The 125,179-nt window shown below is 44.1% G+C and overlaps 29 protein-coding genes across 46 annotated transcripts; 15 read left to right on the top strand and 14 right to left on the bottom strand.

The window, feature by feature from the left end:
• Positions 1-5,244: 5,244 nt before the first annotated feature.
• Positions 5,245-7,358, top strand: LOC117145511 (Krueppel-like factor 16). Its single transcript, XM_033311200.1, has 2 exons — positions 5,245-6,518; positions 6,584-7,358. The coding sequence occupies exons 1-2, from the start codon at positions 5,864-5,866 to the stop codon at positions 6,820-6,822; spliced, it is 894 nt and encodes a 297-aa protein (XP_033167091.1). The 5' UTR covers positions 5,245-5,863; the 3' UTR covers positions 6,823-7,358.
• Positions 7,359-12,832: 5,474 nt separating this feature from the next.
• On the bottom strand, positions 12,833-14,721 carry LOC117143453. Of its 2 annotated transcripts, none has more exons than XM_033308163.1 (3): positions 14,572-14,721; positions 14,192-14,512; positions 12,833-13,474 (listed from the first exon to the last, which is right to left on the bottom strand). In XM_033308163.1, the coding sequence occupies exons 2-3, from the start codon at positions 14,406-14,408 to the stop codon at positions 13,014-13,016; spliced, it is 678 nt and encodes a 225-aa protein (XP_033164054.1). In that variant the 5' UTR covers positions 14,409-14,512; positions 14,572-14,721; the 3' UTR covers positions 12,833-13,013. The 2 variants fall into 2 exon arrangements, with proteins under 2 accessions (XP_033164054.1, XP_033164053.1); XM_033308162.1 differs by having other exon boundaries at positions 14,192-14,494; positions 14,572-14,720.
• A 78-nt stretch (positions 14,722-14,799) lies between these two features.
• LOC117143452 (S-phase kinase-associated protein 2) lies at positions 14,800-17,054 on the top strand. The gene is made up of 5 exons (XM_033308161.1): positions 14,800-14,949; positions 15,145-16,012; positions 16,082-16,481; positions 16,545-16,704; positions 16,761-17,054. Exons 1-5 carry the CDS (start codon positions 14,891-14,893, stop codon positions 16,945-16,947), a joined length of 1,674 nt encoding a protein of 557 aa, XP_033164052.1. The 5' UTR covers positions 14,800-14,890; the 3' UTR covers positions 16,948-17,054.
• On the bottom strand, positions 16,999-17,403 carry LOC117143454. Its single transcript, XM_033308164.1, has one exon. The coding sequence runs from the start codon at positions 17,371-17,373 to the stop codon at positions 17,080-17,082; it is 294 nt and encodes a 97-aa protein (XP_033164055.1). The 5' UTR covers positions 17,374-17,403; the 3' UTR covers positions 16,999-17,079.
• Positions 17,404-18,573: 1,170 nt separating this feature from the next.
• LOC117145958 (zinc finger matrin-type protein CG9776) lies at positions 18,574-24,464 on the top strand. 4 transcript variants are annotated; one of them, XM_033311846.1, is made up of 7 exons: positions 18,574-19,411; positions 19,470-19,637; positions 20,157-20,344; positions 20,410-21,087; positions 22,036-22,184; positions 22,249-24,143; positions 24,203-24,464. In XM_033311846.1, coding segments are annotated over exons 1-7 (3,771 nt in total). In that variant the 5' UTR covers positions 18,574-18,720; the 3' UTR covers positions 24,205-24,464. The 4 variants fall into 4 exon arrangements, with proteins under 4 accessions (XP_033167737.1, XP_033167736.1, XP_033167739.1 ...); XM_033311845.1 differs by having other exon boundaries at positions 18,575-19,411; positions 24,263-24,464; XM_033311848.1 differs by lacking the exons at positions 18,574-19,411; positions 19,470-19,637 and adding an exon at positions 19,659-20,026 and having other exon boundaries at positions 24,263-24,464.
• A 76-nt stretch (positions 24,465-24,540) lies between these two features.
• Positions 24,541-31,554, bottom strand: LOC117145959. Of its 6 annotated transcripts, none has more exons than XM_033311854.1 (10): positions 31,347-31,554; positions 29,109-29,311; positions 27,281-27,672; positions 26,999-27,216; positions 26,724-26,935; positions 26,367-26,540; positions 26,205-26,289; positions 26,067-26,148; positions 25,388-26,007; positions 25,042-25,180 (listed from the first exon to the last, which is right to left on the bottom strand). In XM_033311854.1, the coding sequence occupies exons 1-10, from the start codon at positions 31,448-31,450 to the stop codon at positions 25,042-25,044; spliced, it is 2,229 nt and encodes a 742-aa protein (XP_033167745.1). In that variant the 5' UTR covers positions 31,451-31,554. The 6 variants fall into 6 exon arrangements, with proteins under 6 accessions (XP_033167741.1, XP_033167745.1, XP_033167746.1 ...); XM_033311855.1 differs by having other exon boundaries at positions 31,381-31,539; XM_033311850.1 differs by having other exon boundaries at positions 24,541-25,180; positions 29,109-31,440.
• A 611-nt stretch (positions 31,555-32,165) lies between these two features.
• LOC117143843 (synaptotagmin-14) lies at positions 32,166-36,274 on the top strand. 2 transcript variants are annotated; one of them, XM_033308698.1, is made up of 5 exons: positions 32,166-32,671; positions 32,753-32,914; positions 32,975-33,307; positions 33,386-33,612; positions 33,990-36,274. In XM_033308698.1, exons 1-5 carry the CDS (start codon positions 32,626-32,628, stop codon positions 34,971-34,973), a joined length of 1,752 nt encoding a protein of 583 aa, XP_033164589.1. In that variant the 5' UTR covers positions 32,166-32,625; the 3' UTR covers positions 34,974-36,274. The 2 variants fall into 2 exon arrangements, with proteins under 2 accessions (XP_033164589.1, XP_033164588.1); XM_033308697.1 differs by having other exon boundaries at positions 33,374-33,612.
• Positions 36,275-36,346: 72 nt separating this feature from the next.
• On the bottom strand, positions 36,347-39,497 carry LOC117143842 (ATP-dependent RNA helicase SUV3 homolog, mitochondrial). The gene is made up of 6 exons (XM_033308696.1): positions 39,072-39,497; positions 38,513-39,016; positions 38,138-38,447; positions 37,951-38,085; positions 37,260-37,889; positions 36,347-37,206 (listed from the first exon to the last, which is right to left on the bottom strand). The coding sequence occupies exons 1-6, from the start codon at positions 39,379-39,381 to the stop codon at positions 36,804-36,806; spliced, it is 2,292 nt and encodes a 763-aa protein (XP_033164587.1). The 5' UTR covers positions 39,382-39,497; the 3' UTR covers positions 36,347-36,803.
• Positions 39,498-40,210: 713 nt separating this feature from the next.
• LOC117145916 (charged multivesicular body protein 3) lies at positions 40,211-41,462 on the top strand. The gene is made up of 3 exons (XM_033311771.1): positions 40,211-40,367; positions 40,504-40,744; positions 40,800-41,462. Exons 1-3 carry the CDS (start codon positions 40,323-40,325, stop codon positions 41,183-41,185), a joined length of 672 nt encoding a protein of 223 aa, XP_033167662.1. The 5' UTR covers positions 40,211-40,322; the 3' UTR covers positions 41,186-41,462.
• On the bottom strand, positions 41,385-43,258 carry LOC117145915 (melanization protease 1). Its single transcript, XM_033311770.1, has 4 exons — positions 43,109-43,258; positions 42,730-42,893; positions 42,320-42,539; positions 41,385-42,262 (listed from the first exon to the last, which is right to left on the bottom strand). Exons 1-4 carry the CDS (start codon positions 43,176-43,178, stop codon positions 41,538-41,540), a joined length of 1,179 nt encoding a protein of 392 aa, XP_033167661.1. The 5' UTR covers positions 43,179-43,258; the 3' UTR covers positions 41,385-41,537.
• Positions 43,259-49,596: 6,338 nt separating this feature from the next.
• Positions 49,597-70,518, bottom strand: LOC117145917 (complexin). Of its 5 annotated transcripts, XM_033311772.1 has the most exons (8): positions 70,432-70,515; positions 67,904-68,064; positions 66,308-66,488; positions 62,580-62,591; positions 55,461-55,618; positions 55,047-55,179; positions 52,150-53,244; positions 49,597-50,834 (listed from the first exon to the last, which is right to left on the bottom strand). In XM_033311772.1, exons 3-7 carry the CDS (start codon positions 66,360-66,362, stop codon positions 53,171-53,173), a joined length of 432 nt encoding a protein of 143 aa, XP_033167663.1. In that variant the 5' UTR covers positions 66,363-66,488; positions 67,904-68,064; positions 70,432-70,515; the 3' UTR covers positions 49,597-50,834; positions 52,150-53,170. The 5 variants fall into 5 exon arrangements, with proteins under 5 accessions (XP_033167663.1, XP_033167664.1, XP_033167665.1 ...); XM_033311773.1 differs by lacking the exon at positions 62,580-62,591 and having other exon boundaries at positions 55,461-55,627; positions 70,432-70,518; XM_033311774.1 differs by lacking the exon at positions 62,580-62,591 and having other exon boundaries at positions 70,432-70,518.
• LOC117145914 lies at positions 55,788-58,455 on the top strand. Its single transcript, XM_033311769.1, has 2 exons — positions 55,788-57,038; positions 57,170-58,455. The coding sequence occupies exons 1-2, from the start codon at positions 56,144-56,146 to the stop codon at positions 58,051-58,053; spliced, it is 1,779 nt and encodes a 592-aa protein (XP_033167660.1). The 5' UTR covers positions 55,788-56,143; the 3' UTR covers positions 58,054-58,455.
• A 2,081-nt stretch (positions 70,519-72,599) lies between the features above and the next one.
• LOC117144658 (sodium/potassium-transporting ATPase subunit alpha) lies at positions 72,600-77,060 on the top strand. Of its 3 annotated transcripts, none has more exons than XM_033309958.1 (6): positions 72,600-72,767; positions 72,820-73,086; positions 73,790-75,873; positions 76,368-76,542; positions 76,607-76,839; positions 76,888-77,060. In XM_033309958.1, the coding sequence occupies exons 1-6, from the start codon at positions 72,618-72,620 to the stop codon at positions 77,006-77,008; spliced, it is 3,030 nt and encodes a 1,009-aa protein (XP_033165849.1). In that variant the 5' UTR covers positions 72,600-72,617; the 3' UTR covers positions 77,009-77,060. The 3 variants fall into 3 exon arrangements, 2 of the variants coding, with proteins under 2 accessions (XP_033165849.1, XP_033165848.1); XM_033309957.1 differs by lacking the exon at positions 72,600-72,767 and having other exon boundaries at positions 72,833-73,086; positions 76,607-76,730; positions 76,806-76,839; XR_004459651.1 differs by lacking the exons at positions 72,600-72,767; positions 76,888-77,060 and having other exon boundaries at positions 72,833-73,086; positions 76,448-76,542; positions 76,607-76,697.
• Positions 77,061-78,768: 1,708 nt separating this feature from the next.
• Positions 78,769-80,223, top strand: LOC117144659 (poly [ADP-ribose] polymerase tankyrase). Its single transcript, XM_033309959.1, has 4 exons — positions 78,769-79,116; positions 79,446-79,691; positions 79,748-79,952; positions 80,012-80,223. Exons 1-4 carry the CDS (start codon positions 78,769-78,771, stop codon positions 80,221-80,223), a joined length of 1,011 nt encoding a protein of 336 aa, XP_033165850.1.
• Positions 80,224-81,016: 793 nt separating this feature from the next.
• Positions 81,017-82,583, bottom strand: LOC117145373. The gene is made up of 2 exons (XM_033310997.1): positions 82,338-82,583; positions 81,017-82,276 (listed from the first exon to the last, which is right to left on the bottom strand). Exons 1-2 carry the CDS (start codon positions 82,567-82,569, stop codon positions 81,324-81,326), a joined length of 1,185 nt encoding a protein of 394 aa, XP_033166888.1. The 5' UTR covers positions 82,570-82,583; the 3' UTR covers positions 81,017-81,323.
• Positions 82,584-83,670: 1,087 nt separating this feature from the next.
• LOC117145356 (odorant receptor 82a) lies at positions 83,671-85,115 on the bottom strand. Its single transcript, XM_033310975.1, has 6 exons — positions 84,812-85,115; positions 84,559-84,757; positions 84,160-84,505; positions 83,985-84,089; positions 83,773-83,925; positions 83,671-83,721 (listed from the first exon to the last, which is right to left on the bottom strand). The coding sequence occupies exons 1-6, from the start codon at positions 85,113-85,115 to the stop codon at positions 83,671-83,673; spliced, it is 1,158 nt and encodes a 385-aa protein (XP_033166866.1).
• A 1,231-nt stretch (positions 85,116-86,346) lies between these two features.
• On the bottom strand, positions 86,347-87,331 carry LOC117143736. The gene is made up of 2 exons (XM_033308545.1): positions 87,241-87,331; positions 86,347-87,182 (listed from the first exon to the last, which is right to left on the bottom strand). Exons 1-2 carry the CDS (start codon positions 87,253-87,255, stop codon positions 86,433-86,435), a joined length of 765 nt encoding a protein of 254 aa, XP_033164436.1. The 5' UTR covers positions 87,256-87,331; the 3' UTR covers positions 86,347-86,432.
• A 1,732-nt stretch (positions 87,332-89,063) lies between these two features.
• Positions 89,064-90,437, top strand: LOC117143958 (band 7 protein AGAP004871). The gene is made up of 3 exons (XM_033308893.1): positions 89,064-89,221; positions 89,283-89,799; positions 89,855-90,437. The coding sequence occupies exons 1-3, from the start codon at positions 89,122-89,124 to the stop codon at positions 90,117-90,119; spliced, it is 882 nt and encodes a 293-aa protein (XP_033164784.1). The 5' UTR covers positions 89,064-89,121; the 3' UTR covers positions 90,120-90,437.
• A 1,556-nt stretch (positions 90,438-91,993) lies between these two features.
• LOC117144402 lies at positions 91,994-93,289 on the top strand. Its single transcript, XM_033309538.1, has 3 exons — positions 91,994-92,130; positions 92,192-92,846; positions 93,039-93,289. The coding sequence occupies exons 1-3, from the start codon at positions 92,116-92,118 to the stop codon at positions 93,203-93,205; spliced, it is 837 nt and encodes a 278-aa protein (XP_033165429.1). The 5' UTR covers positions 91,994-92,115; the 3' UTR covers positions 93,206-93,289.
• Positions 93,290-93,755: 466 nt separating this feature from the next.
• Positions 93,756-95,041, bottom strand: LOC117145684 (nuclear transcription factor Y subunit beta). The gene is made up of 2 exons (XM_033311426.1): positions 94,995-95,041; positions 93,756-94,931 (listed from the first exon to the last, which is right to left on the bottom strand). Exons 1-2 carry the CDS (start codon positions 95,016-95,018, stop codon positions 93,882-93,884), a joined length of 1,074 nt encoding a protein of 357 aa, XP_033167317.1. The 5' UTR covers positions 95,019-95,041; the 3' UTR covers positions 93,756-93,881.
• Positions 95,042-97,255: 2,214 nt separating this feature from the next.
• Positions 97,256-98,243, bottom strand: LOC117143850. Its single transcript, XM_033308708.1, has 2 exons — positions 98,143-98,243; positions 97,256-98,086 (listed from the first exon to the last, which is right to left on the bottom strand). The coding sequence occupies exons 1-2, from the start codon at positions 98,155-98,157 to the stop codon at positions 97,430-97,432; spliced, it is 672 nt and encodes a 223-aa protein (XP_033164599.1). The 5' UTR covers positions 98,158-98,243; the 3' UTR covers positions 97,256-97,429.
• A 1,428-nt stretch (positions 98,244-99,671) lies between these two features.
• Positions 99,672-100,074, top strand: LOC117144072. Its single transcript, XM_033309082.1, has 2 exons — positions 99,672-99,734; positions 99,797-100,074. The coding sequence occupies exons 1-2, from the start codon at positions 99,720-99,722 to the stop codon at positions 100,019-100,021; spliced, it is 240 nt and encodes a 79-aa protein (XP_033164973.1). The 5' UTR covers positions 99,672-99,719; the 3' UTR covers positions 100,022-100,074.
• Positions 100,075-100,129: 55 nt separating this feature from the next.
• Positions 100,130-101,690, top strand: LOC117144070 (serine protease snake). Its single transcript, XM_033309080.1, has 5 exons — positions 100,130-100,513; positions 100,578-100,693; positions 100,764-100,873; positions 100,939-101,103; positions 101,160-101,690. The coding sequence occupies exons 1-5, from the start codon at positions 100,156-100,158 to the stop codon at positions 101,587-101,589; spliced, it is 1,179 nt and encodes a 392-aa protein (XP_033164971.1). The 5' UTR covers positions 100,130-100,155; the 3' UTR covers positions 101,590-101,690.
• A 97-nt stretch (positions 101,691-101,787) lies between these two features.
• LOC117144065 (gelsolin) lies at positions 101,788-106,315 on the bottom strand. 2 transcript variants are annotated; one of them, XM_033309074.1, is made up of 7 exons: positions 106,071-106,315; positions 104,996-105,188; positions 104,451-104,525; positions 104,069-104,264; positions 102,310-104,015; positions 102,121-102,246; positions 101,788-101,973 (listed from the first exon to the last, which is right to left on the bottom strand). In XM_033309074.1, exons 1-7 carry the CDS (start codon positions 106,109-106,111, stop codon positions 101,914-101,916), a joined length of 2,397 nt encoding a protein of 798 aa, XP_033164965.1. In that variant the 5' UTR covers positions 106,112-106,315; the 3' UTR covers positions 101,788-101,913. The 2 variants fall into 2 exon arrangements, with proteins under 2 accessions (XP_033164965.1, XP_033164966.1); XM_033309075.1 differs by lacking the exon at positions 106,071-106,315 and adding an exon at positions 105,935-106,020 and having other exon boundaries at positions 101,791-101,973.
• A 1,542-nt stretch (positions 106,316-107,857) lies between these two features.
• LOC117144067 (ATP-dependent RNA helicase abstrakt) lies at positions 107,858-110,008 on the bottom strand. Its single transcript, XM_033309076.1, has 2 exons — positions 108,038-110,008; positions 107,858-107,967 (listed from the first exon to the last, which is right to left on the bottom strand). Exon 1 carries the CDS (start codon positions 109,921-109,923, stop codon positions 108,064-108,066), a length of 1,860 nt encoding a protein of 619 aa, XP_033164967.1. The 5' UTR covers positions 109,924-110,008; the 3' UTR covers positions 107,858-107,967; positions 108,038-108,063.
• A 1,032-nt stretch (positions 110,009-111,040) lies between these two features.
• On the top strand, positions 111,041-112,501 carry LOC117144069 (pre-mRNA-splicing factor RBM22). The gene has a single exon (XM_033309079.1). The coding sequence runs from the start codon at positions 111,155-111,157 to the stop codon at positions 112,409-112,411; it is 1,257 nt and encodes a 418-aa protein (XP_033164970.1). The 5' UTR covers positions 111,041-111,154; the 3' UTR covers positions 112,412-112,501.
• Positions 112,502-113,605: 1,104 nt separating this feature from the next.
• On the top strand, positions 113,606-115,583 carry LOC117144068 (guanine deaminase). The gene is made up of 5 exons (XM_033309077.1): positions 113,606-113,909; positions 113,966-114,226; positions 114,320-114,474; positions 114,533-114,806; positions 114,862-115,583. The coding sequence occupies exons 1-5, from the start codon at positions 113,811-113,813 to the stop codon at positions 115,417-115,419; spliced, it is 1,347 nt and encodes a 448-aa protein (XP_033164968.1). The 5' UTR covers positions 113,606-113,810; the 3' UTR covers positions 115,420-115,583.
• Positions 115,566-120,839, bottom strand: LOC117144064 (cyclin-G-associated kinase). Its single transcript, XM_033309073.1, has 9 exons — positions 120,551-120,839; positions 119,873-120,103; positions 119,662-119,801; positions 118,642-119,604; positions 117,932-118,341; positions 117,501-117,874; positions 116,481-117,442; positions 116,253-116,414; positions 115,566-116,196 (listed from the first exon to the last, which is right to left on the bottom strand). Exons 1-9 carry the CDS (start codon positions 120,723-120,725, stop codon positions 116,086-116,088), a joined length of 3,528 nt encoding a protein of 1,175 aa, XP_033164964.1. The 5' UTR covers positions 120,726-120,839; the 3' UTR covers positions 115,566-116,085.
• A 71-nt stretch (positions 120,840-120,910) lies between these two features.
• On the top strand, positions 120,911-123,905 carry LOC117144071. Its single transcript, XM_033309081.1, has one exon. The coding sequence runs from the start codon at positions 122,358-122,360 to the stop codon at positions 123,090-123,092; it is 735 nt and encodes a 244-aa protein (XP_033164972.1). The 5' UTR covers positions 120,911-122,357; the 3' UTR covers positions 123,093-123,905.
• The last annotated feature ends 1,274 nt before the right edge of the window (positions 123,906-125,179 follow it).

The raw sequence follows: 125,179 nt of genomic DNA, 5'->3' as shown, positions 1-125,179 counted from the left end.
CTTCTTCTTAGCTGGTCTGCTAACTAGGGCCCAGGAAGAGACAATTGCCACCGATTTGCGCTTCCTCCTTGACACTCGCCCTTGAAAAGATGGGAGTTCTAAGAAGATTTCGTTTTTGAAATCTCAGATAAGCTGCAAAGCATGTCAAACGGTCAATTGAATGAGATTGCATTGGCTTAGACATTTCTCCGATTCCGGGGAGAAATTAAGCGCGAAAAAATGTATTTAAGTGCTTAAGTATCGAATTCCCTCGTAGAGGCTATATATTACATATGTATTGCTTTCAGTCAGTAGCTTGACCCGCAGCAAATTGAAGTAATTTGTATATAATTTGGATCAGTATATCCAAAATGATTTTATTTTATTACTTTTTTACTGTTTGGAATCACACTAGCTGGGTAGCAGGTATCTGATAGTCGATAAACTTTACTAAAGCGTTCTCGCTTGTTTTAATATACATATAACTACTGAACGGATCTTTAAGCTTTGGCTGCCTTTCTTGTGCAAGGATGATATTGCAGAGAGTATTGTAGCTTCTCTAGGAATATTTTGCGAAATGATACTCTATCAATGTTCAATGTTACTTGCAAATTTAATTGTTTCTGCTCTGTTTAATATTTTGTACGACAAATAATATATTAAATATGAAATTTCAAACATATCCTAGTCGAAATAGCATGATGATTTCGTTTTATTTAAGACTTCGTAATCATAAATCTGAATACCAAATTTTAAAATACTTAATCTGTAGCTACTTTAAAAACATAGTGGCGTCGATGTAAATAGATTTTAAGTTTGATTTTAAAATTAAAATGCTTAGATACTATTGTTTATAGTATAAACATGGGTATAAACTTTATACCCATTGCTCGTAGAGTAAAAGCAAAGACACTAGTAAAAGGGTATACTAGATTCCTTGAAAAGAAGGTTACAGCCAGAAGGAAGCGTTTCCGACTATATAAAGGGCTTATATTCTTGATCAGGATCAATATCCGAGTTAAACTGGTCCACTCTAAAAACTTTTTGCACGCCCAGTCTAATAACAAACAATATTGAAATTTCTAGTTCACACTTCCAGCTGAGTAACGGGTATCTGATAGTCGGGGAACTCGACTATAGCATTCTCTCTTGTCTTTAATGTCACATATGGAGTTTTCGTAACTTAACTTGCCCGTTCGAATTTCAATGTCCTGTTGTAAGCCGAAAATCCGTGTTATCCTCTACAGGTAAATACAACAGCGATTCAGGCGGGCCGGCCCAACTGCGACATTGTTTGGATGCAAATATCTGTTAATAATAGAACGATTACCACCGAGGTCAACACTTGACAGACAACCGAATAGGAGAAATGCGAGCACAGCCCGCAGAAATATTTAAATGAAATCCCGCCACTGGGCTGCTGGCCACCGTCCATGTACGGCTGCCATCCCGTGAATGGTCTTCGCTACAAGCGGATTATCGGATTTGAGGTTAAGTGGTTTTCAGTACTGGCAGCCGTTTTTGAATTGAATTCTTGCCGCAGACTCTCCCAAATGTTTTGACTCGGAGGCGACGAAACGCACGCGGAAGGCGGAGCTATCGGGGACGCCATTGCGTGACCGACCCGGCAGCTGTTCCTGCCGTCGCAGATGTCCTGAAGATCTCTCTGCAGTCAGGCGAGGTGCACCACTCAGCTGTCGCGGGAGCCCCAAGAATTGTGGACGGCGGAGCTGGACCTGAGCGCGCGCCACGAAGAAGCCGGGGAATCGATACAATTGATACCGATTCTATCACGAGTACGCGCATCCTGGGGAAGGGGACGCGAATCGAGTCACAAGCGGGGTGGCTTTTGTGCCGTGCCTTTTAATGGACGACACGGCCAATACTGGCGGCATTGTGTCACGGGATGAATGCTCATCGGTAGTTGGCGGTCTGTATGGCTTGCCACAACCTTTTGTTGCTGGCTGCCGCGGCACCAACTCCCAGAAAAGAGCAACCGTGTTCCCCGCACAGGGGTTAGCCGCAAGAATTAGTCGAGTGCATTCGGCTGAAAAACTAATTTGATTTATGTTTTCGCATTTCGGTTTCCCAGTTTCCCGGTTCTCCAGCTTTGCCGCCATGGACAGCCATAACAAGGACGTTGGCTGCCCTTGGAACGCCCAGGCAAGCGCCCCTTTATGATTCTTCTGGCAAGCTCGGCGAGCTTGAAAACCACATGAGATTTGCCGAAAGTTCCGCTTGTTATTGGGTATTTTTATAACTCATCCGATTTCCATCGATTTCAGCGCAAATTTAATTTCAAAAAACAAAAATTAATTTCATTTTCTACGGATGGTCAAAAAATGGAAGAACAGGACGAACAACGAAACGCACTGTACCCATATTTATTTAATCTATATATTTTTATTAATAGAAAGCAAGTTTGTTGTTGTTTATTAAAAGGATTAACATATTATCTGAATCGTCCGAAATGTATATTTGATCCCTTGATCCCTTAAATATTTGTCAGTTTTCCCATATTGAGTAAAATTGAAGACAAAAAGTTTATTTCGTATTAAATGATATTTCCAGTTCTTCGCCTCTTATTACTATTAATTTTGTTTATAATAAATAAGGAATTCACACATAATAGTGGTATTTTTTATCCTTATAATTTGTTAGGTTAAAAATGCAATATTTTTTGAGAGTATAGTTAGTTAGTGACTTTAATTTTAGATCTAGTAAGTTTTGTAAATATATATTCTTGACCAGGTTTCAAAACGGTACCACGCCTACTTGAACGCCCACAATGTGCCTATTATTGGTCTTCCAGATTCCTATCGATATCACAAAATGAGCTGATTAAAGGGTATTTGATAGTCTAGGTATACACACATTTACATCTACCTGTTAAATACCGGTCAACGATTTTAGTATCCCCATTACTGTACGAGTAACGGCAAAACCTAAATGTTTTTGAAAGTTCTACATTAAGAAAGTTAAATATCTTGTCTTGTAATTTGGTTTCCTTGTAGAACATGCATTGGATATGTTTTTATAAAATGGCAAAAGCCCTTTTCCGCATAAACATCATTCAGATGACGGTCGGGAAAAACTATTTCGAAACCGTTCGAACTTAGAATCTTCGGCCAGGATCACCAAAGAGTGAGCTGGGGGCTTATTGAAACCCCCTATCCTTAGTCCATTCGTAATCTACGTGCTCGTGAACACTCTATCAAGTTCACACACTTGGAATGATAGGTATTATTAGCGGGGATCAAGTCTAGCTGGCTAAATCTCGCGATTCCACTTCTTTGAAACGTAATCTTGCTTATGTGTCTTGTGGCGAAGGAAGTCTAGTTAGGCTGGAAGTTTCCCCTGATCATGTCGCCGTCTGGGTCTGCGTCCATCCTATATCAACAGTCCACGTACTTTCCTCATATGTGGCGTGTCCCAGCTCGAGCACGAACGCATGTGAAATTTCCTAATTAATCCAAATATGAATATTACGTCGAGATCTTATCTCGGGTGTACCTTCTAGTGACGAGCCATCAGGTATTGGACAATGCAGCTAGTCGTTGCAGGCAATCCTGCCATTCCATGAATGAATTCGCGTTCGCCGGCCAAGTGGTTACCATATCTAATTATTTTATAACTTCCTTTCATACCGGTTATGAGTGCCGCATTGTCCTAGGTAGGTTGCAGTTTACGACCCGTCGGGCTGTGAGACGATTGCGTGGAAATACCGGCGCTCATTACTTAAAGAATCTACTGCGGAAAATCCCAGGCGGCTGCAAGCCCAAGTCCAAACCTACGCAAATAAGCTGGTGAATTTTACAGCATCGCCACCCTCAAGCCAGCCCAATCGGCTATCTACCTGACACCCGTCCACCGAGCGATCTATCCAGATCACAGGATCGTCCCTGCTCACGGCAATCCCAGTTTATGAATGAATTTACTAAGTGAGCTGAGTCGTGAATGAAATGTTCTGCGCGGACCGCGTTTTATGGCCGGTTCTCCATATGCATAGGTACTAACAAACCCACAACATCCCAGCCATGCCGCTGCACTCATTAGCATTGGTCGAACAATGCAGTTGGACGTAATCCAAATGATTTCCCTTTTGTTCTAAATGGCAGGAGAGGAGGCATAAGGCGCTAGGCCTGCGGAATGCACCTTCCCTAGAAAGCAGATATCTTTTAGGAAGTTAAAATCGCTTTGGCCCAATGACAGCAGTGTTATACTCCTTCCGAAAACAAAAAAACGAAAATATATCGTTCGATTCCGCAAATCGTAGTTTCAATTCTTGCAGCAAAATCATGTTTGTGATTATAAGCTATATTCTTCGTTCTCTGGATCAGAATTTGAAAAGATTTCGAAATTACTTCAGGTATCTGTCGAAGAATATATAGAGGTATATAATGCATTTGGCTGAAAAAACAGGAGGCATACATATATTCATAATTTAGAGATGTTTGTTGACTCGAAACTAAGATTGAACTCAGAACACAGCTCCTAATACTATCGTGGGAATCCTTAGAGGTTATGTACAACATTATGTAAGTAGCATTTCCCCTTTAACTCAAATTCATACAGAAAACTGAAGTGGAAAGTAAACTCCACTCCAAGTAAAACGAAATACTTGGGAACTTAAAAACGAACTCTTTAAGCCAATAATATCAAGCTATGTTCAATCGGCTCAGTCAAACAAATCGCGTTCTGAATTAAAACATTAGGTGTAGCAACGCACATTCAGCCATTGTGCCTTGTATCTTTTCTCGTAATCTGCAGCCCGAATCGCGTTAGGGCAAACGCCTCCACGAGCCAGTAAAGTTTTGCTCAAGCACCCCCAGAGATAAAGATAAAGTTTAGGCGAACTGTACCAACTGAACAACACGCTCAAGCCCGGCAATCTCTGCAAATCCTGCCCAGCTGCTTGGGCCGCACTTTGCATACTCGTGATGTCGCGGACCCACCCTCGAAAAAGCACTTAATTCAATAATAAATTGCTGGCACATCGGGCACAGGAAACCCGAACCGCAGATAACCGAATTATACATTTGGAAAAGTATCTGTGCCTGGACGGAGGGCAGGAGGAGGAAACTGTGACTGGGACTGAGTATGAGATTGGGAGTGGGATTGCGATTGGGATTGGGGGAGTGGGCCAAGCCAAGCCCAAAGCCAACCACCCGGGAGGCACTGGGGCATGGTCGGTGGGTGGGTAAGAGTACCATTCATAACTTAACCGTGAAACGCCAATGCTCTGCTTAAAGTTGCGCCCAACTCGGAGGCGCCGCGCTGCTGGGATCGCCTGGGCACAGTATATGTGGTACGGAGTGGAAAGTGTAGAAAGCGCAAGTTGGGAAAGCTGCCCGCCACTCGGCCGGGAGTTCGATTTTCCGGGCCGGGAAAACTACGCAGGACTACACGCACACGCCAGCCCCTTATGTACTTCCGCTGCGAGTGTGTGTGTGAGCGGGCCGCCATTGTTGTGCCCTCGAAACCGAACCGAACCGAATCCGTGCCCGTTTCTGAAAGCGAAACCCACCCCGAAGCATCCCTCTCGCTCGCACATCCTCAGACAGACAAATAATCGATGAATGAAGCGACCCTCGGTGAGCGTGTGCGTGTGCGGGTGAGTGTGTATGTGCGTGCGTGTGTGTGTGTGAACGCAGGACGAATGACTGCCTGGGTGTACGAAGTGTAGGTAGCCAGAGTCCTGGGTTTAAATTGAGAGGCGTCGGGGCAGGAGAGCTCAGTTCGAGTCGAGATCTCGCAGCGCACACACAGCTCCGCACAACCAAATCAAGTCCAAAATCAGAATCTCAAGTGTTCCATCCAAGTGCTTCAGTGTCGCGAGAGAGCCATTTACCCCTTCCATTAAAACTATATAATCGGCTGCGAAATGTCGACGATTAACCTGCATCCCCCGCAAACCTACTCGCGCCTTTTCCGACCCTGGGACACTCAGCGCCAGGCGGCGACCTCGGCGGCACCCAGGACAGTGAAGCAGGAGCCGGAGGCCATTACCATCAAGACGGAGCTGGCCAGCAGCAGTTTCGGCCACGACTGCGACAGAGACTTCTCCTCCGCATCCTCCTCTGCGTCAAGCAGCAGCAACAGCAGCAAGTCCTGCTACGAGGAGGCCCTGAACCACAGCAGCTACACCCGCACATCCACGCCGCTGCTGGACGCCGCCCCGCACCCCGTCTTTTCACACCCGCAGTCGTCGCCGTTGGACGCGCACGCCGCCGGCACCGCATCCTTGGCTCCGCCAAGCCAGCACGCTCCCTTCCTGTCGGCCGCCAGCGATCTCTACTACGCTGCCGCCGCCGCAGCAGCCGCTGCCGCCTCCACGCCCACTGCCGTCCCGGGCTTCGGCATGGACCCGTTCACTATGGGCCTGATGGAGCAGGAGTACGCCCGCGTGATGGCCGAGGATGCACAGTTGAAGGCGCTCAACAGCCGCAAGCAGCGGCCGAAGAAGTTCAAGTGCCCCAACTGCGACGTGGCCTTCTCCAACAACGGCCAGCTGAAGGGCCACATACGCATCCACACCGGTAAGTCGACCAGAATACATCTGACCCCGAGAGTCCCACTCACTAATCTCCATTCTGTCCTGCAGGCGAACGCCCATTCAAGTGCGACGTGAACACATGCGGCAAGACCTTCACCCGCAATGAGGAACTGACGCGTCACAAGCGAATCCACACCGGACTGCGGCCGTATCCTTGCAGTGCCTGCGGAAAGAAGTTCGGCCGACGCGACCACTTGAAGAAGCACATGAAGACGCACATGCCGCAGGAGCGCCAGCTGGGACCGTCCATCTTCGTGCCCATGTACCCATACCTTTATGGCTACTGAGAGGGGAATCCTGGCGAGCTTTCCCCGCGACACGTGATCCTGCACTCCAGCGATCTGTAAAGCGCTTGCACGCTTTAAACAAGCACTACCGAACCGAATCCAACGAATCGAACCAAAACGCCAGCCAAACTGCCTAGCCAATCGTGGACAGAACTACCTCAGCCGTACCTGGCGCAATGTGGCGCACTCACCAAACCCAATCAATGCTATCTTTGGACCTCGACGATATATGCAAATATTGAGATATTTATTTTTTAACGCGTATTTACACTTCCAGCTACGTGACTGGTTATGATATTCGGCACATGTGTAAATAATCCCTAAGTGATCCTTTCTCATATGCTAAGCGATTAAGAAATTTAAGAGATACCCGGATGTACGTCTAAGTTACACTTAAGCTGATACTTAAAGCTGATCGCGGTTACCAGATACATACGATTTATACACAAAATTATACGATCATAGTTAAATCTGAGAGTTGCATTATACGATTTATGTTTACAACACAAAATACACAAGAAAAACCATACAAGAAAGTCCTTTTATATTTCAACGAAATCTATACGCTATTACCTGGGCGGCAATGAAATGTTAGGAATGAGGCGAGGTGTGCATAAAACTTGCAGTTTTGTTCCCCAATTATTTAATGCATTGGTTCCATTACGAGCAGTAAGGAGCTAGAGGCCAAGAACCATATCCTTTACATGTTAATGATCCACTGTCACTTCCCGTTAACCAGATCATGCGACAAACCGCTCGTCATGCCGCCAATATCAAAGGCAAATCGGAAATCGCATTTGCACTGTCATAAAAGGATTAGAAAGCACAAGTCATTTGGTCCGAGTATCCAAATTTCATTCACAAATTAGCCAAAATGAAACAGCAGCCCAGACCAGCTGAAACCGACCAAGCCGCGACAATGAGCAGCAAGGAAACTAAGGGAAAGTGCATTCGGTTCGCTGGCAATCTTTCCCACAGTCCTCTTTCGATCCAGATGTGCCCACGTAAATTCGCCATTACTCAGCTGACAGCTTGCGTCATTCATACGGACAATGAAGTGGTTCACCTGAGCAAAGAGACGGAGACACAGTGTCTGCGACAAGTCGAAAAATCACCTATGTGTGTTTTTGTTCGGAATTCGTTGTGCGAACTGCGATCGATTCCTGGTCACTATCAATGCCACTTCTACGAGCGGACAATGGGTGCAGTTTATGAAAGCGGCTCTAGGTGGACGGACACCCAGCTTCCCGGACAATCGAAAATTTGTCCGCTTGATAGGGGCGTGCAGTCCTTACATTACCTGTCCCCTACCTGCTTATTGTTCCTCCGGGCCTGAGAATATTTTCATATCGGCCAGACAGTGCGACGTCGTTCACATCGCACAAGTGACACAATGATCTATGCCCTCTCCATTCGATCCTTTACAATTGCGACTATTTGCTCCAGATACACAGTGCACCTTTAACTTCTAGAGACCACTCTCTGCAACAAGTTCAAACAATCATTTCTCAAGATAGTGACAGTGATAGCTGGCAATTAATAAGCAGTTTGGATTGATCGACGAGGGAATTCGGTAAGCCTGGATTCCTAACCTAAAACACATACATGTACATATTCTTGATCAATCTCTCTAGGCATGTCCATCCGTCCCACAGTGGTTCCCCCCATAGGCCAAAAATCAAAAAATCCATCACAACAAATTTTTGAGCGAAACTTGCATGTCATTTTGTCCTGTGAAAATATTTTGATTGAACTAATTATTTTGTGAACGTCTTTTCTAAGTTTAGCTAAAGTTTTAGTTATGTTCCCCCCAAAACCCCCCAATGTGAGTATAATCTGTGTTTTCTTTATTGTTTTAAGATAATAAAATCGTAGAGTTTTGCTGCCGTAAGTTGCCGTTTTGTGTATTGTCATGAATAAAGAAAAGTTATCTTACTTTTTTCAATATCAGATTTATTACGCTATCACTACTATTCCTTCATGTTTGTGCTGCCGCTGTATTTTTGTCATTTGTGTTTTGTTTATAATTATTATATTGTGTATATATTATATTCATTTTAAAGATTTTTATATTTATTATTCATTTTATTTTTATTTTTATTCATTTTATCTTCTTCGTGCATTTTTTTCGAATTTGTTTTCATAGGCGCTTCTTATAAGTGTGTATTTTCACGCATATATTTGAGCACATATTTTTGAGCTTTGGTGCACAGAAGAAGGCTAAGTATGCAGAAAAAGCCCAGGACGTCTAATGATGGAAATACTGCCAGGAAATTTTTAGCAATCCTGATATGTCTGCCAATTTAACAGGCCTTGACAAAAACTTGATTATAAAATGCTCATCGTTTTGCAAGCCGTGTCATCGCTCTACAACATAAATCCGTCAAAGTTCAGACACTATGCTCTAGACGCCGCGAAACTTCTGATTGAGAAATGCCCTTGGTTGTTGTTATTAAATGAATGACAAATTTTCATTCACTATTGTTTGCAACAAAATTATTTTTCAAACAAAAGCACATAACAAAATGTTGTGCTAAGTTTCAAGTGTTTCAAGTTTAATCAACTAGAAGTATTTTTGACCGCTTTACCCATACAATACAAACGTCGAAATCACTGGGCCTGTAAGAAATAGATGGTGGAATAATGGTATTATTCTTGAGTTTTTATTATTGATGAATAAAATTGACTTCAATTTGCATATGTATAACTTATAATATATCAAAAAGTAAAATCATTTCGATCTGGTGTTTTATTTATATGTAACAGATATACACGTATTTGTGGTGTGTACAACGTTGTTAATAACCAAATCGCAGATTCCACATTTTACAATTGATAAAAATGCAGAACAGCATTATTGGCCAAAAAGTACATCTCGATTTTTATGCGCTTTAAAAATAATGATGCTAATTCACACGCATCACGTTGGCAGTAGTGGTCAAAAATAAATCTTTACGAAAAAAGGCTGAAAGGCTGATACGTTAAGAAAAAACAATGTAGATACATTTTCGATCTGGCCATGTCCGTATGAACGTCGAGATCTCTGGAACTATAAAAGCCAGAAGGTTGAGATTAAGCATAGAGATTATGAAAACATAGAAGCACGCCCACTTTAACGCCCAGAACGGCCACGACCACACTTTTGAAAAAGGTTTTGATATTTTTTGTTTTTTTATTAGACTTGTAAATTTCTATAGGTATGACAAAAAACTTTGAGCCACACGTTAGTTTTAAGAAAAGGGTTTTCAAGATTAATTAAACTCTGGGTAACAGGTAGAAGCAAGCGTTTAAGGCCATACAACATGCAGACATTCTAAATGGAGATCAGTAGCCTAATCGATGTGGCCATGTCCATCTGCCCAGCTAAAGACCTCGATCTCGGGAACTATTTAAGCCGTTTAAGTTATGATTAAACGGGCACTCTTTAGGAAAATACCAAGGCGGAAGTATGATTCCTATATAGGTAGCCACAAACCAAAGACACTAGTCACTAGTGTCTTTGTACAAGCATTATGCCCGAAAACTGCGCACTCCCTCTAGCTAAGTAACGGGTATATGATAGTTGACTCCTGGTTTTTTTTAAGTGGTTTGTCCAAAAACCGCTTATTATTAAATTAGCCAAGTTTCAAACATAATCTCTAAAACGTAATTTTAATATTCAGCCTGCGTGGCTCAACAGAACGTTAAAAGCACCATTAGGTAATGTTTTAACAAGTATGAATACAGCAAAATATTATCAACAAAATGAACGCAGTTACAGTATAAAGTCTAGAAGTAAGGAAAATACTCGTACTAATCAACGAATCGTTTTCCACGAATTTATAATTTAAACGTAAGATATCTCAAAATTACTCTATATTTTCCCAATAATACTGCATTGTTGCACAGACAATATGAGATCGAAAGAAATTATTTCCTAACAAGAAAGTAGTTTGGCTATCTATTACCTCCTGACATCGTGAAACAATGTGGGACACTGGCCATTCATAACCACAAAGAGGCCAAACAAGAGTCAAGATTCCTCGGGTGGTCCGCAGAAAGTTCGCAAGGAGCTAATTGCCAGGACTATCAGAGACACTATCCTGCCCACCCAGAGCGCCCATGCCGAGGAATTGAAATGTCCTTTGTATCACTAATAGAGAAGTATACGGGCCATAATTTCGCAATGCCACAATAGGAACTGAAATAGAAGCAGTGCGAAAACCCAAGGATCGCAACGGGCAAAGAGTGCGTCGAATAAAAAATGGAGTCGGCTACCTTTCCCAGCGCCAGTTCTCCGCAGTCGAGTCAGTGCTGTGATGACTGTTTCATTTTCATCCCCTGGCCCAGCAACCCTCATCCCTTGTGGCTTGCACAGGGATGAATGAGAGCAAGCGGGACAGGGCCCACCCGAGGGCAGGAGGGATAGAAGCCTTCTGTACGACGTGTCAGAGGATCCATTTAATTGGGAAATTTATTGGCCGTCAGGAGCAACAGCCCTGATTTCTTCAGCCTGCTTGTTTTGCGGTTCTGGAAATGCTATTCAGATGCATAGCCGAGTTCTGCTCTATAAAAAACTAACGTCCAATTCATGTAAACAAGCGGACCGAGAGGGAGTTGTCGCCTCCGTCCCCAGCAGTAAACGGCATCGACGTGGGTGGTGACCACTGGGGTATTTCTATTGATAAGTTCCTGCATTCGATTACCAAACTTTCCAGTTAATTATGTTTGCATAGGTTCCTCTGGCATTTCGGAGTTGCTCAAGAATCCCAGTTTGACGATATTCCTCCGGCTTTAGCGGGTTGCGATCGTATTTTCCAGGGGTCTGCCCGCAGATCCTAGGCGGAAAAGTGGGTATGTCCCGAAACCGCTAAACGACGGTTTATCTACATAAACACTCACAATAAGTTGATTGTCCGCTTCCTAATCTCGCCGAGCTCGAGCTCGAGCTCGCCATCTAATGAGCCCGTACTTGCACGGTGTCTGAGCATATACGCAATTTGCGGTCTAATCCTAACGCCGCGTCTTGCATAATGCCTTTAATACACAGATAGTGGAAACAGAAACAGACTCGCCTGGGTTGCCCAAATACCCACACGTGGTCCTAAGCTGTTTACCTAGGTAAGTCGCGGGCCAGAAAGATCAGGGAGAGTCTTGAGTTTTTTGCCTGTTGTTCGTCGCCAGCAAAGGTGGCATCGATCGAGAATCAATCAAAAACGCGTCCATAAAACTTGCGCAATGTCACTGCATCACACCGAAAACCAACCAAAAACACCCGAGAGTTACCCAGCAGGACATCGGGCCAAAGGCAAACAGTAGGTGGTGCCGGAAGTGCAGGGCCGTTTTCCCATCAACATGAGCCCTGAAAACTAATTAAACTAATGATGACATAATTGGCTCTATCTGCAGCAGCCGAAGGTGTCGCGTTCTTTGTGGGGACTCACAAACCGTCAGAGGTCCCGGAAAAGAAATAGATATATTCATTTACTCTCACAGAAAATAGATAATTGATTTCTTTGCGAAATTGAATGCAATGACACTTGGATTTTCACTGTGCTCACTGTGAGGTCCAGGCTGTTTCCGACCCAAGAAATGTTTTGACGTTTGGGAAAAGGCAAGATTCTTGGACAATTCATCAGCGATCAGACACACGGACCTTTTTCACTTTACTTGTTCTTGGAGTTCCTGGATTTTAGCATGCGGAAGTGTAGCGTGTGCTCTTCCAACGAGCTAATTCCCACTTCCCCTTGGAGGTGGCCCCGGTCTGATGGGCCAATTAGTAAACAAAGCGCTCGAGTTTTATATTTTTAACAATGACTGTTGTTGCTTTATTTGTAAATATGCACATAAAAATACTTGGCTGCCGATGGCAGTAAATACACGTTATAGAAAAATGACATTCGAGTGTATGGACGTATGTATATATATAAAAGGTATATAAATATGGGTAGGTGTGGGCAGTGCTGTGCGCTTCAGTTTGTCTTATTCCGATCAAAGATCGGCAGGCCAGTCAGGCGAAGTCATTGTACGCTTTTTTAAACGAATATACCATGAATTAAAATGAGTATATAGACGGCCCTTGTTGTTGGCAAGGTAAAGGCATCATTAAGTAAGGCACAAATACTTGAGCCACTGAGATTACTAGGTGTCGCTGCTCGTACGTTTGCCAAGCAGCTTTGTAGAGGTTCATTTGGGAATCCTTCTCGTCTTCCTTAGTACAGCATTATGGCGGCCTTGTTTTTATCGTCACTTGGCGCCTCCAGCCATTGGCGGTTGCGGAGGTCGCGTCGCTGGGCGTACAGCAGGATGGCGATATTCAGCAGCACAACGATGGTGGATACCACGACCAGGTAAAAGCTGTAGCCAAGATAAGCCAGTCCATTGCTGTACCAGTGCTGCTGCTGCTGCTCCGTTAAAAGAACGTTGTGTATGAAGTATTGGTAGAACTGCACGAGCCAAGCCACAAACGCCACTATTTGCGCCCCCGCAGCGCATATGTTGGAAGTCAGGAGCAGCATCATTGTGCCTCCTCTTTTGGCCGCAGAGGCTGACTTAAGGACAGCAGCAATGGCGGCCACAGCGCAGGCCAGCAGTCCGAAACCGGTGCCCAAGGTAGTAAGTAGCCAGAGCCAGAAGCTGGTGTCGTCATTTTCTGTCCGAACAAAGGTATACACTGAAAGCACGGTGTGAAATAACGAAGGTTAATGGGGATCGCTTAAACAATTTTATATTTCATTTGCATCTCCAAAAGCTTTTAAGCTTCCACGACGTTTTTCTTCTATGTTGCATTTTTGTGGCTCGCAATATAATACCCTAGCAAATTTAAATCTTTAAAACCCAAATTTTAACAATATTATCTAAAAGCAATTAAAGCAAGTCTTCGCTTCTAATATATTTTTTGAGCAAAAAATTTCAATATCGTTAAATAAATGTAACTTCCCTTCAGCTCACAAGTTTGCTCATTAATATTGTGTCACTTAAGTGATTATTAATAAGCAAAACAAAAACCATTTTGGTTCTTACAATTTAATTTTTAAGCATATCTTTAGGAGTTGCAAGATAAATAGATGTAATCGAAAAGTATACAAATATTTAATTTTTGGATATGTATGGTTTGGATACGTTGCACTGATCATGAGTATATATTTGGGTATTTAATTAATAAACAAATTTAAAAGTAAATCTATTTTCAACAACAGTCTTGCCCAGTTTAAAGTTAGTATCTAGGTATTAAAAGAATACATGCCCCAATAATCAGCACATTCTCCCAATTGTATATCATTCAGAAAGCGTCCCAAGAAGTTTAAAGAGCCAAATTCACGATGCAGGTAATGAGAAGATCACCCTATAGCTAGTTTTCCCTGCTATCCAGACTACTTTGATTGCTCACCATCAACCGAATTTGTGCGGATTCCGAATCCGGGATTCAGGTGGTAGTTGCCGAAGAAGAGTCCGAAGTTGAATTCACCCTTGGCGTCCGCCGAGTTCTTGCGGCGTGGAGTGGCCCGCACCCAGTGATTAGTGGTCATGCTGACGAGCAAGAGCCCAATAGCCAGGCAGCTGCCAAAGAAGGTGGAGAAGACTAACGCCCGTGTGTGCAAGCTCATCTTGATAATGCGGATGGAAGACCGGTGGGTTGGGTAGAAGGCTAGGCTGTTTTCACCATTAAGAAATGTCTAGGGCCAGACTCCAGCTGCAGCGAAGAAAGTTGCTAAGACATGTTAGTCAGCGGAGGACGCAAAGCCAGTGGCCTTGCGGCGTATTGCTCACCTTTTTATGATTATGTCGGCGGGATCAATTGCAAATATAGTCTTTGTTCACGGAACAACTAATTGTTGCACAGGTAAACAATTGATGTAAACAGTTTTGCCTTTGTTTTTTCTCAGAAGAGAAGACTGAACTGATATTTTTTCTCAAAGAGTACGGTAGCATTAATTTGGGATTTGGTCTGGCAACCACGGCCCGTCTAGTATATTCGATAACGATACAATTCCCATACCAAAATGGCTCGACAACCCTGGTTCCCTGCAAAAATAGCGCGAAGTTTTTGTGTTTACGGCGGTGGAAAAATAGTGGATTTCGTGTAAATATGAGCAGTCGCAAGCACAGAGGCTCCGAAAACATGGAAAATTTGTGCCCGGTGACCAGGTGAGTTTTCCCTTGCTTGGGGTGTGGCTTCAAGCAACGGACCGCTGAACTGCTCGCGTGACGTCACACGCGCCACAAGTGTTCAAACGAGGTCAAGAAAGTGACTTATTGAAGTGCAGGGTTCTTGACCCATGCCCTTCTGCTGATGAAGCACGATCGAACTGCACACTTTTAATTAATGTCCGACTATTGCAGAAAGCGCTCGACCAATAAGAACCCCGTCTCTGTTGTGGGCGCTCTAGTTTCCACTACGAAGTCATCGCACCACGAGCACCCTTCCTCGCCCTCGGCACTAACTTTTGAGGCCCTAGAAGAGATGGGAATCGGAATGCTAGATTCCGAAGAAAGCAGCTCCTCAGCCCTCTCGGCCATCGCTTTGGCGGTTAGTGCCACCAGCGACGACAACTCAAATGAGACGACCCCGTGCGCCAGTGTGCCGCGCATAGTGCACCAGCACACGCAGCGGCTAAGCATGGGCTCTACGGGGGATACCACACTGGAAAGCCCAGCTGTGGAGGATTCACTGTCGATGTCCCGTCAATCGGCCGAGAAGCTGCAGATTCTGGCGCAGGCTAAGCGCTCGGCGTTGGGTTCTGAAGGTAGCAGCAATTCAAACTCGCCCAGCAAACGTTTGCGCAACCCCCTGGCTGCAGTCACCTGTAACAACCAGATTGATGGGACTGCTTCGCTCAATTTTCAGCCATCAACCAGCAGGTTGGCGCAAGTTCGCCAGGCAAAAAAGCCGTCGACATCACAGATCACAACCCGAATGGTGGCAACGGACAATTTCTTTGTGTTCCGCACCCCGGCCATGAGTGCCCACATCAGCAGCGGCATAAACTACTTTGAAAGACTTTCAGACGAAATACTACTGGACATCTTTAAGTGGCTCCCGAAGAAGACGCTGCTGCGCATGGCTACCGTTTGTCGACGCTTTAACCGCTGCTCTCGCGATGAGACTTTGTGGACAAGGCTAGATTTGGGTTTGCGGACAATTAGACCCGGTGCCCTCGAGCAAATTGTAAGGCGGGGAGTCCTTGTAATACGTCTGGCCCAGGCTAGTGTAAGTATAGATGTTACATTATGTTTTCGGGAAACAAGAGCATTGAGTCGTCTAATCTTCGTACTGTAGATCCAGGAGCCCGCATTTGCACCATTAACAGAAGGCTTTAGGGCCCGATTACAGTATCTTGACCTGAGTATGGCTTCCATCACCCGAAGCTCACTGCTGACACTATTGTCCCACTGCCGTCAGCTAAAGAAAATAAGCCTAGAGAATATTGAGCTCGATGATGCCATCTGTGCAGAGATTGCAAAGAATGAAGCTTTGGAGGCGGTCAATCTGACTATGGCTAGTGGCCTGACGGCCAACAGTGTTCGCCTGATGATGGAGTCACTTACCAACCTAAGCAGCTTAAACATATCGTGGACTGATCTAAGTGCGGATGCTGTTACGGCGTTGGTTACCCACATTTCCCCCAACTTAATTCGGCTCAATATCGCAGGCTGCCGCCGCGTTTTGTTTGACTCGCGTAAGTACTTCCCATCGTCTTCAATGATCCCTTTCCTTATTGTTTTAAATTAATTTTTTTTAGATGTTGCATCTCTGCAAAAAAGGTGTCCTCAGTTGTTGGAGCTCGATTTATCTGATTGCAATAGTCTAACACCAACAGTCATTACTGCAATTATGAAGTTCAAGATGCTGGAATATTTGTCCGTCTCCCGATGCTATCTTATTCCTGCAACCAAATTTATGTAAGATTTTTCCAGCAAGCGTCCGATTAATCTCTACCCAGCCATTATTGTTGCAGTGAACTTAAGAGTATGCCCTCGCTAACCTATTTAGACATATTTGGGATGCTGTCGGACACTGCAATGGAAGTCCTTGAGAAACAACTACCAAAAATGGGTATAAACAAATTTATCCACAGTTCGGTATCCCGCCCGACTGTTGGCACACGACGCACATCCATTTGGGGTCTGCGCACGCGCGACTAATTCTCGATTCTGCTGCTTCCGTTACCATTTAAATTTGTTTTGCTGCGTGAGTCACCCGTAACGCAGTTCTTTTATTCTCAATTCAACAACATAAATAATCACATTCAGCTGTTCTTATTTTTGTGCGTTTGGTCACTGATCCGCTTCGCTAAGGGGCTCCACTGGTTTCTCCCATTCCCATTCCTCCCAGTTGACGCAGTTCTTGAGACTATCCATGAATCCTGTTTCGCTGGGACACTTAATTTCAATGGCTGGCTTGTTAAGTGTCTCACACTTCCAGTACGATGTGGCATCCCAATTGTTGCGGAAAACTGCAATGTCTAGCTCGGCTTGGGTCTTGCAACCCGGCTGTCCGTCACCATCATAGGCAAGGGCAAGGCCGCACGAAATCACGAGTAGGGAGGTTAGAGCGAGCTGAACCTTCATCTTTCAAAAAATGGTCTATGGTCTACTGGAAGTACTCGAAGCCTTTTATAGTTACATAGTTGCAGCGGTATAGTATCCAAGTGCAGCTACTACCAGAAAATGCTTTTATAAATTGGCATTAATGTAAACACTCGAGAGAGGAAGGAAAAGATAGCAGTGCTTGCCCTTGACTACAATCTGTGCAAACTAAAAAAGTTACAATGAGTCACGCAATTTTCCATTTCAAAATTCATTGTATTTATACTATTTTAAATATTTAAGAAAATAAAAAAAATATGTGTCTCTTATTATCAAGGAGAGCACAATCAGCCAAATTCAGAAAAAAATCATTAAGGAAAACGACAAAGAATATGTAAAAGATAAATACTTTCAATCTAGTTTGAAATCATATTTATAAGAACAAGGTTCGTATGGGACAGCCTGCCAAATTTAAAGATTCAGCAATATAAAAGTAAACTAAAACAAGAGAGAACACTACAGTCCAATTGCCCGACTATCCGATACCCGTTACTCAGCTAGTGGGAATGCGAACCCGAAATTTCATCATTATTCAGGGTTATCGATAGATATTTGGGAATAAAATCTGACATTTTAAAATTGTTTAAAAGGTGTAGGCGTGACCGGATTGGAGGCTTTAGGGCGTTAGAGTGGGCGTCGCAAAATGGCGCTGCGTCTTTGTCTCTAGAATTTGTATGTTTAATCTCCACCTTCTAGCTTTTATAGTTCCTGTCATATACGGACAGACGGACATGGCCAGATCGACTCGGCTATTAATCCTGGCCAAGAATATATATACTTTATATGGTCAGATGCGCTTCCTTCTGCCTGTTACATACTTTTCAACGAATCTAGTATACCCTTTTATTTTACGAGTAACGGGTATAAATATAAAACTGAAAACCTATCTGCAACTATTTCAGGACATCTCTCCAGTTGGTAATATTTTTTATATATTAACGAGAATTTAAAGTGCGTTGAAAATATAAAAAATTATGTTGGTGCTAGTATGTTTAACAGGGTGGACATTTCGGCGTTTTCCACATTAGACATATTTGTGCCAATGTCGGTATTTAATAGTATTTAACTATAACTTGCCTTTTGCCTTTGGTGTGAATAGACTATTAGCCAAAGAGTAAACATTCGTCGATTTTAACTCACTTGTCATCGATGTTGGCCAATACGTGACAACATCGATAGTATCGATAACTATCAGGTTTAGGTTCGCCTGTATTGCACTATTTTGCTTCCCACACGTAATTTCGGAATTTGCCAGAAAAACACCGATCTGCTATTGATCTTAGGCCAAAATTGCGTGTTTAAGTCGAAAAGACACTTTTCGGCTTGCAGATGGACGAAGACTCGGCTTCGATACAGCTGGGGGATAGGCGTCTCGGTAACGCGGTCGATCATGATCTGCCCCCAGGGCCACCCGGCGTCGACGAGAAAAGCGGAAACGAGAACTGCGAGCCCAGGAACAGTGGGTCCGGAAAGCGTGGCAAGTCGAATTCCAGGCGCCGTTCCACATCCCGTGGTCGGTCGGATTCTCGCAACACCTCGCCGTCAAACACTCGCCGAAGGCATTCCGTGTCCCGCTCCCTGACTCCACCGCGTCGTCGGTACGATTCGCCCGATTATGGGCGGTACTCCCGACGCCGCTTTGATCGTGATCGGAGACGCTCCCCCGAACGCCGGCGCTCTCCGCCACGTCGGGGACGCCGGTACGGACGATCCCGGTCTCGCAGCATGTCGCCCCGACGGGGAGGTCGCTGGTCGCCAAAAAAAAAACCGTCGTCGCCGCCAGTGCCCCCTCCGCATGTCGGACCACATCCTCAAATGACCCCTGGCTATGGAGCTATGGCCGCACATATCTACGGATCATACGTCGCTCCACCAGATGTCTACGGTCACCAATATGGAATGCCGCCTGGCTCGTTTCCACCTCAGGGACCGGGGTACGGTATTCCAGGTCCTCCGCCTGACCAAAGCTCTTTTGGTTCTGGCTATGGTCCGCCTCCCACAAGTGCATGGGGCGTAAACGGTACGTTTCTAGACGTTTAATGCCAAAAGCCCTTTATTAAACGTATTATTCCTTGCAGAGTACGGTCAGCAGGTTTGGATTAACCAGCCTATTTCTGGGGTCCCGCCATCCACTTCAGACTCCCTGATCCAGCCGCAGAAGGCCCGCGAAACTCTCTCCGACAAGCAAATAGGCGAGGAGCAGACGGTGCCAGCGCTTGAAGGCGCAGGTTTGACGCCTCAGGACGGTAAGTGTGGAAATGAATTACAATGTGATCACTACGAACATTCACATGCAAACCTCTCACATTATGTTTTATTACTGTTGTCATGATTACTTGTACTTGTAACTTAATTGCGCGCAAAAGAATTGCATACCAGAAATTACCAAAAGTCTAGGGTAAAGATCAGATCAATCAAAATCTAGAAGTACACGCGCTGCAAGAACTAACCAAGACCAACCCGAGCGAGGGTCTCGAAATGTTAATTCGTTTCAAATAGAAAATGCAATGTTTCCGTTTTTGTGTGGCAGTAGTCGAAACAAACAATTACGCCAACCTGGACGACCGCCGCCCCAACTGGCTCTTCACTCAACGAGGACTGGCAGAACAAGCAATCACGGCGACTGCATCCGAGTGTAATTAGCCGATGAAATGCACTCGAGAATGCATTTGTAAATGAAATTTTAACTATTATTAATCTGGGAAGAATATTTATTAATTAGAACCTATCTATTTATCCCCCATCTATATACCGTCGATCGGCAGCTGTGGCCCAAGAAGCGGAGAAGCAAAAGGACGAGCTCAAGAAACAGCGGGCAAACTACGTCAAAAAGGTAACGCTGCTCAAGAAGGAAATGAAAGTTCTTAAGGACCAGCGCGAGGACCTGGCAGCAGGCGATGCCCCACCCTCACCAACTACAAAGAATTTCATCGAAGAAAACGACCGCCTGCAGGTGAGTTGGAATCCCAAACCCTTATCTGTTAGCCATTCTAAGTAACCTGTTTTAATCTTTTATAGATGCAAATTAAGAAGAAACTCGACACAATTGAAAACGTTATAGATATGCTGAACGGAATAATTGGCTACGAAGATGTTGATGATGAACCTTCTAAGCAAAAGTCCCATGGCAAGGCTCAGCCGGAACAACAGGATAGCCGTTCGCACTCCTCCAGTGAGAGTTCCGCAGATAGCTCGGAATCCAGCTCATCATCTAGTACTGCGTCCGATTCGTCATCCGAAAACGAGGACGGAGAAGAGACAGGCGGCGGCGTAGGTAGTCCAACCAATCGGCTAAAGCACCGCGCCATAAAATCGATGAAGTCGAAGCAGCTACATGGTGAAACGAAGACAGTGCCAACCCAAGCACAAAATTACAATTTTGTGTTTTTCGATCCCGAGCAGCATTGGTGCGAGAGCTGTGGAGTTTTCCCAAAGTCTGCTCGAGACTATTTAAAGCATTTGCATGCCGAGGAACACATGAATCGAGAGACCATTGAAACTCCGTGGCATGTGGGTATTGACCACGATCCCTTTCCCACATTCGAAAACGCACCTGCGAAGCGCGTCCCCGTGAGGGGCATGCAATTTCTGGTGCCGGCTAACGCTTGGTTTTGCAAGCTCTGCAGTGTTTGGATTGGAGACTTGCACTGCGCTTCTGCTCATCTCAAGTCTAGGCTTCACTCCAATAAGTATCAGGTGAGTAGTAATATACATCTTTTAAAGCTCTTAAGAAATATTTACACAAATATTCTCTACCATGCTTATGTAGAGCTTGTATTTAATTAATACAAAATATATAACAGAAAAAGATGGAGCTGGTGGAAAGAAGTAGTTTCAATTGCTCCAATTGTCAACTTTTTATTTTCTGCTGTAAAGTTGGCTTTTACCTTTGTGTCAATTTATTTATTATCAAATCAGCTAATTTTTAAAAGGTTAATTCCCCTTTTCCCTGCCAGCTAGAAAATTTAAATGGTAAGATGGGAATGTGAATGTAAATGAAGTAGGCTACATGTGCTTTAAATATGTTGTTAATACTTATGTAATATTACCACAAGCATAAGTTAACAATAAATAAATGGAAGCCTATAGAGGCATGTCCGTTTGTATTAACATCGAATTCTTGGGAACTATAAAAGCTACATAAGCATGCAGATTCTATTGAGGTTTTCGTGGCCCACTTTAAAGGCCATAAACGGCGCATTCTCTGATACTATGTTTTGATATTTGTCGCCCAAAAACTGTCACGCCCACACTTTACAAATTTTATTATACCAGCTACTCGTAGAGTAACTCAGAGACGCAGCTCAAATTTTTTTCCGGATGTTGCAACCAACCCACAAACCCCTCAATACCTCAATACTGCCAAGCGCACGTTTTAAAAAATTTTATTTGTTATCGGTTTATTATTTGCCTTGACAAATTCTATCGGTATACCAAAAACATTTTGGCCACGCTCCTTCAAAAAATTGGAATTTCTCGTTCCACTTCCACTGAGTCCACTGAGCGCCCACTCTTGTCAAATAGGTCTTCCACTTACCTTTCTCGTATATATTTTATAATTGCCTTTATTAATTCTTCGCCTCATGCAATTATTAGCCTATCAATTTTGAATATTTTATTAATTTTTATACTCGTGCATTGCAGCACTATTTAAATCAGAACCCCAACTATGAAATGGAGTGGCAAACAAACCGTGAGCGGGCCATGAATCAACAGAAAGACCACGATGATGCCAAGAATAAAAAGACCAAGAAAGACGAGGACAAGGCGTCCAAAAAAAGGAAAAAAAAGAGGTAAGGGTATAAGAATAATTTGAATCCATATTATATTTTATATTGGTTTTGTCTTAACGAACAGCGGGGACAAAAAGAAAAAGAAACGCAAGCACGGAAAGAAGAGCAAGCGAAGTACAATCGATGCAAACAGCACATCTTCGTCCTCTGAGAGCTCTTCGTCGGAAGAGGATAATGGACAGCAACCAAAGAAAGGTCGTACCGAACAGCAACCAATTAGTCAATCAGAAAAGTCGACTAATGCAGCATCAATACGCGTGGCCATGAGAAAGCAGGAAAGCACACCAACAAATTTGAAGCCGGAAGTGCCTTGTCAGCCTGTGGTGCCGCCACCGCCACCGATCATAAAGGATTCCACAGTTCCTTCAGGACGGGGTAAATGGACTTCTGCCAGTGTCGAAGACCAAAATAAGGATCAAAAGAATCGGGATGATACCATGCTCAAGCAATGGAATAATGTGCAGCCTGTTATAAGTGAGAGTGAAAAAAAGTTGTTGGAGCAGCTTAAAGGAAGGCTGAAGGACAAAGGAGCCCGCGACCAGAACAACCACAAAGTAGAACCAACAGAAGCAAATGATGAAAAGTTTAGGCGGGGTGGAGGACGTCATTCTCGTTCACGTTCTAAGCGGCGCAGCTACTCTCGAAGCCTAAGTGGACAGGAACGATATCGGCGGGAACGTGAGCGAGATAGAGACCGTGGTCGCAGGCGTCGCTCACGCAGTCGTGGCCGACACTTCTCTCGTTCGCCCATAAGATCCAGCCGGAGAAGTCGATCCCGTGAGGGCCGAAGTCGACGTAGTCGTAGTCGCTCTATTGAACGGGTAGAGCGTCCCGTGGTCAAGCATTCCGAGTTTCGGCCCCGTACTGTGCCGGAACGCAAGCAAACTGATATAAAGCGCGACAAGAAGGATGCAGAAAGCAAGTCAAAGTCATCCAAGCCCAGTAACAATACCTTGCCTGGAGGCAAAAAGCTACCTTTCATCGGTAAGATGCCAGTATTTAAAAAGCAGTCTGTTCCAGCTTCCAGCTACGATGCTTCTGCTGTCTACACCAATGGTTTGGAGGCACCACCTCCACCGCCACCTCCATTGGGTGGAGCGACGAGCCAGGTAGCTATGCGTCAACAAGCACCGACAGCTGCGCAGATTCAGATGGCAATGATGGAAGATGCTTTTGGCAATGCTCCCCCATTTCATCCAGATGCGGGTATGATGGTAGATTACGATGAGCTAATGCCAGATCCCGTCCAGTTCGCCAATTTAATGACGAGCTGCCCACCTCCTCCGCCGCCTGGAGAAGGCTCTGAAGGTGACGCTCATGGCCCTGTGGATGGCGATCAGCATGACAACGAAAACCACGAGGACGTCTTGCCCCCAGGCATTGATGAAGCTGAATCTGACCTGGTACCACCGCATCCGTTAGACGCTGCGGCACAATCCCGCGACGGGGAACTCCCAAAGGACCTGGTCGAAGCGCTTGACATAATATTCCCCAGCGACGGAGCGATTCTAGAGGCATCAAATGGAAACAGTGAAAAGCAGGAAGATGTGACTATCACCACCATTGTTGAGGATGACGCTGTGCTCAGTGTGATTCATCTTCAAGATTTAGCTAAAGAGGGTATTCACCTTGTAACTATTAATGAAACAGAGGTCTCTAAAAAGTCACCTATTGAAACATCGGAGAAGAATGAAAAGTTACAGGATTTAAATGGCAAATCTGACGCCGGAGTAAACATAAAACTGATTGACGCAGAGGATATCCCAATGCCGAATTCGCCTCCAGCTGAGCCGTCATTTGACGATGAGACGAAAAGCAAGGCCATCCAGAAGCAAGCTGATATCTCAGAAATACCACAGCCGGCTGTATCGCCTTCGGACAGTGAGAAGCTTCGTCGTCAGTCGGAGCTTGACGAGTTGGCTATGCTGGGAATCGACAGCAGTGACATGGCGGCACAGTGTATGTAGAAACGTGTCTTTCTTTCCTATGTATATCATTCATTTTTTTAATTAAATTAGAAACTCCGATATATGGGTCTTAAATGAGTTCTACATTATTTTTTCTATATATGTACATAGATGCTCTGTAAGATTTGAGTTGACTTGGATAAGGCGAAAGGCAAGTCCAGACGCCGGATACACGGACAAACGAATCAATAACACGTCAAGGAGCCCCATTAAAAGGAACAGTTTTAGATTTTAGTTTGGCACCTGTGTATGAGTGTTTTTGACGGAATGTTTTAAATAAATGCGCATATATGTATGTAATATATGTAAGAAGGATCCTAAAAAACGTTTGATTTATATTAATTGCTTTGACACATTAAAAAACTATATAAACGCATTCGGTTTATTAATGTTTATGTCTATTTACATAAATACATTACATTTTCTGTTTAGTTAAATGGCACTTAACAAATATGGTTAACAATTTACATTACTGGACAACTTATCCATTATCTAAATTCTAACATTTTTGCTTCTATATAGATTTTGATTTTTGTTCATTTCGAAGGTACATGTTTTCTTAGTTAATCAACCGCAATGCATCTCAATTAAATCAAAATGAATAAAATGATTTATGAACCATATTCATTTAAAAATTTAGTGACATCTTATTTTAAGTAGACAAAAAAACAATGCATTTTAACATTTTAAATTACAGTTGACACGTGGTAGAAGCATTCTAGTTAATAAATTAGAGCTTACGCACAGGTTATTGAGTTATAATAAATTTTGAAACATAAGATGAAGTGTCGTTGATGTGATAATTTCCGTCCATCCGAATGCTATAAGTGAGTGACACGCATTTTATGTTGTCGCAGCCCTTTTGCTTTTGAGACGGCTGATAGCTAAAACTATAAGTCCGTAATCGGAGCGTCCGCCACGCTGAATTTCGATGCTAGCGCTATGTCAGATGCAGTGCCTGATACGGTCGGGCTCCTCTTTGTCTTACCGCTCACCTGGTCACTTAGGTCTTCAACCAATTTCTCAAGGCTACAATGTCGCCCAGTACAAACAACCATCGAAAGATAAAAAGGAAGTGCAAAATTTGTAAGTTTTAGGATTAGTTACCAAGCTCAGATAGAGATTAAAAGGATTAATAGAATGTGTCTAAATGTATTTTTGAATCGCCCATGCAAGTGAAGGTTAACGGTGATGGGTTAGTTAAAAAATTTAGAACAGAGCATATACTACACCCACGCAATTATACGTTGATTTGTCTCCTTACGTACGGAGGCCGCCTCGCTGAGCTCCCGCTTTAGATGAGCGTGGTCCTTCTTTCGCGGTAGCAATGGCGGTGGAATTCCCGGATTGATCTGGTCAGAAATCAGCGCAAAAGAGGGAGGGCTCCTAACTGCTTGCTGTTCTGATTTCGGTATCTGTGAGTGAAGCGTTAAGTTGGAGGGAGTTTGAAGCCCGATGCTCGAACACGATAAACTGTTGTTGCCAGTCAGGGATAATTCTCCTCCGTCCAGTCCGACTTGCTCTTCCAGCTGCTCCTCTTCTATTTCGTCGTCCTCTTCCAAAGAGTGCGTCGTTTGGATAGGCGTTTGATGCATTGTTCCATAATGCAGGTTCAAAGATTTTGCCCGTCGTATTCCGAGCGCACTGGATCCCACAACGCCGCCGCCAGCGCCATTCGGGAATGGCTTTCGGAATCCATGGGATCGGTCATTTTCGTATATAATGTCGTTACTGATTGGCCGCTGGTTGTTATAACAACCGGCCAGAGCTTGACGAAGGCACTTGTTTTCGGATTCCAGGTGTGAGAGGCGTTTGTTAGTCTCCTTCTTCTCCAGTCGCAACTGCATTACTTGGGTCTACAACCAAAACCGAATATTTAGTTACGTTATGCACATTTGTTTTGGTACTCACTCACCTTTAGATCGTCTATATCTCTCAGAATTCGGACATTTCCCTCGTTTAAGAAACACTGACGTTCTTCAACCATTAATTTGACTCTGGGAACAAAAAGTAATCAATACTCTAAATATATTTCTCAATTTTCGATTCTTACCGACTTAGCAGTGCATCTTCGCGTATGCGCGCTGCCTCCTTCACTTCCCGCACGACATCCGTCATCATTCCTGGAGTATAGGCGCCTGAAAAATGGGAAGCGAATGTAACTTATTACTCACTCGTTTGCATGGCATAGTTGGGGGTAGCGTTTATGTTATACCTGAGTGAAATGTGGGCGCTGGGCTGTGTGTCCCTCCCAATCCACTGCCAAGAATAAGAGGTTGACTTTGTGTGCTTAGTCCGCTTAAGCTATCTCTACGGTGCCGCATGCCCCCAAAGCCAGCACCTGCCCAGGGCTGGCTGTTAGGGGCGTGCTTTAAAGCTTCGATATCAACTGTGATGGTGTTTGCAAGTGCGAGGGAGTACATAGAAAGAGGAAATGGGTGGCAACACATTCTAATTTAATAGGTATTAGCATACGAGTACAAGTAAAATAAATCAGAGATTTGTGTAATTTTGTCGTATTTTGGGAAGCATCGTGACACCAAAACTGGACTTAATCCTACGAACAACACACCTTTCGTATCATGCAAATTCCGGCAGATCTTGGAATTGGTGTCGTGCAATATGTTTATTTGTTCCATTAGAGCCGCGAAAAATTTGTTTTGATGTGCCAGATCACAGCCACTGCCATTGTTGTTCACATTTCGACACTCTGGTGTATTCTGGCCACTCAGCTTGGAGTCATTATCGGAGGGGTTCAGTAGGCACGGATCGCTGAACCGAAATCTGTTATCACACGGTAAGTAAGGCTCTTTAATAATTCATTACGAATTTATTGTTTTTGCTTACCCCTTGCTAAAGTTTGGATTGCTTCCGCTGCCATCCAGCACATCCGTCGAATTCGGTTCGTGCTCGCACCCAAGCCCTTCCGGCCCTCCCATCATGTTGTTCAGGGGAGGCAAGCTAGCAAACTCCTGGCCACCATCGCCCCCGAAGGACATTCCATAGCTGCTCAGGCTCTGTGGTGGGAAGAGCATCGGATATCGATGGCTAAGAGAGCTCGAATTCTGTAAAAAGAAAATAACGTTGGGTGTGCGTTGTAAACAATATCTTGCACTAGCAGCTACTTACGCGCTGTATCCCCAGGCTAAACGGCGTGCCTGGGCCGACTCCGTACGGCTGGGTTCGCTTCGAAAACTCCTGTTGCCTCTGCTGCTGTAGTTGCTGTTTAAGCTGCGGCAGCTGCTGCTGTTGAGTCAAAAACATTTGCTTGTGAGCTGGTGCCGTGGGCGGTATGAAGTCCAAAAACTCAGATGAAGAAGACAATTGGGCGTTGGTGGCATCACGTAAACAGTTCTCCAACCAGGCATCAAGGTGATCCTCGGAATAGTTAAGTTCGGTTCTCTTGGCCTCACCGATGTTCGTTTGGTTAAGAGAGGTTGCCGCTGCTTCAGTTTTTTGTGCCAATGGAGAAGGTGGTACGTTACGCGACCTTAGTTTCTTCCGCTTGGTGGCATCCGTAGCTGAAAGAAAATTTAATATGAGGTCATCTTGACATTGTCAACATTTCAGGTCCTAGTGTGGACAGATAAAGTAGCTAAAGGCTTCACGGCTTACACCTTCCGCATTGGCAAACTGTAAACTATTGCCCGAACTCAACCATTCCGGATCGTACCGCCAACTCGACGACTGAACTAGACAAAAACACAAAAATGTCCCGGGAACGATTGTCTGAAAGTAATTGTTACGCTATTTTGGTTCGTTTTTCAGTTGTTAGTTTGGTTTTTTTAAGTCTTTATTTAAGTAAAGTCTTTAAGTAAATATTTGGGTTGCATAGATTAAGCAAACGCGCTCCTCCTTTCTAAAAGGAGCAACCATAGAAGGAAATTATGTATAAAAATGTATTGCCACCATTGAATTCGCCTTCAGAACCATTGAGAAAAATCGGTAATTTGATTCGGGCTTATTTAGATCGAGATTTAAAATTAAGGGTCATCAAATATGTTCGCTAGTGCCTAGTAAAAATTGATAAAAATTTAATTCATTGTGCGGGATTGTTACCTTGATCAGGATCACTAGCCGAGTCGATTACAAGTCGAGTCGGATACAATACATTTGGTAATAAGAATGTAGATTTTAATGACGCTCAAGCTTGCTTTACAACTATCCAAAGCTGACACTCCCACGCCTAATTTGTTGTCATTTAATTATATATCTTTTTAATTTGTATCGATTAAAACTGCCACGCCCACACTACTAAAAATGTTCAACTATTTAATCAGATCTATATATACTTATATACTTATTTAATATATGTACTTTATACTATAATATTAATTTTAAAACAAACAGTATATATTTCGCCCACCTTATATAATTCGGGAGTTAAGTAAATAGTGTCCGTTATTTGAATGATACATCTCGACAAAGGCAACGTAACAAATAAAATTAAATCGACTACTGAGCGTGAAATCGGACAGTTTGAATAGATTAAATCTTTTCGTAATTATAGTGACTGATCAAACAACGCCTTAAGATCAAACAATAGCAATATAATATCAATTAAAATCAGTCCAACACAGATAAAACTTTAGAAGTTCCTTAACTTTGCAGGGAATTTAAAAGGCGTAACGTAGAAAATTAACCTAATTGATTTATTATTGTGTTTTGTATTTGTTTAACATTTCATGCACTAATTTGGAATTCAACGTGAATTTAAGGTTTATTATATAAAGTTGTTTAAAAATTAAGGTGTCAAATGGACTTCGTAAAGCGTGATGTTGAGTGAAACTTCTTCTGATTAAACAACGTAGATAAACGGATATTCAATACTTCGGCCGATGTTGGAAAGACAGTACTTTTGGCGTCACACAGAGTGATAAGATCTCACGTGCAGAAATGAGTTAGCACCGTTTAGTGCTCTTACCCTCCGCTTACTAGATATCTAGATCTCGCTCACCTCTCTGTGTACTGTTCAGTCCCGCTCCAGTGGTGGCCTTCTTCTGGAGACCGATCCCGCCGTTATTTCCTGGCGTTAAGCAAAAGCTGTTGCCAGCAATCAGCGACGTCACTTCTGCGGGGGAATCCAAGCCACCGCCGTTTGTGCTTATCTCCCTCTGGCTTGAGGTAGTAGTTTCCTCCCGCAAAACGCTCATGTTGCTTCTGAAATAGAAACAATGCGGAGAGTTAAGTATTGTTAAACGAGGTTTTTCATTCGTGCGATTCCGCAGTCGACCATAAAAACTGGAAGTACACAGAAATGAACCCACGAAAGACTCGATGTTTGCACCTAGTGCACTGGGGGAGACAATACGCAGAAGTGGAGCAGCAAGAAAAATCCTCAAGTTACGTATGCAATGCCGGGAAACACCCGTCCGATTTCTCCTAGCACTTGCACGACCACCGTCACCAACTGTGCTGTGGTTGCCGACCATATAAACACATTTAAATGTATGCAGGCGCAGACCAGTGGAACGGCATTTTATTGACGAGCAATAAACAAGCTTAATCTTAACATGTGGGAATTCATTCACTTATTGATCTACAAATGAATTTAGACGCACTCTCTAACAGATAGCAACATTTTCAAGCGGTAGCCCCAAATTCGATGAGAGTTTTGTGACTGTTGCAACTATAAAATTAAAGCAAACACGAGTGATAGTTGAACTAAAAAACCTATTTACCAGTTATAAGCGTTGTTGCTATTAGTATGTAACATCTAGTAAGATGTTCGGGTAGCTTGGCTCCAAGATAATTGTATCAACTCCCACTCTAACTGACTGAGAACGACATTGGCCCTGAACTCTGGCCACCAAGGTGAGCGTCAGCCAAGTATAAAGAGAAAAGAAACAGTCGCCGCTTTTGGGCCAAGTTTTTTTCTGTTGGTGGGTTGCCAGCAAATATACATACTGCAAGTGAAGACATAACAGCCGAAGTAAACAAAAGGTATTTGGCAGCCAATTGAAGTGGCTGGTGCGTAATCTATGCAGTCGAGTTCACCGAAAATTAAGCCGCCAAACCAAACCGGTTTCACCGCTGTGTCTATTGACCTTTCCATTTAACAAATTTTAATGACACCAATAAAGAAAAGCGGCGTTGTCAATGGAGATGGCAGAGGCGATGCCATGGGCGACTCCAAAGCGACTCCTTCCCGCGATCAATGACTAAATGCACACTGCGTCAAAGAGCTGGAAGAGCGAGTCGCTCGGTTTGTTGACCCAACCGAAGAGCACTTGTAGTTTGACACTCGTTTCTCGGACGACCAACATATATATACATACATACTTCGATAGCTTGAGCTATATTGTAGGAAATAATTTAAAGCCTGCAAAAAAATGTTAAATACATATGGACTTGGCTGTCGATATTGATCACGAATAGATATACTTGATATGGTCGCAAATGTCTCCACCACTGCGTTACAACCTTCTAACTGAAATTAATATACCTTCCGTTTGAAAAGATTAGGATTGGCAGAAATGAAGTAGTTGATTTGCCAGTTGAATACTAGCTTAAAAGCTCAAAATACCGGAAAACGGCATTGAAAGTTATTGTAGACATTCCAAGCATCTACAGCTGGGATTCCCACGCCATTGCTCATGCATGACTATCGGACACCACTGGTCTACTTGCTCAGAATATCTAAAAACAAGCTCTGCGAGGATATTTTGTACATTTGAGAGTACACATGTATAATACCTAACGAAAATGTCTTGGTTGTTAGATTCAAGGTTAGACAAACTTTTATTTTCATACAAAAGCGTTATATTATATGTGTATGTATATATTTATTTAGACTGCACTTTGCCAGATTCCAGTTCGGCTTCGTGCTGCTTCGTGTCGAAAAGTTTTGACACGCGCTCAACTCTTGTCTGGGCTCTTGGTGTGGGAAAGACACCTATCGAGTTTTCTAATCCCAGTTCCACCCCCATCCCTCCCATTCGATTTTCATTGTGTGCGAGAGACTGCTGCGAAATGAAAAGCGAAACGACATAAGATGACGTCGTAGACTGGCTTTCTTCCTCCTTCTTGCTCCTCCATCCCTAAAGAATCGAAGTGATCGACGCCAAGGAGGTGGTATCACGGTACCATCGCGGTATTCCGCTTTGTGGGGGGCACTGAGCACTCTATTCGGCTGTTTAGCCATAATCATATTATCAGAAGCGTCTCATCTCAATTTGGCACACACGGCAATCACACTTGCCCGGTGGCATTGGCCATCCAAAATTTACTTGCGTCACGATTGCGGATTAAATGTATTGGACTTTCAAGCAGGGCGTGGGCGCGGTCACGGTTTAGCATACGGGGCTCTGACAGACGAAAACATTCAGTTTGAACAGCGACCAAAATTTAACCGCACAACGAAGCTGAGCCAATTCATTGAGCATTTATTTTAGAGGTGGGCAATCTGCGATGTGCCGTCAAATCGATGACTTTCGCTGGAACAGCTACTATTGCGATTATCGATAGCTGCTGCTAGGACTGTTATCTGCTATCGAATAACAGCGCATTTCATGTATGTAAGGATGAGTAGCTCTAAAAATTCGGACCTAAATTATAATGCTATTTCTTTAACAACCGGAAAACTCAGTGTTACATAAAACAATTACGTGGTTGAAGCGTATAACGTGTATTAATTCTGATGTACTAATTCTGCTTTTATTATTTTCTTCAAATTTTTGAACATCAATAACAGGCAAACGGTTTTGGTCTTAACATTTATGAAACCGTGGCTACGGCTAACATTTAAGCCGTCGAATGTTATACGACTCGGAGAGAACCTCTATTAGAGACATTCTAAACAATTACAATATAAACAATCGCAGTACACGATCCCAATAAAAAATAATCCCGTTTCTCAGTTTTCAGTTTGAAATCATCCTCCCAAACACAAAACAATAAGCAACAGTTGTTACTGCGATGCAACTGTCGAAACAGAGCTTTTCCGAGCCCTGTGTGTACACACACTAGGGGTGGAGGGATTAAGCTCCAAAGTGCTTGCTTTGAAGCAGTTTTTCCCTCGAGTTTAAGGCAGCTCATCCTAACGCAGTTGAATTGAATCCTGGGCCGTTTGATTTTTATTTCCGAATCTCCCGTTGCATGATTCGCAGTTTTGGGATCGTGCCTTCAAGAAATCGAAAGTGATTAATAGGATAGAATAGTATAGTTGTTCCTTCTATAATTTATTTCACTATTTTGCAACAAAATCTCAGATGAACGGTTCAGAAAAACGCAAGGGCCAACAAAACGGGTGATTCAGAGTACACCAGCATCCAAACGACTTTTTTGCCTTGATCCCCAGCCGTTGTCTTGCGAAAAATCGATTCCAGTTATCCTGCGACACTGTGCTGTCAAATTCCCGAGCTTTTGCTTTCACGCTGCAGTGAGAATAATTTGGAGTGACTTGACTCGTGGTCCGAGTGCAATGAGTTGCGAGTAGTAGGCTCGTGTTCGCCAGGATCCTCGCATGAGCCAAGATGATTGTTACCTCCGCTTCTGGCCTGGATAGCACTCCGACGCTCGGTACGTACATAAGTATATGCACTCCACAAACCACACCATTCTGACCTGAGCCACACAAACCGTGACTGTTAAATCCTTCAGGCACCATCGAGGTGACCACTCTGCTGGGCGCCTTTTTCGGCGTCCTCGTTCTACTGCTCCTGTTGTTTCTTTTCATCAGTCGTAAGTGCTGTTTTCACTACCGCCATGCCATCAACTGCTGCGACGAGCGCCACCTGGCTGTCAAGTGTGTCCAGAAGATCAGTGAGTACCTTGTTTGGTGGCGATTGGGGCTGACTGGCTAACTTTTAATTGTCCTTGCAGCTCGCAAGAGGCGTTACGAGAACACCAGCTCCGACTCGGAGGAAGACATCTTGCGGCGCCTGCGGTGGCACCAACAGCACCAACTGGGCGAGAAGCCTGGTGGATACGGGCTGGGAATCAGCCAGGCTAATCCGCTGACGGCGCAGAGCTTCAACTACCACCAAGCAGGCGCCGGTGCCGACCTGCAGCGGGTGACGGTGTCGCGAGACCCCTTAGCCATCGCCGAGCGTGGCAAGGTTGGAATCCCGTCGTCGCACAGTGAGTGCAGCTCGAACGACTCCATGGAGGTCTCCGTGGACAGTCACACAGGCATCTTGGCCGGTCTGAGCAAAGGTAAGCATGGCGGGGTCAGGGCCAGCTAATTGACAGCCGTTGCAATGAGTCACGACCTTTTGACAGCCACAACCACAGTTCCCCACCCGGCGACAGCCTTCCGCAATCCGTGTACAGAACACCGGGCCAAGACCCAGGCTCTGAGGTACCAGCACCGGGTCAACGTGGCTGCTCCGCTAAAGCCGGACAAGGAACGGGACAACGTGCTGGTGGTGCCCATGGTCAATGCCTACAGCATTAACAACAACAACAACAACTCAATTACGACCAGCAATAACCATCCCAGCAGCAACAACAACGATGACGTAAGTTTTACTCCATACAAGGTAGTTCAAATACCTTTTCCTTTAAAAGTAACTATGCCCTTCCTAGAAATGCATTCAACTTTCGGTCGGACTCGCAAGATTTACCCAACAAGCATAGTCGAGTCTATCGACTCTTATAGTCCAGATAGTCTGTTAACAATTTTTCTTAGCTTGACAAGCTTAAATTCAAAATTTAATACAAAAAAAAGTTTATTACCAACATTACCTTAACGATATTACGGCATAACATCGATTTCATATAGGGTAATAGGTACTAGATAGTCGAGTCGAGGCACGATACCATTTCATATTGTGTACCATGCTTTAGGGATTTCCATTAAAACTTTGTTTAACATAAAATACCTTGCATCTTCCAGGAACCCCTATTTGACACCAGCGACTTGCGCTCGATCAAGTCGGATGACCTACTGGTGGGTGTGGACCAGAAGGAGCCGCCCGTGCAGAGGGGTACCATCGAGCTGGAGCTGTCGCTGCTGTACGACGCCCCAATGCGGAAAATGACGGTGCACGTGATGCAGGCCAAAAACCTTCCGCCCCTGGGTAGTGGGCAGACGACCCACACGCAGGTCCGGATGCTGATGCTGCCGAGCAAAAAGCAGAAGCTCAAAACCAAGATCCGTAGCGGTGAAAACCCACAGTATATGGAGAGCTTTCTTCTGCACCGCGTCAATCCAGAAGATGTGAACAACATGGGGCTGCGCGTGCGGCTTTACGGCTGCGAGCGCCTGCGCAAGGAACGCCTTATTGGGGAGGCGTATGTGAGCTTCGCCACGGTTGACCTTGAACTGGAGACAAACCTATGGCTGCCGCTGGAGCCCCGCAACACCTCGTCGGGCCTGGGTTCTACCAGCGATCTGTTAAGCCTGGCTCGGTCAGAAAGCGCGGGCTCCACCTCGTCCATGCAGCACGGGGGCGTCTCCGAGTTGCTGCTGGGTTTGAGCTACAACGGGGTCACCGGGCGGCTGAGCGTTGAGATCATCAAGGGCAGCCAGTTCCGTAGCTTGACGCTGAACAAGGCGCCCGACACATACGTTAAAATGGTTATGGTCAGCAGCATCGGACAAGAGATCTCCCGGGCCAAAACGTCAATCCGCAGGGGTCAGCCCAACCCGCTTTTTAAGGAGACATTCGCCTTTCAGGTGGCACTGTTCCAGCTCAACGATGTTACTCTAATGATCTCAGTGTACGCCAAGCGGCACATGAAGAAAAACGAGATGGTCGGCTGGTTCAGCCTGGGTCTGAACTCGTCCGGATCGGAGGAAGTGGCCCATTGGGCAGACGTGTGCGAGATGCCCAAGGGCGAGATGCTGGCGCGTTGGCATGTGCTGGTGGACTCCTGATTCGAGCAGCTGGGCCAGTCATCCGGACGCAGCGGAAAGGCCCTCCGAAAGCTGGGTCTCGCTGCGTTCAAGGACCGGTCCCGCGAGAAGAGCTCGAAGGAGTCGCGTCTGGAGGAGAACGGAGCTCAATTCCATGCAGACAACGCGGTTGCACTTGATATTGAGCCAGGCCTGGAGCTGGACTTTGTCTAAAGCGGGGTTCGGTGTTTGTGATTTGTTTTTACAAGGGTCGATGCCAAATGACGGCTGCCGTCGTCAAGTGCTTGGCTCAGGATGAGACCGACCAAGAGGTAGGGTCATCCGAACAATCTAGCCCAGACTGGGCAATAAAATATTTGTAATTTGGAATCAATTTGGCACACATTTTGTTCACAAAATGTATGAAATATGAAAACTAAAGGAATAACCTAGAATACCCAAATTTTATACGCAATGACACGAAGAGTGCATACCAGTACTTATATGTATAACTACTCGAAATTTGAATTTTATGATTGTTTGTGATAAAGAATACTATATGAAATATCAGAGGGCCGAATAGAGCGTATTTAAGATTTTGAGTGTACATTGTACATTTGTACATCTGTGCAAGCTACGGATGAGTGACGAATTTTTGTAATTTACCTTTCTGCATCTTATATTTAAATAATAAGCCCGGCATAGGCTGCCCAAAGTCTGTTGAGACTAGCACTTTTTTATTACCCAAATATGAAAACCGAAAACACATAGGAACAATTGTAGCCAATGCGTACGTACATACAATACATCAAACCTGCAACTTACATACCTAAACAAACCTACGTACATATGTAACTCTTGTTTTTTTGATCAAGAGCCATGCGCATGTTCCAGTTTTGATATTCAAAGAAATACAAAAGTATCGGTACCTTAGAATTCGAACGCACAAATACATATTCTACATTCGAAGAAGACAAGTTGGAAAAAATGTTGGTAAAAATATAAGGACACCTGCGAATGCAAGCATGGCGAGTCGCGTGCTGGGCGAGAAGATGGATTTTATTAGAGCTTTATTTCGATTTAGGGATCGGACTACAGAGCACATATGTACTTAGCTCCTCCGCTAAAGTATCTGACGATCGTTGTGGCTGGATTTTTCAATGGTCAATGGAATGAGAGCACTTTGGTTTTGCATTGGAGTGCAAAAATGATATAAGTTTAACTTATAAAAAGAGAAACCTTAAAGCTTTAATAAATATTTAAAGAAATTGTTTTTTAAACTCAAATTAAATCGAAACCTAAAACAGCAAAACTATTAAGGTATTGCCATGCGCATCCAGCGTAATATTAATTTGTATGTTGATTCATAGGAGCGTATTTTGCTATTCATAGTATTTATATCTTTTAAAAATCTGTATGTTTTAAGTGTCGTATATTTTATAACCGAAATTCGAATGAATGTGTGCTCCTTGTTACTGCAAAGGCCATATATAAGCTAAGTCTACAACTTCATTTGGGAGGGACAGCGAGGATAAATCTAACTAACTAATCGAAATCGTTAATGTCGGTATTACACATTTCTAAATTCAACAGTACAACGGCGGTTAGCCTTGACACAAAGTTCATTTTTGTCAAGTGTTTCAGACTCTGCGTATAATCTCCCTCCATAAATTGCAAAAAACAAAGTGATTCTTTTTCTGAGAGAGATAACATAATAAAACTCTTAAATTTAAACAATTAAATTGTCATTGTTAATTATCAACTGAATAATTTTAATATTACTTAATTGCCACTTAAAATAAAAGTATATTATATAAAAATCCATTTCTTACCTACTTATTTCGTAATCTAACTAATCCTAAGCTGGCACGTTCATTTTCTGCGTTTTTTCCTTGTCTTTCGCCCGATCCCTGAGTAATTATCCTCGTCGTCGCTATTCACCACTGTTTCCGAATTTTCATTTGATTGCAAATTGGATTTGCCAACTTGCTGGGCGTCCCATTCCTTGCGTAGCTCGCTAAGCATGCCTGGGGTAAGAAGACCCTGCGCAAGTAACCTTTCGGTGAGACGGCCACGCGACAAGCTGGGTAGACGAGGCTCCTTCGCGTGCGTTATTCGGCGGATTGCATAGTTTGATATATCTCCGTCCTGACTCGCCTCGGTATTTTTAAGCAAGCGAGTTATTTGGAAAACGCCCTGCTGTATAATTTCGTCCAGTTCCTTCTGGGCATCTCGCACATAGGCCGCTTCAGGGAAGAGATCCATGAACCGATAGCTGCAAAACAGTCCGATTAGATTTTTTCTAAAGCGCACTTGTGCGAGACTTGCCTTAGCCAAAGATACAGATCCATCACGTCAAAGACGGCCTCCAGATGGACCAGATCCAATATCGTCTTGGGTAGCTTGAACGGCCAGCCACAGTTTTTTTTTATAAAATCAAAGGTAATAGGCTCGTTGCGGCTGTATTGCCGTGCTACCTTAAGGAACATCGAGCAAACAAACGGCATCTTGCGATTAATAGGTGCACAGCAGAACACATAGCGGGCCCGCAAGGGCAGAGGAACATGTTGTATCATTTCGGCCAAGAACTTAAAGTCTTCAATGTTGCACATAAAGTATAGGGAATCATCGACAGTGCACAGATTCACGAATATGTCCATTAGGTTGCTCAAAGACGAGCTTGGCAGGTGGTAGGCGTAGAGCTCAATCTGATCGGCCGTGGGATGCAAGCCCGCCTGCTTTATCGGCTCAGGTGTCTGAGCCAATATACGCTGTAGGGTTTGCAAGTCCTCGGACTTGAAGGCAGTTACATATCCGTGCTCCCACTGAGTTCGGAACCGGCCCGCTCTTCCCGCAATCTGAAGTGCGGAGGAAACCGATATTGTGTCGATCTCGCGCTCCCCTCGCTCATTCATCGACGGCTTGATCAGTGAGTAAAATATGATTCGACGAATGCTCCTGCAAGTACATTCGCGGGCATTATATTTGGGAAGCCACATATGTGGAATATTCTACTTACAGGTTCAAGCCCATACCGATGGCGTCAGTCGCCACCATTACCTTGCAGCTATTGGCAGGATCATTAAACTTAGCAGCTTGGGCTAGCTTGGTACCTGGGGGCAGGCCCCCATATATCACAGCTACCTCCTTCCCTCTAGAAAATAGTATTAGGGATCAGTTGAAAATGATGATTTAACAAAACTGACCGTGCTTCGATTTCTCGTGAAACCGTATATATATCATGTTTGCTGAAGCACACAATGCAGTCGCCAGGAACTATATTGTCCAATGATCCTAAAGCGGTATTTTCGACAGTCAGCTCCGTCAGCCGATCGTACCGCCGCACTTCAACAGTTTCGCCAGTGGTTTCGCAAATTTTCTGCAGGAGGTCCAATGCGCCTGGCTCACCACAAACATGCACTTCATCCGCGATCAGTCCGAGGAAGGCCCGCGTCCAAGCCCATCCCCGCTGGGGGTCGCGGATCTGTTGTATTTCGTCGATTACAGCCACCTCATCTGAAACAGAAAAATCGGCACACGTTATAACTCGACGAAACAAGGAAACGACTGGACTTGCTTACATGGAGTGTTGACCGAGGTCATTTCCACTGTGCACGCGACGTGATTGGCTGGCGAATTTTCGCTTATGCCGAATTTGCGCTCCTCGCCTGTGACAAGATCGCAGGGTGTGCCACGTTCGTTGGCCTTGTTGTACACCTCGGTTGCTAGAAGCTTTAGTGGCCCGCAGTAGACCCCAGACTTCGCACTCAGGTATCTCTCCATGGCGTGGTAAGTCTTACCGGAGTTTGTGGGTCCTGCATGAAAAACAATCTTTCGGGTGATGGCGCGAGCGTTGCTATACCAGTTCGCAGGCTGCCTCAGGTCGGAAATCTTTTTCAGGTCGTCCATGCAGTCCAGGTGCGGGAATACTGTCTTTGCGTGTCGTAGGAAGTACGGGAAGATGTCATCGATATGACCCGCTCCCTGCGTTATATCGCTAAAGGTTATGTGCAGATCTACTGGAAGGTTTTCTGCCTCGATGCAGAATCTTCGGAATGAGCCAAAGGCCTGTTGCTGTAGGTAGGCTTGGAACGGATGCAAAGTAAGACGAGGGAACCTAGGAAATAGGTGCATACGTACCGTCCAGTCCGTTTTCGTTGCAAAGTGACTTGATTTCGCGACGTTGGGTGAACTTATTGAGAATCTTCAGCAGCTCAGCCTTTTCCAGTTTGCCCGACAGCTCGGAACCTACGTCCTCTGAATCCATATTGGCGTGCACCTGTACTGGCTTGAACAGCGTGGACAAGTTCGTTTCTGGTTTTTTCCGGGAATATAAAAAAGCCGCACGGTGCAGTCGACGCAGGGACAAATCATTTGAAAAGGACGGACGCAGGAAGAGTGGCATCCGCAAAAGGCCCGCTAGGCTGATGCAGCGCCTGCAGTTTTGCATGGTTATCCACTTTAGTGGAACACGCGTGGTTTTTATTCAACAATTCCCGCAAAATTAATCTCCGCACTCACGTTCCTATCTCTGATATAACAGAGAAGTACAATCAGCTGATGCACATCTGGTTGTTCGGTTGACAATGCTCTTACAGAATAGCATTGCCATATCGATGGTTTTTTACTACGTTTGCGGGGAATTCTGTTGAAGACTGGCATGGAGTTATGGGTTATCTTTGAGCCCCCCAAATTAGTTTTAGAAAACAAATCAATTTTTATAATTGTGGAACAACCAAGCTAATTTTTATTAAAATAATATTTAAAATAAGTATTTAAACATTTATTTGTATCTTAAAATTAATTATGTTTGAACTTTCACGACGGATATAAAATAGGGTATTTGGAAACAGACATGCATTTTTAAAGTAAAATGCTTATAAGATAATAATATAAAAATGTAATTGGATAAAAATATTAAAATTGAATCCACAATGGTCTTTAAAAACAATGTAGTATCGGCAATTGGCATTGTATTTCCTAGCAGTAGAGCCTCGTTATATATATGGGATATTTTTAAAATATTTTCCTACTAATAATATGTATATTTAAAAAACAACCATGTTATAACTTTTTAATTTTCATAAAATTAATAAGATGAAAAACAATTAGGTATTCTAAGCCAGCACTACGCAAATAATAAAATTTATTTAATAATCGGTAGATTACATTTTGATTACTTTATGAGCAATTTTAAAAGTTAATTTAATAGTTAAAACTTATTCAATATATCGATCTATCGATTGCTTGGCTTTGCAAACAACAAACCTAATATATTGGCAACGCTGTGTTTGTTTGTCGGAATCAAAATAAAATGACTCACTTGAATGCTTGAACAAAAAACGAGTTTTAATAACATAATTCCAGACAAATATCATAACAGTTAGTGCAATGGGCTTATTCGGCAAAACTCCCAGTAAAGATCCCAAAGAGCAGGTAACGACGCAGAGGCGTGGCAGAGAATTTTTTTGGGAATGATGTCATTCCAGTTGGATTGATTTTATTAGACCTTGTTTGCCCATCTGTCCATTGTGCGTTATGAATATTGTTTTGAAATGTAAATTCCCATTAGGTGCAGGAGTGGACGCACAAGATACGGAAAGAGGGCAACCAGCTGGATCGCCAGATCCGAAGTATCCAGCGCGAGGAGGAGAAGGTAAAACGCTCGCTGAAACAGGCAGCACAGAAAAATGACCGCGACACCTGCGTCATTCTTGCCAAGGAGATTGTGAACGCGCGAAAGGCCATCAACCGCATATACACGTCGAAGGCGCACCTCAGCTCAATTCAGATGCAGATGAAAAATCAGCTATGTGAGTGAACTCTTCGCTTGTCTGATACGACCTGACTATCGATTCCTCCTTGCAGCCACCTTACGAGTAGCAGGATCTCTGCAAAAGTCTACAGAAGTCATGCAAGCTATGCAGAGCCTGGTGCGCTATCCTGAGCTTGCAGGTATTATGCGCGACATGTCAAAGGAAATGATGAAGGCCGGCATTATTGAGGAGATGCTAGACGAGACCATGGACTCGCTGGAGGAGTCCGAGGAACTGGAGGAGGAGGCAAGCAAGGAGGTGGACAAGGTTTTGTGGGAGATCACAGATGGCAAGCTTGGGGAAGCTCCTCTGCCTCCAGAGGCTACACCGGCGGACAAGGCATCTGCGTCTGCTGCGCGCGTCGAGGTTGAGGAGGATGATGAGGAGGGTGAGGAACTGCAAGAGATGCAGAGCCGCCTGGCCTCGCTGCGGTCTTAAAACTTCTGCTATGGGGATTTTATTTAAATTTGAAATTAAAGGCAAGTGATTTCGACTAGCAGACCTTTTTAAAATCATAAACGACAACTCCCCGTCGTCGTTTGATTGTTGAAACCAAATTAATCTTCAGAAACTTGAACGGAGTTTTTATATTATAAGTGTACAGTACCCCAGATCAAGAAGTGTTGAACTCTGCGCGTTTTACCGTTGAATCTACACGAGATAACTTAATTTATTGTATAATCTAACTTTCATTAAAAATCGATATTTACTGTGGCATGACCCATTTTACAATGGTAATTTGCACGATTTACGATCAAGCCCTAAGAATGGTCGTTTTCGCCATTTACGATTAAGCCCTAACGTTGTTTTCTATCCAGTTCAGATACGCCTCAACCCTTGTGTACACGCCGGGCCATCCTTTTAGCCCACAGGGCGTGGGTCCGTAGGAGACCACACCAGCAATGTAGTAATTTGAGTTTCCATTGAAGCGGTCCTCGAGCAGAAGGGGGCCACCCGAGTCTCCGCGACAGGAATCAACCCCCTCAACTCCGCCGGCGCACATCTGCTTGGTTGTGACAGTCCTTCTTTGGGTGGCGTATCTTTGGTTGCAGTCGGACATCGGTACCGGATCCAACTCAGCCTTCAGCTTGATATTAGACGTAAAATTTGTCTCCGTGCGACCCCACCCTGCCACCACCACCTTTCGGCCCAGGAAAATATTGTCGCGATGGGACGCTAAAGTGGGCAGACATACTGGTGATATGAAGTCGCTGTACTGAACCTCGTCCCGCAATCGCAGCAAAGCAATGTCATTTAGCTGGTCCCGTGAGTTTCCCGGGTACTGCGGGTGCGGAATACGCTCTTCAACAGGGTAGTCCACGTACGGGTCGTTGCAGTCCCGGCGTCCGTTTTTACCGACTGTGCAATCCGGATTGGTGCTCGCATCCCACTCACCCAGGCGTACTCCCGTCAGCTCCCACTCACTGGGAATAGCCGAGACGCAGTGTGCCGCCGTCAGCACGTAACGATGGTTGATTAGAGATCCGCCACAGTGGTGACCTTTCACGTTGCCGGCTGGTGAAAGGAAGGGAGCGATCAGTCTCTGCAGCAGGGAATATTTCGGTTACTCACGCTTCGTGTACTCTATTAGGGCCATCCAAGGAAACTCCCTCTTTGTCGTCTCGTTACCACCCACCACGCGGTCTTCAAAGTTATCACCGCAATGGGGCGCCATTGGTAACAGTTTGGTTCCGGCGCGTTTTGTAGGCTTAGTGGTCTGAGTCGGTCTGACTTGAGGCTGATTTCCCCACTGAGGTTGTTGGTTTCGCATTCGGCTGTTTGCACAGCAAATCTGAAAAAAGGTAAAACAAAAATGTTTTTCCTAAATTTAGGTGTGGTTGACAATAAGAATGCATCGTGGCATCGCATCGAAAATGAGATGCGATGCGATAGCCATGAGTAAAATCATGTATATATATGTTCAATGGATCAAAATGATCTTAATCGATCTTAGCACCACAACTTTTTAAGGGGGTACTAACAAGCACTTGTCCACTCCGGTAGCCACATTGGCTGGCCTGCAGAAATCGACGGTCCTGGTCCGTAACCTCTTCGCTTTGAAGCAGTTCGAAGAGGTATCCACATTCCCTGAGGTTTATGCAGGTGCCGCTGTTCTCATCAGGCGTTGTACAATACCCAAAGATTTCTAAAAAAAAAAACAAACATAAGCCCGGTTCAAAGACAGTCGTGATTAACAGCGGGAACGGGATTTCTGCGTTCTGGGACCAGCCCACTGTGACTGTCATCGACTCAGCCCGACTCGACTCGACTCTGCGGGGTGAAGTTCACCGCTGATAGGAGGTTGCTTTGTGTTTTGATTCAAGCAAGCTTCGATTGCTACTAAGAGCCTGAACCACTTGCCCTGTGCGTAAGCGGTTCTTGTTCCCAGCAATATCATCCACAGGACGGTGAAAAAAATGTGCGGTTCCATGGTTATATCTTGGACTGTACTATAGCACTGTACTTGGAAGAACGATAAGCTGACAGAGCGCCTGCCGAGAACACACTGAATGTGGCTATAAACTGGAATGGGATCGAGCTCTGAGTTACAGCTTATCAGCGGTTCTCTCACAGAGAATGGTTCAACCTGAGGAAGCACACCAACATTAAGAGAGTGCAAGTCTGGGTTTATCTCAGGTTCTGGTTTTGGGCACTCCCATACTGGCGAAAAGTCCCGCTCTCAATTTTGGGTCCGCTCTTGATGCGTTGCTCATCAGGGAATTTCCCACACCAACGGAATGAAGATGATACTTACCCTCTTTTCCTAGGGCTGAAATATCTTGGGTCGATATAAGCCCATACGGATAAATGCATTAAAAACCTGGAAAACTCACTTTATTAAGAGAGAGTGAATTCTCACATTAATACATCTGCAAAAATTCTGTAAGGGCGATTTCTTTAAAACCTAATAATCGCTTATTTTGAAAAATATCAAAATTAAACATTACCAATAATTTTTTGTAGCCAGAGACTTACAATCTATGAAAATAATTAGGATAGAAGGAAAATATCCTAAAGTTGTTGCCATACTTTTCTAACTTCGTATATATTCTCTAAGCTTCATTAATAGGTATTTATTACTATACTATTAAGTTCCCAGAGAAATACATTGGTATTAAGTTTTTTGAGTATTGTTATAAAAATAACAGTGGAGAATGCTATAGTCGAGTTCCTCGACTATCAGATACCCAGATACCTCAGCCTGCGTAAATGCTAACGCAAAATTTTATAATTGATAAGATATTGGGGAACAAAATGAGAAATAATTTCAAAATTGTTCAAAAGTGTGGGCCTGACCGGTTTGGCGGCTTTAGGGCGTTAGAGGGGCGTGGCAAAAAGTTTTTTTAGAAATCGATGGAGCAAGCATACCACTTTTATTTGTAATGAAATATCGAATTGTTTTAAGTGCTATTAAATTGTCTTGAGGCGGTTACAAAGTGTTGAGTAGGAGCAAATGTATTATGTAGAATAATGTTATTTCTTATGTCTTTGGTATAAGGGTAAGATCGACAGGGCTAGTGATCCTAGTCAAGAAAACTATTATTACAGTTAAACAACTCTAGTACACCTTTTCATTTTACGAGTTTTTGTAAAACAAGAAATTATCTTAAAATTGTGGCATTGCTTTATCTAGACTGTTTCCGTTTCCGACAGCGTAGTTATTTGCAACTACAATGTACAGAAAACTTTAAACAGACGCGTCATTGTGAAGATTGGCTGTAAACTGTAAATGTAGGCTTCTCTTAATGCAAAAAGTAAGAAATGATTTCAATTTGTTTCAAGCGCTTTTAAGTTACGGCCGAGAGGCCAAGATGCGAACGAAAAGCACTTAGCCGAACAGTCCCTCAGTTGGCAGTTACCATCTTCCTTCAGAACAGATGCCCGTCGCCCTGTCGTTTGCTTAGTGGCCATTAGTTTGCTGATTTAATGCCGTTGCCCACTTCAAGAAAGAGTGGACGTCGTCAATTTTACCATTTCATTTGACAATGCATTTCATTAGGGGTTACCTCCGGTTTATCTTTGAGCTGAACTTCCGACTACTCGTATTAAATTAAATTGGAATCTGCGGGGTAGCAAGTGAATTGCCGTTCCCGACGTTGTGGTTTTGGGCTAATAAACGGCGCTGTTTTCACACTTGGCTAAGTGCAAGTGGTTCTAGCGTTGATATGTGTGGTCTTCCCTTTGTATAATTAAAGGCCGCTTCTACACTATTTATAAGATGATTTTTGTCAATGTGCTGGTTTTGCACGAATCCTAAATAATTCTTAACGACAATGAAAGTATTCAAAGAAGACGACGACGGATTTAATATAAGTTGTACCGAAATACCAATAAACTTTTGTAATTAAGAATAGAATTGAAAATACTCCCCCTATCGAACACGAACCATGCCAACGAAGTTTGAAACGCCATCATCCACAATCATCCGCTTATTGCGCTCTCCACATATCACAATCCACATAGTGACGAAGCGTAACAGGAGAGTGTGCAAATGCAACTACTATATATAAAATAAAAATGAAAAACTGCCTTGGTCTACAGCTAGACTAAAAACTAAAGGGATACCAAACCAAGATATAACAAAATATAATGGTTCAGTAGGAAAAGGTGAACGTGAATTGGGACTGGTTGGTAGGCGCACAATTTGTTCATAAAAATTCGATACCTTACAACAAATGTAAAAATGATGTTACATTTTGCGAATTGTATTCATTATCTTAAGTTTGCTCATTAAGAATGTGCATTTGTTTACTTAATAAGTAAATATTAGGTAGTGTCAAACTGTTGATATCACCTCTTATGACAAGAAATTATTTTATATTTAACGATTCGAAAGTTTGTTTACAATGTGCACTTATATAGTTTACTTAACGAGTAAATATTAGAGTGTGTTTATTTAGTCAAATTCACAATCATTTTTGTTCCCAAAAGTTGAAAACGGAAATGTTGAATGTTAGGAGGGATCGTCCCTTGATTTCTTACCTCGTTAAGGGGTGATTTCGTTGATTGGAAAAATGACATTCATGCATAAGGGCTCACACAGCCAAGTCAAAGTGAGAAGAGAATGGCTAAATGGGTGGAAGGAAAGTCATCAGGAAGAAGTCGGAGAAGTCTTTGAATTCCCAAACACTTAGGAATGTAATGTCACAACAATGCAGACCACACAACCGCACAACGACAGCAGCTTGGATTGCTAAGAACGAGTTTTAACAAATTCCAATGTACGCCTCCTACTGTGCAAAATGGTGGCAGAGTGACATTCCATGACATGGCGTGAGGAGGATAGTGAGTGAATGTGAGGTACTTTGGCCTTTATAACACTGGAGTGTGCGTGGGCGAATCGACTGGCACCCCAGAAACTAAAATAAGACGCGGAATGTATTGATTTTTTCATAATGCATTTTAAAACTCTTTATTGGAAATGAACTTGTTCTATATTAAAATACAATTCAACAGTAAATACAACACAACATATTACAATGCAATACAATATATTTCAATTTAACTGGTACAATACTGGTATTCGCTACGGCAATCATTCGACTCGCACTTGCATCGCGGGGATGTTTAGTACGCGTCCGTGTAGAAGAACTTTGACCTATGAGTAATAATTGTTTGACAGCAGAGCCATTGGCATTGGCTGTTAAGTTAGTATCTTCAAAACGTTTTCGAAATGCAAGAATGCTTAATTTAACTGCGATAAGTGGCTAAGCTGCTAACTATTACAGCTGCCTTCGTCTTACCAGGGACTTTTACGGTATTCCTTTGAATGTTTCCCATTCTCAAATCGTATTCTGTCGAAGGCAAGGAGATCTAATGCAGATATTTTGAAAAAGTCTTGATATTTCTTTGGGGCTTGTAACGAAAGCAGGTACGATTTAATTAGATGATAGGTGTCCAAAAGTGGTTTATATGATATCAAATGTCAATGAGGCGTGTGTCAAAACTATTGTTTCTATTCAATTTGTATATGGTCCTAGGTAACTAATTTAACTTTGGGCTATGCGTCTTTTATTATTTTTAAAGTTAAATTATTCTTGTATATTTTGAATCGCAAATTTATGATTGATTAGGGTATAGAATCTTTAATATATTTTATGAATTCCTTGTATATATATTTCCTTAATTTTTATTTACTTGATCATATCAATACATGTATATATGCAAGTAAAGTTCATAAAACTTTTAACAATATGTTCAGTCGGTCATTTTGTATGTAAATTATATATACTTATATTATAAAAACAACTTTCTATATTAGTTTTCGTCAATTCTTTTGAATTATCCTTATTTTTATATCATTCAAATTGTAAAATTATGTAATATTACAAATTAAGACACGAAATCGTTCAAGACAGATATGATTGATTGTTTTGCTTAAATGATTCATGCTGAAACGATTTCAATCTATTCCACCATCTTTTACAAAAATGCCTAAATCGGCATTTGTGACAGAACGGATCGGAAAAAATAGTTCGCATTAGCGAGCCAAGTATTTGCATTATATTTTTGGTGTAAGCCTAATGAAAATGTAAAAATTGAAAGGAACACGCCTTTGTCGTCGAGCAGATTTCAAGTTAGGGAGGAAGTCATCTGCATTCAGCAACACTATAACGTCATTCTAATGATCTTAACCTAATACTAGACTTCCAGTAGGGTCAATGGAATTTCAGGTACTTTAAAAATCTTATGAATTATTGGGCAAACGACGAAAATACTCGAGTCACCTATATTCGTCGCGCTTATACATGAAATTTACCAGAATGTGCTTTTGGCACCATTAAAAGACTCTCGGTATGCGGTGATTTTGCTATTCTAATTGCTTTAATCTACTGTCGTTGTTGATTCATCTCTGATTTCACATTTGTTTGCTACGTTTCCTTCTAGTCAGTATATGTATGTAAAAGTATCGTAATTTTTCTATCTTTAATCGTTGTGCCTATGGAATAACCGAATTTGAGCCAACTCTAAAAAGCTAATTCGATTTAAGTACAAAGGAACTGACTGCCTCATTGCATCAATGTGCGTTGCTTTACACTTAACTAAAATAGTTCAACTACTCAAATATCCAACGCATTTAAACGTGGTAGTGCTTAAATGTGATTTCTCCACCACTTTCTTAAAGTGGGGACCGGTGAAATCGTCTTATAATTTGGGGCTTACATTATAGGCAATGGGCGAAAGCGTATCCACATATCGAAATCATTTGATGTAAGCCTAGCTTAGACAGATGTTGGTGTAGCCGTCATTCGATATCTTGGCTGGATCAGGATCTGTCAGGTAATGCACGTTGAAGGATTCAAAGGAGAAGAGTACTTTGATTTACTCTTTCACATATACGCCCAAGGGGGCGGGCTGGTGAGGGTGTCTGTTTGGGTAATCTGAAACCGATACCGACCAAATAGTGGTACGACTGTCATATCTGAGACCTTTGTTCAGAACAAGTTTCTCAAAGGACAATTCTTAAACGCATCGCTAAGACGTTTTTTCAACTTTGCTGAAAATACAAACAAGACAAAATCAGTTAACTTGCAAACAAACCCCCCGTAATGGTTGATAAAATAGAAAAAATCCTAAGAAAAATATGTTAAACAGCATAAGAACTGAGGGGCAAAAACTTATAAAATGAAAGGGTAGATTTTGATTTGAGTTTGCTTGTTTTCTGCCTGGCATAGAAGGAAGAATGAAATATGTTTCCAAATGGATTTTCTCTATTGCTGAGGTCGTTGTGGCTGTGGCACTTATGTTGGACTTGGGTGTATTTTTGGAAGTGTTTGAGATCGCTGTGATTTATATGTGGTGAGGTATGGGCAAGAAAATTACGATTACCTACCTTTCCTGGATGATGAAGGTTACACAACAAAAAGTTACTAGCCAAGGAATATATACTTTATTCATATTCAAATACATACTTACTCTTCTCCAGATGACCAACCCAAAATGGTTCACCATAAGTGGGTAACTTTTACGATTTGTACGATTCGGCAGAAGGAATATTTACGACTGATAACACGGCTCATTCCAAACACATTTTTACAGAGTCTTCAGCAGTTTTATAGGCTTTACAAATAGAGTACATCACGAATAGACAGCAGGATGTCGGCCCTTCGATGTACATGTATGTAGTTCTGACATTGGAACCCGTGTACTACATGGATTAAGGTGTGTACTGTTCTGAACTGCAAGACAGGCACTTGGAGGAGCAGAGCAGAGTTAGGCATAGATAGAAGGTCGATAGTGACAGATACAGATACAGATACAGAGAGATAGACAGAGGAAAGAGAGACACGTACACATAGATAGAAAAACATATAGACCAACAGTCATGCCAAATCAAGTTCGCTATACGTATCAGATATCGGGCAGGCAGATAGTCGCAGTGTAATCGGAACAATGTATTCGGTCGCATGGAGTGTTGGGTAAGGTGATGGTTACGCCTGGAGATAATGACCGACTCGGAATTAAAACCAAATGTATTGTTGTGTTTCTCATATATATTTAAACATATATACTTTTTTATTATAGCATCTTTTGTTTTTCGTTCGTTTTAATTAAATGTTCAAAGTAACAATATAATTAATCAACTATTAACGATTTTCTTATGTTTTTGTTTCTGTTTTGCTGGGTATAGAACGTCTTTCACATCTAATAATGACTTGAATGGTATTCTTTTCAACATTATTATTTATAATTTTTGTCTGTTGTTTCTCTATTAAATTCATTTTCCTATTAAGTTACACATATTCACACATATATATATAAATATACACACACATATATATATATATATATATATACAGATATATATATATATATATATACATATATATATGTATATATATATATAGATAGTTAAGATTTAATAATCTGTGGTTTCGTGAACTTTCTGATATACATATAATTACATTTTCAATACTATATTTTAAACGTTAACATAGTATTAACAAATTATAAATGAGAACGAAAGCGGCTGAACCATTTAACACTTTAAACATTTATGATAACGTTAAAACTTGGTTAAGATTGAATAGTATGATTCAATAAGTTGTGTTGGTTTTAATTATGTGTTTGTTCAACATATTGAACAATTAAAGTGGCCTTCAATCGTATATAAATATCTGAGACAAAACGCAATTCATATAGTAGAATCTAGGTAAACATTTTCTATAAGTATTTGAAAAGCGGTTCGTTTATAGACTGTTAGTTTCGAGTTTAAAAGGATCATAGCTAAGATACATTTCTGGGTGCAGGTTCAGTAACAGACAATAGGGAAACAAAGCAAGGACTGCAAGTTGCTTTCTTAGGGTAGAATCAACTCTTCTTATCATCAACTATTCGCTATTCATGGTCTAGTCATTTGAGCCACGTTAAGGCATTCATTCATTAGTTTGATCGTTCCTAACTCTGTATGGAGCGAGGGGCACTAGAGGATTGCTTTATTAGATTGACAGAGAAGGGCGTTAAGCCTGGTTGCTTTATCGCTGTCCCACCGACTTATGAAAAACATGATGTTGAGAATTTTTAGAAGAATTGTGGCACGAAGCTCTAACTGATATTTAGAAACTCTCTTTTGGGATTTGGAAGTTTAGCTGTCTATTGTGAGTACAGAAGGTGTCATATAGCTCTTTTAATTAAGTGACTTCTAATGGATGTTGTACACATGTATATGTATGTTTCGTTGCTTTTTACTGGATCTGTACATTATTTAAATCATTTACAACACCATATAGCCATTTGAATGCTGGTGATTTGGTGACCATGTATGGGAAGGTATATATATGAGCGTGTTTGGTTTGGCATATTTGGTAAACCACATCCAATTTATTCACAACGTTCAGAAATAAGGTAGGGGATGCTGGCCTGCAAATTGCAATGATCTGGTTTAGTTGATGCTGTTGTTCATGTAGCTTGTTGTTTTCATCTACTGTTTGCTTAGAAAGTATTGTTCATCTCATATAATACATATTTGGATACTTCTGTAGTTGATGTTGTTGTTGATGTTGTTCTTGTACTGGCTGTAGGCGTTTTCTTGTGCTGTTGTTCTGGCTGTTGTTGATGATACTTATAAAACACCGAGAGAACATGTCTAAGTGGGACCATCAAGACGTAGTTGTGAAGAATTGGTAGAATTGTTGTTGATGTTGTTGTAATAGTTGATATTGTTGTTGTTTCGTGTTTTTGCAAATGTTGTTCAGGTTGTTTTCAGATATTGGTTTTGAGGCAGAGTGGAGTGGCGTAGATTAAAGATTTTAAAGAGTGTTTTCAAACCAAAGAAGAGAAAGAGAGAGAGAGACAACAGAGAAAGAGAAAGAGATATATATATATATATATAGAATGCAGTGTGGTTAAAACATTTATCATTAATTGTATATTTAGTTTAATTCAGTTCAACATGACAAACAAAATTTTCAACTGCTAAGCTGTGTGTGCTTACCCGTAGCACAAATGTCCCTTCCGACTGCAAGATTACTTCGATGCATTGCATAATCTAAGCTTATTTATTCGTGGCGGTCTACAATATGATTTCACAGTCAGGGAGGACATTGTACAAATCGTGGCACATTCCGTACACACATGTGCGTATGGGTGATGTGATATAAGTATGGAATAGTTTTGAGATAGAAAACATTAGCGACTCGCTCGTGTCATAAACCGCATGCAACTCGAAGTCGACATCACGATGGAATGCCCATCATCGACCGACAGCCTCACGAAGCCCTGAGCACGATCTCGATCTCAATGCCTCGATCTGTACATCCAGACGTACACCCATGCATATGATATGCGATCTGTACCTTGGAAAATCTCGGTGAACTACCGCAGAAGACATGAGTAGGTAGGTATAGGTATAGGCATAAGTATAGGAAGAGTATATACTATTGTTGGCATTGAAAGACTCTCTGTGCGAAAATGTAAGAGTATGTGGGATTCAGCATGTAAGCCAGTATGTCCTCCACAAGTGGATGCTTTGGACGATCGGCGTACCTGGTACTGGCGTTGGAAAGGCTTATATACATATGTCATATGCGTTGGTGTCCATGTTTCTTTGTGACCTTTTGCATGCATGTTTCTTTCTGTATTTTCAGATCCTAGGGTTCTGGAGGTCGTTTGGAGGCTAGTGGGTTTTCGGTGAAAAATGTATGCTAAATGTATCACAGCATTATGCTCTCGAACTGCCTAGTATCTCTTATAAGCTATTGTCCTTGTCTAAATGACTACTGCTAAATATTTTCGTTACATATTGTTGTACAATATTTTCTATGGAATAGCCGTATCTTAAACAAACCCTAACCGCCCTGGGTACAAATAAATGGATAAATGAACTTAAGCCCGGCATTGGTTGTTCTTGTTTTTGCAGATCTAGGTTTATGTAAAGGAATATGGTAATCTTATTTACTTACATTTCAGAAGCATCAATCAGAGAGATCATTAACTGTCTCAAAGAGTTCGAAATTCTCAATAGTTGTTGTGTGGGTATGATGTTTGTATAAGAAAGAAACAAAATGTAACAGCTGTTAAAGATGTTTGAGTCAAACGTTGAAAAACAAATTGACTGAATCTTTTTTCATATATTTGCAACCATTTTTTCTTGGTTATGATAAACAATTTAGAGAATCAGCCATTTTAACGTATCCTGCAGTCAATTCGTTTGCAAGTATTATTACTCCTAGTAAAATTCTTGAAATTTACATATATACACAACGGGTGTATTCGAATGACCATTCTAACATATTCGCCGATTTATTTTATAATATATCTATACTTATAGATGGATTTCAAGTCCAGTGTGATTTCAGCAACATATGTACTTCGACGGTTCGACAAAACTCGGTAGCCTCCTCTGTCGCACCATTGGCTTAATGTTTTTTAGGATTGGTATTTTTGTTTTATGTTATTTTATTATTATTTTTTCTATTTGCATTCGAGTGTCATCGTGCCGATTCAATATATTCATTATTTCGTTACTTTTTATTGTATGTTATCAACTAAACAACGATTATGTATTGTATATTGGGCTTGAGTATATTACATTATTATCGTAGCAAAGTGATTTGAATATTATTAAAGGCTTTCACTATAGTTGGGATTTAAATGATTTGGTTTACGATTTAGCTACTTTAAAATTCATCAAGTTCACCGTCTCGTTCGGATTTTGATTATGCATTTCGAATTATAGCTGTCATCGATTTTGGGATTTAGTGTTTAAAAGGCGTTATGTTGCTGCCGGGTATAGTTATATTAGGTTCTAGATTCGCAGTAGTTTTAATTCATTTTATGGTTCCCATGTAAATTAACTGATCGCATATTAACAAATTCAATTTTAAGTTGAGTTAAATTAATTTCCGTTTATGGGCTATGTTATCAGTATTACATGTGTTTTATCATCATATTTATTTATCTGTTATTATGGTGACTGACATATCACTGCATGACACATTTTCCCTCTATTTGAGTTTTTAGCTCATTTACTTGCGTTTCTATTTGATTTTTCAGTTCTGTAAAAGAAATTGAGTATGGAAACAGCAATAAATAAGCATATTTTGTAGAGTAGACTACAAATGTTTGACATGTTAACTGGTATGTATATGTATTCATGGATGCTCATGTTAAGTAATTGGTCTACTGTAGCTGTAACTGTTATGTAAGGAGCACTTAAGCTTCAGGGAGGGTATCGTTCGAATTCAAACTATTAAATTATTAAAATGATAACGAAAAAGCAATTACACGTAGAAAAGTCTATATCAGTAGAGTTTGTCGGCATTAGGTGTAAGTCACAGTATAACGGTATAGATTTGGTTATATAGATGTTTAATAGATTGATAGAGAAATAAAGACAGGGTTACAGAATTCGGTGCGAAGAAATACACATACATATGCAGTATATGCGCATTATATATATTTTACATACGCATATTACGCAGTATGTTAAGTACATATAGCACACATATTGAAGGGAAAGAGTAGGCGAAAGGGAAAACGTTTTGTAATTGTTTCTCGTCCATTTATCGTATATATATATTTTATTTGTTTTGGTTCAGTTACATTTATATAGTTATGAGTGTTCAGTTTTAAAATGCGGTTTAGCACACAAGCACAAGTTTTCTGTTAGTGATTATATTAATATGTAGAAAATAGGCGCTATTAGTGCTGTAAAGTGCATAGAGAGTGAGAATGATGTTTAAACAATATACGAAAAGAAAAAACGTTGATATGTAATTGTTCCCCTAAACTGTGGTCTAACCTAAATCTTGTATTCGGTTTGAATTATGTGCTACTTTCATTGCTTATTTTTCCAGTAGAGTTATTTTTATGCTGAATATATTAAAGATACATTTACAGAGAATAGGCGGCAGTGAAAAAAAGAGCGAGAGTAGTCGAAACTTGTAATTGTTGGTGATGTTCGAGGCTGAAGAGTAGTTTTTGAATACAAATGTATTACAACAGTATTACCACACATAAAGAAAACAAACGTTTTTACCAATAATCGCACTTACCTTTTTCTAATTGATTGAATAACAAAACCTAAGCAGAATTAATCCGTCTGTTTACCCACAATTTATATTAAACAACAAATGCAATAGCAGTTCAAGGAAAACATAAAATTATTCATCCACTGTATGTTCAAATGCTGCCTAGATTTCTCGGGGTCATTCTCACTTACAAATTATCAAGTTTTACGAAACATAATTTTGAAATCTGAATAAAATGAAGTATGTGAATGGTGTGCACTCTTGTTATTAAAAAATACAATTGACAATGTTTATATTCGTCGTTGCATTAAGGTTGAAGATTAGATCTTAGACAGATAGGGTTGCAGTTAGAGTTAGTATTAGAGTTAGGTTTGTAGCTTAGATGTTTTACGCACATGGAAAAGAGTACATACATATACATATATAGAGAGAGATAGATAGTTCGGTTAGTGGGCAGTTATTTATAGACTTTTATTGGGTGGTTCGATTGCATTTAGATACGAGAGACACACAGATGCACAAACAAAACCACAATTACTACTTTCGAGCGCCGTAGGATATTTAGCGGATATTAACGGTTTTGTTGTGGTTTTAGTTTTTAAGTCAATTTGTATAGGTATTGTCTGGACCTGGCGGGGCTCGCGTAAGCCGCTGGCAAAGTAGTAAGAAACGAAAAATTTCGACAACTCAAAATCTGATACAGTTACAGAATAGGAGCAGGAGCAATCGGAGCGGAGCAATCAGTGGGTTGCAATTGCAGTATATAGATGCCACTAGCTGAGCCAGGTTCAACGGCATTCGATTCGACAGCGGCAGCAAAAACTTACTTGTGAAATCGTCGAGCTCTTCCTGCTCCGCTTCGGCGGCGAGTTCCTCGGGCGTCTTCTTTTTCCGCATCAGGGGATTGGGCTCTTCCTGGGGGGCCGCCTCCACGATCTCCTCCTTCTTCTTGATGTTGTACTGAATGGTTAATGTGGAGTCGATAGATCAACAGGTTGATTAGACCACTGGGCTTGGCTAGGGGTCTGGTATCTTAACGGCTAACACCTTTTTAAGTGCTCCTCTGTTGTCTCGCTCCTTTGTAGCTCAATCTGACTCCGTTAGGGAGTCGCTCATTAAAGGACTCCCTACTAGAGTCAATTTGAGCTCCACCAGGACTGGTTGCGCCATGTCAGGGCACGTATCACAAATATGTCATTTTCACTGTGATTGCGAAGCTGCCAAAAACCCCGGACACTTACCTTATCGCGAATGTCTTGCCTCATCTTCTCGCGCTCCTCCTCCATTTTCCGGTGCTTTTCCTTGCGACGGTCCTCGGCCTCCTTGATGGCCTCCTGACGCTCCCTCTCCTCCTCCTCTGCCTTTTCCTTGTCGTCGCCATCATCGCCTCCATCACCTCCTACAGCGCCTGTGTAAGTGACGAGGTATAAGAGGTTAGAATGAGATTCAACTTTGTGCTTAAAAGATGTAAGTTTTTGTGGAAATTGAGACCACTGGACCGACTAAAAGCCTAACCTAAAATACAGTTTAAACATTTAAGTATGTTTTTATTTTACTCAAAATCGGCCGTGACCAATTTTAGATTGGATCCAAACCCCGACATTTTGACACATATGATTAAAAGCACGCCTCTCAGCTTGGCTCGTTATCGCCTAGCGGGTTATCATTCCGAGTGATTTACATTTTCATTCCAGCACCACTGTCACTGGCAGGGAAAACAAATGGGAAACCGATTAGTTGGGATCTAGTGTGTCTAAGCCGCAGTCTGGAAGCAGAAGCACGGAAGTGCGCCGCGGCATTAAGAGCGACCTTTTGCTGTTCCGACCTCTAAGAAGAAAACAAGGCCCACTACCTTCGGCACAAACGGCAAATGGCGACGGCCTCATTTTGATTCGAGCGACCACAGAGCCAGCACCCCGGAGAAATGATTTCAAAAGCACTGGCCGTCCTGTGGATAGCTGGCATCGCCTCCGGCCAGGACGATCTGCTCAGGGCGGAAACCGAATTGTTGAGCTTCTCTCACAACCTAGAGCAGTATCTCGACACCAGCAAGCAGCCCTGCCAGGACTTCTACGGTTATGTCTGCTCGCACAGCGCCAACCTCAGTGAGACTGGCAGGCAGCGATTCCAAGGCTTGCTTAAGGAGACGGACGTGGGGCAGATGATGGACATGGAACTCCAGCTGATTAACTTCTTCAAGTCCTGCGAGAGCGGGCGTGGCGTGGAGGCGCTCAAGGGGTCTCAGTTGTACAGGCAGAGTGGGGGCTGGCCTGGCTTGGAACCGAACAAGGTCAATGCCAGTCAGCGGACCAACCAAACCCAAAGCTGGCTGGGAGTTCTTGGGTACTTCCACGAAGTGGGTGCGCCCTATTTCTTCGAGACGTCGGTCACCATGCAGTCCAACAAGCGACTTGTGGTACTGCAACCCGACTCCACGCGCCGAAACACTCTAAGAAAATTCGAGCAGCGGGTGGGCGAAGTCCTGCAAAGCTTCGGGATAGAACAGAGCCGCGCCCACGTGACCGCCCTCGAAGTGCTCAGCTTGGAGCGCAATAGACGGGACATTGTTAAGGCGGATCACATCGAGGATCAAGTGGAGTTTACCTATGGAAACTTTAAGCGCACCGTCTTCGGAAACTCCTCGCTGATCAGACCGGACTGGGATGGCTACTTCCGTAAGTTGCTAGGCGGCAAAACGCCACAAGCCAGCGACACCATTGTGGTCAAACAACTGCCCAGACTGGTTGAGTACTTCACGCTGCTCCAAAACACAAGCATGGTTCGTCTTCTTAATTGGATATGGACGGACTACTTGATGGGTGAGTTTTTCCAAATGAGTTCTAACTTTTTTTATAAAAGCTATTAAACTTGGCTTTAAAATAGGACTGAACTCTTGAAGTTGAAAGTCTTAGAAAACTCAGTATTTCACTTGTTTTCCTCCCCTTATTAGACATCGTGGATGCAGACTGCCACCAGTTAGCGGAGACCTACGCCGGGGACCTTTACGCCCACGTGGTGCAACGTGTTACGGCAAATCGCGTCGAACTGGCCCAAATGTACTCGGCGCTGGGAAAGGCCTTCACAGTCCAGCTAGGCGGCAGTGTGTGGATCGATGAGATCTCGAGGCAGAGCTCGAGGCAGTTTTTGGGTAACATAATGCACACTACGCTGAACGGAGATGAGCGATTGGACGCGGCATACCACTCGATTTTGTTGGGTCGGCGGAGCCTCTACCGCAACCTGGAGAAGCTGCGCAAGTTTCAGCGCACGCGACGTTCGGCCTCCCAGTCCGCCGAGCAGGTGCGACGCTATGCCCAGGTGTTCGCTCCAGTAAATGCGTTTCTAGGGCAGCACAACCTAAGCACGCCGCTCAACTACCTCCTACTGGGGGAGTTCTTCTCGCGAAGCCTTGTAGCCGCAGGCAGCAGCTCCCGTACGCAAGGAGCCTGGCGGAGCTCGGACTCCGAGAGGCGCTTTGCCATCTTCCAACAGTGCGTAGGCGGACAGACGAACGCCATCGATCTGCTTCTGGGCCTGCTCGCCCAAAGGCAAGCGCTAAGTGGTTACGGCCAGTGGCTTGCCACCCGGGCGGAACTAGTGGAGAGAGTCGAGGCGGCTCTGGCCGCCGGTCGCTCGAAGATGTCCCTAAAGGGGCTCTTTTTCGTTACCAGCCTGCTCGTGGACTGCCGCTCCGAGCTGGGCGCCCTGCAGCAGGACCGTAAGCGGCAGGTGACTCACGCCACACTGCGCAACTCGCCGGAGTTCCTGGAGGCCTTTAAGTGCCGTCCTGGAGATGTCCTCTACCCTCAGGACCAGCGCTGCAATCCCCTTTAGGGTCGGACCTTGAACTTTTAGCTGCTGCTGCCACCGGTGGTGTTAAAAATCAATAGGACGTGCCTACAACAACTGGAGGGCTTCTAAGGCCGCGACCAACCCCCAATTGATTGATTTTTCCCGTCACAGTTTGCACAGTTTCGTGGATCGCCATATGCTTACGGAATGGTTACGTTACGTGAAAAATAAATGTTGTTCGCTTGGAAAGACTTACATGGAACACAAGTTCGGTAAGAGTGACAGCGTTAGTGTGTTGTGGCGAGTTGAGTAGAAGTTTAGTAGGTTGGTCGAGTGGTGGCAGTGTGTTGTAGAAGGGGAAGAAGACGAATTCAGTGTGTCCGCCGCCGGAAATCGAATCGAAGGGCAGTGTTGGAAGGCAGACTGGACTTAGACTTGGTTTATGCTTCATACCAATGAAATTCATGATTTCAGGGCGCTCTGGACCGCTGCTATCTGTCCGTCGTGGGGCCTTCTATCTTCGTTTCCGTCCCAAGTGGATGCAACCGTTGCCTAAGCCGACGCTGGCACTACTGGACTCGCTGTCAGTCAGGAGCTGCACCGTCTCCGACCCACTGGCTCGGTCGCAGTGCCGACGTGGTCATCTCAATCGATTCGAAGCGGTTGCCCGAAGTGCAGTGCACACGCGACCACCAGTTTCCGCGAACTGAGTGCAGGAAGAGGTCTTGACAGGCGGACAGGCGCACAAAACAGCGAACTTCAGCTGCAGGAGTGCGAACCCGGAGTGGGAGTGCTGCTAGTCCTGCTCCGGCCTTTTATGTCATGGCGTGGCACGGGCTGCCTCTGCCGCGTCGCAGTCGACGCTGGCAAGAAACCGACCTCCAGCGCCTGCGCAGATCCCAGCGGACTGAGTCCGGCTCGGATTCTGGCGCTACGCTGGTGCTGGCCGATTTGCTGGTAAGAGCAGCCTGGCAACTTCTCTGCCTGTTCCGATGGCGAACCCTGTGGGGCGACAGAGACGCATTATCTCCGAGGGCGCAGAATCCCGCTTTCGACGCTCACTGCTCCTGAGCACATCTCGGGCCCGTGGGGCGTATGGGTAATGTCGTCGGGGGATGACGAATGACCACAATCGGCTTTGCTCTCTGCGCGTCCATCTCTGTCTTGGTGGGTGCAAAAGGCATCGCACATTAAATTGAATTTATAGTCATCAATTTACTGAATAGCTTTGTGAATAAACTTTTTGGGGTGACTGTGACTTGATTTGCAGACGCATTTATTGTTTTCATAAATTAGTCAGCGCATTTAAAAATGAAATTGATTTGAAAATGGTGTCAAATGGCCGAGCAGGAGCAGAAGGCAGGATTAGGCTCCGCTCTATGGGGTTCTGTAGTTTGCTTGTCTCGCTTTGTGCGTGCCAATCACTCCAGTTCTGCCCATCTGCAAATACGACGGGAATATGCCTGCTATGGACACAACGTGGTCCTGACAGCCGATGGCACAAGCCCTTTAAGCTCGACTCCAGTTGCACATTCTAGATGGCCCCTGAATAAGTGCACAATTCAATTAAAAACTAATCAAGCCTATTGTAATGCAGTTATCATGCCAACATAATTAACACCCCCGGAGCTAGACGCACTGGCTCGGCATTCTTGGCCCTCCCTCCATTTTTCTCCACTTTCTATTGCTGCTCCCCACTAATGGAAATGGACAACCCGTTAGCGAGGGCCATTGATGGCCCTTTAAGGCGGCGGAAGCTTTCAATTTGCATGAGAAATGCTCCTGACAGCCCGAAAGATCGGTCGGCTAGTATATATAAATTGGTTGTTGGCTCTTGGGGTTTCTTTTCCTGGAAACCCCCTCCGCCCACATTCATTTTATTTTTTTTTTGCCGTTAAAAGCTTCGCTTTTTGCTGCGTGTCAAGGGCGAAATGAGGGTACTTAATAACTATCCGCCAAGAGGAAGTGAATATTGGGCCGGAGCTGCGAGTAGGCCAGAAAAAGTGGAGGGAAATGGCTCGTCCGTGTTCTCAGACTGTTGAGCAGAAGTCATAAGTCTGATATACGAGCCGAATCACAGGGATAAACCCCAAGTGCGTTTTATTGCTTTGACTGCTGTTTTGAATACCAACACGTCAGCGAAACCCGATGACGAGGACGTGGCGAAATTGGGGCGCAAATGGAACGCTGCGCTCCCGACGAGAACGCGCGGAGCCAGCGTAATAGTCTTATCCGCAGCACCATAAGTAGAGGGCTAAGCCCCAACCGAGGCGTATGCGATGATGTGCCGGAAGATGTGAGGCGGATGCTGGTCCGAGTGACACTTATTCGACTTAATACACGCTCGCGGAGGAAAACTACATTAGAGTTCCATTTCCATTTTCATTGTGGCGCAGGCCACCCATCCACACACACACACTGCCGGATGGGGGTGGGCGGTGTGTGCACACTGTAGGTGGGGACTGCCCTATTTGGCTCAAGTATTTTCCGCCTGGCCCACCCTTGTTCCCTTTGTCACGGCTGCTCAAATGGCACGAACAGCAAATTATTTTCTCGCTTAATCCGGTTCAAGCCCGCCGAGCTGAGTTGGACCCCGAAAGCCGCCACTGCCACTGCCTGGCAGGCAAGCTTCTGGGTCAAAGACAGGAACAGGAAGCTGCGGGGCTGATACGGAATCCCAGCTCATGGGGACTGGGGGCGACACTGGAGCGACTTAATCGCCCAGGAAGGTTGCTAATGTTTTCATTGTCATAGTCGCTGATAGCAACTACCACATTCGGCTAAATTATAATTTAACAGCCCCAAAGGACCCGATAGTTACTTATGACTGGGCACACGCCGGATGGAGAGCCCACGCGAAAGGACAGGGGCGTGTGCAAGTGTTGAAATTACGCCGCCACTGCGCCTTTCGCTGCTCCGACCATCTTGGCTGAGGGCTGAAGGCGCTCAGGGCTCTTGGCCACGGCGCAGCCATTTCGCCGCCTGCACACGTCCACACGCTTCTAGTCTTAATGCGAGCAATTAGTTGTGAGCCTCATCCGCATTCGTGGAAACATTTGCTCTTCCACATCCACTCGGGCACCCTTGCCAGGCTCGTTCGGAATGCGACGTCGTGCCGCAAACGGCAAAATTTGACAAAAATGCTGAGCTGCGCATCGGGCGGGCTGAAGGTTGGTCAGCCGCATGCAAATATTTTTGTCCGTACTCAGCCCGGGATATTTAAGGAATTTTTAATATACATATACATGGGCGCTCCCACCACTCCTCATCCAACTGCAGCACTGCGGGGATCTTGGAACACTGGTTGATGTCGAATAGAACAAATGCTGCAAGACACCATAATCGAATCGATAAACGGGTATCCTAGATTGGTGGTTAGAGGACGAGAATAACCAGGTGCTATCTTCCGGCTCCTGGGGAATATTATTTAATAATCATATCAAACTCTGTGTCAAAATGCCTGGTTTGGAATAGATAAGCGAGCGACGAGAGCGGGTTACAATCGAAAGGGATCTTTATCAAACGATTACGCGTATGTATTTTTACATCGTGAAGTATATTTTGTTTGGTGTGCTGTATGTTTGTTTTTTATCTGTCTCTGTTGTCCTAAATAACAAATTGTAATGCTATTTTAGTAGAAAATGTATTCTTATACTTTACCTCATTGTAAATTCGAAGTATTTAGGTTGTAGTTGAGTTGTAATTAGAGTAGTAATAGTAGAATAGTAGAAGATGTAAGTAGTTTTGTAGTTAGTAGGGTTCCATATTGGTTAAAGTAGTACATAGCAGTAGGAGAAGTAGTTCGATTGTAGTATAGTAGTAGTAGAAGAAGTAGATAAAAAAGTTATAACAAAACAATTATTGCAGAAAGCAAGAGTTTGAGTGTAACGGCTCCAAGAGCATATTCGATATAATATCAAACTAAACTAAATAAAATCAGAGAAGCAAACTCAATGCAATGCCAAGTGTAGTCAATTCTAGACCATAGTTCTTGAATTGACGTTTCAAAAAGCGTGTTTTAACCGAAGAAACTCAAGGTGTGCGGTAATCGTGATAACTGTCGGTAAGTGTGTTGCCAAATTTTGAATCAAACCAATAATTCAGAGTTTCAATTTACTGTCAAATCAAGTTGCAAGTAGCCGAGTCGCTTTCGCGTAATTCAGGAAAGTTGTACGTCTCTCGATTAAAAGTATCCCCACAGTTGATAAAAAATAAACCGATGGACAAGCGTTTTGAATGCAACTGTTGGTGATATCTGCCCAAGACATGCGTTTGAAAAAAGTATCTGAGGTTGCTTTGCTAACTATAAAGTACTGAATCGAATAACATTGCTGAACTACTGGGTATCAGCCCATGTAAACAGATGATTGACTTGCAATTTCGAATTTCGATTATTGATATTGATACTGATACTGATTATTTGATGTTATCGATTACTGATTACTGATTCTAGTGGAAATGCAGCTGCAATATAAATATTTATATGGTGGATGCTGTGATGGCATCAAGGCATACAAGATATATTCATGGACATAGTTAATAAAACAAAAGGTAAGTAGAGAAATTACCGCCTGCAGCATCTGTCGAGCGTGTGGTCGGGGAAGTAGAAGAAATTGGTATTAGTATTAGACTATCTGTTGTGGCTCACGCCTTATGGACTAGAGTTCGAAGCAGGTGTGGTTAGGTAGTAGTATGGAAAATGAAAGAAGATGTGGAGTGTGTATAAAAAGTAGGTGGGAGTAGAAAGATTCGTGAGAGGCAGCATGGCGGGATTAAGGTTTCAAATTTGGCAGAGGAGGCTCGAACTGCCAAATAGGTGGATCTCGAGCGCTCGTTTGGGTTCCCATCTCCATAGCGGAGATGGGGAGTTGGGGTCATTTGTCTCTGGGATCGGGTATTTCTTGGGCGTGGCATTCGTGTTAATACGCAAGTACTACACAGGGAGCGAAAAGAAAGACGAGGGTTGGTAGTCAGGAAGATATTGTGATAGAAGAAATTGAATTGTGTTCGCTGTATGCTTTATACAGGTGCAATGGCAGGTGTGTTCATTGTGGGCTCTTGTTGTTCGGTGTACTTGTTATTGCTAAAGAGTTCTCGCTGTTTAGGGGCGGTGGATTGTGGGGATTGTGGGGATGGGTGGATTGGGTGGTCAGTACGGGAACAGGGACGGAGGTGGGTAGAGTGTGGGGGGTTGGGCGTGGTGGGCGTGGTGGGAAGCGGAGCTATTCCGCAGATTACTGTGCACTTGGGAGTCGTTCTGTGTGCCTGGCAGGGTGTGTTTGTCAAGCTATTGTGTTCGAGTGTTTTACAATGAGGTAAAGTTCGGCTGTGAAGGCATTGTAGGAATGAGCAAATATATTCTATTATTTCTTGTTTGGGTGTGTATCTGGGAGGGACTCTTTCGGCAGGATTATTCGTATGATATGTACTTATAAATTACCATTACTTTACTATATCGGGGACAGGAAAATATCGAGGTAAGTTGCAATAAGCAAAGCTGACGGTATGGACTTGTTTCTGGACTTTATTTTAAAAAGGTCAACATTTAAAATTGGGAATGGCTCAAATATTATATTAATATATAGGATTTTATGGCTTGGGGCTTGGGAAAAAACAAATAATTAAGCTATTACTTATTATATTTTGATATTCTTGTATAAGCCTGTACGCGTTAAGCTATTTTACTTTGACAATTTGTGTTACTTTATTATCAGGGCAGTGAACCTATATTAATGTGCCTTTTAAACCGTCGCAGAAACATAATATTATATTTATAACCGTTAATCGTTGAGTAAAAGTTGTAAAAAAGTATATATGTACGTTTCCATGATTCCCTTTACTTTTGATCTAGTCCATTAAGCGTTCCGAAGACTAACAACACTGTGCGAGTTTGCTTCAACCACGCCCACATACGCCCAAAAGTGTCACGCCCACATTTTTGAACATTCTCTTGCCAATTTCTTTCAATATTACAAAGTAGACCACGCCCAAAACTGTCACACACTCGTTTTCAAAATATTTTAGTTGTTTTTCTTTATATCTATATATATTGAATATAATATGCCATATGTCACAAACTGACGTTTATTATATTTATATTTTTCCTGTAAATGGACCGGCGGTTTGTTACGTTAAATGCTCGTTAAGCTAAAAAATGGTTCACAGCCCTGATAAATATTTGTACGGCTAACTGTGTAATTAAAAATCCGCCAATCTTAAGTGGATTTATATATTATGTATATTTTCATGTAAAAATGCATCTGTAATTTACTGATTATCCATCCAGGTTTATGTGCCATATTGCGAAGTTGGAATAAAAAGGGGCTTTGGTATGGTAAACTATCTATGTAGTGCACGACTAAGCTTAGGTACAGTTATTTTAAAGTACTTATGCGGAAAACCTTATTAAATTTAAATTTTGAACGGGCCTTGAGTAGTCTAGCCATAAATTTGAATCGTATAGTCATGCTCTTGCCAATCAAAACAACCTGGTCACCATTCAAAACTCAAACAGAAGCGGTGAACTTTAAAATAAATGGGTAGTGCCATATACGCAATGCTTTGCACTGCCAATTTTCAAATTACTGACAAAGTATGCTTAAAAACGTTTTCTAGTTTATGCCATTGTTAAACAATGTATGACAGATAGATTGATTGGCGGAATTGCCATAACTTACGCACTTTGTATATAAGTTGTTCAGTTTGAACGCTTACCTGTAAATACAAAAAAAAGGTAGATGTTAATTTAATAGTGTACTAGAAATATTTTAAGCGCAAATGACAGATCAAACGATTGGACTTGACACGTTTTTCATTACGAGCTTTAAGTTTTCATCCTGAAACCCCGTTACTGCCGTTTCTTTGTCAGTCAGGTCAGTAAAGCTATAGCCAATTCATAAATTATCCTTACGTAAGACGGGCAATAGTTATAGCGGCTTACGCGAGCTCAAATAAATTGTCCGACTGCGAGTGCAGATAGTTGACAATGAAAACACATTAGCTGGCATGGCTTCCTGCCACCCAACAAGTCCATTTGGCCACCCACCGCGCACAACTCGAAATCTGGATCCGGAGAAATACGTTTTTCGTGGAAAATGTTGGCTCTTTCGCTCTGCGATTCACAGTGAAGCTGGCTGAGGAACTAAGCATGAAATGGCTTAACAATTTCGTAGCCATTCCGACTATGACTTTTATGGGGATATTTTATTTCGCCTTCTAAAAATTAAGTAGCCGCCGTGCTGCATCATTGAGGGCCAAAGTAATCGCCGTAAGAGCGAGTTGCGGAACGGGGGAGTAGAGTAACTAGAGTGTGGTATCCTGGCAGCTAGTCCACGTATGAGTGACTGGCCCGACAAGTGCAAGATCTGAGTCGGTTCTTCGCATTTTATGCCCATGCTAATAGCGTTTTCGTGTTCCCTGACAGCCTCGATAGCCTTGACAGCCTAATGGCCAACCGCACCAACCGCAATCTCTAGCTAAGCCCCATCTGGCTGCCTGGCGAACAGGACGGCGGAATGATTGAGTCGCCGGCCCTGAATTCTTCGCCGGCTGGCGCTGGAGTCTGGGCACGGGAGCGTGACAAATTCAGCATCAATCTACACAATTAACTGTATCAATTTGTCGGAAACACTTTCCTGGGCATTCGTGCAGAATTTCTGCGTTCGATAAGACACCCGGTAATGTGCTCAGCTGCAGATGAGATGGGGTTGGGGGTATGGGGAATGGGGAATGGGGAATGGGGAATGGGGTTTGGGGTTAGGCACTGCAGCGCACTTGCAAAATGTACGAGACTACTGCCGGGGAAGTGGGGGAAGCTTACATATGTCCCAGGATGGGGCTGGTGCTCAGGGGCAGAGGGCTGCTCTATGTAAATGGCCCAGCTCAGAGTGGGCTGCATGCTGTCGGTTGATAAGCATTCAACTTAACTATTCTCGCCCCAGCATTCGCTCTTTTCTCTTTCTGAAAGCATTCTATTATTTTCCGAGCGATTGCACAGTCGCTGATTAAACAGCAGCCTCAATGGGAACCCAATGACTTTGCCCACCGCCTGGCCGGGGTGGAAGATGCGGACGGGGATGCGGATGGGGATGCGGATGGGGATGCGGATGCGGATGCGGACTGGATAGGACCTTGCTGTGTATCTAAAAGCGGTGGCTGTCATGTGTGGTAATTTTTGTCGCTGCGCAGCAGCTTGAAAGTGAATTATGTATACCGCCCGTCCGCACGTCCATATCAAAGTGTATTGATCGAGTGCCAAAAATAAAATGCTGGGGTGGCTGCTTCCGGTGCGACTTACCTTTAACGGCACTTAATTGGTTTCCAACCATCTGCTTAGCTATGAAGGCCGCCATCTTTGGGCTGTCGCTCGGGGGGCGTGGCTGCGCCTGGCTGTGGTCCTCTGCTTCCGCTCGAAGAGATGCAGTTGAGTCCGCGCTGGCTCCTGAGTCCCGGTCGCTGGGTCCTGGGTGCTCGGTAAGCTGAAAGCGACAGAGCAAAACGAAAAGAGCAAATTAATTTTGTGTGCGGCAGGACAAAGGAGTGCCCTGTCACCTGGGTCCGCCTGATACTTTAAGCCGCTTATGTTAAATGCCTTAAGTCGAGTCCTCTGCCGAAGCGCTGTTTCACTAGAAACCGATCTCATCCAGTTCATGACTTGGCCAGATTCTCAGTGCCACTTATTGCTCGAGGGGCAAGCAAGCCAAGCAGCCCTGGCTGGTACTGAATTAATTCGCAAATCTAATAACTCGAACCCCTAGTCCTACAGCACAATAATCCCGTAATAAATGCGGTCTACGTGTCTTCCAGCCGAAATTTTTAATTTTATTAACGCCCCAGGCTGGGACTGGGCTAGGGTATCTTACTGCCGCTGGCTGCGTCTGCATCGCCTCTTTGTACCATGTAGTAATAATTGCGCAAATTGGGCTAACGAACTTAAGCCGGAGGCGGCAGCTTGATTCTCTCTAGCTGCGCAAACGAAAACAACTCCAGCAAACGAGCAACGAAATTAGTTTGGCATAAAAAACCATTTGGTCAGGGCTGGAAGGTGGCGAGGCGAAATGGACGGAACGGACAAATGAAGGGTGTCAGTTGAAGTCTGAACATCGCCCTGGATGGATGTGCCTTGAATAACCTTCTTCTTTTTATCTCGGCTAATGAATTAAACTGATAGTGGGAAGGCTATGACAGCCAGTGAGTTAGCCAACAGCTAAATATTTTATTGACCAGCGAAAGTGCAGGAGAGAATTCATTTTGCTACCACCATCCAGCATCTGGCAGCGCAATAGATAGATAGTCGGGCAAAATGAATCGGCAAAACAAGTTCACGGGCTCACGGAATTTTGGGGCAAACGAGACGAACGGACACACATCTATCTGACTTAATATATGTAAATAGAAGCGAAAATGTATGGCATTCGTGCTTAGCATTTTATGGTCGGGTGGCCAAGGTGTGGTCGCAACAGGAGCACTTTCTTATCCTGGGGCCACTCACCATTTCACGTCGACCCAAAGTTCTGCCCAGTTGGCTATCCAGTTACATTTAAAGTCCTCCAATACGGGAACTAGCCAGCAAGCCAAAGCCAATAAATACGCAAATAAGCTGTGGTAGACTCCGACCCAACGCCGCACCCACGCTCCTAACCATAAAAGGGTAAGTGTACCTCGAGTATATCAAGTATACGCCTCGGACGAATCAGCTACGGAGCACTGCGATCGATTCGACTTTGGTTAGTCCTCGAACGATTGTGTAATGAGCTTGGAACTTTTTCCTTGCTGCCGCCGAGAAATCTACGCGTGGAATGTGCAGGATGCGGACGAACACTTTGCAAGCAAGTTTGGAGCATACTTGGGGCATACTTTCGACACTTTTTGGGTTGGTGGACCACCCACTTACCTGGCCTTAGTTCAGCAAGTATTCCTTTCAGATTTCCCTTGAAGATTCCTGTGAGTGCGTGCACTTGGTTGTTGAGGAGCAAAGTTCCGACTAGTCTGCGCGAAATGTGTTTGTTCTAGGGGAATCCACCGTGAAGAGCGTGCATTAGGCAGATAGGCTTCCTGAAAGACAAACAGAGACACAGGAGTTAGGTGTGCACAGTCCAGGGTTCTGGGCTTCCAGGGTTATGTGGCTCCCGGGTTGCAGGTCTCAGGGTTCGGCGGGGTCGGGCCGAACCTAGAGGACTGGCGCTAATTTAAAAATAGCAGACACACACACACCAACACCCCCAGGGGTCGCATTGTTACCGATGTTTCGCTTGTCGTCGTCGTTATTGTGCTGGCGTGCCACTTGCTTTGTTGCTTTTATCGATATTTCTTTATTAGGGTTTCTTTTATGGGAGCGTGCACGTAAGTGCCTCTTCGAGTGGGGAGGGGTTCGAGGAGGCGGGTGCCACAGCAAACAAGATTTTACTTTACGTAATACGCGCAGCAAACAAATTCGATTGGACTCGGGTCCTGGGTCCTGGGTCCTGGAGTCGTATTCCTCTGGCGGCCGCCGTGTTTCGCTTTTTCACTGATTCCGATTACATAAGGCTGCGCTCGCAGTGGATCACTCAGTCAACTGGCCGAGCAATTGAATTAGCTTGATAGAACAAATTCGCTTAATCAATTTAGGTTTTCAGTCGTGCTTTCGAGCTCGGGCCGTTCGTCGATTTTTAAATACCACCACTGTGAGCCAGTATCGACATCGTACGTGCCAATGTGTGTGTGTGTGGCACATATGTGCCCGCACAAACCCTCTATGTACACGGACTTGCTCTAGTGTGTTGGTGCTGGAGTGTGCTGGTGTGCTGTGTGTGTCCGTGCGCACTGGCAGTGTGTGTGTGCTTAATACTTTTGCTTTGCTTGCCACTTTTCACTAGACCGTCGCTATGTTTTCTCGGCGCTTCTTACTTCATGCTATGTTCGCACTCTTCTGCACGCCACTGCCAGAGTACCCTACACGAAAAACTCGCAAACTCGGAAAACTTGGCTCGTTGCCGCTGTTCCGCATGCGAGCGCCTTACAAAGCGTCGGCGGAGGCAGCGGCGTCGGAGCCGACCGCGCCGCTGCGGCCCCGAAATCCCGTGAAGAGCGGGCTTCGGGCTTCGGGCTTCGAGGGACCGAGCTTTAGCGCCGTCCGGAAATTCTCGGGCTCGGGCTTGAGTGCTTTCCCGCTCGGCTTGCCGAGAGAAAACGAGCTCCACGGGCACTCACATAGATAAGGACAACAACGGTGGGACTCGTTTAACGGGAGGATTGCAGGACCGCCGGACTGAAAGGACCCTACCCTGCCCTCTCTCTCTCGCTCTCTCTCTCTAATATATTTATCTGCTGCTATTTTTTGTCTGTTACATAATTCGATTCCCCTCCCTCTCTTTCCGACTGTCTTTCGCTCTCGCTCTCTCCCTCCTTCGCTCTCTTTCTCGGTCTCAATTTCTTGACTTTTTGACTTTGAAATCAGCAGCGAAAGCGCTGCCTACATTTGGGAGCTGGCGCCTGCGCCGAGTAGCGTATACGCGATATCGATTCGTGGCGGTCGTGTTAGTGTTCCTGTAACTTTGGCATCAGGCCAGGCCGTACTGATAAGACGTCGCTGTGCCAACGAGCCATTATCACCACTCGGAGCGAGAGCCAGCCGAACTGCACCGCATCCCCCGGCTGCGCCCTCAGCCCACTGGAACGGCCTTTGTTGGCTTGTCAGAGCCACTCCAGTTTGTTTGCACACATTCGTGTGTACATGCTGGGCGGACTGTGCTGACCAGGCGGCAGGAAGACGGGACCGGAAGCACAGAGCTTTAACGGAGGAAATTGCAAAGATCTGGCCACATCCGCTCATCTGTCCGCCATCGGACGGTGGTCGGTTCGAAGTCTATGTCGTTCCAAGAGCTCCGACCGAGGTTGCCCAGGGCGCAGGAGAATCCTCCAGACTTCTAATTAGTGCGACACAGATCCGACAGTGTCCATACCAATATCGCCGACTAAGTTGGCTTCATTGTTTTCCGCTCAATCAATTATAATTTCTTAGCGTTTTGCCAGACAGCTTGGTGGATTGGCACTGCATGGATGGGTTAGCTGCCGTCCCCGCCCGACTCCATTCCTGGCCTGTATACCACTCCAGCTCGCTCCAGCCAGTCTCTGCTGCACAGCGTGAGATAATTTTTCCTCCACAAATTGCTTATTACTTCTGGCTCGACAAAGCGAAGCTCCTTGCTTAGTATGACAGTCACGACCTGGCCACTAGGGCATTGAAGCCTGGGGATACAGTCCACTGGCCATTAGACCGCTGGCGTGGGGGACTTGCGCGGAAGGAGCGCGGACCGCGGTGTCTACCTAAACAGTCGGTCACGGAGAAGCACAGGGCTTGGGTACTGTCCCCACACCAATGCACGCTACACTCTGCAATGTCGCACTGATTGCCACTCGGCACGAGACCCGTATACAAACCGTAAAGTTCGCTCTGGGGCGGTGGTGCTGTTCCTGGTGACCGAAACTACATTAACTGCCGAAAACGGTATACTGGTAGCCAGCAGCTCTTGTGGTAACAACAGCCGCCGAAACGAGGAGAGAGTCCCCAACGCAGAGAGCACTGCTGTCAGTTTTGACAGTTGACCCCAAACAAAACGAAAGCTTGCTGGCCGAAAGCTTTCAGCCGAATTGTTGGCTAATAACGACTTTCCCTTCTGCCGGAGACGCCGTCCTAGAACGCCCTGCTAGACAAGGAGCCCCCTTTCCCACTTCCCATCAGTATTGACTGGCACGCTTACATAAGCCTCGTAGTCTGGCGTTGCGATAAACAAAGTGCACCATGTACGTGCAGAGATTGCTCGGAAGCGGAACCGGTGACGGATTATCCTCCGCTAATTTCTCAGCATGTGAGCACCATCTCCTTTGTGGGCCTAGCTTTTTAACTTTTTAACACACCTGCCGGAGGAAGCGGATTGATAGCAGCTAATGCCCGAATTGCTTGCCGATTCGCCGGGATTCCGACCTGGGCCTGCTCCTGCAGGATAAGATCGAGTGCGGCGGAACAGGAAATTCCTGCGGGTTTTTGCGTGGTAGAGCGGTGGCAATTTATATAAATTATTTAATTAGAGCAGACACGTCATCATGCGGCGTCGGAGCCCATTATTCTGATTAAAATCAAACCCATTTCGCTTTAAGCCACCAGACAGGTGGCATCCCGCCTCGTCACGGCCCATTCCCTTCTACCAGTTCTATTATCATACAAAGGAAATTGCTTGGGCTCTCTTCATCGCCTATTTGTCCAGTTATGATTTTTTTTTCAGGATTATTTCGTTATTCGCCTTCCGTATCATCAGACGACTGGAGGCTAATTGGCCACATTTGGCTCACTGTCGTTTCCAGCTTCTTTAAGAGGTAATGACAGCCAGGAGACCCGTTCGCCTGGAGATTTTTAGATTTTTAGCAGCATTCAGTACAGCTGTGATAATTTATAAGGCTTCTGGGAACAATTCCTCTTTTCATAGACTGTGAGGGTGGTTAAAAGTATCATTACAGAACGGTGTAGTGGAGTTCTTCGACTGTTGCTTATCAATTACAAAAGTGTGTCTATACCATTAAAGGCTTTATACAAATATGCTCACAATATAATAATAACAACATTTTTTACCCGTTAAATGGTATACTAGATTCGCTATAAAGTATGTAACAGACCATATGAAGTATATATATTTCTGATCAACAAAGTCAGGAACTATTAAAGCTAAAGAGTTGAGATTGGACATGAAGATCATTGATTCTAAATGTGATCACGCAACACAACTAGATTTGATAGATTTCATAGCGGTAATTTTCAAATACTCTATTTTGTAAGGTCGCAATATTTAGGTGTGAATTATTTATTATTTAATTAAGTCTAGATGTTGTATCAATATTACGTATAGCTACAAAATCTCAAAGTTTATATTCCAAACGGACTTTATGTTTCTTCACTCTTTCTTATGTTGTGACTGGATATTACTATTAGCATTATGAACAGCATTTATATATATATTATTAGCATTTGAACAGATTGCTCTATATTAAACTTGTCCTCAATATATTCTTATAATTCATCAGATATAGGCCCTTTTACCTAACACCAAATAATAGAATACTAAGTGATTCTTGAGTACTACTAGAATTATTAATGGAAGTTCTACTTTATTTAATAACTTATACCAATCTATCTGCTCTAATGGCTCTAATAATTTACCTAACATAGGTATTTCGATTTTGTTAACTCCCTCTACTTGCCAATTGGCATAAGCTGCGCATGTATCCCCATCGATATATAGTGTGCGATTATTATTGGTACTGAGTGTAACAAACAGTGTTAAAGAGTGTTAAACAATCTCCTATACGATTTCATACTTTACTCTTCATAGCTGGGGAGCAATAGATTCTTATGTATTAATTGGACTTTCAATATTTTCAGTGAATCTCTAATAAAACTAAACTACACTCGCTTGTTGTTTATGTTTCAATTTTTTTAAATATGTTTATATGTATGTTGAAAAATTTATGTTTAACATATTATATTTAACAATTAACAAGTTATATTTAAAAATGTTTTATTGTATCAATATAGCATAGCCCTTTTAATCAAAAAAACTACAAAACGTAAGAGGATGCCATCAAAAAAAAAAAATAAAGAACACAAAATTAATGGAAAAGAAAAGAAAAAGGACATTCAGTCTTTTAAAAAAGATGTGGAAACTGACAATCATAAAATATCTGTAGACGAACTATTAGAGCGCCTAAAGACAGATCCTAACAGGGTATGAGAATCTACAACGATCTACGATTATAAGTGATAATATTTTTTAATAGGGGTTGTCTTTTGTTGAGGCCAAGTTAAGATTGGAAATAAATGGTCCTAACATACTTACGCCGCAGCCTCCAACACCAAAATGGATTGTTTTCTTAAAAACCATGTTTGGTGGATTCGCAATACTACTTTGGGCAGGATCTTTTCTTTGTTTTGTCGGATATCTTATACAATTACAAACCCAGCACGAACCACCAGATGACAATCTCTATCTTGGCATTGCATTGACTGTTTTGGTAATAGTCACGGGGTTATTTACATATTTTCAGGTAAATAAATAAATATTAAAAATGTTTCTAAAAATTACAATTACTCTTATTACAAGTCAAGTCTAAGTTTGGTTTTGCCCCTTAGCGGTTATTTGATATTTAGGACCTGTTTCTCTTATTATTCTCTTAGAGTAAAAGGGTACACTGGATTCGTTGAAAATTATGTATCAGGCAGAAGGAAGCGTTTCCGACCGTATAAAGTATACAAATTCTTTATCTGGATCAATAGATGAGTCGATCTGGCCCTGTACGTCTGTCCGCATGAACGCCTCGATCCCCGGAACTATAAAAGCTAAAGTGTTGAGATGCAGCTTTTTCATGTTGCGACACCCACAAGCCGCAGAAATCTGCTGCGACCAGACTTGAAAAATGTATTGATATTTTTTCCTTTTTGTATTACAGTTCTATCGATTTGCCAAAAAACTGTTTGCCACGACCACTCTAACGCCTTAAAGCCGCCAAACTGGTCACGCCCACACTTTTGAACATTTTCTAAAATGTTTTCTCATTTAATTCACTAATATCTATCGATAATCCAAGAAAAATTATGAAATTTCGCATTCGCACTAGCTGAGTAACGGATATCTGATAGTCGGGGAACCCGACTGTTGTATTCTCTCTTGTTTAAATACACCAATTTTTAGTATACAAATAATTGTTAACATTTTTGGGATAATAGTCTTAATAATTTTTTACTTATTAGGTTCATAAATCCTCTTCTATAATGGATTCATTTAAAAACCTTGTTCCACAATACGCAACAGTTATACGAGAAGGGGAAATAAACACAGTAACTTCAGACGAACTAGTAAAAGGAGATATTGTGGAAGTTAAATTTGGTGATAGGGTACCCGCTGACATTCGAATATTGGAAGCTCATGGACTTAAAGTGGATAACTCTTCCTTGACTGGAGAATCCGAGCCTCAAGTGAGATCTACAGAGTTTACACATGAAAACCCTTTGGAAACAAAGAACTTGGCTTTCTTTTCTACAAACGTACTCGAAGGTACCTGCCGAGGTGTTGTCATTGCAACTGGGGACAGTACAGTAATGGGACGTATAGCAAACTTAGCGGCAGGACTGGACGATGTTCAGTCACCCATTTCCCGGGAAATACAACTTTTTATTCGGTTTATTACAATATTTGCAGTAATACTAGGACTATCTTTTTTTGCGATAAGTTTAACATTAGGTTATGAATTTATTGATGCAGTTGTGTTTCTTATAGGCATTATAGTCGCAAACGTACCAGAGGGCTTACTCGTAACTGTTACCGTATGTTTAACCCTTACTGCAAAGCGCATGGCATCCAAAAATTGTTTGGTTAAGAACTTGGAAGCTGTCGAGACATTGGGTTCGACATCAACAATTTGTTCAGACAAAACAGGAACCCTGACTCAAAATCGAATGACTGTTGCTCACTTGTGGTATGATCAAATAATTGTTGAATCTGACACTACTGAATCTTTTCGAGGATCCCACTTTAAAATTGAGGATAAATCTTTTAATGCTCTTTTTATGTGTGCCGCACTTTGCAATTCAGCTGAATTTAAAGGTGGTCAAGATGATATACCCGTATTCAAAAAGGATGTCAATGGCAACGCATCAGAGGCTGCTCTTTTAAAGTTCACCGAAACTATTTCTGGAGGTATTAGTGCTTTTCGTCAAAAGCATATCAAATTGACCGAAATTCCCTTTAATTCAACGGAAAAATATCAAGTTTCTGTTCACGAATTTAATTCAGGAGATGGATACTTTATAGTTGAGATGAAAGGAGCACCAGAGAGAATATTGGATCGCTGTAGTACGATACTAATTCAAGGGCTGTCCGTAGAACTTACACCTGCATTAAAATTGGAATTCGAAGAAGCTTATTTGGAAATGGGCGGTATGGGCGAAAGAGTATTGGGATTTGCTGACCTTGTACTTCCCATGTCTAAATACCCAATTTCTTACGAGTTCAACGCAGATCCTCCAAATTTTCCATTAGAAAATCTTCGTTTTCTGGGATTAATATCATTAATAGACCCGCCACGAGCAGCAGTTCCAGACGCAGTTGCAAAGTGCCGTTCCGCAGGCGTACGTGTAATCATGGTGACTGGAGATCACCCTATTACAGCTAAAGCCATAGCCCGCAGTGTGGGCATAATTACAACGCCTACTGCAGAGGACATTGCCAAACAACGTGGCGTTACAGTTCTCGACATCGATTCCCGACAAGCCACTGCCATTGTGGTCCACGGTGGTGAGCTTCGAGAGATGAAAGCCGAAGAGTTAGACGCTGTAATATACTATCATAATGAGATCGTTTTTGCCCGAACCTCTCCACAGCAAAAGCTTATAATCGTAGAAGCTTGCCAAAGACGTGGTGAAATTGTTGCTGTAACTGGCGATGGTGTGAATGACTCTCCGGCACTGAAAAGAGCCGATATTGGCGTTGCAATGGGTATTTCTGGATCTGACGTTTCTAAGCAGGCGGCAGATATGATTCTATTGGATGACAATTTTGCGTCCATTGTTGTTGGCATTGAAGAGGGGCGGATTATTTTCGATAATCTTAAAAAGTCCATCGCATATACCTTGACTTCAAATCTTCCTGAAATAGTGCCGTTTTTATTTTTTGTGATATTTGATATACCTTTAGCTCTAGGCACTATAGCAATTCTATGCATCGATATCGGCACTGACATGCTTCCGGCAATATCGCTAGCTTATGAAAAGGCTGAATCTGATATAATGGCGCGTATGCCTAGAGATCCGTTTGAAGACCGTTTGGTAAATAAAAAGTAAGTTTGTATAGCTTATTCCGTAGATCAAGAGTGGTCCTATATCTATTTTTCTTAAATTTATTAATAAATATTTATATTACTAGGATGTAAGAGTCTGAGTTTATATACTCATATAGATAAGTTCTCTTAAGGCAAAGTATATTCCTAAAAATTGCTTTCATCCCAGCATCCCCCTATATACTCCCAAAAACTTATTTTTACCAGATCATTTGCTCTAAAGCCACGCAGCTTAATTTCACATTTAACGTTAGATATGCACCCGCGCACAAAAACTCAAAAAGTAATACATTTTTTAATTTTTTTCGCATGTCAACATATAGAGCTTTGCCAAAGGAGTTTTAAAAATATGTAGTTTGTTTATATGTTGTTTAAAATATAAAATATAAAACATATATATTGTACCAAATATATTTTTTTCGCCAATAAGCTTATTGATACTTACCCCCTGGAAGTAGTTATGATTAACATGTTTGGTATCTCTAAATCATTAGGTTAATTCTAATGGCTTACTTGCAAATTGGAGTTATACAAACGGTTGCATGTTTCTTTACTTTTTTTGCTATAATGGCAGAACACGGATTTCCCCCCTCCAGACTTAAAGGAATTCGAGAAGACTGGGACTCAAAAAATGTAGAAGACCTTGAAGATGGCTACGGACAAGAATGGGTAACTGTATTGTGTTCTATTTGGTCTTCTCTTATTATATTTAACGTAATTGAAATGTTTGCAGACCTACAGGGAACGTAAAGTTCTTGAATATACAGCAGGCACCGGGTTTTTTGTGTCGATTGTTGTGACACAGGTTTTCGACCTTTTAATATGTAAAACTCGTCGAAACTCAATACTTCAGCAAGGTATGGGCAATCATGTACTTAACTTCGCTTTGGTTCTGGAATTCATTATTGCCTGTCTACTTTGCTATGTTCCAGTATTTGAAAAAACATTGAGAATGTATTCCATCAAGTAAGTACAACTAATATGAAAAACGGTTTAAACCTAATGTTTTTCCAGATTTATTTGGTGGATATATGCGTTCCCCTTTGGTCTACTAATTTTCTTTTTTGATGAAAGTCGTCGATTTCTAATAAGAAGAAATCCAGGTGGCTGGGTGGAACAAGAAACTTATTATTAATTACAGCTATGTATCCAGTTACACCAATAAATTTCCGTCGCCGTACTTTTAATCTTAATTATACTCGTTGCTCGTAAAGTAAAAGGGCACAAAAGATTTGTTGAAAAGTATGTGATAGGCAGAAGGCTCAATAGGCCAGTCGAACTGGCCATGTCCATCCGTATGAACGTCGAGATCCCATGAACTATAAAAGCCACTGGGTCCGTGTCCCCGCCGCCGCGCAACATACAATTGCTTTCCTTCTTGGTATTTTCAATTGCCATTTGTTAATTGAAGTTATGAGTCCCCTGTCACAGATAATGATATTGAAAGCCCGCCGTCCAAAGCAGCCAGAACTGCCGCCTTGACGGTTGGCACGGTCGTTTTCAATCAATGAGAATTCAGGAGCAGCCGCCGCAGAGATGACAACTCAACTTTTCCCAGCTTCAGCCGCAGACATTGTCATTTCGGGCCGGCAAAAGCACAGTGAGGCCGCCGCAGGACGACGTGCGGGCTTAAGCTGGGGGATGCGGTGGCTTTGGCGTCTGGCTGCAGAGTGGCTAAATTTAAAACGGTTTCATGTTGTGATTTTGACAAATGATAATTTTCCGCATGTGCTTGTGCCAGTCTTTGTGTTTGACATGTCAGCCGAGACTCGGCTGAAAACGAGATACTCCTATCTCTGTGGCCCGGTGCCCATGCCTCCATGGTGGTCGATGAGTTGGCTCATTGTGCAGGGTGAGATAACTGTCGGCTGAAAATTCCGGAATCATTGCCGACGTGGAAGCGTATCTCAAAGGCTCGTTAGGTTGGCACACATGCTCCTGCAAGAAGCAATAGTTCTTTTGTTACAACGACTTTTTAACGATCCACTCACTTACTAGACGTAATATCAGCAGAGAGTTGGGTGCTGGCAACAGTTGAAATGTCGCCTGGAAACTTTTAAATTATATTAGTTTCTGAACACAACGTTAATTTATTTTTTTGACGAATTTATAAAGGGTGCTCTCCATTAAAGTCAATTTCAACGAATGTCGTGTCTCTATTTTAACAAGGAAACTTAATTATAAGCAAGAGACATCGCTCGGTTATAAGATACCCGTTACTCAGCTAGAAAAAATGCAAACCAGAGAGTTCAAAATTCTTGCTGGCATATCGATAGGAATTGGCAGGAAAAATAATAAAATTAAATTAATTTAAAATAATTTTCAATAATAGCGTTGCAGTTTAAATTAATTTAAAATAATGTTCAATAAAAGCGTTGCAGTTTTGAGCGGCTTGTAAATGTTATAGTATGCGTGGTCAAGTTTTTTAATAAACTGAAACAAATAAACTGAACAAGTAATATAACGAGAGAGTATGCTATAGTCGAAGTCCCCGACTATCAGATACCAATTACTCAGCTTGTGTAAGCGCCAACGCGAAATTTCATAATTTGTCTGGCTTATCGATAGATATTGGGGAATAAAACGAGTAAAAATTAAAAAAATTAAAAATCAAATTGTGGGCGTGGGATTTTTGTGCGGTTTGTGGTCTTTAAAGTGGGCGTGGTAAAAAGATTTTTAGCAAATCGATAGAAATTTACAAGACTAATAAAAATTAAAAAAATATCTAAACATTTTTCAAAAGTGTGGGCGTGGCAACATGCTGATATTGGCTTAACAATTGCTTTCGAGAGTTGGCAACAGAGTTCGATTTTTTGGTAACCATGGCGTTGCTTCGTCAATTGTTATCGCCAGGTTTAGCGGAAATATTTTGTTCAAACACCTCAAAGTTGCCCGATGTGCAGCACCTTGGAAAAGGAGTCAAATCAAAGCGAAGATGAGCTTGGCGATAAATTGGACCAGGAAGAGCATAAACTCTTGTGGCCTGATTTCGTGTCGCGAATTTCCAATCCTACCGTTAACAGCGTTCAACTTCATTGGTCCTTGTTAAAAAATGCCTCCGTCTACAGTATAGATAAGTTCCATAAAAGACTGGGCTGGTTACAGTTGGATTGGACTTCCAGTTCACCCATAACAGTTACAAATCTGGAAGAAAACTTCGGATATCGACTACGTATAAAAGCGCTGACAGTTTCGAAGGATGGACATCGTTATGTGCCTTTGGCTATCTCGCCTGAAATAGTTGTAAATATTATTAATTCGATTTATCACAAGTTACAGAGTTTAGATTAGGCATACAGTTTCCGTAGGCGCAAGTTTGTTGACCCATGTCCACTTTAACTCCAAACTCCAAAAAGCTGACGCGGCCACAATTTTGATATATATGATAATTTTGTATTTTCTTATTTTGTTAATTTGTATCGCCAAGTCAACAAAATGTTAAATTAATAAGGCTACATTTTAATAGCCAGGTAACGGGTATCTGATAGTCGAAGAAGTCGACTGCTGCGTTCTGTCTTGTTTCGTATAAATGGGATCGTCCGCAATAACAATTACCCTTTCTAAAACTTTAGGCTTGCACGGCTGCAGCACTCCCATCTACACACTGCCTAAGCCGAGCCATAAGAAAGGGGCAGCAATTCCTGGTTAAAAGAATGCTGCGTCGACGCCCGAGCCTGATGGAATATCCGGCTTCCAACGGATTCCTGCCACTTGCCAATGCCATTATTCAGGGCGAGATGTGCATCATCGACTTGCTGCTCTCGGCCGGTTGCAGCGTCCACATTGGAAGTCCGGGAAGCGGACGGACTCCGCTGCACGTTGGTGACCGCCCTAGTCTAAATTGCCAGTTATTAACGAGCTTTAAACCTCACAGCTGGCTTTTTACTACGGTCACCTGCCGTCCGCTCGCATTCTGCTGAACAAGAAGGCCCGCCTGGAGGCGACGGACAGTAACGGCATGACTCCCGCCCACTGCGCCGTTGACGCCAATCAACTGGAAATAGTCAAGTTCGCTCTCGAAGCGGGAGCGAATGCGGAGGCCAGAGACATCTGCGGCTGGACCCTTCTTATGCGCGCAGGTGGGACTAGAAGGACTGCAACTGCTTTAATAGAATTTAAATTCGCTCTTTGCTTGCAGTGGTTATGGACGCTAGCATGGAGCTCATCAAAGTCCTGGTTACGCACGGCGCAGACTTGGCGGCTGTGGATGGTGTTGGCAAAACTTGCGCCGACTTGGCGAAACTTTATCACAGACAGGAGGCAAAGGATTACTTTGACGAGGTGCAAAAGTTTAGGCTGCAGAAATCAGTCGCGACCGCAGACGCAGTGACAAAGGCACAACTGCAATAACGAGGGACACCAAAGAAGTTTGAGGAACAGTGGTGGATTTAAAAGAAGGGAAGGACTCTGGCACGGTTCATGATTAAAGCCCACGATTAAAGCAATAACAACATTAATCTCAAGGTGTATTGAGCATTTCGTTTGAAACCCAACAATGGCCTACGGTATTACCAAAGATACTTTAACGAAGCGTGCAGATCACTGTAAATTAAATTTGAACGAAAGGTGTCAAAAGACTAAGGTCGCTATGAATTTGAATATGAATATGAATATGAGTTGAATTTATCCAAAATGGCCAGAGCTTGGATCAATGAAATTTGTTTTGTGTAAATTGAATAATACCATTTTCCACTTACACTGCAATCCAATGCTTACGAACTCAGAGATCTCGGATTCCTTTTTCTTTTCATTTTTATACCCGTTACTCTGAATTTGAATATAAAGTCTAGTTTAAGAAAGTTGTACCCTAGATACTAGATTCATTGAAAAATATGTAACAGGTAGAGGGAAACCTTTTCCGAGCATATAAAGGATATATATTCTTGATCAGGATCAAAAGTCCATCTAACTCTGTCCGTCCGTATGAACGTCGAGATCTCTGGAACTATAAAAGCTAGAAAGTTAAGATTCAAAAACAGATTCTTGAGACATAGACGCAGCGCAAGTTTGTTGACACCCATATTTTGAAAAATATAATATCAATATATATATTTATATTTTTTTATATTTTTATTAATCTTGTAAATTTCTATCAGTACAGATACTACATCGCATTCTCTCTTGTTTTACATTTCAGTTTTTGTTTTGCCAATTTCTATCGGTAAGTCAACAATTTTTTTTGTCCACAAACCATCCAACTCTCCCACGCCCACGCTTTCAAAAATTATACGATTTTTTTTCTATTTTATTATTTTTCCCCCACACCACTCGATATGCCAGAAATTTCTAGTTCGCTCTTTCACTAGCTGAGTAACGGGTATCTGATATTCGGGCAACTTGATTATAGTGTTTTCGATAGTGAAAGCCATTTCATTCAAATGGTTTATACAGCGTTAAGAGGATGTTAATGCTTTATTATATATATGTATGATAGAAAATGACTTGATCTATTAAACACAAGTCATAGGGTTCTCCGTTTGAAAACCACAAGAGTATATGTCGTAAAAGTCCTTGTTCTGCTTAAGGCCCAGATAGAAGACGTGCTCGGCCAGATCCTTCCCAAACTCACAAAAGTTCTGAGCGTAAAGAGTGAAAAATATACGCTTGTTGTCAAGATGGTACTTTTGAAGGACCCCATTTTCCTGATCGTATATCCCACTGTTCTGTGGGGGCGAGTTGATCCAGGCGCTGTAGTCTATCCAGGCGGCTCGGAAGCTCTTTAAGTAGATCACAGCCAGCATTCTGGCCTCATCCAGAACGTTAACGAACTGGGGCAGCCTTAAACACTCCACATCTTCGCGAAACCGCGTGAAATCTCGCTGTCGCTCCAGACTATTAAAAAGCATCATGTACAAATGGACCGTAAACGTGGAGTAGAAGTAGGACATGGGCTTGTTGCGGCTCTGATAGAGGTACATGCTCCAATCCAGCATGGTGCGCTGAACCCCCAGCTCGTATGTTGAATTCAGTTTTCGGTGCTGCTCCAGATTGCGCACGTTGTGTTCGTAGCTCTCCCGGTAGATCCGCAGGTCCTTGTACTCCCGGCTCAGGTCTCTAGCATGGAAGTAGACACGCGGCGTTTTGAACTTCTGCTTGTACGTGGCCAGCTTGCTGAGAATGGGATTCGACTCTCTGTCCTTCTGAAACCTGACGACGAAGCGCTCCAAAATGCCCAGGAAGTCAGCCAGCTCGTGGGATTCTCCATCGAGCATGTTTTTTGTAACTATATACCCGAAAAGTGGCTTGAAATACTCATAGGTCTCACGATAGCAGTCTTCCAGCGCGTGGTGCAAGTTGCACGAGATGAAGAAGTCCAGCGTCTTCTGCTTTGCCTCGAATGGCTCTGGATCGTTCTGCAAGTCGGTCAGCAACTGCATAAGATCGCCCATTTGCGGCATGTGTCCTTGGATAGGGTATATGCATTAGGTATATGCACTCCCCCAATACAGGCTATCCTCACTTACCCATGATCGAGAAGAGGGGTCTATTGCGGCTACAGACGTAGTCAAAATAGCTCTCGCAGGCATACTTTTCGGTGTTGATGGAGCCCTGCATACGAACCGCCAATTTTTCAAGTTCCCTTATCCGCAGCTCCGACAGGTGCCGCACGTATCCCACTTGGCAATGCCCGGAACCAGTCCACATCAACAGAATAAGCGCTACGGATGCGCGGATTGCAAGACTTGAGGTTGTCATCGCAGAGCTCTGGTCACTGGGAACCCAACTTTTGTGCCAGCCTATCGGACCCCTCAACGGATGTCGCATTTCGTTGCACAGTAGTTTGAGAAAGTCACTTTTCAAGTACGTCTATCACGGAGCCACGAAACTATTTAACTTCAATTGAAATTTAAGCCCAAAACTCCGTATTCACAAAGTATTCCCTGGTATTAAATAACTACAACTTATTGAATGTTTCCCTTTTTGATGAAAACTTTTTTGATTACTTCTGACAATATTTAAAATTATTTTTGTTATCATATAATAGTTTAAAATCTGTCCAAGTGGACAATAATAAAATGGTTGGCGCTCACATTGACATAATGTACTTGTATCAGAAATAACGTTTGAAAAGCATAGAGAGTGTTGGAAAATGTCCTACCAGTGCAATCTTTGGTGCAACTCAGTAAGTATGTTTTTTTGCTAAACTAGTGTGTTTCCAATATTTTTCAACTTATGCTTCTTATTTCAACCTGTTTAACCGGAAATGTAACGCCTTGTTGCAGACAATTACAGACCGTTCTCCAAATAATAATCAATCTGGAACGTTTTACGTTTTTATTTTATCACGCCCATATAAAAAGTCTAAAATCCAACCAAACAATCACATTCCTTTTTATTATTTTATCTTGAAAATTTCAAAACATTTTTACCACACCCGAAATTTCTCCGTAAGTTAAGGTTGAGCGGTAAGGTTGGAACGGATTTATTTATGATCTTATTACACTCGCACCACGGTGCATTGCTCAATTTGAGGTCTTATTTCAATTCAGTGAGTGCCTATGCTTAAGTATAATTCCGAAGCGATAAGCATGTCAAGTCCTATCAGGAAAAATTCTCTCCCACTGTTTTTCGATCGCGCTATTCTTCCATATGGTGCTTTGCATCGTTTCACAAGTATTACGAGTTATATCTGGCTAGACATCAGTTCGCAGTTGCTTATGAAAGGAATGATTTAGAATATGACAAAAAGTTGGATTTTAATTAGATGTATTATGTCTTCTGATATTAAACAGTAACACTTAAAGAGTGCAGAGTAGCTAGTGAAAGTCACTTTTTTATTTAGTTAAATTACATTAATTACTCAATAGATTTGATGAGGGTAATCAACGATAGGGCTGTTCGACAGATCTGCAAGCATAAACGTTAGCTGAAATATTCATAAGAGTGCATCGGAGTTACCCCAACGAAATTGGCCAGGGATGCAACAAAGAAGCCAGCCCTAATAAGCACTTCCTTTTGAGACTGAAGAATGATCAACGACAAAGATGTACGTGACTTGGGAGAAGCCAGATGCCAGTTGGAGAGCCGGACAGCAGTATCAACCTGCAGACTCTAGAGGACAGGAAATCAAGCCACATGAGAATACACTTACCACTACTTTAAAATCCCACCTCAGCCTTGATGATTTCCCCGCCGTAGCAATAGATAAATAATTGCAGCATGATTGAGCCAAAGAACGATGCATACAGCAAGAGATCCATGACAGAGTCCATGTTCTGAGCGAGAGTGGGACAAGGATGCGTTCTTTAAGGGATCGCTTCGAGAGCAATCGTTCTATATACTCACTGTCACTAGTTGGTATATTATAACGCCAACCTGCAAGGAGGTTATGACGAACTGCCCCATCACGGTGGGTGTGTACATCGATCGTAACTTCCGGGATAGGGACAGCAGTAGCACGTGGTATTCAACGATAGATTTCAGCCTGATCTGTGTGTCTGGCTTGGATGAAGGAAACTCCCAGTTTTCAATTTGGCTCTGCAGTGTTTGGAAATGAGCTCGCAGATTAATCGCAAACGAAATAAATAGGCCATCGACTGCCGAGGCGTAGGCAACAACGACGACAGTGACTAGTACGGTGTAGAGGAAACAAACTTCGTATCCGGGGCTTTCCAGATCGTTAAATGGAAACCTGGAGGAGGAGAAGAAGGAGTACAACTCTTAGGAATCTCAATGCATTCTTACTTCATTGGCATGGGCAGCTCCTTGTCGCATGTTGTGCCATGCCAACGGCAAGCCCCAATTTTCACAATGGGTCCCAGCATAAAGTAGAGTCCTGTTAGGCCGCAGGACAAGCAATATGCTCTTCCCAGAAAAGATGCTAGCTTGTTGGCCTCGGCAACGTAGTCCAATCCCTCTCGGTACCTAGGAATGTGACTTGCTGCTCGAAATAGCCGTTTCAAAAGCTGTCTTTGAACATTATGAGCAGCCCACTTACAGTGTTCATGCATTTTCCTGAAGCGGCGAATCATTTCCCAAAAGTCCTTTCTGTTTGCCAAAAATGTAGAAATTTTTATAACCGTTAACATATTGGTGAACACCACGCTGAGACATGCCGTGACCTTCTCCATGTCATTGCGGTTGTAGGCGACATAGGAGATCAGGGGATACTGCGCCGATATAACGAGGATCAGGGAGCTAATGTGCTGCAAGCTGAGTGCCCTGCCCTCGGTACCATCCATGTCATCCCTATGCGCCATTGCCCGCAGGCAGTATTCCTGCAGTTGAAACAGCCTTCCCATGACCCCACTATCTAGAGCATGAAAGGATTGGGCTGCTTACGCCTGTTTTATAAGCCTTTCGAATATTTTAATTGTCTTATTGATTGATTAATTATTTGTTTTGCCAACGTCAGAGCACAGGCCCCGGGCTAATTGCAGTGATTGTCGATTTAAATTCGAAGTGCTGACACGATAATTGTAACATACCAAGAATTAGATTCGAAATTGCTGGTAATTAGCAGCGATACTCAATTATTTCAAACTAGGAAATCATTGCATTTTATGGTAAATAGATCCCGCAACAGCTGATGAAAAATTTATTAAGCATATAAGTTGTAACAATGCGTAAAAGACAACTGATTCGAAGAATAAACACCCCTGCACTTACTATCATGTTAAGCTCATAAGTTCATTTATTCCGCCCTTTTTTCAAATTTTTTATAAACTACATAAATTAATTAAGGAAACATCTAAGCAAACGACAAAACATGAGACAATGCTATAGTGAAATTCCCCGACTATCAGATACCCGTTACTCAGTCTGTGTGAATGCGAAGGCGAAATTTGATCTTTTTTCTGGAATATCGATAAATATTGGGAAATAAAATAAGAACAATTTTTTAAATCGTTCCAAAGTGTGGGCGTGGTTGGTTTGGCGGCTTTAGGGCGTTTGAATTGGTATGTATCTGTATCTCAACCTTCTAGCTTTTATAGTTCCTGAGATCTCGACGTTCTTACGGACAGACGGACATGGACATATCGACTCGGATATTGCTTCTGATTAAGAATATATATATTTTATTTCGCCGGAAAATGTTTCCTTCTCCTAGTTACATACTTTTCAACGAATACATTATATCCTTTTAATATACTTTTACTATATATAATTAGGTTTGAAATACTTTAACTGATAAGTCAGACCTTTATCTCTGTAAGATACATACATATGTACTATGTTGATTGTCAACAGATGCCTCCATTTTCAAATTATTTTAAGCAATGATTTTATTGCAGACTTAATTAAGTAAACATCTAATCAAATGACTGTCTTATTTAAACAATTTAAAAGCGATTCCGACATGTAAGCTTAACAAATTTCTCTTCCTAACAGTCAACTACAAAATAGTATCTTCATTTTACATTGTGCAATCACATTGGTGGCGTAATTTAGAGAGTTAATATTGGATACGAAGTGAAATTGCGAATTGAATTGCGAACAACGAATATTGCTAAAAAAGAATGCCGGCAAGCGTTTAAATTCAACATCAACGTAATTTATTAATAACAACACTTGTAACAGAGGACTCAATGCTTCGTCTTGGGAACCAAGCTCAAAAGTTAGAAATTGGGTGGCAGGTATGCATTGCCCGTGTGCGATCCGACAGCGCCGGTGGAGACGATCTGACCGGCTCCTGTGGCGCCCACAGCGGATCCGGCGTCGATGTGACCGTCACTGCCGCCCAGCGCTCCAATCACGGAGGTGACGGGGGCCACTCCCTCGTCGGTCAGCTGGCTACTGCCGCCCAGAGCGTCGTACTGGGCTTGGATCTGCTGCTGGGCGTGGGCGGCCTCTTCGTTGGTCTTGTACTTGATGAAGAAGACCTCCGGCTTGCTGGTGGAGCTGGCCTGCTCCACTACCTCGGCGTTCAAGTCGCTCTCGCCCTTCTTGCTCAGCACGTAGATGACGGTCTTCTCCTCGTTGGCGGCGGGGCTGATCTTGATGGTCTTCCTGTTGTTGCGCTGCGGCGACTTGATGAACACCACGTTGTAGTTGCGCTTGGGCACGCCGACGGTGATGTGGCGTTCCTTGTAATCCTCAGCCTCCTCCGGGGCGGAGTGGATGAAGAAGCGCTTGGAGACGATGGCCTGCTGCTGCTGCACCTGCTGCACATGCTGCTGCTGGTGGTGGTGAGTCGGTGCGGCCGGCTGCTGGTAGACGGCCTGCGGCTGCACGGGGGCCGCCTGGACGGCGCCCTGGAAGAAGGAGCCTCCGCCGGTGGTGGTGCTGATGCCGCCGAAGCCGGACGGGCCCGGGTTGTAGTTGTAGCCCTGGGGTGCGGCTAGAGCCACGGAGCAGAGGCATAGGACCTAATGCGCAAAATAAAAGGATTAGTCCGGTACGTAATTAGTCCTGCGTCCGCCTTACAATGAATCCACGCATTTCTAGGCTTGGTTGAGCTGGTAGAGTGGGCTAGGGAGGACTAAAGGTTTGACTTCTTTAGTGGTTGATAGTGAACTGTATGACTTCTTGTCCGCTCGAGCTGCTTTTATACATAGCTCACAATTCCAGCTTCGCCGCTGCCACTCGAAAGTTAATAGGTGAAGTTCAACAAATCCGCTGCAGAGCCCCGAAAAGAGTCATGGTCCGCATGAAAGCTGCCAAAAAGAGCTCGCAGCCTCCATTTGTTGCATGTTCATTGTATTTGTTTTAGTTCGCGTCGTCTTCTGCTCTTCTGCTCTTCTGCTCTTCTTCGCCATTCACCTTCGAGCCCCTTCCATCCCTCATTAAATGGCGAGACTTGCTTGTAGTTGCTGGCAATACATGGCCAATTAGCGTGGTTCCCCCAGCAGAGTCTTTGTTGTGGCGCTTAATTGTTAGCCCCGATACTCCGGTCCACCGACTCCCCGATGCGGTCATTACGGAGCGAGTCGAAGCGTTTGGCGAATGACCACCGCTGCCCAGTGCGTCGATTAAGTGGTATTAAAAGTGTAATTGCACAAGCGCCCGGAGCTGGCAGTCGTAGTGCTCCCCCGCGTCGAGTAATCGTAATCCCAAGTCCTAGCTACGGAGAAGACATTTGTGTCCCAGCCCCGTGCCGAAAGAAGTTCACTTCCCAACCTCCACTCCGCACCACTGATGCTCCGGCGATGCGAGTTGTCAAGCTTAATTAATGGTCCGCAGAGCGTAATATTTGCCCGGTTGTTCAAACCGATCGTTTCTTCACCGGCTGCAACGAAGTTCATTTATCATGTCTAGCGGTCAGCCCCAACTTTCTTGGGAATAAATAGCCCTTTGATTATGACTTCAAAGCGTTTTGTTCACATTTCTGCAGTATTTCTAGGTCTTCTCCGTGCTAAGGAGATGAGATGTGCCCCACGAACACTTGCCGTTGGTGTAATGAGCTGAAACAGCCGGCACCGCAGACCCTCAGTTTTCGAGGTACCCTAATGATCGTGTCATGTTCAGTCTTCATTTACGCATTTCAGCCGATGCCAACATCGATTTCGGAGTCGGTCTGGTGCAAGGGCTTTAACCGCTGAGCACAGCGGGCTCTTGCGAAAATCGTAGACGAGTGTTCGTATTCAGTCCAACAAGTTCTGGGAAATACACTATTGATTAGGGCCGCTAATCTCTTCATTGGAGCAGCGTCTGAGAAAGGTGTTTTTTTGGAAGAGAAGTGCACATTTTGCACAGAGTATGCATTCAATTAAGATCTTATCTACTCGGGCTCAATGTGCAGCTCATTTAAATTCCCGATAAAATTCCCGCTAAAAAATATAACATTTATTAAAATGATTTTAACGTCGATAGCTCGGCAACTATAAAAGATAGAGCGTTGAGATTAGGTCGGCAGATTGAACAGAAGTAGATGCATAGTAGATGAATATTTTGGTTATTTTTATGAAAGTTTTAATTTTATTTATTTTAATATTTTCACTCTAACTAACAAACCGCTAAATGCTGTCGAGTCAACAAATTTTATTTCTTCTGATTTGTGTAAGAATTTACTTTCCTTTTTTGCAGAAAAGCACAAGCCGACAAAGAAAAGTAAAAAAACTTAAGTAGCAGGTATCGGATAGTCGAGAAACTAGACTACAGCGTATTCTCTGGGTTTTTTTGGAAATATGTGCTGCGCTAGATAAGCAACAACAACATATAAGCCTCTGCTTACCCATTAAAACCCAAGAGGATGCTTTTTACACATCTACTACCTATAATGCTTTTATCCAAACTTTATTTGAGTTTTGTTATCTAAGTCGTAGTGGAATACACTGTCACCTTACACGATCTTCTAAATCTAATGTAATGGACAATAATCCGACGACCACTGTCTTGCTTGCTCAGAGCTCCTCGGTAAACGTGTTGCACGATGAATCAATGTTACCGCAGCGAAATGTAAAAACAAGTAAATCCCCCCATAAAAGCTAATATATTCCGAGAAACTACATTTATTTGCGATTTCATAGGTGAGAATGTTCCACCAACGTGTGCGGAGAAAACGTTGTTTTTGCTGTCCATTGTTCTCATAGTCCTTACCCTGCCGTGGTCCCTATTCTGCTGCCTCAGGGTAATGTCCGAGTACGAGCGGGCGGTAATCCTGCGCCTGGGTCGCCTGCGTCCTAAGCCCCCGCGGGGGCCAGGCGTCATCTTCCTCGTGCCCTGCATTGATGACATCGCTGTCGTGGACATACGCACCAGGTCATTTGACCTACATAGACAGGAAATCCTCACTCGTGACATGGTGACGATCAGCATCGACGGAGTGGTGTACTACAGCATCAAGAGCCCCTACGACGCTATGCTGCAGGTATGCGATCCGGAGGAGGCAACCGAGAAGCTAGCCATGACCACGCTGCGAAACGTGGCCGGCACCCACAAGCTAATGGACTTGCTCTCGTCGAAGGAGTACCTCTCCAACCAAATAGAGGGTATACTGTACAACTCCACAGAGCCCTGGGGCATACGCGTGGAACGGGTCGAGATGTAAGTACTTTTTTCCCCACAACGGATCAATAGTGCGTTATGCTATATTCGGCAGCAAGGAGATCTTCATGCCTGATCAACTGAAGCGCGCCCTGGCTGTGGAACAGGAGGCGATGCGGGAGGCCAAGGCCAAGGTGGCCGCGGCGCAGGGGGAGCGAGATGCGGTAACTGCTCTGAAGGAGGCTGCCGACATAATGGAGACCAACCCCATAGCCCTGCAGCTACGGTACCTGCAAACACTGAACTCCATCTGCAATGATAACACCAGGTCCTACGTCTTTCCTTTTCCTGTAGACATTGTGAGGAACTTGATGAAGTAGGATTGAGTTCTTTATGTGGGTCCCATATAAAAATGACTTCTCTATTAAATTTAATTTTATAATTTATCGAATTCTGTTCACCTGAAGGGAACCCAATCCGAAATATTTCCTCTGCACACACAGTTTCGAAATCGTTTAACACCATATATGAGGGACATATTACCACCATACAGTAAGCTCAATCAATATTTTCTAGAATTTTTAGGTCAGAGTGTATTTGTATTCATACAGTACTATTTTCAACTGAAGGCATAGCTTTGCAAGTTATTAGCCATAAACTCAAAAGATTCCACTTGCCATGCGACTTCACTGTCGTTGTACTTTCTATTTGTTGTTTATATATTTAATTTAAAAAAGACCAAATACATAATGTTCAATATTTGCCCCGGGACTTCACTGCTGTCAGTTAGAAAAATTTCGAAAGCTTTCGTCAAAGAAAGCTATTTCATTCGATGTCTGAACCAACTGCCAGAAAAAACTTTTTTCGAGTCTAATATGAGCTTTTGGACTTGCAATTAGTACTGATTTTCAATCTAATAACACAAAACCAGTCAGATCGTGCGGTTGAAAAGGAATTCAAATTTAAAATCAATAATATAAGTGTGCAAAATTATTCAATGTAATTTTACCTGGGCTTACAGAAAATCACTCGACTGGATGTCCGACAATATTAAGTAATCAGCAATCATTTTCTGCGGATGACCTGTGCCAACTTATTATTGATTGGCTTTGGTATTTCTATATTTTAATTATTTAATTCGATCCTAATGTAGGCGCCATAAGCCTTGACCATGTTAATAGCCACCACACGAAGCGCCACGAAATAAAAATTAATGAAGTTTGAAACATGAACAGGGAAGAGCTGTAAACGAAGTACATTTCTGCGGCGTATCCAAAGAGTGCGCCAAAAGCCGCGGACTCAGTGTTGATAGCATTGCGTAACTCCGTGGGCCAAGGCGCTCTTATCTTTTGTCTGCAAGATTAGGTCGGAGAAAAGCGCCAGGAGTTGCCGATGGCCACAATTCGCTGATTGTAACGCCCCCACAGCTCGTGTGAACGGGTGGCTTGCATAATGTGTCGGTCATAAGTGTGATGCCGCAGTATTTGCGCACTCGTAACGGATCGGGAAGAAACGCACGCCACACGGCAATTTGAAGCGATTGTGCTTCATCTTGGCCCGCACTGCCATTTGTGTTGTGATAAATCTCCATCCAGTCATATATCAAATCGTCAGCACCACTCACCCGGCCCAACGGGGCCCCCAATTATGACCCATGTCTATGGCTGCGGCGGACATTGATTAAAGCAGTAGGACTTGTCTTTTTCGTAAGCGGAATGCTGTATGCTGTACCACGGAAAATACATATTATACCACAGATCAAATTGTGCCACCATGGACCAATTACAATTTCACTCCCGTCCAATGATCCGAAGTCTCAATAATTGGGTCATCGGAAACCAAAGCAATTTCTGAAATTCATTAAGACATAGTGAAAAAGCGAAAGCTCTCCAGGTAGACGCCATTTTAAATGAGACTATTGTGTGATCAATGCAAGTTGCGATTCGAGATTTCGCGTTGCAGAGATTCGTTCGTCAATTATGACCGGCCATCATCAGCAGCCGCAAATATCCATATCATGATCACCTCACAAGCCAGAGAAATGGATGTGCGCCAAAGTAATCTCCACATCTGTGTGTGTCCATCGCTCAAGACTTCCAGCTAGACGACGCTTTCGACTTGGCCCTAACCGAAGTGGAAGCTCGAGAGCTTTAGGGTTTCGGGTGAGTTCCCAAAAAGTTACCGCTACCCCAAGGTTGTATGAAAACGCAAGCGAGTTTTCGTGCGGCTTAAGCGAAGCGTTTGTGGTTTCAGTTTCATTTGAACTTTTTCGTAGCGACATTTTCGAGTCAGCGGCATAAAAGTCTGGGCGGCTAGTGATTAGCATTTAGTTGAATTTTGATTGCCAAGGGACCGGTGTCTTCAACTCAATCGGAAATGCATTTCTTCATTGTAAGCCCTCTAGTGTGTGCCGAGCTGTCCGAGCACCAATAGTAACGACCTCGTTTTCTAGGTGCCGTGCCTCCTAGGACTTGCAGCCGGCATTCCTCAAGGATACAACTACCAGGCCCAGCAACAGCTTCAATCGTCGGCGCAGGCTGGTCAACTGCAGCTGCCTTCCATTCCGCAGTTTGCCACCTTTGCGGAGCAGACGATCCTTCAGCAGGCGCTCCAGGCTCCGAAGTTGCAGCAGGTCCTGACCGGAGGAGAGGGGCTCGCCTCCTACTCAAAGCAAAGCCAGGCTTCCACTTACCAACAGCAGGCGACGCAGTTCGGCGCAAATTTGGCGTACAATGCGCTGCCCCAGGCACATCAGCCTCAGCAGCAGCACCTCGTCTCCAAGGACATCTACGTCCATGTGCCACCAGCAGAAGAGCCCGAGGACCGCTATCCTCAGCCTGTTCTCCCGCCCGCGCCCCCGCGCAAGCATTATCGCATCGTTTTCATCAAGGCGCCGACGCCCAGTGTCTCGAAGGCGGCGTTGCGCATCAAGCAGGCTCCTGTGGAGGAGAAGACCATCATCTACGTGCTGACCAAGAAGCCGGACCCACTGGATCTCCAGACGGCCATCGAGGAAATCGCGCCTAAGCAGCCCAGCAAGCCAGAGGTCTTCTTCATCAAGTACAAGACGCAGGAGGAAGCTGCGCATGCGCAACGTACCATCCAAGGTGAGCAACACCCGCATCAGCCAGATGATATGAGACACCTCATCAGTATGCAACAGACCTCAAATGTTTTGTTTTGCAAGCTTCATGGAAATGTCCATTGACCAATTAATCTGGCTTGGCATCTTTTGTGGGGGTTTATTTTATTACCCGATTTTCAACCACCTCACTTACCTCTTTCCGGTCTTCTTTTAGCTCAATATGACCAGCTTGGCGGCACATCACAGGTTTCTGACGAGGGAGTCGCCCCCGTTACATCCGTGATTGGCGTCCTGGACAACCAGCGCAACAGCGGAGTCGCATCCGGACAGTTTGCCGGCTCCTTGCCAAACAGCTACTTGCCAACCAATCTGCGTGCTTAGGTTCAACTCCAAGGCAGAAGAACGTCGTAATTTTAAGACTTGAACTCTTGTACATTTACACATTTAGTTAAATAAAGTTCATATTTTGAGCTCCGCCTTATGATAGAAAGCGACTCTGCGCCATATTCAAATATGAAATCGAGTTTCAATACTTCAAAGTAACAAAATAGTTTTCTATGGACCATGTTACCACATCCATTAGTCCAATGACAGCCATCCAAGCCGGAAACCGGTCGCATAAATTAGCATGTGATTTGGCTTACATAACAACGATTAGGCCACACGAAAACTTGATTATTAGGGCTGTTGGCTTAATGCTAGAAGCGATGGTCCAATCTTTATTGCGAGAAAGAAGTCGCATTCATAGTCCAACTCTTGGCCCACTGAAACATATTTTTTAATAAAAATAAACAGAGTTGTCGTAAAAAACAACAAACTCAGGCGATGAATAATACGGGGGGGAAAGATGAATTCCAAATTCAAAAACAAAACCTATCTTAAATAGTAAAAGGATTCAACTTAAAAACGAGTACGGGAAACAGAAGGCTTTTTGGGTTTCGATTTAAATTTTGTATATTTCTTTCGACTTTTGACTTTTGCATTAAAAATAAATTAAAATTGACTACAGTATGATGGTTGATATAAAAGAATGAATGCGTGGGATTCGTACAACTTATTAGAAAGTCTTTGCCGGCACATACTTCCTTGATGGCAGCGAGGGAGCGAACGAGGAGGTGGACTGCTGCACAAAGGAGCTCTGCTGCTGGACGCCCTGGACCCCCTGGTTAATGGACTGCAGCTGAACAATGGGCTGACCCTGTGGCTGGAGAATGGTTGGCGCCTGAGACTGGATGATGGTTTGGCCAGCCTGCGAGTGCTGGGGCGCAAAGCTGCCCAGGTTAAGGGAGCCACTCGAAACGCTGGCGATGGGAGCCACTCCCTCGTCCGAGATGTGAGTGGCGCCTCCCAAGGCGTCGTACTGGGCCTGGATCTCCTGCTGGGCGCGCTGGGCCTCTTCCTGGGTCTTGTACTTAATGAAGTATACCTCTGGCTTTTGAACCTTGGCCTCAGTCTGGGTAACCTGCAGCTGCTGCTGGATCTCAGTGAGATCGGGCTTTTTGGAGAGCACGTAGATGACGGTCTTCTCCTCGTTGCTTGACTGGGCTCGCTTCAGGGCCGCGGCGGTATATTTCAGATTCTGGGACGGCGCTTTGATGAAGACGATCCGGTAGTTCTTGCGGATGGGCACATTCTCCAGCAGTGGCTCGTCCTGTCGCAGTTCCTCATTCTCCTCGGGGGCGGAGTGGATGTAAATGTCCTTGGTAACGATAGCGGGGCGCTGGACGAACTGGGTCTGCAGGGCTTGCTGCGGCTGCTGCTGGTACACGATCTGCTGAGGCTGCTGCTGCACAGTGCTGATCAGGTTTTGCTGGGGCGGAGCAGTAAGGAAAGTCTGCTTTGGGAGAGAGATCGACAACGGAACGGGAGCGGGAGCGGGAGCAGGAGCGGCAACGACGGTCTGCACGGCTTGAATGGCTGGCTGCTGAGCCTGGACACCGATCGCAGGCTGAACACCGACCTGTGGGAAGGATGGGACGGCGCCACCTGCGTATATTCCACTTGACGAAATGGGTGTCTGAGGACGAAGATTGCCAATTGGAAGGGCTGGCAGCTGAGGTTGGTACTTGTATCCCTGGGGAGCTGCTGCTGTGAGGGCCACCAGGCACTGCAAGACCGACCATATTAAGTGTTAGTGGTTGCGGCGATCGCACATGGACCAGTTGCTTACCATTAGAACCACGATCTGCTTCATTTTCACTTTGGACTGTCTGAGCTGCTAGGGTCGACTGATGCCCTGCCTTCATATTGCTATGTTTTTATATCTGTCCAGCCTGGCATCGTTTTCCCAAAGAAAGAAGAAATTATTAGGCACTACCATAAAGCGTTTGAATCTATTATAGACTTCACAACTTCGAATATGTAACGTTTCACATTGGCGGTTGCCAAATCACAGATCCGTGTGCGCAGATGCACTGCCCGAACAGTCCGGGATCTTATCTAACTTGGCGACCTACGCTGCGTTCAAATTTAAATAATCGATTGAGATCCCCATTGTCAACGCCGAATATATTTATATGCAAAATATTAATAGGTGAAGAAAGTATGTTTTATGGACGGAAACCCATTTATACACATTCACGACCGAAATTGTGGGAAACGATCTGCATTTAAAATTCGCTTTGTCGCAGATGTTGTATAAATGAATTTGTTATTAAACAAGTCTTTTCAAAAATGCAGAAAATCCAATTAGCTCAAAGGTATTTGTGAAAATATGTTCAACTCTTCACAAATAGAGCACTTCATGGCTCGAATTCAACCAGGGATCATGCTAACGATAGTAATATGAGTAGTGCTTGTACTTGCTAGTTCAATTTTTCTGGATTTGGGCAATGGTAATTGGAATTAATGGGCACAGAAATCGATTTTGCGCTTTTACATCTTTAGCCAGACATATGTGGCCGCTATAACCGGCTACTTATTTAAAACATTCAAAAGACAAAACAAAACAAGAGAGAATGCTAAAGTCGAATTCCCGACTATCCGATACCCTTACTCAAATTCATAATTTCTCTGGAATATCGATAGATATTGGGGAATAAAATGAGAAACAATTTAAAAATTGTTCAGAAGTGTGGGCATGACCGGTTTGGCGGCTTTATGGCGATAGAAATATACAACTAATAAAATTATGAAAAAATATCCCAACATTTTTCAAAAATTTTGGCGTGGCAGTTTTGGGCTGTTTTGTTTGCGTTAGAGTGGGCGTGACAACGTGCATCAACAAATTTGCGCTGCCTTTATGTATCAAGAATCTGTATGCTGAATCTCAACCCTCTAGCTCTTATAGTTCTTGACAGCTGGACATGACCAGATCGACTGGGCTATTGATCCAGACCAAGAATATATATACTTTTATAGTCGGAAGCGCCTCCTTTTACCTGTTTTTTACTGTTATTTTACTTTACAAGTAACGGGTATAAATATACTAGTCCCAACTTCCTAATCATCCATCCAGTTTTAAATTGACGAAATGATGGTCGAGTTCCTCGACTACTCGGCTACCCGTTACTTAGCTAGTGGGAGTGCAAAAAACATAAAAAACTAAACAAATATGTTATTTACATTTTTCAACAGTGTGGAGTTGAGATTAAGTATATGATACAGTTTCCAAAGACATAGACGCAGCGCAAGTTCGTTGATGCATGTTGTCACGCCCACAAGCCCCCCAAATCTGCAACGCCCACACTTTTAAAATATTTTTAATTTTTTTCTCATTTTATTCACCAATATATATCGATATCCCAGAAAAATGATTAAATTTCGCGATCGCATTTCGACGAGCTGAGTAACGGGTATCTGATAGTCGGGGAACTCGACTATAGCATTCTCTTTATTATACCCGTTACTAGTAGATTAAAAGGGTATACTAGATGCGTTGGGAAGTATTTAACAAGCGTTAAGTATACATTTTCGATCAGGATCAATAGCCATGTCCGTCTGTCCGCATGAACGTCGAGATCTCAGGAACTATAAAAGCTAGAAGGTTGAGATTCAGCATACAGATTCTAGAGACAAGTTTGTTGACCCATGTTGCTCCACTCCCACTAACGCCCACAAACATCACAAAACTGCAAGGTCCACGCTTTTAATAAATGTGTTGCCATTTCTTCACATTTTTATTGGTCTTGTAAATTTCTATCGATTTGCAAATTTTGCCACGCCCACTACAACGCCCTAAAGCAGCCGAACCGGTCACACCCACAGTTTTGAAAAATGTTTTAATATTTTCTCATTTTATTCCCCAATATCGACATCCCACGAATTTCGCGTTCGCATTTCCACGAGCTGAGTTAAGGGTATCTGATAGTCATTCTCTCTTGTTTTTGTTACACACTCCATACAGTAGTGTATTAAATACCATAAGTAAGTTGAATTTTATGGCCTTTTTTAAGCATGCCCAGAATTAAAAATGCCAGTATGCTTCTTAAATAAAGCTGTTAAGAACAAATTATTATTATAGGAATAAAAGATTTTCCTTACTTCCTGTACATATTGTGGTCGCGGTGGCACGATGATTGCATATAGTCATGGCTAACCTTTCCAGATTACACGACATTGAAACATTATAATATTACACCTTATACTGAATATTTTGCGTTTGAACTAATACTTTTCGCGAGAAGGTGGCAAGTACGGGCTTGTCGACGGTGCGTTCTGGCTTACTTCGCGGACGACCGCATTCCCGTCGTCAGTTCCACTTGAAATGACCTTAGACGCAAAGTCCAAGACGGGGACCGAGGATCCACCGTTGTAGTTGGTGGAAACTCCCGGCAGCAAGTCGTACTGGGCTTGGATAGTGCGCTGGGCGTTCTCCGCGTCGCTCTGCGTGCGATACTTCACAAAGTGAACCTCGGGCTTGCGGCTGTTGTTGTTACGGATAGTATTCAGGTTGGTGATCCACTCGCCAACGTCCGCCTGCTTGTTGAGCACGTAAATGGCGGTGCGGTCGGCGGACGCGGAGGTGGCCAGCTGGAGCGCCGCTTGCTCCAGTCCCTTGTTATCGGGGCCCTTGATAAACAACACACGCAGGTTCTTCTTCAGCAAGTGAGCGATCTGCTCGTTGGAGTGGTCATCAAACTCGTGCTCCGGAGCACTGTAGCTGAAGAACTCCTTGGTGAGCTCGCTGGCGGGTGCTACAGCCTCGGAAAGCTGTCCTGCTCCAGTGCTGGGCGCGCCGATCAGTCCTCCGTGACCGTTTCCGGCATACGATACTGGAGTGTAGTCGTACTGCCCTCGGGCCAGAGCCAGGAGGCTCAGAATCTGAAACGGTTCTATGGTTACCAAAAGTGCGAATTAAATATGCTCTGTGTTCTTACTAGAAAGGTGCGCATCGTGAATAATTGTATCTACTTGTGGGTTAGATAGACTTTTTGTGCTGGCAGTTCGGCAGATGGGTTTCCTTTGCCGAAGAGTGCATTTAGTCGACGCTTTTATACGTAACTGGTGCAGTGGCTTTTCTGATGCAAGCAATCATTTGTAAGTTGGAGAATATGCAAATCAATTCAAATTAGGGAGACGTAGGCCTATTTGATTCCCCAGACACCTCGACCCAGGCTGACTTACTTGGCGGAACTATGAACTATCCCAACACCGAGTGCACTTTGCGTAAGAGGCCATCTGTTTTCGAAATTTGTTGGCTTGCACGCAGAAATGTTAGCCGTGCTCCAAATTCATTTCTTAAACAACCTAAATTTATATTTTAACCCATTTGCATTGCATAATATAGAGCAAATAAGGATGAAATAACATTACAAATTATAACAATAAGCTTTTAGCGGGGTTAGTGTTGGATAAAGTATTTCAAAGCATTCAAATGTTCTCCTTGTGTTCTTGGTATTGATAATTTCCAACGGAATCTGAACACATTTATAATATTTTATATTCTTTATTCGAATGTTATTTGTAAAATGATCTGACACTTAATTGTAGTATTTGTCATTTAATGGGTACAGGGTATAGAAATGCGCACTTCACGACTTATACTTTCATTTCTTCCCGACTATTTTGTTATCCTTTTACCATTTCCGCTTGATGAACTGAAGTTGATGAACTAATGAACTAAATTCGCGTATTTGCTCAACAATTTTTAAGGTATTATAAGTAAGCCACTGGTGTTCACAAAGGTATCATATAAAAGCAGTCCGGCGGCAATATAACTGAAAAGCGAGTTATTTTTTTGGGTAAGTGTCAGCAGATGCTTGCTGTTTTTAATAAAATAACTTAAAAACTTGTTTTGCATCCAACAGAGAACACAGTGAACTCTAAGAGGAAGAGCAAATCGATTTTTAAACGAAAACAGAACATTCTCAGAACTAAGAAGAAAAAGTTGCATCCTTTTAGCATTTTTAAATTTAACATTTTATAGTTTATTTTAAGAATATTTCTCATGCGAATTAAAGGATTCGCTACATTGAATGATCACTGTATATGTATATATACATATATACATATATATACATGTTTCAAGTTCATCAAAGCAAATTATCACAAATTCACACCTAACGAGAATACATGTTTAAACTTAATATTTTGCCAAATTATTGAACGCTTTTATAGTGGATCCCATCAGGTTTTTAATTATGTAAGCATGTTATACACTGCAATATAAAAACATAACATTTAACCACACGAAAACATTACATTTTTCACTCGCTTGGTAATGATATCGCATGCATATGATCTAAGTCATATTTAAATTGGGTTTTGAGTCAATATAAAAAGTTAAATAAAAACATTTTTATGCATCGGCACACATTGATTTTCAAGAATTAAAATATTATTTTGCCTCTTCCCAGTTTTTTTCTCTAAGTGCACGTATTGATTGTTTAGTTTATGTATAAAAGAGGTGTCTGCAAAGGCGCGAGGCTTAGTCCGTTTTTGATTTTTAGACAAAATGAAGATACTCAACGTAAGTATGCCCAAATTGATGAGTGGAACTGATCCTAATGGCTCCCATCGCTGTCCACACAGTTGTTCATCCTGCTCGTCCTGGTGGCCGTGGCTCTATCAGCTCCCGCTGCCTCCCCAGACAATGCTCCCACGGTATCCGTGCTGCGCTACAAAGATGACCAGGATTTGGCTAACATTCAGCGGGCAATTATTGCGCAGTACGAAAGAATTGGCGGCACCACTAAGGTTCACCAGCCACTGACGGCCAATATCGTAAACCCAGCAAGCCTTGGAATTGTCATTTAATGCTCGTCGAAAATAAATCGTTTATATTTGTGATTGTTAAGCCCGCTGATAAGACAGAGCTGCGTGCGTTTTGGGATCGATCCGCAGAAGTTTTAGTCTGCTCTTGACACTCGCCGCGTTCGCAGAGCCCCACGATGCTTCGCAATCTGTCCGTGTGTCTGATATCATTTATGGGGCTCTGGTGCCTGAGCCACACTCACAACCAGCGCCTGCCCCCAGAAGGGCGAATGCGCCCCTCGAGAGACGACACGATCCGCTCTCCCGTGGACCGCGACATAGTCTTTCCGGAGTTAGACGCGGCAACAGGCAGGCCAGAGGAGAAGATGTGGTTTCACATAACAGACTTTCAGTTGGATCGGGTGGAGGGCCCGACCCAGCCCAAGCCCAAGCCCAGGCAACACCCCCCGCCGCCGAGGCCTGGCCAGCCCTTTCCGCCGCCCCCCGGGGGCTTCAAAAAGAAGGAAAACAAGCAACGCCGCCTCTGCGAGCAAAGTAAGTAATTCGAGTGTTCGACCTTTCGAGGGTTCGTGAGTCATTGTCTGAGTTTATCACCAAGAATACTCCGAATATGTGGAGCGCATCTTTCCCAATGATACCGCAGTGGCTGAAGATGCCAACGACGCAGACTTCGATGGTCGGGTCCTGGCCAGGCCCGGTGAGTACCCACATATGGTACGAAACTTGGTAGCTGATAAGCCTCCACTGAGGAACTAACCCGAGCCCCTCGAATCTGCTTTCGTAGGCTGCCGTGGGCTTCGAGTCGGACAGAGGGCGAGTCGACTACAAATGTGGCGGCAGCTTGATAAGCGAGAGATTCGTGCTTACCGCAGCCCACTGTACATCCATATACGAGTGAGCATGCCAGTTAGCCCCTGATCCCCAGTCCCCCAGTCCCATGACTCTAATTTTCCTCTCAGGACGGCCCCCAAGTGGGTGCGCATCGGGGACCGCGACCTGGTCGCCGAGAGGCGGTCGGTGGAGGGCCAGCTGCTTCTGATTGAGCAAGTGTTCGCGCACCCAAATTACAAGAAAGAGATGTACTATGACGACATAGCCCTACTTAAGCTGGAGAAGGAAGTGGAGTGAGTACCCAACAAGACAGAAGTGCGACCGCTGTTTGCTAACACGATTCTCTAAGACTGTCGGAATACGTCAGACCTGTCCGCCTGTGGGTCTTCCCAGAGCTGCCCACGACGATAGCCTTCGCCATGGGGTACGGCGCCACGAGCTTCGCCAAGCCCATGACGAACCGCCTCACAAATCTTAACCTGACCGTAGTGCCGAACGCTGAGTGCAACGCCGAGCTGCCGCCTCTTGCCGAAACTCCCAGTGGAGTTCTGGAAAGCCAGATCTGCGCACAGGACTACATTCTCAACAGAGACACTTGCCAGGGAGACTCCGGGGGACCCCTGCAACTGAATTTGCCGGGTCGGCGCCGACGGCATAGAATACACTATCACCTAATCGGCATCACCTCATACGGCGTCTTCTGTCGCAGTAGTTACCCATCAGTGTACACCAGAGTGTCTTCCTTCTTGGACTGGATCGAACTTACTGTTTGGGCCTGACAGATGCCTACACCAGGATTGTACGATTGTACGCCAATAATTAAAAGAAATGGTATATTCTCTCCATTTATATTTCGATTATTCCTATGGCATCCATGTATATGTTACAGTGGACCAATCCAGCAACAATTATTTTCACAGGGAATATTTAAATACACTGTTACACACATCACGCTAGTGACTTGTAAAAATAAATTGTGCTTAACAGTGGCTATATTGACATTTATTTTTAAGTTACATTAGATATACATAGGTGTTAGAAAGGCAAAAAACAAAAAACAAACATATTTTTGGTTAATTTTGCTGAGAATTGAATCATTGGTTTTAGACTTCATTGTTGGCATCAATAACAAGTTGCTTCATGTCTTCATAGCTGGGCTGGTTCTGCGGACCAAGAAAAGGGTTAAAAATCCTTAGAAATCACATAAATCACATAAATCACAATAGGCCATCAGCATTAGTAGTCAACTTACTGAACATGTACAAGCAGTTTAAGGAAGACAAGCTCTAGGCCTGGTTTGGATCACGTACCTGCCAATAATTGTCGTCCCAGTTGGGGAACATGCGTTTGAAAACCCTTGGTTCCTTGCCCTGGGGGACGCGGATGATGCTCACCGTGTCGAAGGAGCGGGCGGTAGGCTCTAAATGAATGTAAAGCTGGAAACCAAGAAAGAACGTAAATTAGACATTATAAAAAGAGATGGTGTGAAACGAGAAAACCTTTGCCATGTCCAGAAGCTTCGCATTTTCCTCCTCAGACACGCCATAGCCAACCCAAAGGTAGATCTCGTCGCCAGCATCCAGTAGCATTATGTCGTCCGAGTCCAAGTCCTCTTGCTCGTATTGAGCCACTTCCTCAACCTTCAAAAGTCCACCAGATCTCAGAAGACAGTGGAAAAGGCGCGACTCCAGCAGTGGAGCTCCATCGTCACCCAAGCTGCGGTCGTACTGGCCTTCGCCGTTTAATTCCTCCCAGAACTCATCTGGCTCGGCGCCCTCCTCCACCTGCTCGAGCTCAACGTCATCCCAGTAGTCGGAAAAGCGATCTACCGCTGCTTGTTTTTCGAAGGCAGATGCGCCCAAGCCATTCCAAATGTAGATTTTGTGGGACTTTCCCGAAAGAAGGACGAAGGCATCACTTGAGGCCAAGGATGAGCTGTCGGCGGCCACCTCACTAGCATGAACATCGCTTTCAACGGTGCCGCGAATGCGGAAGAGCTGCGCCGTCACCGGAAGTGCAGTAAAGGATGTTAATAACTTTCCCTTAAATATCTTGTAGAAGTGGCGCGGCTCGTGGCCCTGATTGGTCTGCACAAGAAGACCATCCTTGGAGCCTACTAGACCCTCCTCAAAGGCACGTTTCTTGGCGGCAGCAGAGGCATTTACTCCATGCCACACATAGGTTACGGAACCAGTGTCCCCGTTGTTAGCCTCGTAGTTGTAAGTGAGCACATAAGAGGCAAATCCCAAAAGAGGCAGTTTCTCATCGAAGGGAACGGTGCTGACCACGATCTCATCGGAACCAGGCTTTGCAACGTACTGTGTGATGATTTCAATACCGTTCTGACCGTGATCCGGCATGAAGCCAAAGGCGCGACCACCGCTCTTCTTTAGCTGAGTCACAACGGAGTCGATTTCGTCCTCATTTAACAATTCATCGGAGCCGATACCCAGAGCCGAGCGAATAAGGCGACTATGGGCCATTCCGGCATCACGCCAGGTGTCAAAGTACTGCTTAAACGGTGCGGACTCGGAGCCCTCTACAATGCGGTGGATTTGGGTCCAGGCCGGGTACTTCTTGGTGCGTAGGAACTCCTGCGCCTTGGCCATGGCGTCCGTCTTCTCCTTCTGAGTGGCGCCCTTTCCGACCCATACAAAAATGCCAGATCCTGTATCCAAGATAAAGCACTCGCGAGTGTCGAGCATAGCCTGAGTGAGTGGTTTTTGTCCAATGATGTCCACCTTCAGCTTGCCGCTGGCGTCGCTGACCTTGTAGAGAGAAACCGCTGCGGCATCCGTCCTCTCGAACGCACTATCTTCGTCGGCAGTTGACTCATCGGGCACCTGGTCAGCAGAACCCGATCCCAGCACGTCGAAGAAGTGCTGCTTGTCGGCATCAGTGCTGAAGTCGTCGATGATCTGAACACGGGCTCGTCCGTTATGATCCTGGTCCCTGATCTGGTTCGCAGCGCTGATAGCCTTCAGCTTCTCAACGCGCTTGGCCTGGGAGCCTACGTAGACATATATATCGCTGCCGGCATCCAAAATGAAGCAATCGCCCGTGTTCATCGACGACACGGAAAGATTCACCTGTCGGACGCGCACGTTACGCTTGCCCTTGACCTGGAATAGTCGTTTCTCTCCTTGGGCGTTTGTCTCCACATGCTTGAAGCCAGTTCCGACGCCGCCCTGTTCATAGCGAATACCTACAATAATGTTCAGTTTAATGAAGCGTCCAAATGGGTTTGACTAGTTTTACCGTTTTTGAAATAGCCCAGAAACAGCTGGGACTCGTGGTCCTGCACCTCGCGATGTTGAACAGGGCCACCATTCAACAAGTCATCCAACTGGACGGTGAGAATAGCTGCAGCTCCGGCCTCATCGGTCGAGGTCTCCGATCCCAGCCAGAAGTGCACATCCCAGGAAAGTTTTTTGTCTTTCTTGTTTTCAATTGTCTAAATGAACGTAATAATTCAATTTTGGAAAGGTTTATGTGAGGTATTGCACCACAATTAAAAGTTTATTACTAAGCATCGATGGCTTTCCACATGACTATGACAAGGTTAAAACCTTCAAGTTGCTTACAAGCAGTCCACTCCATGCGTTTAATTACAACTTTTACAATTCAAATACATACTTACATTAAGAACGATAAACGAATCCCCAGTGTAAAATTTGCCGTAGTTATTTTTGGGATATGCAACGGGCTCAAAATTCTGAAAAGAGATAAAGAAACGATTACCTGACTTTCTGAGAAGATAATTTCCAAAAATGTCTGACTGGTTGGTATAAACATTTATACTGGCCATCGCCTGATTGTACACAAAGGCATCGCATCTCGAACCTAATAAATTTGTCCGGTTTTCGAGTTAATTAACAAAAAAAGGAGGAACAGACGTCCAATGTATACAAACAATTTCCATATATATTCTCGGGAGAGATACACTATGTATATTTATAAACACATGGCCGCCACACTGCCCGAGTTCCAGAATAGAAGCAAATGTGGCGCTAGCGGGCGCCATCCCTCCGTCTTCGTGCCCTTTACTCCCAGCCTTCTGGGCGCCACTGTAAAGGCATCGCACCTATCCCAGTGATGTCAGCACACTTATTTGCTTACTTACGCTTATTTATTCTATTTTCCCTACCCGGCAAGAAAAGAACTGAATCCCAAAATCTGACTCACCTCGATGCGCCAGATTTCCAGGCCGGGAGTACGGCCGGCGTTGGCGAAGGAGGGATGCATCACGCGTCTGGCTGTCTGCTTGCTGTTCTGGCCGCTGGGCTGAATTTGGCCGGATTGTACGGGGAACGCAGGACGGGCGTTGAGGGTGCCGGCTGAGCACAGACTGGACGAGAGGGCCAAGAACACGAGCAGGCTGAAAGGGAAAAGCAAAAAGCTATTATGGCAGCTTGATTGATTGCACACAATTTGTTGTTGTTGAGTAAGACCAAAGATAACAAAACTACTCTTAAAAATATATACATTCCCTTTGTAGCCATCTCTAAAAGGTATATGGATTTCAGGAGGAAATTTACGAGGGTCTATATACTCTTGATCAGTATCACCACGCGAGTTGTTATAGCCACGTCCGTTTCTACGCAAAATAGTTTATCAGTTTTTAATCTATCCAAATGTATCACAAAATTTAATATTAAACATGTGTTTTGTTTGATAGTTCACAGTATATTTATAATCTTTAGTATTAGTAAACTATATTTTTTGAACTAGAAAGTACTCAAATAACTTGGTGGTTGTTCAGAACATTTTCAAAAGATTTCGTCTGCTAAACGAAAGCGTCTTTTCTTTTGGATAAAAAAGGTTTCAGGGAATAAAGGACGATGGGCGGACATGGCTTACAACACTTCTAGTCACAATTACGCGCAACTCCAACTGATACTCCGACCTGCAGGGTGTTCGATACATGGAATTGTGCTCTCTCTCAGCGCAATTAAACTAGATACACCCAAATAGAACAGCCGACTGTTTCTATGTGAGTCACGACCATAAAAGGCCACAAACTAGGCGCACCACAACTGTCACATGGGCCAAACCTGGCGAAACCTAGAAATGAACACAAAAGTCGGGTGTTGAATCACACCGCAGCCACTTTGACGCACTTACTCTATTTGAACCGGCTGTTTTCTCGAAGTGGAGTGAGCGATGTCGCGTACGATGGCTAAAGTTTTGTTAAAATTCAGGAATCTGAGTATTTATCACCCCAGAGCTTTCTGGACAGCGAACTGCTCGCTTGCATTACCTGGAGAGGACTGCCATGCTGGCGGCGCCGGAGGCATCCATTTCGAGTCTGCCTCTTCTCTGGTCGACGACCGAGGGTTCCGAGGAGCTTTGTTTATTGTTGCGATAAGTATGTGTGAGTCGCAAATGGCGTATGCGCCCGCTGTGTTTGGGTATGCGGTCTTTTGTATTGGCCTTTGTTTTTGTCGCAGCGCTTGTTTCCAGATCAAACAGAGGCAGTTGCTCCTCCAGATTTAAGCAGAGAGTGTGGGAACTGCAAGTAAGAGAGTCATCAGGTCAATAAGAGAAGCAAAGATGTTAGTATTTTCGAACGTTTCGCCGAGCGATGTGCGCACTGATGTTTGACCGCCAACAAGTGCGCGTATGTGATATACAGCCACCCAGTAAACAACGTCTTTAAATAATGATAATTGGCTTCAACAATAAGAGCTTCCCCAAACTCGTTTAAGCTATACTTCCTGATGGATTCGTTAAATGTGAGTTGTGGAATGCTAAATGTAGTCCGTATCAATACTCAATATTTCCCGAAAAGTTGTTCTGCTCACCAGCTCCTCCTCTCTTGCATGATATCATGTTTGTATCTCGAGTGCGATGTTTGATCAGAGCATAAGGTTAAGGCGAGCAATAAAGGTGCCGCACGCGTGTAATCGCATATTCATTCAGTTAATTAGTTTCACCCGCGTATGATGTCACGATTGCTTTCGTCAAGCGGCAAGCCCACTTAGCCCTTCCTTGCAACTGGGTCACAGCCAAAAAAAGAAATTTTTATTGAGAACTCAGCATGGTTATGGAATCATACAAGATTTCTGAATTATGGAGGTTTCCCATTTAGGAAGATTATGCTGCGCGTACTACCAGAACACACTTGTTCCGAAAGCAGTACAAAATCTGAACGGGTTTTGAATATGAATAATAGCACCTTCCACACGTTATATATGCATAGGTTATAACCCCAAGCCATATTGGGGTCTAAAGACGTCGGCTAGCACATCAGTTCCAATTTACAAAGACCTGGGAGCCAGTCAGGAGTACGTCATACATGGTGCTCCGAAATGAGACCTATTTGCAATGGCAGTGATGGGCCAAGACATGTTCGGAATAATACTCCGAATCTGGCCATAAGTTGGACCAGATTGCATTGGTTGGATGAAGGCAGTCACCCACTTTTAAGTGTCAATATCATACAAACGGATTCTTGGGCAGGGATCCTTTTAAGACGCACTCATGAGTAACATTTAAGCTTTAAAATGCGTATCCAATGATCCAAATCCAATCAAAATTCCAATGAAGTTGGGGATAATTTAAGGGAGATAAGTGAACCAAATTTTGTTGGTACCATCAATTTAATTTGATCATCTTACGCAGTGTTATGAATGTATTTTTTAAAAAAACCCACAGTTTGGTAAACATCTAGTGGCTTATCTAATATAGAATCGACCTCAGTTCCGATGATTGTTTTCAAAACAGTAGATAAGACAAATCAACGACCAATTTAACGAAATGAACTCAGCAAAATAATAGCTTTGAAAGTTGTTATTGTCTATATAATCAGCCTTCAATTGAATTCATTTAGGCTAGCCTGAATTTTACTTTATACTACAGTATCCTATATAGGGCGATGCTATTACATATTGCTGATAATCCACCATTTCATTTTTGGGGCGCACTTACTTGGAAGTCTATACGATCTGCGCAATTTCACACGATCCCGGTGCGATGGTTGAATAAAAGCGCTCCGAACGACAAGCGGGCAGAGCTCTGTCCCAGACACTAAACGAAAGCCAAAGCTCGTCTTTGCTTTTATATTTTTTCTTAAGCCCGAAACGCGCTCGCTCTCCTCTCTGGGGTTGCTGGGACGATTGATAAGCAAAGCTTCGAGCGATAAGCAACAAGCCGAACTTAAAACAGAGTGAAAACAAATTTAAAAATTCCCAGAAAAGTATGTATGTATACTAATCTATTTATTACTATTTTAATTGGGTGGTTGTAGTGGTTTAGTAATCCGCAGCGGTGTTGGATAGGTAGTCGCGACGTCCTATGTTCGAAGCTTGCTTGTTCTGAACAGCCTCAAGTTTTGGGCACTCCGTGATGCGATGGCCCAGACCACCACAGTAGGTGCAGCCATGCGAGTCACCCAGGTCCAGGTGCTGGTGTTCGGTCTCAGGTGCCAGTTCGTCCAAGAAGTCTGGGACCTCTTGCTTGCCCTCGATTAGCAGGTGCTTCAGGTCGAGCAGGACCGACTGCTCGGTAGTCTTGTTTATCAGCGTGGTAGCCAATCCCTTAGTGTTGGAACGACCTGTGCGGCCAATACGATGCACATAGTTTTCAATATCGTCCGGCATGTCGTAGTTAATAACGTGTTGCACGTTGGGGAAGTCCAGGCCCTTCGAGGCCACGTCGGTGGCCACCAGCACATCTTTTTTGCCCACGCGGTAAGCATCGACTGCCCGCGATCGTTCTTCCTGATCCTTTCCGCCGTGAATTGCCACCGCCTCCACGCCTTTCAGCAGCAGATACTCATGTATGCAGTCTACATCCTGCTTCTTCTCAGCAAAAATGAGCACGGGCGGCGCGGTCTTCTGTAGGCAGTCCAGCAAATATACCACCTTTGCCTCTTGCTTAACGTACTCAACCTGTTGGGTGACGTTCATTGACGCAGCACCTGCGCGACCCACATTAATTGTGACAGGCTTCACGAGAGCTGATCGTGCAAAGTTCTGGATTTTTTTTGGCATGGTGGCAGAGAATAAAAGTGTCTGTCGCTGGCCTTTGAAGAAGGAGAATATCGTACGAACGTCCTCTTCAAATCCCATGTCAATCATGCGGTCAGCCTCGTCCATGCACAGATACCGGCACATGTCCAGTGTAAGGATCTTCTTGTCCAGCATATCCATTAGACGACCTGGTGTCGCCACCACGATATGCACGCCGCGTGAGATGACGTCAAGGGCCTCGCTGACTGGCAACCCACCCATAGCCAGGCAGGATCGAATCTCAGGCATTCCGCATGCCTGAAGGTGCTTGCTGTAGTGTTGAATTATCTCGTGTGTTTGCTTGGCCAGCTCGCGGGACGGGCAAATGATCAGGCCGTAGGGGCCCTCGTTACGCTCAAATGGCAGGCTATACTCCTGTTCCAGGGCAAACATGACTACTGGCAGCACGAAGACAAGCGTTTTTCCAGACCCAGTGAATGCTATACCAATTAGGTCGCGGCCGGCTAGTACAGTGGGCAGACCTTGCACTTGGATTGGGGTCGGGGTCTTAATGCCTTTGGCCGCTAAGCCGTTAAGTATACCTTTGGGGAACTTCATTTCCCGGAAGCTGCGAATTGGCGGGCTTGGGGATTCTCCCTCCACTAGGATCCTCAACTCGTGGCGCACGGCCTCGCGCTCTTCCTCCGACATTTCCCGAATGTAACGAGGCGGTTGCCAAGCTGTTTTAATAGGCTGCTCGTACTGAATCCCCTTTGCCAACTCTGCCACGCCCATAAGGGCCTTCTGCTGAGCTATGCTCTCCATAATCTTTTCCTCCTCTCGCAGCTGCTTTTCGACGGCACTCAACTTTTTGGCCTCCGCAATTTTCTTAAGTTCTGTGTGCTGGTCCAGCAGACTAATGTTGTACTTGCGCCCCCAGGTCTCGACATCGTGCGCGCCCTGCGAGTCGTCTTCATTCTCATTCTCGCTTGAGGACTTTGGCTGTGCCGTTTCCGAGACCAGTTGCACGATCCTGCCCAGCTTTATCATGTGCTGCTTCTTTCGCTCCTTCACCGGTACGTATGGCACGTACTCCTCGTTGTCCGGGTCGCCTTCCTCCGAGGACTTAGACGACCTTCGATACCGCTTTACCTGCGCCATACCATTCGATCTATATTTCTGATTTTTGTTTGGATCTATTTTGACTACAACAAAAGGCCACCGTACGACGTTTAAATTAGGCGAACCCGAAAAAATACTACATTCTATTAGGTATCGATTACAGTTATTATACAGTGATTCCACTAACAGCTTCTCGCTTATGCTTTATTCATGGCATGAAGCTCTAGTAATCGTAATTTTTGTTCAATATCAGAAAAAAATCTTTCGATTTTTTTTTAGGTGCTCTAGTTTTTGCGAAATTGCCATCGATTTGCTATCGGAATGTTTCGTTTCTTGCTGCTCAACAACTGACTTATTTATTTTTTCAGTATCAAACAACGTGAAGAAATGCAAAGCCTAGCACGAAGGTTTCCATACTGTTGGTGAAACGTAACAGGCAGGTAAGTATACTTAGAAAATATAAAAGAGCTCATTTTCTTATTTAAGGCAAGCCAAAAGTGACATAATGATATTTAATTTAATTGCTTATGTGGTCAAAGTGCAGTGAATACGTAACTGCGAACAACGGAATTAGAACTATGAAAAAGATGGCAGCTCTATTGTCTGGCAAAGACCTTAAACATCTGTTTACTTTTGCATGCAAGCAGCAGTTTCGGTCTTCTCCTGGCTTCAATACAAGCAATTATAAAATATAAAAAAGGCATTTTTTTCACGTTGTTTGATTTTGACAAAAACAATAAGTTAAGCAGCAAGAAACGAAAAATTCTGTTAGCAATACGATAGATCAGATCACCTGAATACAAAATCGAAAGATTTTGCCCAAATCGAATTCGAAAAAAAAACCCCAGAAAATATTTTATATGTACATATGCGTACTACTAAAAGTGTTTCAGGATCATTTCTGTAAAACGCTTAGGGATAGCGCCCAAAAGTAGGCTCTCAACGAAACCTGTATTTCTACTTCGTCCAATTCCTTTGTTGGAGAAAAACGGCCACCAAATATCGTATAGATCGGTTTCGTATCAGTCGGATACAATATATTTATGTGTGCATTTGGGTATAGGTACATATTCTAAGCAGTGTGAATATGCTATTAATTTAAATAAATTATATCGATTGCTGACTTTGAACTAACTGTCAGCTTCTGGCTCAACTTATCGATATTAGTATATCACTAGCCACACAACACCATTTTCGACAAGTAAAAAGCGAATGAGCATTGTCTAGATTTAGCCAGGATTTGAAGTGTTGTTACAAAACTGCCGCTGCTATGTCTATGTCAAAAACGACTAACACCTATAACCGGCAGAACTGGGAGGATGCTGAATTCCCGATTCTGTGCCAAACTTGCCTTGGCGACAATCCGTACGTACGGATGATTAAAGAGCGATTCGGCAAGGAATGCAAGATATGCACGCGTCCATTCACAATATTTCGATGGTGTCCTGGTGCTCGTATGCGCTTCAAAAAGACGGAGATATGCCAAACGTGTGCGCGCCTGAAGAACGTGTGTCAGACCTGCCTGCTGGACCTGGAGTACGGATTGCCCATTCAAGTACGAGATGCGGCGCTCAAAGTGGCTGACAATATGCCACAGAGCGACGTTAACAAGGAATACTACATCCAAAACATAGACGCCCAGCTGCAGGACGGAGATGGCACGGAGGCGGCAGGAGCTGTCGGTCGATCCCTCGCCGCCAACGAGATGTTGTCCAAGCTTGCGCGCACAGCTCCCTACTACAAGCGAAACAGGCCGCACATCTGCTCCTTTTGGGTTAAGGGCGAGTGCAAGCGTGGAGAGGAGTGCCCCTACCGCCACGACAAGCCCAACGAGCCGGACGATCCGCTATGTGAGCAAAACATTAAGGACAGGTACTACGGACGCAACGACCCAGTGGCCGAGAAGATCATGAAGCGTGCAGCCTCGCTTCCCACACTCGAGCCGCCGGAGGACCGCAACATCACAACTCTCTATGTGGGGAACCTTCCCGAAGAGATCACGGAACCCGAGCTGCGAGATCAGTTCTACCAGTTCGGCGAAATTCGATCTATTGCGCTGGTGCCACGCCAGCAGTGCGCTTTTGTGCAATACACCAAAAGAAACGCTGCCGAGCTGGCTGCTGAGCGGACCTTTAACAAACTGGTGATCCAGGGCCGAAAGGTGAGCATAAAGTGGGCTCACTCTCAGGCAAAGCAGGGCACCGCTGCAAAGACAGACAGACGCTTCGACTTGGCCGGCATTCCTCCTCCAAGCGCGAAGCCTAACGACTACTTCAATCTTCGCCAAGAGCAAATTAATGTCATGCCCGCCGGCATGAAGCTGCATCAGTTGCCATCCAATCTAGTTCCGGCGTCGGCTTACCAAATGTACGGGCAGCCTACTTATGCAGCGCCCTACGGAAACGCCAGTTCCACAGCCGCTTCTTCCTCGGGTGTCAGTCTGGACTCCATATCGATTCCTCCGCCACCGGGTCAAGTACCTTATCCAAGTCAGGACGCCAGTCGGATGGGAGCTGTTAAGAAGTAGGAAAACCCCGTGGTCAACAATGGTTCCAATTAAATAAATCCTTTTTATAAAATTAAATACAAGCTTTTTAACGTGGTCAGTTTCAAGAAATGTCTTAATATTAATGGAATTTATCCGTATGGACAAACTTGATTTCGATTCGAATTGGTAAGAAAAAGAACCAAATAACCTTACAGAAGATTTAAATATTCAAATGATACAGTCACCTTGTCGGCAGGCATCAATAGAAAATGAGTGACAGATCAAATAAATATTTTGATAAGACGTGCGGTGATTGAGGTGATTTGAGATATTGTTTTTCTTAGTTTGATAAAGAATAATTTTTCGTCACAAAAGCTTATATCAAAACTTTTGTACATATGTTGATGTGCGCTCGTCCCTCGTTTTTACCTCTTTAATAAATGCGTTTCTTTGATTCAAACGATAAACATGTAAATAAATATGTAAGCTCAGCCTGCTTCTTTTCAGTTGAGTTGATATATGGGTTCACATGTCCGATTTACCTTAAAGTGAAATATACATGTTAGAATAATGTATACAAAAACGAGTTACAACAATTTACCTAAATGATCACTTCTGTGAGTAGTATTTGTTTGCTTGTATCTGGAATTATTACTGGATTAAATTCGAAAAAATTGCGTTTACTCAGAAAAATCTAGTCGCAAGTTTTAGTCGTTTCTAATACGATAATGCATTTTATTGTTATATTCCCTTTCATCTTCCCCGTCCTGTTGCTTGTTTGAAATTTAAAGTTTAAATTTAAATTTGAAATGAATTTAAAATTCGCTGACTGAGAGCGTCGGCTAGAAATTAAAAATCGATGAATTTGTTTTAGCATCGCATTAAATTTGTAAGAGAGAGCTGATGCGATGTTTTTCAAGAGCGATGAATTGTGTAACTGCAGGGTAGGTAAGGTTTACATATTTATGTACAGGTGCGAGTAGTACATAGGTCTATTCTAATGAAATCTTAGACTAACTGTAACTTATTTAATGGCTATATTTCTTTTACTCAACACTTTTAGAAAGGGGGGTTGTGTCTTAGCTAAACATATGATCGATGTATTCTATTTTCATTCAAACCAATATACAATTTATAATGGTTTTGAAACAGCTATTTTGAAGTTAATTATTTCTTGTTTTGTGATGTTTAGCGATAAATAGCTATAAAACAGCCACAAGTAATGACAATTAAAGTAACGACTAAATAATCAAACCAAACGATTGGAAACAATCTTGAATTGTAAAGTAAGTGTCATCCCCGTATGATTATGCGCACATTCTCAGGGCGACGCGTGCACCTAGGCGACAGTTTTAAAACTTGTTCAGCGGATCTTAATCATTCCGTTCGCAAGTCTGTCGGAGAACACGTTTGAGCCCGCTGATAATCAACCCGAGCAATGGCAACCGTGTTTCTTGGAACTGTCGTGCACACCAAGTCGTTCAGCGAGTTCGAGTCCTTTGAAAGGGGATTCCTGGCAGTGGACGATGCTGGCAAGGTAGGAACTTTAATGCCCAAAACAAAACAATGATCAATGAACAATTTCGCACACAGATAATAGGAGTGGGCCAAGACTACCATGCGTGGGCAAGCAGCAATCCGGCCCACGCCAAGGGTCTGACCGAGGTCCAGCTGTCGGACTACCAGTTCCTCATGCCGGGCTTCGTCGACTGCCACATACACGCCCCGCAGTTTGCGCAAGTGGGACTGGGACTAGACATGCCTCTTCTGGACTGGTTGAACACGTACACTTTCCCGCTGGAGGCGAAGTTTTCCAACCAGCAATTCGCCCAGCAGGTCTACCAGAGTGTGGTCGTAAGTAGTACTTGGGAGCACCCGAACTTCTTATCAATGGGTCACACCGGCCGTATATTTTTATTAGCTGATAATGATAATATTACACCCCAGGAAGCAACACTGCGGTGCGGAACCACTCTGGCGTCCTATTTCGCCACCAACCATCTGGAGTCAACGCTGACCTTGGCGCGGGAGGCGGTGCGTCAAGGCCAGCGGGCACTGGTAGGCAAGGTCTGTTCCAACTGCAACAGCCCCGACTTTTACGTGTAAGTACCGAGCGTGACGGATTTGGTCTGGTCAACTCAATATTGTTGCTCTGCACAGGGAGACTGCGGAAGAGTCGGTCAGTGCAACCCTGGCTTTCGTGGAGGGCGTGCGGGAGCTCGGCAGCCCGTTGGTGATGCCGACGATTACGCCCCGCTTTGCCCTTAGCTGCAGCAAGGAGCTGCTAAAGAGTCTAGGCGATATAGCGAAGCGATTTGACCTGCATATCCAGAGTCACATCAGCGAAAACCTGGCAGAGATCGAGATGGTAAAGGGGATATTTAAGACCAGCTATGCCGGAGCATACGACGAGGCTGGACTGCTAACGAATAAGGTTAACTCTTTCAGGTTCCAGTGTGTGTCCCTTCTTAACCTTTACTACCTTACAGACGGTAATGGCTCACGGCGTGCACCTGGAGGACGACGAGGTGGCACTTCTTAAAGTCCGCGGGTGCTCGGTAGCCCACTGTCCCACTTCGAACACAATGCTAAGCTCGGGTCTGTGCGATGTCCAACGGCTGGTGAGCGCCGGCGTGAGCGTAGGTCTCGGCACAGACGTTTCGGGGGGAAACTCCGTCTCGATTCAGGACGTTCTGCTGCGCGCATTGGACGTGTCAAAACACTTGGACTTTTTTAAGAAGCAGAACATCCGCGGGACGGGTGTGGCCAAAGCACAAGATTTCAACTACGATCAGTTGAAGTACAAGCAGGCGCTCTACTTGGCCACTTTGGGTGGCGCCAAAGCGCTGTCCCTCGATCAAGTGACCGGAAACTTCGCCCTAGGGAAGGATTTCGATGCCTTGTTGGTGGATGTCAGCGTCGTCGAGAAACCCTTGCGAAAGCTGAGCGTCGATGAGCTGGTGGAGAAGTTCATTTACACAGGCAGTGATCGCAACATTGTAGAGGTTTTCGTTGCCGGCAAGCGTATTAAACAGGGATACCAATGAGTCACAGAGCAGTCTACCTTTAACAGCGGCATTTCGCAAGGAAACGTATAGAGAATTTATTTTTATAGTGGCAAACATTAAATGCTGAAACGGAATTTTGGATTAGATAACCTCCAATATACTTAATTATGTACACAGCTAAAAGTAAAACAAATTGTTCTTTACTAGTTTCACATTTTATATTCGGAACAGCTATGTACAAATGCCATACTTTTTGCTTCCATCACTTTATAGATTAATCACATATTGACTAATCGGTCAGGGGCATATCGCAATTAATCTAATTACAGCGAAAAAGTGTATATTAATACACGAATAATTGATCTCTATGGTTTGATGGATAAGGCGTGAAATCATTGGGTAGTCGCCAAAGTCTGAAGGTTCTTAACTTTTCGACGTTATTTTTGGGCGGACTGTTGTTGGATGCAATTGGAATGTTGAATTCGGGTTTGCTGTTACACAAATTAAGTAGGATGTCCTCGGGCGTTCAGAATTATAAAGTTTGAGCTATCTAAATTGCATACGCTTTCTATAGCATACATACGCCAATACTTCGACTTTAAAGATTAAAGCTCACACTTTTACATGAATTTACACTAGATTCAGCTAAGAGTACGAAAATACGGGCTAACTGTGATAAATATATATGTAGATATAAGACGCGTTTTACGCATTAAACATATTTTGCTGCGTGGCATCGTTTTCAAAATCTGTCCATGCGTTGTTTAGTTCCATAAATATGAGCTTGGCAATCTCCTCATTCTCTGTTCCATTATGCTAAAAAAAAAGATTGCATAAAACCAACTAGTGTTTGCGCACATTTTGTCACATACCTTATCAGGATGCACTGCTAGGCAGGCGCGACGGTATGCCTTCTTAACCTCGGTCGGTGTCACCATGGTGGACATCTCGCAGCGCTGCCACTTGGCATTGTCCCACAACACCGTGTGCATAGAGCAGAGAAGCGCACGGATGTTGTTTTTCTTACCATCAGTCTGCACATTAGTTTAGTTTTAGTTTACTGACGATTAAGTTTCTTGTACGTTTTCGTATGGACTTACCCATTCCATAATCCGCACTTTCTTCGGGTCCATATCCCTGAACAAATCTTCCTTGCGCATTTCATTGATGGATCGTGGACACTGGTTCATTTTGCTGCCAAAGGAGTAACCTTGTTGGCCCAGAATGTCAGCAAATATGTCAGAGTTCTTGGACCCGCCAGTGCCCGGTTGCTGCGCCGCTTTCTGCGAATCAAAGTGAAGTCGACTGTAGTCTGGTCTTGACTGAGCAGGTGCCGCCTGTGGCTGCGTCGGCGTCCTGATAGACGATGTCGTGGGCAGAGTCTGCGGAGTCGCCGGTGTATGCATAAACGTTGCTTGTGGTTGCGAGGATGGCGATGGCTTGTGAGTGGGACTTGAGAACTGAGTCGGCTGCGGACTAGTGCCGACGGGAGACTTTCCACTTAGCGTGCTGCGGTTAAAGTTTATGTTGAGCCCTGTCGCCAGGTCGGCGATGTTCGCAAATGGATCTGCAGGTGCCCTTGCCGGATGAGTTGGTGAAGGATTGGTGGTAGCCGCTGGCTGAGCAACAAAAGTTGGCAAGGAGCCAACGAAAGGTGGAAAGCCCGATGGCTTCATGCTGGGCACACTGCCATGGTCCACAGATCCAAATATGTCGAATGGGTCAGTGTTTATTTTTGGTGGCGGCTGCTGCCGTGGCGGTGGTGGCAGTATGTCAGGAATGGGCGCTGATCCTATGCCCGTGGAGTCATCATCACCGAAGGCCCCTAACAAGTCAAAGCTGGCATCCGTGCTGGGCTTGGCGCTGGTTAACGGATCTGCTGCTGGTACGTCACTGGGCTGCTGGTTTAAATTAAGCAAGTCTATGGGCGGAGATGGCTCTGGTATGGGCGACGGCAGTTCGTGGGCGGTCTCCGTGACGTCGGGCAAAACGAGCGGAGAGCTGGCGCGATCACTCTTGCGGGCACCCGGTGGTGGTGAGGAACGCGTGCTAGGCTTGGTTACTGGAACACGCAACAGAATTAACCTCAATGCACAGAGCCAACGAGCACTCGCACTTACCAAAATTGTCGAGCATTTCTGCATACTCCAAATCCGAGCTGAACAAGGCGGCGGGTGACCGCTTGGGCTTGGCTGGCATCCATGGTGGCTTATGGCTGGGAGGTGATTCCGAGTCAGTAACAGCCAGAGAAAGTGAAACGCAGAACCGAGGTGTCACCTGCTCGGGGTCTGGCAGGTCGTCCAAGTCCTGGTTTGTGAATGTAATCAACGTTTCTGGTTCGGGGATGAATCCCGTGTTAAATTGTAACTGGCATATCTTGAGGCCTTGTGGTCGCACCATTCCTTTGCGGGCGTGAAATAATACGATCGTCACATCACCGCATGCGGTCAAGTTAATCGGCAGAACTATTTTGCCGGGGCCGGCCTGATACAACCTGCAAGAGTTGGGCAACCAAAAGTAATTTACATAGATCTCTTGCCTTAGTTCTTACCGCATTTTTTCGTAGTCCTGCAGAGTGCTAAGCAGCAAGTTCCCATTACAATACACCTCCATATAGATCCTACAGCCGTCGCGCGCCTTGGTCATTCTGGGCACAGGCTGGCAGCTGAGTGAAACAAGGGTTGTGTTTTTGTAGTGCGGCAGCAGGGGCGTGGGCCGCAGGATGTCCCCAAAGTAGTACAGGTAACGGAACTCGGAGGGGCGCAGGTTAATGGTGTGCCGCTTAACGGCGAAGACCTGCACCGCGTCCTCCGGCTCCCGAAGCAAATCTGCATACATAAGAAGCGCGCATATGACGGTGGCAGCAGTGCATCCACCCGAGTCTCCAGTCTGCACGATTACGATAGCTTTGGGGTCCGCATTTAGAAAATTGTACATGTCGGCTGATACGGTAAAAAGGCCCTAAAAAGAGTTCATTATATAAGTGTCCACAAAGGTAAAAATGTTTTTCAAACGCGAAGAAAACCGGACAAAATTTGTTTTTCTATTTGTTATACACCAAAAGTTTGGGCGCATACATTTTATACCAGCTAAAACATAAACCCTCGGTGTTCTCGGTCATGGTATGAACATAGGTCAAAGGTTGGCTAACCATTCTCTTTACACAATAAACCTACATGGTACCGCTTTCGAATGCTTTTGAGCGACACCACGCGGCTTCTTAAACTTATCACCAAAATTCCTGCCTGAAACTTTACATACCTGCAGATTAGGAGCATGTGCCTGTGGACACCCATAAACCGAACCTGCCTCAACTGTTCGCACGGGTGGCGGTAGCCGTGGCTCTGTTCGTTGGCCAAAGTTGTAAATGCTTATTTTTTGTGGGACAAATCGGCTCTCCAGAGATAGGCGGACGTCTTCGATGTTGTTCGTCTTGTACGTCGACTCAAATCCGTCAGAGGGGCAGGGCATTACCAGGATGCGAGAGGTAATGTGGCTTATATCAAGATCGTTGCGACCAAGAGATTGCTGCATTGTTTGCATCACTTTGGTGGACGTATCTTTAATGTTCTTTAAAAGCGTTCCAGCGCCGCCACGCAGTGACGACAGAAGACTGCCGTGTCCATTATTAGATGAAGGTGTGGCGGCAGAGAGCGGTGCTGGGTGTGCAGTGATGCCAGGCGGTTCGGTGTAGAACTCAGAGTGAGCAGAGCTTTTGAGAGAAGGACTTTCGGCCGGAAGGGACTCGATGGGCATTATTTGAAGGTCTAGAGGTCCTTTGAGCGACCAATTGTGTGTCTCAGCGATGGCTGCAAGGCCTTCCAGCACCATGGTAATATCCAGGCGCTCGAACGGGCTCACTTTTAAACAGCCCCGGATTATATCGCGGAAGCACTGGTATTGAGGATCTGGCGGAAGTATGTAATTGGCGTTAATGATCCGCAGCTTCCCGCCATCCTCGTAGGGATGCTTGCGATAGCACAGGAAGTAGAGAATGCAGCCGAGAGCCCATATGTCCACTTTGGGCCCGATCGGGTTGTTTGACCAAGTGTCGAGCATCTCAGGGGATCGGTACATCGGAGTAGTTACGGTGTTTAGCTGGTCCTCCAGCATGCTGCGCTGGTTGGCGCTCCACTCAAACGTGGGCGACAGGACCTCAGTGCTGGCGGACCCAAAGTCGCACAGCTTGATCTGTTTGTCGTTGCCAATGAGAAAGTTCTCAATCTGCAATAAAATAGGAGGGTATTAGTCTGTTACTTGCAGCTATTGTTGCAGACCAACCTTTATGTCTCGGTGGGCTATCGGCGGTGACTGCGAGTGCATGCTGGCCACAGCGCGCGCCATTTGGTAGAAGGTGCGCAGTACACAAGTCGGGTTGATCGGAGCATTGTTTGTTCTGAAGCAGTCCACCAAAGATCCGCCTGACAAGCATAGAAATCCATGTGCTCAAATGTACACCCAGTATGATTGGGCGCCTTAGGGCGTCACTTACCTTTACACAGCTCGGTGAGGAGCAAGTACTGGGCTCCCAATTGAGCTGACGGGGCGGTATAACTGGAGCCCACAAAGGCGACAATGTTCTCGTGCCCCGACAGCTGCTTGTGGATGCTGATCTCGTTGATGATGGCGGTGGAGGCTTGCATGTCAGCCCCGATCAGACGCTTGAGGGCGTACTCTGTGCCAGTTTGCACATCTTGGGCTACATACACGAAGGCGTATCCGCCTGAAAAAGGGGGTGGAAGCGAGAGAGCAAGTAGATAACGAGGCACTGATAAGGGCCTGCTTAAGTGCTAAGTGCGGCACGCTCGGAGGAAGGGGTTGACCAGCTGGTAGCCTGCTATATATTTACGAATATTCTGTCATCTTCTGACTCCCAGCTCCCGGCAGAGCTACGAACTTTCAGCCGCCTCCAGTCCACTGTTGTTCTTATATAAGAGCTGGTTTAAGAACACCCGATCGGTTCGATGTGCCATGGCTCGCAGGTCATGGGCACAAGCGGGAACGCGTAACCGTGATGGTGGCAATGCACTGTGGCCACAATGCGTCCGTTGGCCTGGCTCAAGCAGAGCTGCGCCTCTCGAGATCAGAAAGCGTAAACAAGGCAGGTGCTTGGATCGGCCTGGTGGCTTCGGCTTCACTTCCTATTGATTTTTCCACCCACGCTCCTCACCTTCGGCGATGACACACTTGATGCGCAGCCTGTGCCCCGCGACTTCTACGACCTGGCCCACGAAGTCATTGTCCAGCCTGCCACCGAGGGCCCCTGGTGCTCCGTTTCCTGCAGCTCCGCTGGCCTCGCTGGAGGAGAAGTAGTTGAGGTTGAGCGACTTAAAGAACTCGCCCATTTTGGTGGTGGCCAATGCTGGAAGGCTGTAGTCGACAAGTGATACACCTAAAATATCTGCCGCCCGTTAACAGAACTAAAACATTTTCGTAGCGCCGTGGCTACAAAAAAATAAAAAGAATCCAGGGCTGCGGAGGTGCTGGTTCTCAGCGGGGGGGAGCGGAATCAGTTTGCTCCGATAGCTTGATCGTGCAGCCCTGGCTCAACATCGATACTTGGTGCTGTGATCTTATCGATATTTGGCGCTGTGCTCTTATCGATGTGGCGCGCGGATAACTGAGGTTTTAAATTTCGACTAAATTTATAGTAATTGTGTGCAAACATTTTGTGTGTTCTCTCGCCATCTTCAAAATTCTGACGTTTTATACTGGCTTTAAGATTGCACCTGCGGTGGCATACGCTGTTCATATCTTCCGATCTAAACCGTTTTTGCCACATACAGGTGTGGTCAAAGTAATTTCACTCAATTGTGGTATTTCTTTCCAGGGAATGAGACCAATTTTATTGACAAAAGTTTATATGCTGGCGTATAGGTAACGAATAGACCAAAACACAGCCTTGAATTCAATTGTATAATATTTAAAATGCGTGCTTAGTGCCAACGCCCGAGCTTTAAGGATTTAAGAGATCGCAGTGTTTGTACGAGCAGTCATGTCGAGATATATGCTCTGAAGAGTTCCTTCCGCTCGTACATACTCCCCAACAAGTATCCAATTAGCTTGTTCCGGTAAAAGAGCGCTTACAACCACACTTATCAGAGGTCCAGAGGTATTGCATTTTTGTCTGAGGCTGTGACAGCTTTGAAAGAAAATAAAATGTAATTGAAAGGTTAAACACTTTTTTCCGAAAAGTCATTCCCCTTGAGTCGCCTGAGTAAATTCCCGCATTTAGCTGTGCATCGAGCGTGCATGAGTCTTTGAGCCAATTCAAGGTCCAGCTCTGAAGTTTGAGTTTCCTATGTACATCGTGCCAGGCAGAGTTGGCTGATTGAAGTCAACAGCTAATTGGAAAACCCTGCGACAACCGCTGCAACAGCGGGCCGTCGGAGTGAAGAAACCAAGTATGACTTGTAAGCCTTTGGGCCACCTCCCCTCCGTGGAGCAGCAGCAAATTGGTAACGGCGGTACATGTACACATCTGTCTTCGGATGAATGAGAGCTGTGTTGCGTTACGCTCGGGCCGCTGGCGACTACGGATAGCTACAGATGACCGATATCGCCGTAAGTTTGCGCAAACCGAGCTGCGCAGGTATTTTCGGCGATGAAGTTAAGCTTGCAATTTGCTGTTTGCACCTGGCCAGTTTCACGTAACGCCTGGAGATTTCTCGAATGCAAAATACCCAACCTTATCAGCGTACCCATTACCGCCGCCCTACTCCCACGTTGTATCGATGCCCCCGATCTAGCATTGACACAATTTTCAGGGAGCCGCGTTCGGCCAAAGCCGTTTAATGTAAGACAATAAAAATAAACATTTTCCGCGCCATTTGGTGCGCCTGCAAAGCGGTCGGGGTCGTGGAAAACCCCTCTGTAGGCAAACAGCGGGAGCATTCTGTTTGCACAACTGCAGCCGAGAGCACGCTATCGAAAAAAACCCGAGACCCCTGGATCTGGACTTTGAAACTGTAGCCACCATGTGCCGGCGACTAAGTGATATCCCCGGACTGATCTGCCTGCTGGCGACGGTCGTTGTGCCCTGCCGGGCCCAGTTATACGCTCTAAGCGCCCTGGGGCAGCCTCCGAGTCCCGCTGAGTTTCCGGGTGCAGTGCCACGACTGGTTATCTACAACCCCTTTAGTGGCCAACGGCTGGAGCCGCTGCGGTACTCGGCCGTTTCGAGGGGCAGACGACAGCCCGTGAACGGTAACATCGTAGAGCTACCCCAGCTCTGGCAGCCCTGCTCCTGCGTCGAGTTCTCCTGCCGGTGCTGCCTTGGTCTGGCCCTGGGACTCGGCGAGTCAGCCAACCAGCGGTTGTGCGCCGCCCTCGACTACAACCGGGCGGACCTAGGTCTGCGCCTCAGCGTCGAGATAAACCAGCGCAAGGTGGCCACCTTTGGGTTCTCGGCTCGAAGTCCGCCCGAATACTGCGTGCCGCTGCCGCTCTCCAGCTGCCTGAGACTCTACGACATCCGTGCGTTCGGCGAGGGCAACATGCAGGTATGTCTGTCGGTGGTCTTTAAGGTTCTGGCCAGCCAGTTCTTCGAGTACCGCTTCAGCTGCCTGCGCTTTGGCGCTAGAGGAGTATTCTTCGTTCGCGACGCACTGCAGGATCAGGAAGCACTGGAGCTGCGGTCTAGGTCCGATGCGGGCCAGTATACGCCAGAGAAGCTGGCCGACAGAAGCAGCTTCAGTTTCTACGGCAGATAGTTTTGGTCTTTCCCTCTCACCCTGCAAGTTACCATGTTCCGCGGATGACTCGAAATGTTACATGTGAAGAAAGTGAAATTTACGTTAATTAAAAAGCCTTTAACTCTAAGACCCCGCCCAGCAGCACAGACCCCATGAATATGGCGAAAATTGGCAGTAAACTGGGGGCCACTTGGGCTGGTACGGGCGATGATGCGACTGCCTCAGATCTTATCCCACTTACGAGTGTACCAACGGCTGTAATCGTTCTTCAAACCACTTTTTTTTTAACGATACCGCACACAGCAATTACGCCTCTGTCCACTTCAGATTCAAATATGTAGTGAGAGGCGCCGGCCCTTGAACCTATTAGGCTGCAAATGATTATGAACAATAATAATATAATATATAATGTTATATATTATATTCCCTTTTATCATTTCCCCTAGATATGAGCTGTTGTTTGATATCAAAGGTTTAAAAAACATTTGTGTGTAAATATTAGTGCACCATAGAACCATGGCCATAAGCCGGTCTCATAGGACTGTAATCTTAAACAAACAATTAAGATGGTTAAAAATATGTTTAATCTGTTTGGCTATAATCGTACGAGTATATATGTAAGCCGGAAAGAGCTAATTCAAACCAATGTCGGAACTATCGTATGGCTACCTGTTAAATATATTTAAATGTATACATAATTCTAACATTTAGTAATCTTACTTTATTGTCATTTGGAGATATTTTTAAAACAAAACAAATACGTATATTTTAAATATTTGAGGCACTGTTGTTATTCGAACCAAAAAAATATAAGAGTATGTAACAAAAAGAATATGTTTTTGGAAATATGGAAATATTGCAGTATCCTTGTGTTAATCGTCACTACACTTACCAAAACTTACAAATCTAAATGGTAATGTTTCTTGGTAGAAATGTTGTACTTAATAATTCCAGTTTAGTATTTAAGCTCACAAAAACGCAACACGGACCGATTCAAATTTAAATAGAAATACAATATATATAAAGATATATATATAAGATATAAATATAATATAAAATCTATGGATATATACTGCTGGTCTTGGGTTAATCACACGTTTAGTTGCACACAACTTTGCTTCATATTTACTTTTTAATTGACGATAGAAAATAAGTTGATATGCAAAAACATTTCTTATTTAATGATACTAATATTCAAATGATTATACTATTTAACAATATTTAGCCTTTCAAACATTTTCTTAAAACTACTCAAAATAAGGCTGATTTCTCATTGCCATTAGAATAGACGGACTTTGGAATTTTAATTTTTATAAGAAAAGTATTTTGATCTCAACTTAAATTATGAGATGGCATTACTATTTGATTTGATTTCAAATGTAAAAAAAATAATTTGAGTAATGAGTACTGCCTCCTTTGTTAGCAATAACTTTATAAATCCGGTCCTTCATCAAAGCACAAGAGATTCATCTCCATTCCTCTTTTGATCGATAAAAAATGCTCTTATTTGACTCGTTATTACTGAGGTCAAATGTACATACATGTATTTATGTATGTATGTATTAATTAACCAATTTGTCATTATTTGGGTATTTGTCATTATCCTTTTTTTAATCTTTTGTAAGCATTCGAATTATTTTGTAGATATTGGAAACTGTATTCCATTTGGTAGTCATTAAATATTGAAATAGTTTTTTATTGAAATCAAAGGAACAACCCCTCCTCCCACCCCATCACACCAATGGATAAAGGGAAGCCTGTTGTTTGGCTAGCATTCCGAGGAATTAGCAGACGGCAGTGAAGATGTTTCCTTTGAGTGACAAGCTAGACACAGCCCCTTGCCCAAAAATAAGAAACAAGATTGAACAAACGCAAAAAATTATAAAACAGCTCCGCAGCTGCTCGCCGTCGCACTGTGGGACACCCCCTTTCGAAAATCAGTCCAAATTAGTGGCTCGGAAAATGTAGCAAAATTAAATATATCTATAAATATGTTATTAGAATTAGGTTTTAGGGCCCAGCCGTTTGAAAGCTTCAAAATAACTTGGTTGTTTGAGATAAGAAAAGCAGCGATGCAGCTCGCACTAGTACATAAGGAGGCATCG

The sequence above is a fragment of the Drosophila mauritiana genome, chromosome 3R (genome assembly GCF_004382145.1).
Source record: "Drosophila mauritiana strain mau12 chromosome 3R, ASM438214v1, whole genome shotgun sequence".
Lineage (NCBI taxonomy): Eukaryota > Metazoa > Arthropoda > Insecta > Diptera > Drosophilidae > Drosophila > Drosophila mauritiana.
Note: the sequence above shows the minus strand (reverse complement) of the source record. Positions and strands in the feature narration are given on the sequence as shown.

Bases quoted from the DNA above. Each gene is read 5' to 3' on its own strand.
- LOC117144658 (XM_033309958.1), top strand. From the start codon at position 72,618: ATGCCATCAAAAAAAAAAAATAAAGAACACAAAATTAATGGAAAAGAA. The intron at 75,874-76,367 runs GTAAGTTTGTAT...CTAAATCATTAG, and splicing joins GACCGTTTGGTAAATAAAAA to GTTAATTCTAATGGCTTACT. The intron at 76,840-76,887 runs GTAAGTACAACT...ATGTTTTTCCAG, and splicing joins TTGAGAATGTATTCCATCAA to ATTTATTTGGTGGATATATG.
- LOC117144070 (XM_033309080.1), top strand. From the start codon at position 100,156: ATGCTTCGCAATCTGTCCGTGTGTCTGATATCATTTATGGGGCTCTGG. The intron at 100,694-100,763 runs GTACGAAACTTG...CTGCTTTCGTAG, and splicing joins CCGGTGAGTACCCACATATG to GCTGCCGTGGGCTTCGAGTC. The intron at 101,104-101,159 runs GTGAGTACCCAA...CGATTCTCTAAG, and splicing joins AAGCTGGAGAAGGAAGTGGA to ACTGTCGGAATACGTCAGAC.
- LOC117144069 (XM_033309079.1), top strand. From the start codon at position 111,155: ATGTCTATGTCAAAAACGACTAACACCTATAACCGGCAGAACTGGGAG.
- LOC117145356 (XM_033310975.1), bottom strand. From the start codon at position 85,115: ATGGGAAGGCTGTTTCAACTGCAGGAATACTGCCTGCGGGCAATGGCG. The intron at 84,758-84,811 runs GTAAGTGGGCTG...GGCTATTTCGAG, and splicing joins CAGGAAAATGCATGAACACT to CAGCAAGTCACATTCCTAGG. The intron at 83,926-83,984 runs GTGGGATTTTAA...CCTGTCCTCTAG, and splicing joins GGGAAATCATCAAGGCTGAG to AGTCTGCAGGTTGATACTGC.
- LOC117145511 (XM_033311200.1), top strand. From the start codon at position 5,864: ATGTCGACGATTAACCTGCATCCCCCGCAAACCTACTCGCGCCTTTTC. The intron at 6,519-6,583 runs GTAAGTCGACCA...TCTGTCCTGCAG, and splicing joins CCACATACGCATCCACACCG to GCGAACGCCCATTCAAGTGC.
- LOC117143958 (XM_033308893.1), top strand. From the start codon at position 89,122: ATGGACAATAATCCGACGACCACTGTCTTGCTTGCTCAGAGCTCCTCG. The intron at 89,222-89,282 runs GTAAATCCCCCC...GCGATTTCATAG, and splicing joins GCAGCGAAATGTAAAAACAA to GTGAGAATGTTCCACCAACG. The intron at 89,800-89,854 runs GTAAGTACTTTT...TATATTCGGCAG, and splicing joins CGCGTGGAACGGGTCGAGAT to CAAGGAGATCTTCATGCCTG.
- LOC117143453 (XM_033308163.1), bottom strand. From the start codon at position 14,408: ATGAGCTTGCACACACGGGCGTTAGTCTTCTCCACCTTCTTTGGCAGC. The intron at 13,475-14,191 runs GTGAGCAATCAA...CCGTGCTTTCAG, and splicing joins CCGCACAAATTCGGTTGATG to TGTATACCTTTGTTCGGACA.
- LOC117143842 (XM_033308696.1), bottom strand. From the start codon at position 39,381: ATGCAAAACTGCAGGCGCTGCATCAGCCTAGCGGGCCTTTTGCGGATG. The intron at 38,448-38,512 runs GTAAGCAAGTCC...TTTCTGTTTCAG, and splicing joins GACCTCGGTCAACACTCCAT to ATGAGGTGGCTGTAATCGAC. The intron at 38,086-38,137 runs GTCAGTTTTGTT...ACTATTTTCTAG, and splicing joins TCACGAGAAATCGAAGCACG to AGGGAAGGAGGTAGCTGTGA.
- LOC117144071 (XM_033309081.1), top strand. From the start codon at position 122,358: ATGTGCCGGCGACTAAGTGATATCCCCGGACTGATCTGCCTGCTGGCG.
- LOC117144067 (XM_033309076.1), bottom strand. From the start codon at position 109,923: ATGGCGCAGGTAAAGCGGTATCGAAGGTCGTCTAAGTCCTCGGAGGAA.
- LOC117143452 (XM_033308161.1), top strand. From the start codon at position 14,891: ATGAGCAGTCGCAAGCACAGAGGCTCCGAAAACATGGAAAATTTGTGC. The intron at 16,013-16,081 runs GTAAGTATAGAT...TTCGTACTGTAG, and splicing joins TACGTCTGGCCCAGGCTAGT to ATCCAGGAGCCCGCATTTGC. The intron at 16,482-16,544 runs GTAAGTACTTCC...AATTTTTTTTAG, and splicing joins CCGCGTTTTGTTTGACTCGC to ATGTTGCATCTCTGCAAAAA.
- LOC117145914 (XM_033311769.1), top strand. From the start codon at position 56,144: ATGATTTCAAAAGCACTGGCCGTCCTGTGGATAGCTGGCATCGCCTCC. The intron at 57,039-57,169 runs GTGAGTTTTTCC...TCCCCTTATTAG, and splicing joins ATGGACGGACTACTTGATGG to ACATCGTGGATGCAGACTGC.
- LOC117145958 (XM_033311845.1), top strand. From the start codon at position 18,721: ATGGACGAAGACTCGGCTTCGATACAGCTGGGGGATAGGCGTCTCGGT. The intron at 19,638-20,156 runs GTAAGTGTGGAA...GTCGATCGGCAG, and splicing joins AGGTTTGACGCCTCAGGACG to CTGTGGCCCAAGAAGCGGAG. The intron at 20,345-20,409 runs GTGAGTTGGAAT...AATCTTTTATAG, and splicing joins AAGAAAACGACCGCCTGCAG to ATGCAAATTAAGAAGAAACT.
- LOC117144402 (XM_033309538.1), top strand. The intron at 92,847-93,038 runs GTGAGCAACACC...GTCTTCTTTTAG, and splicing joins TGCGCAACGTACCATCCAAG to CTCAATATGACCAGCTTGGC.
- LOC117144064 (XM_033309073.1), bottom strand. From the start codon at position 120,725: ATGGGCGAGTTCTTTAAGTCGCTCAACCTCAACTACTTCTCCTCCAGC. The intron at 119,605-119,661 runs GTTGGTCTGCAA...ATTTTATTGCAG, and splicing joins TAGCCCACCGAGACATAAAG to ATTGAGAACTTTCTCATTGG. The intron at 117,443-117,500 runs GTAAGTGCGAGT...TGCGTGTTCCAG, and splicing joins AGAAATGCTCGACAATTTTG to TAACCAAGCCTAGCACGCGT.
- LOC117145684 (XM_033311426.1), bottom strand. From the start codon at position 95,018: ATGAAGCAGATCGTGGTTCTAATG. The intron at 94,932-94,994 runs GTAAGCAACTGG...TCGGTCTTGCAG, and splicing joins AGCAGATCGTGGTTCTAATG to TGCCTGGTGGCCCTCACAGC.
- LOC117145373 (XM_033310997.1), bottom strand. From the start codon at position 82,569: ATGACAACCTCAAGTCTTGCAATCCGCGCATCCGTAGCGCTTATTCTG. The intron at 82,277-82,337 runs GTAAGTGAGGAT...ACCCTATCCAAG, and splicing joins ACCCCTCTTCTCGATCATGG to GACACATGCCGCAAATGGGC.
- LOC117143843 (XM_033308697.1), top strand. From the start codon at position 32,626: ATGATTGTTACCTCCGCTTCTGGCCTGGATAGCACTCCGACGCTCG. The intron at 32,915-32,974 runs GTGAGTACCTTG...TTGTCCTTGCAG, and splicing joins CAAGTGTGTCCAGAAGATCA to CTCGCAAGAGGCGTTACGAG. The intron at 33,613-33,989 runs GTAAGTTTTACT...TGCATCTTCCAG, and splicing joins GCAGCAACAACAACGATGAC to GAACCCCTATTTGACACCAG.
- LOC117145915 (XM_033311770.1), bottom strand. From the start codon at position 43,178: ATGGAACCGCACATTTTTTTCACCGTCCTGTGGATGATATTGCTGGGA. The intron at 42,894-43,108 runs GCAAGTGGTTCA...TTTTTTTTTTAG, and splicing joins AAGAACCGCTTACGCACAGG to AAATCTTTGGGTATTGTACA. The intron at 42,263-42,319 runs GTGAGTAACCGA...TCCTTTCACCAG, and splicing joins CCTAATAGAGTACACGAAGC to CCGGCAACGTGAAAGGTCAC.
- LOC117144065 (XM_033309074.1), bottom strand. From the start codon at position 106,111: ATGGATGCCTCCGGCGCCGCCAGCATGGCAGTCCTCTCCAG. The intron at 102,247-102,309 runs GTTTTCTCGTTT...CTTGGTTTCCAG, and splicing joins AGCTTCTGGACATGGCAAAG to CTTTACATTCATTTAGAGCC. The intron at 101,974-102,120 runs GTACGTGATCCA...CTTGGTCCGCAG, and splicing joins GGGACGACAATTATTGGCAG to AACCAGCCCAGCTATGAAGA.
- LOC117145917 (XM_033311772.1), bottom strand. From the start codon at position 66,362: ATGGCGGCCTTCATAGCTAAGCAGATGGTTGGAAACCAATTAAGTGCC. The intron at 55,180-55,460 runs GTAAGTGTCCGG...TTAACCATTCAG, and splicing joins GGCAAGACATTCGCGATAAG to TACAACATCAAGAAGAAGGA. The intron at 53,245-55,046 runs GTAAGTTTTTGC...TTTCTTTTACAG, and splicing joins AGAGCTCGACGATTTCACAA to AACTGAAAAATCAAATAGAA.
- LOC117145959 (XM_033311850.1), bottom strand. From the start codon at position 29,583: ATGGTCGGCAACCACAGCACAGTTGGTGACGGTGGTCGTGCAAGTGCT. The intron at 26,290-26,366 runs GTATAACATAAA...CCCATTTTTCAG, and splicing joins AGCGCCCACATTTCACTCAG to GCGCCTATACTCCAGGAATG. The intron at 26,149-26,204 runs GTAAGAATCGAA...TTTTGTTCCCAG, and splicing joins GAAGATGCACTGCTAAGTCG to AGTCAAATTAATGGTTGAAG.
- LOC117144068 (XM_033309077.1), top strand. From the start codon at position 113,811: ATGGCAACCGTGTTTCTTGGAACTGTCGTGCACACCAAGTCGTTCAGC. The intron at 114,475-114,532 runs GTAAGTACCGAG...TGCTCTGCACAG, and splicing joins AACAGCCCCGACTTTTACGT to GGAGACTGCGGAAGAGTCGG. The intron at 114,807-114,861 runs GTTAACTCTTTC...ACTACCTTACAG, and splicing joins CTGGACTGCTAACGAATAAG to ACGGTAATGGCTCACGGCGT.
- LOC117145916 (XM_033311771.1), top strand. From the start codon at position 40,323: ATGGGCTTATTCGGCAAAACTCCCAGTAAAGATCCCAAAGAGCAG. The intron at 40,368-40,503 runs GTAACGACGCAG...AATTCCCATTAG, and splicing joins GTAAAGATCCCAAAGAGCAG to GTGCAGGAGTGGACGCACAA. The intron at 40,745-40,799 runs GTGAGTGAACTC...TCCTCCTTGCAG, and splicing joins GCAGATGAAAAATCAGCTAT to CCACCTTACGAGTAGCAGGA.
- LOC117144659 (XM_033309959.1), top strand. From the start codon at position 78,769: ATGTGCAGCACCTTGGAAAAGGAGTCAAATCAAAGCGAAGATGAGCTT. The intron at 79,692-79,747 runs GTTGGTGACCGC...TAAACCTCACAG, and splicing joins GCGGACGGACTCCGCTGCAC to CTGGCTTTTTACTACGGTCA. The intron at 79,953-80,011 runs GTGGGACTAGAA...CTTTGCTTGCAG, and splicing joins GACCCTTCTTATGCGCGCAG to TGGTTATGGACGCTAGCATG.
- LOC117143454 (XM_033308164.1), bottom strand. From the start codon at position 17,373: ATGAAGGTTCAGCTCGCTCTAACCTCCCTACTCGTGATTTCGTGCGGC.